Genomic DNA, 144179 nt, shown 5'->3' with positions numbered 1-144179 from the left:
CTTATTGACATTGGTTAAACTTCCAAGCAATTCCCTTTCATGTCTACTGAACCTGCTGTGCTAAAGTGGGTCTGAACACAGAGGTAATTTATCCATTTCCTCTTACTTACCACCATAATTTGTCTCACAGAATTGATGTAGATATTTCGACTGCCCAATTCCCTCCATCAGTACATCAATTGGTGTATACCACAATGGGTTAATATACTGAGTATTGTTTATATGACTATTAAGGTGTTTACTGATGAACCAGCACCATTAATGCAGGTTTTTCTCATTGGTTACGCCATTGAATGCTCATTGTAATGTATCTAAATTTCAAGAATATCCTGGGCACATAGTATCATTCCACTATTAAGGGAGAATGTGCCATTCATGCGGTTTAGTTTTAGAACCATAGAAAAGTTATGGCACAGAAAGAGGCCATTCAGCCTATCGTGTCTGTGCTGTGTCTACTAACTCTAATTAAGTGAAGTTCTTTTCTCTTCTGAATAATAAGTCAATGCTCATTGACTTCAGTGAATACTATAGGACCTTTGTTTTTGACTTGTGTAAGGCAGCACAGAGCCCTTGCTGGACTTCCTGAGGCAGTGCAGAGTTCCCTGCCTGGCCTCTCTGAAGCAGTGCCAAACCTCCTGCCTGGGTGCTTTAAGATAGTGCAGATCCCCCTGCCTTGCCAGCATGGGACAGCACAGAGACCCCTGCATGGCCAGCTTAAGGCAGTAGAGGAACTTGTACTAGTGCACAGAGAATGTACACTGGATCCTGGCCTGTTTGACACAGAGCAGGATGTTCTTGCCTGGCCTGTGTGATGTATTAGAGCTTCCCACTGGTCCTGGGAAAGTGTGTGCCAGTATCTTGCTTGTGTGATTAAAAGAGAGAAGGGGAGCCTCTCCCCATGTGCAATACACCTGTCATTTCAATCCTACTTCAATAGTGGTTTCAGCAGGTGAGGTGTGAGCAACTCAAGTGCTTGCATTTCTTAGCCGTCCCTCCACATATCACTATTTATATCATTCTCCCTTGGCAGGCCAGGCACTGTCACATGATCCCAGAGTTCTCCAATCGGAGCTATGTCAGCTGGCTTTATGGTCTATTTCCTGTGTGTGTGTGTGTATGTGTGTGTGTGGAGAGGGTTAGGACTGCAGTTTGTGTTCAGCACCTCAGCAGAGGAGAGTTCCCACTTATTCCCAGCATCATCACCATATAAATCAGAGTCTCGAGGTCCAGAGGCAATACACAGCAGCGGCAGCTCAGGAGAATACAGACATGGTAAGTCAGGCCTTTCATATTACGCAGGAGAGGGCTGATTGATCAGCAGCTTTGTCCAACTTTAATAGGATTCAGTAAGGTTCACATGGCTACTGAAGCCTTATTAAAAACAGCATGTTTCAGAATGTACCCAGCAGCCTCCTCTATTCCATTAACCAGTGAGTACACATAAGAGTGGTGGAGTGATGAGTATAGGTGAGTGAGTGACTGTCTTTCTCTCTCTCTCTCTCTCTCTCTGTTTCTTTAGTGTGATGGCTGTTTCTGAAAACTCTCTTGTAAGAGAGCATTGATTGTGCTGATTCAGTGTCTCGATGACTGCTGCTGTCAGCAGTCTGTAGGTGCAGAGAGCAAGCAGGACATAGGCAAGGTCTGAGTTTGTCATTAGAAAGCACCAAAGTGTCATTTATTCTGCTCTGCATATATTCCTTGCACATGGCCTTAATACTTGGCTGTATTAAACTTCTTAAACCACAGTGACCAGAAGAATCATTAAAATCCCCGAGCTTCTTAAACATTGGGTAAAATTTGAGAGATTTTTTATTAAAATTTGTCAGTATCCACTTACTGGGGGGGCTTTAAACAGCGAGGGTCATTTGGAGTGTTTTGCTGGTAGGCTGTGTTTTCAGCTGAGGATCTAACACTCCAGTAGAAGATCACAACTTTAAAGCCTCAATCCACCACATTAAGTTTAGAGCCTGGGACTGAAACACTTTCAGTATCAAGTACTCCCAGGCTAGGTATAGCAATGCTACATACCCAACAATGCAACTCGACCCAAACCTCAGAGGGTCAAGTCCTCCTACATGTCAGTATGATGTTCTTCCGTTTTCCATGCTCGCCAACCTGTTGGTTCTCTGAAATTGCCAATGTAGTACCGAGTTAGAGGTGGTTTTGTGCTGTGGATCCATGCCCACAGAGATCACCACTGAGGTTGCTCAAAATAATTTTATTTAGGACTCTTTAACAGCCCACACACAGGAGAGACTTGCTTTCTTGTCCTCCTTCTCCTCTTCTCCTTTGTTGATGGCATTGATTTATGCTGGGGTAAAGCTCTTACGTCAACCAAGTTGTGATCCTCCATGTGTGAATGGCAGCTATTCTACTGTGAGGGCATCACATCAAGACTCCCAAACTTACAATTTAAAAAAAAACCACGACAACATGTTCAATGTAAGATGGTTATTTGTAACTGCCATAGATTGTAGTGTGTTTAGTAATGATGCAGCAGAAATGCTGTATTCTCAGCCCATTGCTTGGTCCACACATACTGAATGAAATTGTATTGTTCTGGAGAAACATTGCTAGCAAGTAGTCTGCATCATGGGGGACAGTTCCTGAGGTTTCCTATGGTCCTGCTGCAGCCCAAGCTTAACCTGCCACTATAATACAGCAACATTTACTGATGGAAACACACAGCTGATTCCTCCTGACAAGAAGCACTTACTGGATCAGACACACTTTTCCATCTCATCATTTAAGTCAACAGAAAAACCAATGAAAGAACGTCATCAATTTCCAAAAATTCACTTTCTTGAGTGATCACTTCAATTTAGTGATACTATCAGACAAGAGCAGCTTTTGAAAGATTGGCCTTCGTCTATTTGGTACAAGATCAAAATATAATGCATCTTACTTGTACTAAAAGATATAAGCATCACCCATATATTTTATGGTTTGAGGCCCATATCTTTCATTAACAAATTTACTAAAGTGGCAGGAAAATAGCAATACAAACATATATGTTTATATATTATATATGTGAATGTTGTATAAGAACATAAGAAATAGGAGCAGGGTAAACCACCTGGCCTTTGAGCTTGCAATTCAATATGATCATGGCTAATCTGCTACTCAACTCCACTATCCTGCACTATCCCCATAATCCCTTAATTCTCTTACGATCCAAAAATCTATTGAACCCTGTTTTGATATGCTCAATGACTGAGTATCCACAGCTCTCTGGGATAGAGGATTGCAAAGATCCACAACACTTTGAGTGAAAAAATTTGTGCAAAATCCCCAGGCTCACTTCATCTAACTAATTAAGGCTACCCCCAATGTAATATCGCTGTGGGGCAGCTGGATCTCACATTGACCAAGTGCCACCGACTTTTAGGTCTGGGGTGGGTAATGTGTCTCCCCATAAAATTCAGTTTTAGTTCAGTTTAGTTCTTGGTGTTTTTACTCATTTGTTACAGTAAAGCTCTTTAAAAGTAAAATCTTGATATATCATTCTTTCACCTATTAACTGGAAGTTTGAATTTCTTTTTTTAAAATTATCAGTTTCTACGGGGATTTGAACATAAGACTGCTTTCACTCTGTTTAATCATATGATTTTCTAATGCCCTGTTAATAGATTCCTAATAGTAGATTCTAGCAATTTCCTGACTGTTAGGCTAACTGGCTTATAGTTCCCCTGTTTACTGTCACCCTCCTTTTTTGAATACTGTGGTTATGTATGCTACCATCCAATCCTTGGAAACTGTTCTAGAACCTAAGGAAACCTGCAAGATCAAAACCAATGCATCCATTATCCCTGTAGCTACCTTGATTAAAACCCTAGGCTGTAAACCATCAGGCCCATGGGATTTGTTAATTTTAAGTTCCATTAATTCATCCAGTGTTATTTATTAATAACAATATTCCCATTTTCATTAGATCCTTGATTCACCGTTTCTTCCAGAATTTGGTTTGTCTTCTACAAATCAAAGCATTTGTTTAATATCTCCACCAGTTCCTTATTCCCCATTATAAGTGAGACTGAGTGTGGCATCAAGGAGCCCTAGCAAAACTGGAATCAATATGAATCGGGGGGGAAACCCTCTGCTGGTTGGAGTCATATCTGGCACAAAGGAAGATAAAAGCAAAATGCTGCGGATGCTGGAAATCTTGAAACAAAAACAAAAATAGCTGGAAAAGCTCAGCAGGTCTGACAGCATCTGTGGAGAGGAAGACAGAGTTACCGGTTCGAGTCCGTATGACTCTTTATCAGAACTAACAAAGGAAGTTGGTTGTGGTTGTTGGAGATCAGGTATCTCAGCTCCAGGACATCACTGCAGGAGTTCCTCAGGGTAGTGTCCTCAGCCCAACCATCTTCAGCTGCTTCATCAATGACCTTCCATCCATCATAAGGTCAGAAGTGGGGATGTTTGGTGATGATTGCACAATGCTCAGCACCATTCGTGACTCCTCAGATACTGAAGCAGTCCATGCCCAAATGCAGTAAGACCTGGACAATATCCAGGCTTGAGCTGACAAGTGGCAAGTAACATTTGTGCCACACAAGTGCCAGGCAATGACCATTGCCAACAAGAGAGAATCCAACCATCACCTCTTGACATTCAATGGCATTACCATCACTGAATCCCCCACTCTGGGTTACCATTGACCAGAAACTGAACTGGACTAGTCATGTAAATACTGTGGCTACAAGAGCAGGTCAGAGGCTAGGAATTGTGTGACGAGTAACTCACCACCTGACTCCCTAAAGCCTGTCCACCATCTACAAAGCACAAGTCAGAAGTGTGATGGAATACCCTGGATGAGTGCAGCTCCCACAGCGCTCAAGAAGCTTGACACCATCCAGGACAAAGCAGCCCGCTTGATTGGCACCACGTTCACTCCTTCCACCACCAACACACAATAGCAGCAGTGTGTACCACCTACAAGATGCACTGCAGGAATTCACCAAGGTTCCTTCGACAGCACCTTCCAAACCCACGACCACTACCATCTAGAAGGACAAGGGCAGCAGAGAGATGGGAACACCACCACCTGGAAGTTCCCCTCTAAGTCACTCACCAGCCTGACTTGGAAATATATCGCCATTCCATCACTATCGCTAGGTTAAAATCCGGGAACGCCCTTCCTAACAGCACTGTGGATGTACCTACACCACATGGGCTGCAGTGGTTCAAGAAGGCAGCTCACCACCACCTTCTCAAGGGCAACTAGGGATGTGCAATAAATTCTGGCCCAGCCAGCAAAGCCCACATCCTGTGATTGAATTTAAAAGAAACATATTATTGTAAAGAACATTTTTTTTATTTCTGTTGGACTGTGGATTTAAATTATAATGGCTGCAATTTGAAGGACATATCTGCTGGAACAGGGATAGGGATATATACAATGTTGCTGTCCTGGAACAGAGTGTGCCATGAAAGACAGGATGGTGCCAAGAAGGAGTCTGGTCTTATGGGGAACTGCCTGGTAACAACGCTTTAATTGGCTACTGACCAGGTGACCAGGGTTTGTAAGGAGGCAGTGCAGCAGAATAGCTCCTAGCCTGAAAGGAAAAAGACCTAAAACCTCTCTTTCTTTCCTGTGGGTGTAAGATTCCAGTCATTCTATAATAATAGCTAGCTAGTTTTTTCTCCTCATATCTCTATAACCTGCTCTCTCTGAAAACCGCTGTCAAGAGGCAAAGGGAAAAGTCAGTGTTGGAGACATTGAAAGGCAAGTGTTCAACCGGTGAACTAAAGATTGAAAATGCTGCAAGACCACACTGTGTCATCAACAAAGAACTGAAAGGAATTTGGAAGACAGTGATCAAACTCAACCCATCAAATCCTGGACTCCGGAATTAATGCTATTGAACTATTTTGCCCCACCCTTAAAATCCATGTTTTTATGTGTCTTACGTGCCTTGTATGTGTGTGTATAGGGATTTAAGAAGGGGTAGTGTTTAGGTTGTAGAGTTAGAAATTAGCAGTTCATATTACTTTCTTTTGCCACTGGTTAAAAACAATTTGTCCATTAAACAGTCATTTACTTATTAAGTTTACGAACCTGGTGCTCATATTCTGTTAACATAAATTAAACAATTAGGTGGGTTGATCAAACTTTTTCACATTTGTCGTGGCTCGGGGAGCAGTGGGGCTTGATATTATAGCACACTATGCCCAGTGAGTTGTGACAATTATTATATTTGTCTATATAATATATGCATATGTTGTATATATACTCATACAGTATGGACTAATAAGCAGGCAACATAAAATTGCTGCCTGTATCAGCTCGACTAGGTGCAGGGTAGTCGTGCATAGTGACCATTGCGCCTGTGGATGGGCCGAATAGAGTTTTTAGCCCCTGTTTCTCTCCCCAAAACTCTTACTCTCTCAGTTATGTGTGTGTATTTATATCTTTATACGTAAAATGCATGTTATAGATGTGTAAATTATATATTTGTGTACATTTCAGCCAGGTTTTGTTGAAACAATAATTGCATCTGAATGATGCATACTGTTGTTGGTTGACTAATCAACCAGTAACTTGTAGAGAGGAAGAGATACCCAGGGTGAGTTGTGAATTGCCACAAGTTGCTGGCTGATTTGTGCTGCTTTGCCATTAGCTTTGCAAAATGTCTTATGCTTAATCTCCCGCTGATTTCCATGAGGTTGCTGTAATTGCATATAAATCGCACATTAATCTCATCACAGAGAGTTAGGCCTAGTGATTATCAGCATATGTATTAATTTAGCGACATGATAATTGTTTCTGATGACCAATCAAACTCTTTCCTAGAAAGGGATTATTGTAGGATTCCCCTGAAGATATGGATGTTCTCCAGATCTCAAAGTTAGTCACTTATAATTTCTTCTTACCAGGAGATCAAGTTTCTTTGCAGATGGACTTGGAATAGGAATCAGGCTGGGAGACCTTTTAAATATAACAACAGTCTCCAGGTTTATAAAGGCATGAGTCTACTGCCTTTTCTGCTGCTGATGTCCTGCAGCTGATGTTGTGTAGACAGACTGAGCGTCTCTCTGGGTCTTGGAATATAAAAGGAATTGGTATCAGATGCTAGTTTTAGTCACATGATAGCAAGTTCCAATGCCTTCCATTGTCCATATAATGGGTTGGAGCTGACATGATTGATATGCAATGGGGAATGATTGATTGATAACCCATCAACAAGCCAGCTACGATTAATTCACTAGATGACATTATTTGATATTCCATCTTCACGGCTCTGACATGTCTGGCAGCCATTGTTTGTTATATCTCTTTCATTGAGCTGAAGGATGGTCCCTTTGCACCTGAGAAACCCATTTGCATTTGAGAACTTCCCAGAGACATTTTCAGATATAAGTTAATCCTTTGTCTGTGCAGAAATTGCAAACGTCTCCTGACCCTTAACATTCTTGTTAGTGTTCATTTTCAAATAAAAGATAGTTCCAGAAAAGTATATATTGAGTTCAGTCCATGTTTACAGTTATGAATAGGACATGCCTTCACTGGGCATGACAATTATATATACATATATTGCTATTTGCCTACCACTTTAATAACAATAACTGCAGAATTCAGCTCTGTAACACTGCTAGTGCCAGCATTATGTAAGTCAGGCATAAGTAAATGTCAGCCCACTTCCAGCATACTCACCAAACCTGCAAGGGCTCTAGTGTGAGTGTCCCATGCATGCATTGGAAGCATGTAGAGTGAGCAGATTGTGATGACAAACAGCGACTAATGCTGATTTAGTGCCCAACCTCACAGGTCCTGTTAACACCCACTCTTAAACAATCCCTGTTGAAAATGCATCAAACTGCACAAGCAGTATTTTTAAAGGCATCAGCATGAGACCTCCAGCTGTTAAATTTCAACGCTGTTGCATAGTTAGTAGAAGTATGATGTTTACTGTAGCTATGGGAGTCTGGAAAAGGTTTTGGATTCAGAAGGGAGTGGTCCTGTACTTTGATAAAGAGGTTAGAGGAGTGTGAAGGCCTGTCGGCAGAAACCTGCTCTTACTAATGGAGGCTACAGTTGCAGTGCATCTTGGACTGCAGCCTGATGGGGATATGGAGCAAAGGCATGCAGAAATGGGAAACTGTGCACAGAGGAAGGAGGCCAAGGACTCTCAGTTGAAGGCTCATCAAGGAGTACATCTCCTCCCTCTACCTCCACCAGGAGCAGCGTCTGTGGCAGTTATGTTTCACTAAGGAGGTGGTTACCGAACTGTGGACATACAGCCAAACGGCAGACTGAGGACAGCACTGCCAGTGGCTGTGAAGATCACATTCTCCCTCAATTTCTACCACAGTGGATTCTTCCAGGTAAGTGATTGTGACATTGCCAAGATCTCACAGTTTGCCATATATCCTTGCATCAGTGAGGAACAGAAGCACTCTCTGCCCATCGAAGGGACATCATCCTCTCTCTAACTAGAGAAAAGGAGGAGTGAGCACATGGTTTTTCCAGGATCATGGAATTCCTAATGACGCAGGGAGCTATTCACTGCATTCACATGGCTCTGCAGATACTGTATATTAATGTGAAGAAATACCATAACTGAATCCCTGAATGTGCAGTTGGCATGCAGCCACACGCAAAAATCATGTTGTTGAATGCCTGCTATCCTGACAACAGCCACATCATTCTCATTCTGCGCCAGTCAGCCATTCGTGCTATACTTGAGCCACCATTTTGAACCAGAGGCTGGCTGCTTGGTGGTGAGGAGTACCCACTCTAACACCTGGCTCATGACTCCCCTTTGCTACCCAATCACGTGTAGCCTTTCACAGAGAGTTTCACTACCTGCCACAGTCTGAATGCACAACCCCTTTAAGAGGGGCAAGCTGCCATTAAGAGGTGCAGGCTGACTGTAAATCATGCTCACCACACATGTTTCTTGGTCCTCCTGCTGAGCATTAGAAGTGCATTTCATGCTGGACCGATGAGAAAGCAACACAAAATTGCTGCCTGTCTCAGCTTGACTAAGTGCAGAGTGATCGGTACATCATGATCATTGTGCCTGCGAATGGGCCTATTGCAATTTTTAGCCCTTGTTCCTTCTCTCCCCAAAACTCTTATTCTCACAATTGTTTCACCAGAGCAGGGTAAATACTGTGACTCTCATTACATTTGTGTCTCACGCAGAGAATTAGTCCACAGCAGTGTGAACTCCCCAGCAACTAAGACTCAGGCAGCATTTCCAAGCTGGAGGATTGAAGCAAAACTCAAGTCCCAGGCAGAAGGGCAGAATGATCCAGGGAAACATATTGCAGTCACTTCCAGCAAGTGACTAATATTTCTGGTGATTAGTGGATGTTTTTCTTAAGAAGTGTGTAGCTTAGTTTATTTTGTGATTTTGTTTTTTATATATTTAGTTTTAGCTGCATATAAACATGAGAACATAACATAAGAAATAGGAACAAGAGTTGGCTCATTGGGCCCTTCAAATCTGTACCACTATTCAATACAATCATGGCTTACCTTACACCTCAACTTTTTTTTATATTCATTTACAAGATGTGGGCGTCGCTGGCTAGCCCAGTATTTATTGCCCATCCCTAATTGCCTTTGAGAAGGTGATGGTGAGCTGCCTTCTTGAACTGCTGCAGTCTATGTGGTATAGGTACACCCACGGTGCTGTTAGGGAGGGAATTCCAGGATTTTGACCCAGCGACAGTGAAGGAGTGGTGATATATTTCCCAGCCAGGATGGTAAGTGACTTGGAGGGGAACTTCCAGGTAGTGGTGTTCCCATGTGTCTGCTGCCTTCGTCATTCTAGATGGTGGTGGCCGTGGGTTTGGAAGGTGCTGCCTAAGGAGGCATGGTGAGTTTTTGCAGTGCATCTTGTAGATAGTACACACTGCTGCCACTGTTCGGTGGTAGTGGAGAGAGTGAATGTTTGTGGATGGGGTGCCAATCAAGCAGGCTGCTTTGTCCTGGATGGTGTCAAGCTTCTTGAGTTGGAGCTGCACTCATCCAGGCAAGTGGAGAGTATTCCATCACACTCCTGACTTTGCCTTGTAGATGGTGGATAGGCTTTGGGGAGTCAGCAGGTGAGTTACTTGCTGCAGGATTCCTAACCTCTGACCTGCTCTTGTAGCCGCAGTATTTATATGGCTAGTCCAGTTCAGTTTCTGGTCAATGGTAACCCCCAGGATATTCATAGTGGGAGATTCAGCGATGGTAATACCATTGAATGAAAAGGGTTGGTGGTGAGATTCTCTCTTGTTGTTGATGGTCATTGCCTGGCACTTGTGTTGCATGAATATTACTTGCCATTTATCAGCCCAAACCTGGATATTTTCCAGGACTTGCTGCATTTGGACATGGACTGCTTCGGTACCTGACAAATTGTGAAAGGTGCTGAACATTGTGCAATCATCAGTGAACATCCCCACTTCTGACCTTATGATGGAAGGAAGGTCATTGATGAAGCAGCTGAAGATGGTTGGGCTGAGGACACTACCCTGAAGATGTCCTGGAACTGAGATGATTGACCTCCAATAACCACGTACCTGCGCAGCTTTCCACATTGCTGGGTAGATGCCGGTGTTGTAGTTGTACTGGAATAGCTTGGCTAGGGGCGTGGCAAGTTCTGGAGCACAAGTCTTCAGTACAATTATGGGAATATTGTCAGGGCCCATAGCCTTTGCAGTATCCAGTGCCTTCAGCCATTTCTTAATATCACATGGAGTGAATCTGGGTCAGGCAGGCTGAAGACTGGCACCTGTGATGTTGGGACCTCTGGAGGAGACCGAGATGGATCATCCACTTGGCCCATCAGGCCGTAGATTGTTGCAAATGCTTCAGCCTTATCTTTTGCACTGATGTGCTGGGCTCCCCCACCATTGAGGATGGGGATATTTGTGGATCCTCCTCCTCTAGTGGGTTGTTTAATTGTCCACCATTCACGACTAGGTGTGGCAGGACTCCAGAGCTCAGATCTGAACCGTTGATTGTGGAATTGCTTAGCTTGGTCTATCACTTGCTGCTTATGCTGTTTGACACACAAGCAGTTCTGTGTTATCGCTTCACCAGGTTGAAAAATCATTTTTAGGTATGGCATGCCCTCCTGCCCTCTTCATTGAACTAGGGTTGGTGGTAATTGAGTAGGGTGATATGCCAGGCAATGAGGTTACAGATTGAGTACAGTGCTGCAGTCAATGGCCCACAGTGTCTCGTGGATGCTTCGTCTTGAGTTGCTAGATCTGTTTGAAATCTACCCCATTTAGCATGGTGGTAGTGCCACACAACATGATGGAGGTTATCCTCAATGTGAAGATGGGTCTTCATCTCCACAAGGACTGTGAGGTGGTCACTTCAACCAATACTGTCATGGACAGATGCATCTGCAGCGGGCAGGTTGGTGAGAATGAGGTCAGGTATGTTTTTCCCAATTGTTGGTTCCCTCACCACCTGCTGCAGACCCAGTCAAGCAGTATGTCCTTTAGGACTCCGCCAGCTCGGTCTGTGGTGGTGCTACTGAGTGACTCTTGCGCTCTTGGTGATGTATACCGATGTCCCCAACCCGGAGTACAATCTGCACCTTTGCCACCCTCAGTGCTTCCTCCAAGTGGTGTTCAATGTGGAGGAGTACCGATTCATCAGCTGGAGTTGGGGGTGGTGGTGTTGTTGGTGGCGAGGGTGGGTACGTGGTAATCAGCAGGAGGTTTCCTTGCCCATGTTTGACCTGATGCCATGAGACTTCATGGGTCCAGAGCCACCACCTCTGCTGGGCCTGTCCTGCTGGTGGGACAGGACATAGCCAGGGATGGTGATGGTGGTGTCTGGGGCATTGTCTGTAAGGTATGATTATGTCAGACTGTTGCTTGACTAATCTGTGAGACAGCTCTCCCAATTTTGGTACAAGCCCCCAGATGTTAGTAAGGAGGACTTTGCAGTGTCGACAGGGCTGGGTTTGACATTGTTGTTTCCGGTGCCTGGGTCAATGCCGGGTGGTCCATCCAGTTTCTTTCTACCTTCCTGCACTAACCCCATAAATCTTGATTCCCCTAGTGTCCAAAAATCTACCGATCTCTGTCTTGGATATACTCAATGACTGAATGCCCACAGTCACCTGGGGTAGAGAATTCCAAAGCTCCACAAATGTTTGAGTGGAGAAGGAAACATTTGAGTGAAGAAGGAAAATGGCAACATAGTGTGAAGAATGTATCTGAACAAGTTGTTTGTAAATTGAGAGGATGTCTTGCGAGTGGTTGTTCATCCATCCCACATGGTCCTCTCTGCAGGTGTTGTGTCCTGAAGATCTACAGCCCCGTATGTTGGAAGTAGAAGATCTTCTTGCTCATGCCACCTGCTAAAAATTGCAGCTGATGATGTCATTGGGACTTGCTCTACCTGTGTTAAAAAGGACCCCATCAGCTTTGAACACGTCCTTCCTGCCTACTCAGTCAAGCAGGTTAAAATTGTGGAGGTCAGCTCCTGATGGGTGAGTGACCCAGTTGGTTTTAAGTGCCGGGCAGCTAGGATTAAATTCGGCCCTCGTGCTGCAGTCCATCAAAGAAAAAGGTGTTAAACAGAGAAACAATCTGAACATGGGCTGTATTGGAAGCAGTTGGTGGCTTATGTCAACTTTAACCATCTGTGTGATTTGGAATTTGTCCATTTTTCTGTTATTCCTGGCAAGGAATTTAAAAGCCTGTCCCCATCCTCATAAAGGCTTTACAGTTGAATAGGCCAATACTGCCTGACCCAGAACTGCAGTTGGACTGAAGTACAGCTTTCATCGCTATATGCATCTGTTGCAACAATTTAATGTAGATTTTTAAAATAATCCTATTCTAGAATCCAAACTAAACTGGATAATCAGTACCACATTCCTGCACCATAAACTACATCCTCACTCATTTTGACTGATTATTCATGCCCTGTGATCTACATTCTCAGCATGTTCCTGAGTTATGTGTGTAACACGACTATATCAATTGTGGGAGCCTGTGATTAACCTAACCTTGCATTCATTTTCAGCCCGATTTACCAGACAGCAATTATCAGAAACACTGGTTCAATTTCTCCAAAATGTTGCTTCCAAGTAATCAAAGGGTAATTAGTTAATAGTTAAATTAAGATCTCAGACGTCCCTTTATTGTTATCTGGTGCATGGAGCTATTTGAACTCGTGTGCAGTGACACACATTCCTCTATCTATCTATAGTCAAATAATACTGTTCCTACAGTGACAGTTATTGAGCTCAGCATTCAATCTATATGAAGCACATCTGGAGGACAGAGAAAATCTGACCTACAATGTTCCAATGTATTCAGTCACACAGTTGCGTCCTGCTGGAATTACAAACTTCTTGTGCTTAGCACTCCTCAGAAAGATAATGCAAATCTAACAAACAAATCTGCCTTTGGGAATCATAGCTAATATTGTATTTTAGGAGCTGACTTATGGGATTTTGGAATGATTGAAGGGAATTTTGTCTGTTACAGAATAAGGATATTCTGCTTGTTATAGAGTCTGACTATGGACAGGAAAAGACTACTTGTTCATCAAGCTTTCTTACACAGTATTGGTGATTTGTAGGGCTCTTGTAAGATATTTATGTTGACCAACCTCTAGGTGGTCTTGGTGATGTAACGTATACTTGAGGCCATACTGGAATGTTTGCAACATTTCATGTCTAGCACTCACTATTACAGTAAAGAACAAGGTACGTCTATTTCACCAGCTATCATCCTGGCAGCTGGTGCAGCTACTCTTGGCTGCAATGGGATGTTTGCTTCAGTAGTAGGATGCCTGTGCCTGCTCTCAGGGTTTAGGAGGGGCTTTGATCTGAGCCAGAGACACATGATAAGACAATATTGCATCACCCTGGGTGCAGTTGGAGGAGCAACCTGGCCAAGTATTCAAACTGGTTAGAAACCAGCAGGGTGCATCCCCCTATCTCTCAGATGTTCATGTTTAAGTCGCCTCTCGAGTCCTCTGAAGACTAATCCGTGGCGTTGTCAGGACAGCTTCCAATTACACTATGGCTGATATGCTACTGCATCCAGAGAGTAATCCTGAGGGATTTTCTTTCTAAATTCCGCCTTTAGGCAGTATAGCAACAGTTTTGGGCAAAAAAGCTAAAAAGAAATTCATTAAAAAATCTCTATCCTTTATTTTAGTTTGTATTGAATAATAACATAAATTGTAAAGATATTGATTCAAATTTATATGTTACTTTAGAAAGTTCTGTGGGATTTTAACCATCCTTCCCTATTAAGCATTACGAAATACAAGAATTATTTATTTACCTATGATATATAATATTTTGATCATTTCTAAACCCTGCTATGATAGTTTCTAGCATTTTCCATTAAATAAGGGGTTGGATTTTGCTGGAAAAATAACGGCGTGTTAATGATACTTGGTGTTATTAATTTGCAAATCAGCCAGCAAGTTCCGGAGGTGAAAATATACTCCGAGTTGTGAATCTCCAGTACTTTCTGGTGAATTTATCCCTTGCTGACAGTTGCTTCACACAGAGCATCTCGCCATTTAACTCCCTGTTAGAACCTATTGGATTTGCATATTCATTGCCCATTGAACACAGCACAGGAATACAGACCTGCATTTTTCATGTGGCGGGCGGGCTCAGTGGGACCCGGTAGGGCCGGTCGCGGAGCCAATCGCCGCCCACAATCGGCTCCACGCCGTCATTTTACGCGGCGAGCCAATTAAGGCCTGCCCAGCGTAACATGCGAGCCATAGCACTCAGCGCTACCTGTGTGGGCAGGGGGAGGAGGGAGAGTCGGGGCCAGCGCTCTTTCGCACATGCGGGCAAAAGAACGCTTCGATCTCCGCCTCAGGGGGGATTGAATTGTTGTTGAAATAATTAAATAAATGGTTTAAGAATTTATTTAAACATGTCCCCTCATGCGACTGTGTCACATGAGATGGGACATGTTTTTATATTTCGGTAAAAAATTTTATTTATTTAACAAAAGCTTCAGGAAACCTTACCCCGTTCGTGGATGAGTTTTCCTAAAAAACGCGAAGGCCGCTTGCCTTTTTTGCCTGCCCGCCAACCTTAAGGCTGGACAGGCAGTGTTAACAATTAGATCAATCATTTTCTTAATGGCCTTAAGAGGCCGTTTACATATTGGCGGGCAAGCTGCCGACTCTGGCGTGCGCCCGCCGAACGAAATATTGTGGGACTGCGCGATGACATCGGGATGCGCGCCCACTGTCATCACATGTCATTTCGCACATCGGTGTGTCCGGCCCGCCCCCGCATACCGACTGAAAAATCGTGCCCATAAGTCTGGTAATTTTTTTAAAAATTCTTTCACGGGATATGGGCGTTGCTGGCTAGGCCAGCATTTTTGTTGCCTATCCCTAACTGCCTTCGAGAAGGTGGTGGCAAGCTGCCTTCTTGAACCACTGCAGTCCATGTGGTGTGAGTAAACCAAAGTGCTTTGAAGGAGGAAGTTCCAGGATTATGACCCAGTGACAGTGATGCAACGGCAATATAGTTCCAATCAGTATGGTGAGTGGCTTGGAGGAGAACTTGCAAGTACCCACTGCGCTTGTCCTTCTAGATGGCAGAGGTTGCGGGTTTGGAAGGTGCTGTCCAAGGAGCCTTGGTGAATTCCTGCAGTGTATCTTGTAGATTGTACACACTGCTGCTACTGTGCACCAATGGTGCAGGGAGTGGATGGTGGAAGTGGTGGGATGGGGAGCCAATCAAGTGGGCTGCTTTGTCCTGGGTGGTGTTGAGCTTTTTGAGTGTTGTTGGAGCTGCACTGATGCAGGCAAGTGGAGAGTATTCCATCACATTCCTGACTTGTGCCTAGTAGATGGTGGACAGGCTTTGGGAAGTCAGGAGGTAAGTAGCCACTGTACTTATCTAGCTAGTCCATTTCATCTTCTGGTCAATGGTAGCCCCGAGGATGTTGATAGTGAGGGTTTCAGTGATGGTAATGGCATTGATTGTCATGGGGAGATGGTTGGATTCTCTCTTGTCGGAGATGGTCATTGCCTGGCAGACTTGCCACTTGTCAGCCCAAGCCTGGATATTGTCCAGGTCTTGCTGCATATGGACATGGGCTGCTTCAGTATCTGAGGAGTCATAAATGGTGCTGAACATCGTGCAATCATCAGCGAACATCCCCACTTCCGACCTTGTGATGCAAGGAAGGTCATTGCTGAAGCAGCTGAAGACAGTTGGGCCGAGGACACTACCCTGAGGAACTCCTGTAGTGATATCCTGGAACTGGGGTGATTGACCTCCAACAACCACAAACATTTTCCCTTTTGCTAGGTATAACTCCAACCAGTGGAGAGCTTTCACTTTTGTTCCCATTGACTCCAGTTTTGCTAGGGCTCTTTGATGCCACACTCAGTCAAATACTGCCTTGATATCAAGGGCATTCACTCTTGCCTCACCTCTGGAGTTCAGCTCTTTTCTCCATGTTTGATCTAAGGCTGTAACAAAGTCAGGATCTGCGTGGCCCTGGTGGAATGCGTACTAAGCATAAGTAAGCAGGTTATTGCTGAGTAAGTGCCATTTGATAGCACTGTTGATGACCCTTTCCATCAATTTGCTGATGATCGAGAGTGGACTGCTGGGGCGGTAATTGGCCGGGTTGGATTTGTCCTGCTTTTTGTGGACTGGACATACCTGTGCAGTTTTCCACATAGCTGAGTAGATGCCAGTGTTGTAGCTGTACTGGAACAGCTTGGCTAGGGGCGTGACAAATTCTGGAGCACAAGTCTTCAGTACTATTGTTGGAATATTGTCAGGGCCCATAGCCTTTGCAGTATCCAGTGCCTTCAGCTGTTTCGTGATATCACGTGGAGTGAATTGAATTGGCTGAGGACTGCCATCTATGATGCAGGGGACCTCCGGAGGAGGCCGAGATGGATCATCCACTCAGCATTTCTGGCTGAAGATTGTTGCAAATGCATTCATGACCCGATGTGACAGGATTGCAGAGCTTAGATCTGATCTGTTGGTTGTGGAATTGCTTAGCTCTGTCTATCACATACTGCTTTTGTTGTTTAGCATGCAAGTAGTCCTGTGTTGTAGCTTCAAGTTCATGCCTCAATTTTTTTTGGTATGCCTGGTGCTGCACCTTGCATGCCCTCCTGCACTCTTCATTGGGCCTGGGTTGATCTCCCCAGGTTGATGGTAATGGTAACGTGAGGGATATGTCGGGCCATGAGGTTACTGATTGTGGTTAGACACAATTCTGCTGTTGCTGATGGCCCACAGTGCCTCATGGATGCCCAGTCTTGAGTTGCTGGATCTGTTTGAAATCTATCTCATTTGGCACAGTGGTAGTGCCACACAACACGATGGAGAGTATCCCCAAGGTGAAGGCGGGACTTCGTCTCCACAAGGACTGTGCAGTGGTCACTCCTCCCAACATTGTCATGGACAGATGCATCTGTGACAGGTAGATTGGTGAGGATGAGGCTAAGTAGGCATTTCCCTCTTGTTGGTTCCCCCACCACCTTCCGCAGACCCAGTATAGCAGCTATGTCCTTTAGAACTCGGCCAGCTCAGTTTGTGGCGATGCTATTGAGCCACTCTTGGTGATAGATATTGAAGTCCCCTACCCAGAGTACATTCTGTGCTGTAGCCACCCTCAGTGCTTCCTGCAAATGGTGTTCAACATGGAGGAGTACTGAATCATCAGCTAAGGGGAGGCTGGGGGTGGTGGGTGGTGTGGTGCGGGCAGCAGATGATTGCCAGCAGGAGGCTTCCTTGCCCATATTTGACTTGATGCCATGAGACTTCATGGTATCCAGAGTTGATGTTGAGAACTCCCAGGGAAACCACCTCCTGACTGTATATCGCTGGTGGGTTGGTTCTGTCAGTGTGATAAGACACAACCAGGGATGGTGATGGTGGTGTGAGGAACATTGTCTGTAAGGTATGATTCGGTGGATATGAGTATGTTAGGCTGTTGCTTGACTAGTCTGTGGCTCTCCCAGTTTTGGCTCAATCCTCTAAATCATAGTAAGGAGGATTTTGCAGGGTTAACAGTGCGGGGTTTGCCATTGTCATTTTTGGTGCCTAGGCCAATGCCGGGTGTTCTGTCCAGTTTTGTTCCTTCTTGTAGACGTTGTAGCAGTTTCATACAACTGAGTGGCTTGCAAGGCCATTTCACAGGGCATTAAGTGCCAAACACATTGCTGTGGGTCTGGAGTCACATGTAGGCCAGACCAGGTAAAGGATGGTAGATTTCCTTTCCTAAAGGACATTAGTGAACCAGATGGGTTTTCATGATATTCGGCAATGGTTTCATGTTCACTATTACCAAGTCCAGACTTATTAACTGAATTTAAATTCCACCAGCTGCCATTTTGGGGTTTGAGCCCATTTCCCCAGGGCATTAGCCTGGGCCACTGGATTACTAGCTCAATGACATTACCACCACCATCTTCCCCTTAACATCGTAAGGATCCTATTAGCAATGTGATCATTGTTTATGCAATGCCAATCATTCTCTCGCCCAGATTGGGAAAGATCTGAAGTGTTCAACCTCATTCCTGCATGCAGTTAATCATTGTTGGAGATTTTTTAAAATGTAAATTTATATTTTTGTACCTTTTTCTTACTTTATCTTTCTCCCTATTTTGTCTCTTCATCCGGTCTTCCTTTCCTCTCATTATTTTGCTTTCTGTATTTGAATTGATTTTAATTCACCCTTCTTTTCCATCGTTTCTCTTTCTCTTATAACCTTTAAATATAACTGGTTAAGGAGATGCACTATTGGAAGCCACTGTCTGTTAAATCTTATCCATTGAGTTGGTGAGGGTGGTCAATTTGCACCTGGAAAACCCATTTTTATTTTTAAGTAACCTCCCAGACATAGAGCTGGATTTTAGCAGACTCTCCCTGGCTTTGCAGACCTTTAAAAATGGCAGGCAGGATCCGATTCCTGGATTCCTATTCCAATTCGGAGCTCCACCAATTATTGTCAACACAGGGTAAAGGTGTGGACTGGTGCAGCGGCTCCATTGCTGGAATTTACATTCTTAGCCCTCTGTAATTTTCATGGCGTCAGATCAGCTTTTCAAGGACTCATGGTTCAAGACCCCTCAGAGGTGTCATGAGCCATAGCCTGGATGGAGGAGCTTTTGAAAGGCAAATTCAAAAGGTCTTACCTATGCCCCATCCATGTGAACTCATGCCCCTCCACCCAACCCCAATGGCCCCTCATACCCTCCATGCCAAACATTAAAGACAGGGTAGAAGAGATAAACTCCCCAATCCCCTTCCCTTACTGTCCGCAGTCAATGTGGTCATTTGGAAAGGTAGATATGTGTGCTTCTAAGGTTGTGATGAATTTAAAGCACTAGCAGCAGACTTTGTGAGTTTAAATAAAGAGGGTTATTTATTCACACAGTTGACCTGAGAGTCTAAACGCCATGTGAATTACTCCCGCACACACAAGAAAGGTACAGTTAAAGAAATTAGTACTTTTACAAATTGTAAACCAAAGGAATAATTCATAGTTCACATGTTGGGATTATAGTAGAAGAACAGTGGCTGTGGGCCCTATATAGAAAGGAGTCTTTTTCCACTGAACTGTAGTTCAGATGGGGTCAAATATCTGAAGTCAGATATCTGGATTGTTGCAGGATTCCCTTGAAGAGATGAATGTTCAGCAGGTCACAAAGCTAGGCACTTATGGTTTTCATATCAGGAGGTCATATTTCTTTACAGGTGGACTTCGAGTTTTGGAATCAGGCTGGGTAAGGCTCATTTAAGATATTTGGCCACCAGGTCCTTAAAGGCAAGGATGACACCGCCTTTTTCTGCGGCTGCCATCTCTTTCGGGGTTTTCTGCAGATTGTTCAGGTCTTGTGGGTCTTCAGATAAAAACTCATCTTTTTCAGCTAGTTTTGGTCACGTGACCATTACTGGTATTGTCCACCAGAAAGGCTTAGCTGAAAGCCATTGCTATACAATGGTGATAATGGCCTTTTAACCAGCCCGCCTCAGTATTTGGCAGCTTTTATGGCTGCCTCTGAACTGTTTCCAGAGGGTGACAGGCCTGACTCCAGCATGCATTCACTGCCCCAGAACAAAAATTCTGCCTCTGAAGGCACTTTCTCCTGAGGCGGGCGACCAATCCAGGACTTTTCCAGACATCCCGCTCTGGGACAAAAGTCCAGCCCATTGTCTCTGAGCTCAGAAACCACAACAGAAGTTACCTGACTTTCCAGAAATCATTTTGAGAGGGCACAGTGTCCACTTTTTGAAGTCAATTTCAAAAAGTCTATTTCTTGTAAGTTAGGGATATGATATCTTTACTGGGCATGACATATTTTTCATGTGATCTCTGCGACACAGACAACCTTCCGGCTGTTGGGCTGTTCTTGTTCTGCAAGCATTTCACTTTGCATTAGGGATATTTTGTTCTAGTTAATTGCCTTTACAACCTTTACAACCAACTTCCTTTTTTCTGAATCTGTTTCCATTACAAGAAGCTTTTGAGAGACTGTGCGAAGTAAAGCTTGGCAGTTAAGGGGTTACATTTTTAAAAAATACCTGTTGCTTCATCTACAACACAGATTAAAAGTATCCAGCTATCAATAACATTCCCATCCCACCTTTACCACTTGGATGTGACCAGTGTTCCTGCTGGCTGTGCCCTGTTTGGTGCTCTGGGATGCACAATGTCATTGCTGATAGTGGGTGGGAATATGTCAATGAGATTGTGTAGTACCATCTGTTTGGAGAGCTGTGACTCATTGCGGTGCTAGGGAACCAGCAGGCACTGTCTCCTCAGAGTGTCCATTGATTTATTGCAGAGACTGACTTGGAATATGGCTTGTTACACAGAGATGCTTGGAGTTGTAGAGGTAGGTGACAGTATTGTGATTTCTCTCCCCCAGCATCAGCACTGGCTGCTTCGATGTTACTCAATAAATATGAGGGCATCGACACCTCCTTTGACCAGGATTAATTAACCCGGGCAATCTTCCTGATAAACCTTTGGAGTGTTTATCCTTATTATTAGAGATTAATTCTCCTCTATGAAGCTCTGACTATTAATAAAATCTAATGCATAAAGTTAAAGGTGTTAATGATGGGTTTTGACTACATTCCCAGCTTTTAAGTTGCAGTTGTGACTTGGTGAATATAATGTGAGTGTTCGAGCTGTGTGTTTCTTACTGTCGTACGCACTATATGATAAACAGACGGTGCAGAACATCCACACTTTACACTGCCTGTCAGGTGTTGCAGTCATTGGCATGCACCTCATACCACTACTTACATATTAATCAGCTGCTGTAACAGAATCTGCTACACTTAAACATCAGAGAGCCCTGGTCAGTACTAAGCTAGCTAATTTGAATAGCTGCTCCACCAGGGTTCCCATTGCTGACTGACGTTATTGCTGGAAAGGTACACGTGTGAACTTTGTGTGAAAACAGAATCAAATCTGCTGTGATGATAGCACCTCTATGAGTAGGCTGTTAATGCCCCTTGTCTAAGACTCATGCAAAATGATCACTCACCTGGGTTATGTGTTGAATGGTAATTGTTGTGTAAGGAACATACCACGCTACATCACAAGTTAATGTCTCTGGGAGAGGTGTAGAGGAAACTAGAAAGTATTTTTAGAGCGTATGCTTCACTTGTGTGTGTGGATGCATTTGAGATGCAGTGTTGGCTGATGCAATACAGGAGCTCCTCTTCTAAGAATAAAGTATTTTGATGCACTAGTGGATCTCTAGAGTTCTGGAGTGTGAATCTAGAATGGGATCTCTTGGGGGTGGGTGTAGACTCTAAACTCGTCCTAAAAGGGATCATTTTACTGATAGTAGATTGATAGTAGATCTGGAATGTGAATTTAGAATGTTTAGTTGGTGCTCTTCTGAGCCAAAGAGTGACATACATTGATGGAGGGGAAAATGGCAGGAGTGTGAAGCACACAGAGAGGATTTGGGGCATGGAGAACCTTGGCAGTGTGGGAGGATAACAGGGATATAGATTCAAACACCCGCTGCTGAGTAAATGGGGGTCAGTTCTCCCGCTGTCAGGAACGGGGAGCGCAGCCTCCCCTGCAATTATGCAGGCCTGCCCAACACTAAGCCCACTCCATGGAGCTCCATTAAATCCCAACTGTAATGTTTCCTGTTAAACTAACTGAGGTACTCCTGTAATGTAAATAGACCCTGAGGTCACTGTTGGGTGTTTCTTGAGATTACCAGTGACCTTGCCCTTCCGTTTGCCATCAGCCATGGCTCAGCAGATAGCACCCTCACTTCTTGAGTCTCAAGGTTCTGTGTTCAAGTCCCACTCTAGGGCTCTGGGCACAAAAATGAAGGCTAACGCTCCAGTGCGGTACTGCAGGAGTGCTGCATTGTCAGAGGTGCCATCATTCAAACGAGACATTAAACTGAGGCCTGATCTGTCCCCTCCGGCAGATATAAAAGATCCCATGGCATTACTTCAAAGAAGATCAGGAGAGTTATCTCCGATGGATTGGTCAATATTTATCCTGCAATGAGCATCAAAAAAAGAACAGACTACCTGATCATTATCACATTGCTGTTTGTGGGAGTTTGTTGTGCTCCAATTAGCTTCCGTATTTCCATATTACAACAGTGAGTACACTTGAAAACTACTTCATTGGCTATAAAGCATTTGGGGACATCCTGTGTTGAAAAGTGTTATATAAATGTAAGTCTTCCTTTTTTCACACCTGTCACCTCAACAACCACTCTCAAATTCAGAAAAATGTAGAAAATAACTGGCTTCCTTTCTCCTTATTTATGTATTTTTAATATTCTATAAAATCTAACGCATCAGAACTGAACAAGTTGTGGCATCTGGTCTTTTATGGGATAGGAGTAAAACTTTTGCATAAACTATCAAATCTCCCATGTTGATCACGGGTAGTCTGAAGCATTGTCAGATATTTCGCTGTTAACTAGGCCTGTCCTTTTAAGGTCATTGCCTCCACAAGGATTATATGAGCAAAGTATAATGGGCAAATCCACACACCAGAAGGACCCATCATGAAATGTATGTTTTCCTTTTACCAAAAAACGGCACTAAGTCAGTGACACCTGAAGTGGGATATTTGGAACATAAGTTGTGTTGTAAGGGTGGCTGAGTTGCTACTATTGATGATAGAGTTGATCTGCAGACACTTCTTGGCTGGAAACATTACGTTTATTTACAATATCCTCAGCAACAACTACACGTGTGCATTCAACTCCAACTCTATCCCTACAATGTCTGCTGAGGTAGCCCACGCTACACTCCTATTGGTTGCTGCAGATCATGTGATCTTCCCTAACAAGTATTATTCTTAGAGGTACATTACACACTAAACAAAGCCATAATTACTACATTCCTCCCCCTTTAATTCGGCTACACATATGATATTTACAAGTACATATTTTTCAAGACAATGTAATATTTACACTTGGTAAGGAATTTACAAGTTCAGTCTTTCAGGTGGTTTCCTGGTACGTGTGGAATGTTGCAGCTCCGTAGCTTCAGATTCTTTGTCAGGAATCTCCTTTTCCAGAGTTGCCTGAACATCAGGTGCTTCGGTGGGAACTTGCAGTTCTGTATCCTCAACTCTTACAGGAACATCAGACATGTCAGTCCTGGGTTGAGCATCCTCAACAGGAAACGCAGATCCAGTCATGGTCACTGGTGGAACCATATCTTGGTGATTTGTCTCTCTCTTCCTTAAATGGTCCACATGTTTACGGATGATCCGGCCCTCCACCTCCACGTGGTAAGATAGAGGTCCAGTCACTACTTATTTCACCCGGTAACCACTTTGGTCCTTCTCCGAAGGTCTTCACGTATATCGGCTCTCCCATGGTAAATTTCCTTTCACGACTATGCCAATCGTGTCTAGTTTTCTGGCTTCCCTGACTCCTTTCCACCTTTCCCTCTAAATTCAGCATTATTAAGCTCAATCTCGTCCTGAGATGGCGTTTCAACAATAACCTTGCAGGTGTGGCACTTGTTGTTGTGTGAAAGAAACAAGAAAGCACGCTAGCTTGGTTGCCAAGGAATCACCAGTTAGATTTCTCATGCCTGCCTTGAACGTTTGAACCGCCCTTTTGGCCAGTCCATTTGAGGAAGGGCGGTCCGGTGCAGTTTTTACATGAGTGATACTGTTGAGGCTGATAAAACATTGAAACTCAGCCCTCATAAATGCCATGCTGTTATCAGAAATGACTCCGTGAATGGCAAAACTTTGATGTAATTTCTCAATTGTAGCGGCCGACGTTAGTGACTTCACCTCATATACGTCCAACCATTTTGAATGGGCATCAATAATGAGCAGAAACATTGACTACCATGGACCTTTCCTGGGAACAATGTCTAACCGCACCCAGGGTCTACCTGGTCACTCCCATGGGTGTAACGGAGCTGTCACTAGCAACTTTTGCAGTTGCTGACATTGCACACCGTGTTTTACTAAACTCTATTCCACCATCCATCCCAGGCCACCATAGATAGCTGCGGCTATGGTTTTCATTTGGTAAGTTCCTGGATGGGCACTAAGTAGTTCAATTAAAAGTGGCTCCCTTCCCTTTGGAGGAACTATCACTCATGCTCCCCACGATAGGATGCCGTCCTGGCTGGTTATTTCATGTCTTCTGTCGAAGTACGGTTTCATTTCATCAGATACCGGGCTCCTGTGACCAACCATGCAGCACTTGCTCTCATACCTGAGATAGGACTGGGCCTCGACTTATCCAGTCTCTGATCTGTCAAGCGCATACCGGCAAGGAATCTAAGAAATCTTAACAGTAAGACAAGTTCCTGTGGAACTGGGACATGTTCATCATTTTCTTGTAAAGGCAACGACTAAGGGCATCGACATTTGCGATTTGATTGCCAGGCCTATGCATGAAAGTGTATTCGTATGCTGCCAGAATTAAAGCCCCATTAATATTTCTTTATCTTCTTTCTACTTGTCTTCTTCTTTCTAGCGCAGACTTTAATCTTTGTCTTTTTTTTTGACTTCACTATTGGCCAGACTTCTCTCAGGTGCAAGCTCAACTTGTCTGAGCTCAGTGGCTGAGTCTCACAAAATTTCATTATCTGTCTGCTTCTTGGAAAATTCTGTGACTTTTGTATCCAAAGCCTCTTTGGCTTCGTTTAGCTGATTCTTCAGCTCTTCCGCCTCTTTTTTGTATTTGTTTGCTGCCTCCTGGAAAATTGAACGTTGTTTTGTCTTCTCTGCCAACTCATTCTTTAGTTTATTCAGAGAAGTGCTGAAATCTTTCTGTTTCTCTTCATACTTTTCCAGAGGTACAAACTTTGACCTGAGGGCATCTTGTAGTGTGTGAAGGTCTTTCAACAAGTTTTCTTTTTCCCTGCGAAGATTGCTCACCTTGTCTCGAACTCTGTCATCAAGTAGGGTCTCTTCGAGTTCTTTCTGCTGTTTGTCCAGGTTTTGGCTTAAGACAGCCTGCATTTCTTCAGGTTGTTGAGTCCTTACACACTCTTTTTCAAAACAGGAACACTTCCAGCTTCCTTTTGGAATCTCAGTGGCCAATCAAAGTTGATTTCCCTTAGCCAATTTCGCCCTAGAGGGCTTGGTCCTCTGCCTATCAATACTAACACTGGTAGCTTTGCCAATTGGCTTCCATAATGGACAGTTACTCTGCTTATGCCTTTTACTTGAATGTCTTTACCCGTATATGTTCTTAGCTTGGCAGCTGTTACTTCTAAATTTAATTGATGTTCACCATTATTCAGATATCTGAAGGTATGTTCCCCAATTACTGTAGTGGAAGCTCCTGTGTGCGCTTCCATTCTAACAGCTTTGCGATTTACTTTCACTATGACAAATATTGGTTCTGTCTTTTGAACTTTCAGATTAAACAACGAGTAAATGTCTGAATTTGTTGTTTCAGGCTTTTCTACATTGTAGATTTCATGTGACTTCTTTATTTACAAGCCTGCTTGCACCTTTCCTTGCAATGCCTCATATGCTCATATGTCCATTTCTGTGACAAGAATAGCATTCGATTTTTTAAAACTATCAATTACTAAAAGATTGTTTGTTTCCACCTCTATTAAAATTATTATTTGATTTCGCTGCTAAGTTATTTTTCTTTATTCTTTGGCTAGCAGGGCTGTTTCCCGCTTCTCGGCAGAGTCTTGCATTTTTGCGCCCTTTTTGGCTGGGGTTTTCCGCCCCATGTGGAGGACGGCACCATTTTGCGCTCCCTGTATTGCTTTTGAATCTCTCACTGGGCTTTTCATGGCCAGTGCCATCTCTAGCGCCTTCTTGAAATCCAAATTCATTTCAGACAATAATCTTTTCTGAATAATGTCCTCATTCACACTACACACTAAACGATCTCTGAGCATGTCGTTCAGAGTTGCACTGAACTCACAATGTTCTGTTAGCTGCTTCATATTTGCCACATAGCATGCAATTGTCTCACCTGGAGCTCTATTTCACAAATTAAACCTGAACTTCTGCATCGTGACTGAGGGCTTGGGTTGAAAATGACCCTTCACGAGGGCCACCGATTCATCAAAATTCTTCGAGTCTGGGGCACTGAGTGCCATCAAACTTTGAATCAAACCATAGATTTTGCTCCCACAAGTACTTAAGAGGATCACTCACCTCTTTTCCCCCATAATCTCGCTCACTTGAAAAAAGAATATGAGGTGTTCTACGTATTGACCCCAATCGTCCTTAGCTGGTTTAAAAGGATCAGCTCTTCCAAATTGTGGCATTTTGAGAGGGGATAACTTCTTCAGTTCTAACGGAGCTTGCTACTAACAATTAATGGGCAAGGTACAGTGCCAATTTCTTTCTAACTTTGATTTCCTCTGTTCAATCCTGTTTTATCCTCATCGCCAGTTTGTTGTAAGGATGGCCAAGTTGCTACTATTGATGATAGAGTTGATCTGCAGATACTTCTTGAATGGAAATATTAAGTTTATTTACAGTGTACTCAGCAGCAACTACATGTGTGCTTACAACTCCAACTTTACCTCTACACTGTCTGCTAAGGTAGCCCGTGCTACTCTCCTATTGGTTACTACAGATCATGTGATCTTCCCTGACAAGTATTATTCTTAAAGGTATAGTACACACTAAACAAAACCATAATTACTACAAGTTGCATTCGAGTTACTACGTTTACCGACATTGCTCTTCCCTATTTGGGATGCAATAGTGCTGGTAGGCCATCTTCTTGAACTGCTGAAATCCTTGTGCTAATGCCATTAGGTAGAGAATTCCAGGATACAGACCTAGATACAATGAAGGTATATGTCCAAGCCAGGATGCTGTGTCATGAATGTGCAGGTGTTCCGGTGCAATTGCTACTCTTGTCCTCAAGTGGTATCTTTAGCGTGGAGATCAACAAGGTTGAGAGCTGCTGTCAAAGTGATTATATTTCATTTGGCTGATAAAGAATAAAAGTGTGACAATAGGAAGAACACTGGGTTTAGGTATCCTGACAGTAGAATGCCAAGGAACCAGACAAATGCTTAATCCCCTCACTTCATTTTAACTCCTCAGCTAAGGGACTATCCAAGGTTTAAGGTTTAGCAGTCAGCTAAGGTCGAGGAATTCACTGGTTTACATCATCTGGTTCAGATTAAATTTATAACAAACCTTACAAACCCTCAATTAGAATACCCAGAAGCTACAGAGTGAATGAAACCTTTATTGACAAACCACTAAGGAAAATGTGGGTATAGCTAAGAAACAGCAAGGGACAGCAAACATTGGTGGGAGTTGTTTACAGGCCACCAAATTGGTGGTAATGTTGGGCGCAGTATAATTCAGGAAATTTGAGCTGCATGTAACATGGGTTATACAATAATAATGGGTGACTTCAATTTACATATAGACTGGGCAAATCTAATTAGCACTAACGCTGTGGAGGATGACTTTCTGGAGCAGTACATTGAGGAACCAACTAAGGATTGTGTTAATTCCACTAATTGTACATTGAGGAAAGAATGAATCTCTCATCCTTCCCCAACTGGGGACCTCTGCTCTTAATTATCAACTTAAGGCATGTACTCTATTGGAACACAATTCAAACATTAACAGATCAGGCTATTTTAGAATTAGTATTATCAATTGAGAAAGGGTTAATTAATGACCTTGCTGTAAAGGAGCCATTAGGAAATAGTGACCATAATATAATAGTGTTTTACATTAAGTTTGAAAGTGAAATAGTTCATTCTGAAACTAGGGTCCTAAATCTGAGCAAAGGAAATTATGAAGGTAAGAGGGGCAAATTGGCTATGGTGAAGTGGGAAAATACTTTAGAAGATTTGAATGTAGACAGGCTATGGCTAGTATATAAAGAAATATTACATGGTCTATACATTCCTCTAAGACACAAAAACCCAACAGGAAAGGTGAATCAACAGCGTCTAACAAAAGAAATTAAAGATTGCATTAGATCAAGGGAAGTGACTCATAAGGTTGCCAGAAAAAGTGGTAAACCAGAGGATTGGGAGCAGTTTCTAATCAAGCAAAGGATGACCAAGAAACTGATAAAGAAAGGGAAAAGAGAACATGAATGCAAGCTAGTGAGAAACATAAAGGCAGTCTGTAAAAGTTTCTTTAGGTACATGAAAAAGAAAAGATTTGCTAGGATAAATGTGGGTCCATTACAGGTGGGGACAAGAGAATTTATACTGGAGAATAGGGAAATGGTTGAGAAACTAAACAATTACCTTGTGTCTGTCTTCACAAAGGAAGAACCAGAAAATCTCCCAGAAATATTAGGGAACCAATGAGGAACTGAGGAACTGAAAGAAATTAGTATTAATAAAGTACTCAAAAAATTAATTGGGTTGAAGGTTGATAAATCCCCTGGACCAGATGAGTTACATCAGAGTGTTGAAGAAGGAGTATAGAGATAGTGGATGCATTGCAGGTTATCTTTCAAAATTCAATAGATTCTGGAAAGTAACAAATGTAACCCCCTATTTAAGTAGGGAGGGAGAGAGAAAGCTGAGAACTACAGACCTGTTAGTTTTATGTCAGTAGCAGAGAAAATTTTAGAATCTACTATAAAGGATGCCATAACTAGACACTTAGAAAATAATGATATGATTGGGTAGAGTCAACATGGACTTACGAAAGAGAAGTCATGTTTGACTAACCTGTCAGAGTTTTTTGAGGATGTTACCTGTGCATAGGTAAACAAGAACCAGTGGATGTGGTGTATTTGGATTTTCAGAAGACTTTTGATAAGGTCCCATACAGGAGGTTAGTAAACAAAATTAGAGCATGTGGGAGTGGGGATAATATACTGGCATGGATTGAGAATTGGTTAACAGGCAGAAAATAGAGAGTGGGAATAAGTGGATCATTCTCAGGATTGCAGGCTGTCACTAGTGGTGTACCGCAAGGATCAGTGCTGGGGCCACAGATGTTCACAATCTATACAAATGATTTGGTTATGGGGACCAAATGTAATATTTTGAAATTTGCGGATGACACAACCAGGTGGGAATGTAAGTTGTGAAGAAGATGCAAGGAGGTTTCAAGAGGACTTGGACAGGCTAAGTGAATGGGCAAGAACGTGGCAGATGGAATATAATGTGAATAAGTGCGAAGTTATCCGCTTAGGTAGAATGAACAGAAAGGCAGAGTATTTCTTAAATGGTAAGAGATTGAGAAGTGTTGATGTCCAAAGGGACCTGGGTGTCTTTGTTCTTGAGTTACTAAAAGCTAGCATGCAGATGCAACAAGCAATTAGAAGGCAAATGATATGTTGGCCTTCATTGCAAGGGGATTTGAGTACAGGAATAAAGATGTCCTACTGCAATTGTATGGAGCCTTGGTGAGACAGCACCTGGAGTATTGTGTACAGTTTTTGTCTCCTTATCTAAGGAAGGATATACTTATCATAGAAGGAGTGCAATGGAGGTTCACGAGACTAATCCCTGGGATGGTGGGATTGTTTTATGAGGAGAGATTGAGGAAACTGGGCCTGTATTCCCTGGAGTTTCGAAGAATGAGGTGATCTCATTGAAACTTTCAAAATTCTTACAGGGCGTGACAGGGTAGATGTAGATAGAATGTTTCCACTGGTGAGTCTAGAATCGGGGCACAGTCTCAGGATAAGGGGTAGGCCATTTAAGACTGAGATGAGGAGAAATTTCTTCACTCAGAGGGTGGTGAATCTTTGGAATTCTCTACCCCAGAGGGCTGTGGAAACTCAATCATGGAACATGTTCGAGACAGAAATTGATAGATTTCTGGATACTAATGACATCAAGGGATGTGGGGATAGTGGGGAAAAATGGCATAAGGGGTAGATGATCAGCCATCATCTGTTTGAACGGTGGAGCAGACTCAGTGGGCTGAATGGCCTACTTCTGATCCTATTTCCTATGTTCCTAACTCCTTTCCCAAACCACATGGCCTCAGCGGTTCAAGAAGGCGGCTTATCACCATCTTCTCGAGGGTAATTATGGGTAGGTAATAAATGCTGGTTTGCCAGCGATGCCCATGTCGCGTTGAAGAATGGAAAAACAAGGTTCTGAATTCCACCATGGCTGAGGTTGGTTATGTTAATGAGCCTTCTCTAATTAGTTGCCTGATTGTCCACCATTATCCTGATCTAGATGTGATAGTGCTACTGAGTTTTGCTCTAATCCTTTAGTTGTGGGATCAGTTAGATCGGTCTATGGCATGCAGTCAGCCTTGTGCCATAACTTCATTATTGGTGCCTCATTCTAAGGTGCATGTGGTGTTGTTCCTGGCCTGCCCTTTTGCTCCCCATTGAACCAGGGTTGTTCTTCTGCCTTTTACGGTGATAATGGACTGAGAAATATCTCCGACCATGAATTTATAGACTGGTGAAATACAATGTATACTGATGGCCTACAGAGCCCCATGGATTCCCAGTTTTGCGCTATTAGATTGGTGCTTAATCAAACCATATGATGGAGGGTCTTCTCACTGTATACAAGAATTTAACTTACAAGAAGTGTGCAGTGGCCACTCCTATCAGTGTTATTGTTGCCGGATATGTCAGTAACAGCCGTTAGGAATAGGGTCAAGTTGTTTCTTCCTTTGTCTTAGTTCCCTCCACATCTGATCCAAGGTCAGTCTGGCAGTTATGTCTTTCAGGAATTGATCAGTTCAGTCAGTGGGTACTGCCAAGCTACACGTGGAGATTGAAGTCCCCCACCCAAAGAATGATCTCTCTTGCCTTCTTCAATACCTTCTTCAAGTGGTGTTCAACACGGAGGAGTACTGCACAGTTGCAAGAATGATCAGGGGTTGGTTTCCATGGCCTTGTTTGACCTATTAAACATCCTTGGGTAATGCAAGTGCTGTGTCGTACAGTTGATAACATAGATTCCTATATCCATAATTGTAGTGAAAAATGCTTATATCAACCATTCACTGTATGCAATCTGACCATTCCTGCATCAATTTTTAGTGTTTTCTGATTTTCTTTTAATCTTTTTTCCCCCCTCTCTGGAATTTTCCACAATGAGGAACTTGTCCCTCTACAAGAGTGGGTTCCTGCATGTTGAACTGAGAGTACTAGGCAGCAGATGGAACAGTTACAGTTACAATGTGAGGGGGAGTGGAATGTAGTAGGGTGGCAGGTCCAGGGTGATAGTCGGGAAGCTGAAGGCTTCATGGGAGGGTTCACGGAAATGGACGAAACAGGTGGTTCAAATACTGGAGGAGCCAGGATGGGCATGGAGATGGTAATGGTTATCAGCTCAGGAGAGAAGGCATGTGGAGGGTGATAGTTATAGGTGCATGGCTAATGGCAGGCAGTTCAAGGGTGACCGAGGGGAGAGGAATGGTTATACTAGATGGTCCAAGGGTGAAGGGGAGGAATTTGGTGGGTAACCGGGAGGGTAGAAGATGCCGGTGCGAGTCTGGAATCTGACGCGCACTATTGTTGTATTCTCAGCTATGTAATGTTGCTGCTCTGAAACTGCAATTCCTTGAAGTGGGAGGAGGGTCTTTTTGGATGGGTGGAGTTTGAGATTAACTGATTAAAGAGACGCCCTAAAAATCATGTAATAACTGGATGAAAACCATGCTCAGTTGTGTCCCCTTCTCATGGTAAAGCCCACAGGTCAGCAGGTTTGTTCCCTAACTCATGGGTCTCATAACATCGAGATCCCAGCAAGGGCTGGAGCTGCCGTTCATTCTGTGCAATTCGTTATCTGCTGCAGTCAGAGGCAGGGATGAAGGGAGGGAGGGAGGTGGATGCCTCCAAGGGGCACAGCTGGTGGAGGGCAGCCAAGTCGTGACTCCAAATCTCCATCCTCCTGGTAAATAGTCATGGCTGACAAGGGCTCATGGGGTTAATCTTTCTATTCTGCCAAGGCAATAGCCTCTCTCTGTAGAGTCTCAGGTAATGGAGGCAAATTGAATAGTGTCTGAGGGAGGGTTCTCACACATGGCTGTCATCACCCCGGTCAAAGAACAATGTCTACATGCACGGTCATGCATGAATGGGAGAAACACTCATCCCTGTTCCTCCAGGATGTCCTTCACCTGGAAGGGGTGGGATGGGGTTGAGGATGTCATGTCTAGACGGGAGCCAGGCACAGGGCTTAGCACTGGCTTGGTGGATCAGAGATAGAGGCAAATCTGAAAAGAATATTCTTACTAGATTGATTACTGCAATTCGTTCACAGTTCTTCTGAGGCCTGGATAATGCAGGCTCCAGGCAACACTGCTTTCCGACTGGGTCTCGTCCAGATGAGGAGGACGTGGGGGCCAGCGCAAGTTGGCACAGGGCCAGGAGAAGCATTAGCCTGAGCTGCAAGGGGCAGCAGGGCCTCAAGAAGGTCAGGATGCTGATGACCAGAGGCCAGTACAACGGCGAGCATTGGCCTGACCATGGGTATGTCCTGGAATGTGGTTACTCACATCTTCCGATTTCTCCACAAGGACTTGGAGGCAATCCCATGCCAGTGGCATTAAAGGTCACCATCGCCTTAAACTTCTTTGTCATTGGCTCCTTCTGAAGCTACACTGGGGACTTGTGTGACATCTCCCAATCAGCAACACACAAATGCACCTGGGATGTGACAGATACCCTGTTTAGGAGAGCGCACCAATTTATCCAATTCCACCTGGACCCCAAAAGCCAAGCTGCAAGAACATTGGGTTTTGCAGCAATCTCCTGTTTCCCACAAGTGCAAGGGGCTGTTGACTGCACTCACGTAGTCTGGAGAGCTCCCTGGGAACAGCCAGTCACATTCATGAAAAGGAACGGTTTCCACTCTTTGAACATGCAGCTAATGTGTGATCACAGAAGACAAATCCTGCATGTGTGTGCTCGGTTCCCAGGGACCTTTCACAATGCCTACATTCTGAACCACTCCCAGGTACCACAAATTTTTGAAGGAACTCAGTGATTGCAGGGCTGGCTCCTTGGGGACAAGGGATACCCCAGAAGACTTGGCTGATGACACCCATTTGCTGTCCGCAGAGTGCTGCTGAGGAGAGGTACAGTGCTGCACATTCATCCACAAGGTCCACAATTGAGCAGACGATAAGTCTCCTAAATATGAGGTTGAATGTTTGAAATGCTCAGACAGGGCTCTCCAATGCTCACCACAGACAGTGTCCCGGATCATTGTTGTCTGCTGCGTCCTGCACAACCTCGCACTACAAAGAGGGATGACTTTGCTGGGGGAGACATGGAGGACCGAGATGTCTCCTCCAACGATGAATTTGGTGAAGGGGATGGTGGTGATGAGGGCTAGTATGTCACTGAGGCACATGCTGAGGCCATTGCAAGGGTACCACGTGGCAGAGAGGTCCATGACAATCTGTTGCTAACAGATTCCAGGCAGAGTAAGCCTGCCAAAACATTACTATTTGGTTTTCTGTCCTCTGCTGGCTGGAAGGCCCCAACTTCTTTTTGGTTACAGACATTACACTTTGCTCTAAAGTACCTTGATTTATGATGGCTGAATTAAATTGCACTACTTAACATCCGTCATACTGGTGGTTTAATGCTTTGCATGCACCAAGCTGCTGATATACAGAGACTCGGCGCTAAATGCATGGATTAGAACCTGCAAAGCACTCCATTCTCCCACAACCTGTGAGTCAAACTGAAATTTTTCCCAGCCCCTCACAAAGCCTGTGTGCATGGTAACTTGGAAGGAATATCAAGTCTTACCTTGGCAGGGATGCCTTCATGTCACCCTCATGCCTGCTCCCAGTGGCGGGCAGACCTTGCAGAGAGCTCTTTCAGAACCAGATATATTGGTCCACAGGGAACAGCAGCATGAGAACATGATTTGGCCCCTTGAGATCACTCCTCCCTGCAGATTGATCAGGGAAGATCGTGTTCTTTCCCCCCCACCCTACCCCTGCAACTGCCATCCGCCCTTAGTAAACTCATATCTCTTGGCATCTTTATAATGTTAAAAAATGTCAAGGTTGCTTTGGAGTTCAGTCAGCTGAGAGTGCCTCACCTGAATTATGGGTTGTTGAGTAGCAAGCTCTCCAGACCCTCCAACTGCAGAGACTACTACAAGTCTCAGTCCTGGATGGCCTTAGCATTAATGCAAGACTGTGATGTCATTCTGGACAACCCAACCAGGGTAAGCTTCTTTCCTGCATTGACCCTGCAGAGCCCTGTTAGAGCTGCTGATGCTTCATATGGATAGCCTAACATTCCTCAGCACAGTCCAGCACACAGGCCCATTCTACTCTCTCTCACCTCATGGACTAATACCCAGGGCCTTCAATGATGTCCGATGCACTTTGGTTGCAAATCCTTTATGTGGGGTCTACTGCAACCCTTGAGCAGGCTAAACAAATCTCCATGTGAGGTCTCACAAAGGCTTCAGTCAACTGCATACAGACTTCTTTAATCCTACACTCAATCCCTCTTGCAGTCGAGGCTAACTTGCCTGTTGTCTCCATACTTGCAGCTTTCACAAAATGACAAATCACCAAGGACGGCCATTAATGGCCATTAAAGATTGGGAATGCCCACCACAGCTTTCTGCAGACATATAGGGAAGCCGCCGGTTTTGTACTGTTAATAGGACAGTGTAACGTTTCACTCTTTCAATGCTGAAACTGCATCTTGCCTCTCACAGAGCATGTTGAACTCCCCTTGAGTCCTCCATGCATCCACCCACATCTCACATCAGGGCAACAGCAGCAGGAGATGCAATAACCTCGCTGAACATTTTGTGCAGACGTCATTTTCAGAGGTCACAATATGGTGAGCTGCAAGTAATGGATTGCAGGATGCGTGCCCCAGGCCGTACACTCACTAATGATGGCCAGTGCTTAATCCATGTGGGATTATTGAGTAATCACTATGTTGATAATGTGAGAGAAGTGAATCTATAGGAGTTCGTTATTGGACTCTGATGGGCCCAAATTCCACACGCTTAAATGCCTAAAACAACCAGAATCCAAGATGGTTCTAAACTGTCCAAGTGAACAGGTATTTATTTACAAGTGCCAAAGGTATATACTATGGCTGTATACCTGTGCCAGCTGTGTGCCTTCAAAACCTCTTTATCTTTCATTTTCTATTACCATATCCAGGTGCAGCCCTGACATCCACCGATGAGGTGGAGGCAGCCTGCTGACTGCTATGCCCTGTTGACTGTGATGATTTTGACAGGTGTCCTCTGTTGGCCCAAGGTTTAGAGGGCTCCGGCCTGCTAAGGTGCACCCTCTTCGGCCTGACCTGGTGAAGGTGATGGGGTTACTGGCAAAGGGGAGGTGGAGCAGCAGAGCACCCTTGGAGTGCCTGGGTGGCCCTCCTCCTCCATGTGGGTTCTCAATGGCACCTCCCTGACTCCTTGAGGAGAAGGGACACCTGGAGTGAGGTTGAGGCGACTCATTACCCTCTCGCTTAGCCACTGCTGAACTGCACCCATGGCTAGAGTGACAGAGTGCAGGTCCGAGTGTGTATCCAGCAGCCAATGTGCATTCTCCTGGTCCTGGGTCTCCAAGGCATCTGCCACCCTTTCCATGGTGGAAGCCAAGCGCTCATATGCCAGAGTCATAACAGCAGATAGAACATGGACGGACTCTTCCAGCCTTCGGTCCAGTCCACGCATAGCCTCTGGCAACTCTGCCTGATGTTCCCTTGCCTGTCTCTGCATCTCCATCAGGTGTTATAATCCCCAGCTGAGGTTATCACTGGACAAGCCTGATCCCAAGGTGGAACCGACTTGATAGATCCTAACTATTATTTGTTTGTTTAGAAATGTGGCAAGTGGCTACTGAACAGAGTCACAGGAGTCAGCTAATGAACTTTTAACAAAAGAATAAAACATTTATTCAAAAAGAAAAGAGAACTATATTACATACTTTTTCATGCCTTTACAGATATATACAGATTTGTAAGAATAACACAAGTTACAAAAGCTATCTTATACTCTAATGTTCACAGTAAGTACACAGTCCATGTAAACCAATGGGCATCATATAGTCAGATACACCACATTCTGAAACCAAGTGACAGATGCCATGGATCTCTCCTGAACTCCACGCACCCCCCCAGATGCTTGTCACACCATGAGCCTACCAGTCTCACTGAACTCCATCTTTCACATGAGGGTCCCCAATCTCCACTCTCCAAGAACTCACTTTGGAATCTTCTCCCAAACCAACGCTTTCTCCCAGATACTTTGAGCAAGGGTTCACCACCAGGGCTTCGAACTCTTCTTCCGATGTTACTCTTTCCTGGGTCACCACATGCATTCATGCAGTCTGCCACACACTCTCTCTCACCGACTCAGCTGTTAATAGTATGCCACTGTTTCACATGCCTATAGCAAAAAGTTACAGACCTTCAGCCTCTCTTTGAACCTTCTGGCCTCTCACTAGTCTTTATATCGCTTTAAATATGTTTCCTGCAGCATATGTCTCTTTAAGCTTGAAGCTTGGAGCCTTTACCTGCTCCTCATTCTTAACTTCACTTAACTGGACCTTTTCCAGGTTCCTGTCCTTCCTTTGACTAGAATGTCTTCTTGGAACTTTCTCCTGTTCCACTCCCCTGGACTTGGGGACTTTTTTTCTTTAGCTTGGAACCTGCTACCTGTGCCTTTTCATGTCCTGCCTGTCCTGGCACCTTCTTCCAACTGAACTCAAACTGCTGTTTTTTTCTCTTCAGTTTTTCTGCGCGCGCATGTGTGTTTGGGACCAGCCTCTCTGGACCTCTGTTGCTAGGCAACAGCACAGTTTTTTTTCCACTCTTGTGCTTAAGAGTCTTGTCTTAGAGTCATAAATCTCATTAGAAAGCAGGCACCTTTTAAAGTGAAACTAAAACTCAACCTTTCTTAACACATAAATATAGAAATACAAATCAAACTTAAACTTTAAAGCTAAAACTGATTCCTAACACCCACAAATACAAATATAACTTACTTAAACTGTATCTATCTCCTAACACAGACCTCTTAGGGCCAAGTCCAGAGGTTCATCATCTGCATAGGGCTGAGGAGTAGCTTGTTCTCCAGCAGTCCTTCGAGTGTCAGAGACCTCGGCTGTCACTTCCTCTGCCAGCAGTAGACCCGTGTCAGTGATGTACTCACCAGATTGTGATCCCGAACCTATTCTAAAACCTGCACCTATCGAAGTGAATGTCTCTCTGCTGGTGGAGGGTGCAGGTGAACACCATGATGGTGCATCCTCTGAGGATTCTGAGGCATCCTCTTCAGAGTTGGGGTTGGAGATGGTTCTGTGGCTGGTCTTCGTTGTGGACCTCCCTTTTCTTGCTGGTACCTGGAATGGGGAAAAGAGAGATTTTTGTGATTGACTAAGCAGGCTCCTTAATTAAAGAAATGTGTTATTCTGTGGACACATCTGACAGCTGCAGATTGGGGGCATCCAAATTGGCTTCCTGGGGGAATCCTATCTCACCTTCAGCATGGGCATGGCCCTGTTCCTCCCCGGCTATCTCAGTGGCCTGTTCCTCAAAAGGGGCGAGGACTCGAATGTCTGGAATGCCGCTTCCGGTCATGATCTCCTCTGACTTATTTTGGGCGTTTTTGTCCTGCAGACAGACAGAAGAATTGATTGTCATCCCATGAGCAGTTTAGGAGCATGCATGCCTATGCCATCTCCTGAGCCCTCCCCAGTAAGTGATTAACAAGCAGGATGTCCTGCAACTGATAGAAGGTTGGGAGCATGAAGTGGCTGGCACACATTCGGTGCAGATGTCCAATCTGCTGCTAAGCCTTGCAACCAAAGCTCCTGTCTGACATCCCTGTGCACTCGTGCACTTACACTGCCTGACGCCCTTTTCAGTGAATAGACGGTGCAACAGATCATTCATCCTCTTCCTGTACTGCTGGGCATTTCTCTGGTGGGCTCCACAGGTGCTAACCTCTTCTGTGACCTCTGGCCAGGTCGCTGTGGTCAGACGGGACGACCCCCTGCTGCCACCTTTGGGAAACAGCACCTCCTGCTCGGCCTTGAGGAGAATCTGCAGGGTGACTTCGCTGAACTGTGGGGCGACACTTTGTCTGGTCTGTGACATCATGGTTTTGGCAGAATCAGGAGCTCCTGGCCTGCAGTAAGTGAATGGTTCTCTGGGTGTCCTTTTAAATATGACCCCATGAGGTAATGGCGCGGACGACCTGCCCTGCCCTGCCACGAGATTTGTCGAGCTCCTCTCAGATGCATACGTAATGAGCTGACCAGTGCAAGATCGCACATGGTCAGCTGTCCTACCTCGCAATGGAAATCACTCCCTTCCACGCCCACCACCAAACTTAGACTCCAGAACAGAAGATTCCGGCCTTGAAATTGTGAAAATGAGTTAACCTTATAAAATTGGGTGCAAATAGTATACTTCCATTGGAGTCTATCTGAAATCTAAATGAGTGCATACTGGTTACACATTCTCTCGCTAACATTTGGATTATAGCAGCCCTCACTATTATTGGGCTATGTGGATGTACAATGATTTCTCCTCCTCCCCACCTATTGTGGATGAGATGACAGTTTACCCATTCTGTCCCTGGTAATATTGATGATATGTTAATGTCAGTCATGCTGCAGGATATTGTCAGGACCAATCTATGGTGGTGAAGAATTAACACATGTCACAAATATTAATGATGAGGGGATGTACCACAGGAGCAAAATCCTTGTTTAAGTATCCACCATTAGCAGATGATTTGTGGATAAACTGAATCTGAAAGGATGTTGCAGGTTACAGTGTTCTGGACAGAGCTTGCATTATAATTTTCACTGAATTAGGCGGAGTTTATATTGAACCACTGACATGTAGTGCTAAGCAATGAGCTGTACGGATAGAGTTAGCAAGTTCAAGGTGACTTAATTTTGACAGCCGCTTTCTGTGATGAATCGAACTGATCTGATTGTGCCAATAGCATCTGTACATTTTAAATAACATCCATATCGTTGATAGGGCTGTGTCTGCCTTTGGAGGATGCCCACGAGCAGCTCCAGGCCAGGAAGACCCGGCTATTGACTGCCCCATTTTGGCACGGGCAACAGCATCAGGGCTGGTTGACTAACAGGCAACAGCAAGGGCACTGGTGGAGAGGCAGTGATGGGAGGACAGCAGGTTTGTGTTTATTGAGCCACTGCCCCTCACCCAGGGCAGTGTCTCAGCAATCCTAGTAATATGCGGACAGATTGTTGGCCTGCTGTAGTACCCTGCAAGCCCCTTTGCAAATTGAATTCTACATCCCTGATTGCAGCAGTCTGAGCCTGTATGACAGACTGCTGTCACACAAGATCAGCTTGCTAAGCTTCCAGTGCAGTATTCAGACATTGAGTGGTTGCTGCTTGTGCTGCAATAGGCAATACTGAGACATTGACCATCTGATACTGCATCGTGGTTGGGTCACAAACGTGTGAACTGAGTTAGTCACCAATTTCATGCTAGAAAGGATTGGCTCTAAGCTCTGCACAAATTCCTGTGCCAAGTTGGTTCCAGGCTCCTTCACTTTGACTGCAGATTTTCTAGCAGGATTCTCGATGCACCAAGGAGTTTGTTGTGCTAACCCATCAGCATTTTTCCGTAGGCTGCCTCATTGAGTCCTCTGCTGCAGAAACCATGTGCGACCTTAATCTCCGGGAAGCTGGTACCTGCACTATCCTTTCCCCTTGCCCTGGCTTGCTGGCTGCAAATCCTGCCTCAAAGTGATCACTAAGACAGAGAGCATCAGTACCTGAGCTGGAAGTTGCAAATGTGAAATAGTGATGGTGTTCTGAATCCATCACTGGTTTCTTCTTGGTGTTCTTCACTGCCTGGCCAGGATGGAAATCTTGGGCATTTTGAAAGAAGAAAGGCACAAGGGTAAGGTTGTCGTGAGGGATCGATGCTTACAACATCTGCAGCTTGTAAATGGGGGAGAATGCGGAATTATGAGGAAGTAGAATGTGACGGGGAGGATTGGGTATGAGGATATTGTCACCATTGATGATTTCTGTCCCGTTGCTGGTCGTGGCCTCAGCAGTGGATGTCCCAACGCTAGCCAACATCAATGTCTTTCATGAGAATTTGGATATGCAGGCTCACCTGATCCCCCTACCCACCCCACCCTCCAAATCCGATTAGCTCCTGCTGCCACTAGTTGAGTGCCACCTTTATCCTGGAAGAGAGAGGTGCATCCTAGCTGTCATGATGGAGTAGCTGGCAGTTTCTACAACCTATGAGATGTGTGTGCGAGGCTTTCAGCAATGCTAAATATATGAAGGCGAGGTAAAGCATATGAATGTTAGATATGAGTCCTGATTAATAGAGATTGTTGGTATGTGAGTGATGGAGATGCGGTGGTTTGAGTAATCACTGAGGCTAGTGGTGCAGTTGGCAGAATTTTATATTTGAACGTATATTCACTAACCATTACCACTCAAGATGCATCAAGTCCTTGGGGCTTGAATCCTGTCATTGACCTCCATGGCTATCTGCTCTCACGACTTTCTGACTATGTGTCTGGACAGCCTCTTTCCCTCTCGTGGATATAGGAAAACTCTACTCATTTCAACCTCCTCCACAAAGACCACCAATGCAGCATTCATTAAGCTTAGAACCTGCTCTCTTTCATACTGTGTCATTCATCACTCTTTCAGATCAGATTCTCTTCAAATACAGCTCCCAGCAGCTGCTTCACCCACAATCTATCTCTAAGAAGTACAGGATAGCTTTAAGTGGCACTGGCCACTCATGATATTCCCCCCTCCTGATGCATCCAGCCAATGAACAGCATAATTAATACAGGCTGGAAGCAGAGATCATTCATAAGTGCAGACAGCACAAAGTTGGCGCGCTAACTGAACTGTAATCAGTGGGTGCAGCTTAATCTCACATCATGAATCCTGTTTCCTGTTTCCAGGGCCTACTCAGTTCAGCTTCCCTCACCTTTTCTCCAGTCCAAGATGCCTTGCTGCTGCTCTGTTGGTACCTCTTTCCACTTGTCTTTCTTTTACTGATCTCCCTTCTCCTCCTGTTTCCTTCCTTGTTTATCCTGTTTAATTATCCTTCTCCTCTTCCTCACACATTTCCTTTTTGTCTATCTCCACTTCTATTTCCTGTCTTTTCCTTTCCCAGTTCTATTAGTATTCAACTTTTACCATCTCACTTTTCTCATCATCTTCTGGTTATCTCTCCACTCTCTCTATTGCATTTCTCGCTCCCTCTCTCTTGGCCATCCTCCTTCCATATGGTCCTATTCTTTTTTCATTCTGCTTGTCACTCTCATCCTTGTTTATTTTCCCATTCACTGCTATATCTATCTTCGCTCCTTCTTCCTCTCTTCACATACAAATCCCACAGGTTGCACAAACTGCCAGTGTTCAACCATGACAGCCTCATCATCTACAATGTACTTCCCTCTCTCTTCCAGGATAAGGTGGCACACAGCTCCTCTCACTGCATATTCTTTAACCCTAATCAGTGTTTTTGTGTCCTTCCTATTCCTTAAATTATGTAACATCCCCTTCCCTGACATATAGTATCTCTGTTTCTCTTTTTTTCTGTCCATGTGTTTCTCCTCTCCTTCCCTATCTTTTTCACTTCACATTACTGTGATGACCGTTGACTTGGAAGCAGTACAGTAAGGTAAATTTGTAATTTCTTTAAAATTTCTGTGGAATCAAGAATTGTTTTTTTAAAGAATGTTTGAAAAGGGCTATTAAGAGTTTGCATCAATTGTAAAGGGATCAATTGTTATTTTCTTGGATAATAAGAAATACTGGTCCATGTGACCTGGTAAACCTTGACCTGGAAGCAGTACCAACAGGAAGGAGCTTAAGACAAAAGCTGTGTGGCCAGACACAAGGAAAGCTAAAAGCAGGAGAGCTGGAGGGTAAAAGTGATCAGTACACAGATGCAGACACAAAGAGAAAGCAGACAGAAACAGAGAGGAACACAGAATTTGTGTGAGGAGAAGCCAGCAAAGCTTTATGAGAAGGTCAGTTTTCTGTTTGGCAGTAAGAAGAAAAATCAAATACTAGAAACTTTTGGAGAAGCGATATGCGAGTGACCTAAAAAGGGCTGAATACCAAAAAGTGGTGCCTAGCTCAGGCATGCAAAAGAGCTGAGAGTTTGTATCAGAGGACCAGACTGTGAACCAGGTGTTGGTTGGTCAGTTGAAAAGGAACTCTGGAAAGTTACGCCATCAAGACTGACGTGCCCCAAGCGAGAGAGAGTTGGTGGACATGTACTGTGTAGGTACTATCCATATCCAGGATCCTCAGATGGAATATGCCTGTCGGTGAATGCATTTTGAGGGCCAAATTGATTGTGCAATCTTACAGTCTTTCCAACTCAATGAGCCACTTTTATGAGGCGGGGGGTGATGCTGGTACTTATGGTTGCATAAGACATATCTTTTTTGTACTGACAATTTAAAGTGAAATTTACCTTTTTCATTTGAAGTATCATTTGCCTATTAATTCATGTTTAATTTACATTGGTTCTGACTGAAGTAAAAGTTATAGAAAGTGAAATCTTATTGGTGATTTCTTCATTTGGGTTGGGGGGGTAATTTGGTTATTTTGGTTTATGGGATTTCCCCAAGGGGTAACATTCATTTATCCATTGAATTGCTCTCCCTGATAGTTAGAGTCCTACTCAGAATGGCCCCTGGAAATGGAAAGAAGAGAGAGTTACAAATAGAGTTGTCAGAAATGAGAATAGTCCATATTTGATTAATTGTAGCCCCTGGGGTTTCAGAATCAATATGGATGAAGGACATCCAATCCACTTTGTGCAGGCAGTTAAATACGACCAAAGCCTCCCCAGCCTCCACAAGTTAAATCCTAGTCCAGGGTTAGGAAAAAGGCAGCTGCTATAACATTTTTTGAGATGGCAAGACCTACAGGTGAGATGGGAGAGATTTTACTAGCACATTACATTACAGTATTACATGCGTATACATGATGTATCTACAGAGCTACATCCACATATGTACATGCTTCCGTAGGCTCATGCTTATGGATATACATGAAGTATCTTTAGGTATTAGTGTATATGTGTGCATTGTGCATCAGGTAACTATGTGTGTATGTAAATAGATATATGTAGCCTATAGATGCATATATGTGATGCACAAGTATCTACAGATGAGTTGTTTCTTTTTTGTCTGTGTTTAAACAGTGTGGGATTTAGCCGTGCTCAAGCCTAATGTGTTATTTAAATACGTTTATCTAGCAATGCAGTGCATGGATGCACATGGTGTAGCTATAAATATCTGTAAGAATGAAAGAAAGAAAACAGGAAAGACAAAATGCTGCTGCTGGTGCTGGAAATCTGAAATATAAAAGAAAGTGCTGGAAATATTTGGCAGGGCAGACATATTGAAATATATAAGATCCTGAGGGGACTTGATAGCAGAGAGACCAGGAGGATGTTTCCATTTGTGGGGAAGACTAAAACTAGGGGATATAGTTTAAGAATAAGAGGTCTCCCTTTTAAGGCAGAGATGAGGAGTTTTTCTTTCAGTCGTTAGTCCGAGGAATTCTCTTTGCCAGAATGCAGTGGAGCTGAGTCATTGAATTTATTCAAGGCAGAGTTAGACAGATTTTCAATAGACAAGGGAGTTGAGGGTTACAGGGTGGCAAACAGTGTGGAGTTGAAAGCACAGCCAGATCAGCCACAATCTTATTGAATGGCAGAGTAGGCTCAAAGGCTGAATGCCCTACTCCTGCTCCTAAGTCCTATGTTCCGAAGAGAGAAACAGTTAACATGCCATGTCTGTGACCTTGTATCAGAACTGGAAATTGTTACAGATGTAACTGGTTTTAAGCAAGTTCAGACACAGGGAAAGGGCGATGGATGGGAAGAACAAAAGGGAAAATCTGTTACAGGATGGAAAGCAGGAGAGATTAAATCAACAGCAGAGTCATTACAGCACCTGTTGTGTGAAAGAATGAAAGCTGTGGTTGCGATCTTAAATTATTGAACATGATGTTGAGACCAGAAGGTTGCAAAGTGCCTAATCAAAAGCTTCTGTCGAGCTTCAAGGGAATAGTGAAGGACAGAGAAGTAAGTGGGGATGGGATAGAGAATTAAAATGGCAAGTGACTGGAAACTCAGGGTTGTGCTTCCTGACTGAACAGGGGTGTTCAGCCAATGATTGCCCAAGCTGCGTTTGATCTCCCCGGTGCAGAGGAGACTGTGTCATGGGCGGGGAATACAATGTACAAAATTATGTTAAAGAGAAAGAAGAATGCTGGGCTACATTTAAAAAAGAGTAGAAAAGCGGAAGTTGTGCTCAAACTGGTCAGATTGCAGCTTGAGTATTGTATCTCGTTCTAATTCTAAAGCAAAGGGAGACATTCAGGTAATGGAAGCAGTGTAGAGAAGAGCCACAAGATTGATCCTGAATGTCAGAGGACTGAGGTATAAAGAAAGACTGGGCAATCTGGAGCCAAGAGATATGGCTGGGTGGGATTATCACCCGCCCACCTGCCCAGTCCCACAGTTGTTTCTGTTTTAGGGGCAGTGTCCTTGTGGGGGCACTGGAGTTCCGGAGCAATACATTGCTGTTCCTTCCGGAGCGTGGGGCAGCTGTTCTGGCCAAAATGGTAGAAGATCAAACACTATTATTGATTGCTGCTCAAAGGCAAGATTTTCAGCTTGGTGCGCGGGTGCGCGCCCGACACGCACGAACGTGAAATAGCACGTGATAACGTCGGGCGAGCGTCCTGACGTCATCGCGCACTCGTACGATATTTCGGTCGGCGGGCACATACGTGAATCGGCAACGCGCCCGCCGACAATTATGAGGGCTATTAAACCCCTTAATCAGTTAATTGAATTGCATTTTTCGCTGCCCATCCAACCTTACAGTTGGTGGGTTGGCAAATAGGCCAAGCGGCCTTTGCACTTCTTGCGAAACCTCATCCATGGGTGGGATGAGGCTTAGAACCGTGACTAAAAGAACAATAAAAAATTTTAAAACTGATATTTCACATGTCCCTGCTCATGTGACAGAGTCACATGTGGGGACATGTTTTCCTTATTTTTAAAACCTTTATTTCTAATGTTAAAAATCTCCAGCTCCCTGAGGCAGCTCTGTGCCTTCAGGGAGCTTTCACTGAGTGCACCCGCGCACATGCGCACACTTCAGCGCTCGTGCTCCTCCCGCTCCCACCCAGGCAGTGCTGAGGTTCTCAGCACGCGTTTCGCGCTGGCTGGTCGTTAATTGGCCAGCCAGCGTGAAATCGTGGTCAGGGCCCAATCGAGGGCAGAGGACCGTTGCGAGGCCACTCCTGGGCCTGCCTGCCGCACCAGCCTGATGAGGGGAAGATCCTCCTCCAAGTGTCAATTTTCCCATTTTTATTAATGATAATTGATCCTTGAGCTGGATTGCTGTTTTGATATGGTACTGTTGGCCCACTTACAATAAGACAAAAAAGGAAAGCTCATGGAATATTGGGCCCAATTCTGGACAAAGCACTGTAGGAGAGATGTGAAGGCTTTGCAGAGGGTTCGGAAGAGATTTACTAGAATGATTCCAGGGATGAAGGATTACAGACACATGGATAGACAGGAGAAGCTGGTGTTGTTCTCCTTAGGGTGGAGAAGGCAAAGAGGAGATTTGATAGAAATGTTTCAAGTCATTAATAGAGTAAATAAAAAGAAGCTGTTTCCAATGACGGAAGTGTCGATAACCAGAGGGCACAGGTTTAATGTTATTGGCAAAAGAACTACAGGAGACATGAGGAAAATTGTTTATAGGCAATGAGTCATTATGATTTGGAATGCACTGCTTGATGGACTGGTTGGTACAGATTCAAAAGCAGCTTTCAAAGGAAATTGGATAAATAATTGAAGGAGAAAACATTGCAGGGATATGGGGAAAGAGTGAGGATGTGGGGCTTAATAGATTGTTCTCTCAAAGAGCTGGCACAGACACAGTGGGGCTAATGGCCTCCTTCTGTGCTGTACTATTCTATAATTCTATGTCAGATACCAAGAGCCCAGCTCTGCAGAAAGCTGAGAGGCATTTAGAAAATTTGGGTGAAATTAAAAAGGAGATTGGGAAAGCAAAAGAGGACATGAAAAATATAAGTAAAATCAAGGAAAACCCATGGATGCTTAAAAAATATAAGGAGAACGAAGATAACTCCGGAAAGAATAGGTCCAATTAGAGACCAAAAAGATAACTTGTGTGTAGAGGTGGAAGATGGGAGTAGAGGTGGAAGATGGGAGTATGTTCTTAATGAATACTTTGTATCTGTCTTCACAAAAGAAGCGGACAATGCAATCCTGTATTTAAGGATGATATATGGATATTATATGGATAGTGATATTAAAAGATCCAGCATCGCTAAAAGTGGATAAATCACCCGGCCCAGATGATATGTATCCCAGACTGCTAAGGGAACCAAGGGAAGAGGTTCTGGCCATCATTTTTCAATCCCCACTGGCTGGCGGCACGATGCTGGAGGACTGCAAATCTTGTACTATTGTTTAAATAGAGAGAAAGGGATAAGATCAAGTAAATGCAGGCCAGTCAGCCTAACCTTAGTGATGGGCAAATTATTGAAAAAAATTGTGAGAAAGAGTATGACTTGTCATTTAAAAAGGCACAAATTAAGCATATTCAGCATGGATTTGTTGAGGAAAGGTCATTTCTGACTAACTCCATTAAATTTTTTGAGGTAACAAGGAGGGTTGATGAGGGTAACATGTTTGACGTAGTCTACATAGATTTTAGCAAGGCTTTTGACAAGGTCCCAAATGGCAGATTGGCCAGAATAGTAAGAACCCATAGGATCCAAGGGCAAGTGTCTAGTTGGATCCAAAATTGGTTCAGTGACAGGAAGCAAAGGGTAATGGTCAATGGGTGTTTTTGTGACTGGAAGGCTGGTTCCAGTGCGGTTCCGTGGGGCTCAATACTAGGTCCTTTTCTCTTTCTTGGAATGTATCAATGATTTGGACTTAAGTGTAGGGGACATGATTAAGAAGTTTGCAGATGATACAAAAATTGTTTGAGTGAATAATAGTGAGGAAGAAAGCTGTAGACAGCAGGAAAATATCCATAGACTGGTCAGGTAGATGGAAAAGTGGCAACTGGTGTTCAATCCAGAGAAGTGTGAGGACATGCATTTGCAGAGGGAAAACAAGGTGAGGGAATACACAATAATGAGAGGATACTGAGAAATGTAGAGGAACAGAGGAACCTTGAAGTGCATGTTCTCAAATTGATGACGGTAGCAGGACAGGTAGATAAGGTGGCTAAGAAGGCATACGGGATACTTTATGAGCCAAGGCATAGGGAGGTTATGCTAAAACTGTATGTTAGCTAGAGTGCTGTGTCCAGATACACTGCATTACTGCTACACTATATGATTATAGAACACTCCTGTCCTTACCAGCTGAGCTTAGCGTAGTATAAATGCAGCGTGAGCATGAATTGTTGCTGATTAATTTTGCTGAAACTGTTAAGCATCTTGCTTCCATTATTTTTAATGAGATCACATTTCATTTTTCTTTTTTGCGTAAACCTTTCCTTTGGCATGCTCCTTTCTCTCCACTTTCCCTATTCTTCACATGCTCTGTCCCCTCTGCTTGCTCTGCCATTTCCTTCCTGTACTGAGATGGCAGAATGTGACACGCCTCAGGGCAAATCTGAAGATGATGAGCACTCTGTGCATTTTCATACAGAGGATCCCAAGTGCAACTCTCACAGTGATCACTGTACCAGAAGGACAAGTTTCACACAGTGCTGTGTGGATCAGAAACAGGTAACAATTATGTAGGCTGAAATATTAGTCTCTTAATGCCTAGAAACTGGTCAGTAACTCCTTCATTCTCTCCATGTACTGCTGAAAATAGTGAATCCCGCTCTATGTTTTGTGATTACTATCAGTAATGCCTATTCCTTGTTTGTTATTTGATAATAAAGCTTTCTCGTAATTCACTATTAGTAAAGTCTCACAATCTTTACTACCTGATAACACCGTGCCCTCGTTGTTTAATATTAGATTGTAACAGTTCTTCAATGTATAGTCTGTGTTAGATAATAAAGTCTCCTCATTGTTTAATATTAGATAGTAATGATTCTTTAATGTATGATCTGTATTAGATAATAATGTTGTCTTATTGCTTAATCTATATTTGATGCTAACATACTTTTGTTTGCTATCAGATAGTAAAGTTTCCTCATTGTTTATCAGATTATAATCACCTTATTGCTTAGCTAATGTATATCTCTTCCATTTTATAGATGGTTATCCTTGGTTCACAATTATAGCTTGGAAAATGTGTTATGATTTAAATCATTTTTATCTTTCAATTCTATCATTGTAAAATTTTAATTATTTACTGCTGTCTCTTTGCTAGAGAGGCTGAGATAGTTCTACTTGGCAACAGCAGAACAGATCTGGATGCTGTTCATTCACTAAGTATTTAGGAGACCAATTTCAGAACTGTAGAAAAAATTCCAACTTGCCCATTCCCCATCTCCCCCACCACCATCACCGCCACGCACCATACTGTCAGCCTCCCGCAGCTATTCTGCCTGTAACTGACAAACTCATCCTCAAGGCTAAAATCTGAATTCTAGGTTGTAACAGGGAGTCCATACACTTGTTACTGGTTTAAAACTGGGAGTCTAAGATTTGTAGTTACTGGAGTTAGCTCAGTCAAAATTTCTTATTTAGATTATACCTTGGGTTATAACACTAGTTTTCAACAGTGATATGGAGGTCATTTTGATAGATAATCGATGTATGATGGAAAATTAATAGCTTTTTTTCCCTAGTTTAGTCCTTTTCTTTCCTGACAACGCCCTTCAATACTTCAGCCAAGTGGGTTTTTTTTTGTATAAAGTAGGCAGTACGTTATGGCAGGCAGTTAAACTGCTGGCATAGACTTAATGGGATGAATGGCCTCCTTCTGTGCTGGAAATGGCTCTGACTCTATGGGTAAGATTTTGACTTGTTCAAAACCCATTTACTTAGGCATTGGTAAAATCAGGCCCTAGGTTGTATCATAACTGTATCCATTCCTGTCCTCACCTGACATACACACATATATGTTTTTTCACATCACAAAATAATTTCAGATGAGCAAGACCACTCGACTCACCTTAGGTTATCCCTGCAGAGAGACCCTAAAATCCTTCCGGCCCCTTTGCATCATCCCATTGATTTTTATGGAATTCCAAAGATTTTGACTCCACTAATCTACCCAAGGGTCTATTGTTTGATTATCATTCATGAGCAGAAGGATTTCCCAATATTCTAGCGGGGTACATTGAAAGCAACCAGAAGCAGAAAACCTGGTCAATTTTCCCTGACTTAGCTGAGGTTAATTGTAAGACCATCAACTGTGAGATCAGTTAATTCAGGACAATTTAGGATTCAAGAAAAGAATGATCATTGTGTGTGGATTAATGCTCCATCAACAATGTGATTACCACCAATCACTCAAGGAACTGTTTAAGTGATAAATATTATTAAACCTCAGAATCACAAAGTCTTTACAGTGCAGAAGGAGGCCATTCAGCCCATCGAATCTGCATTGGCTCACTGAAAGAGCATTCTACCTAATCTCACTCCCCTGCCTTATCCCTGTAACCTTGCACATTCTTTCTTTTCAGATAGCAATCCAATTCCCTTTTGAATACCTTGATTGAACCTGCCTCAACCAGGAAATTCGTTCCAGACTCCAACTTCTACTCCTTTTGCCCATTATTTTGAATCTGTGCCCTCTAGTTCTTGATGTACCCTTGAGTGGGAGCAGTTTCTCACTATTTACCCTGTCCATACCTCTCAGGATCTTGAATAACTCTGTCAAGTCTCCTCTCAGCCTTCTTTTCTCCAAGGAAAACAGACTCAACCTCTCCAATCTATCCTCATAGCTACGGTTGTTTATCCCAGGAATCATTCTTGTGAATCTCCTGTGTACTCTTTCCAAGGCCTTCACATCCTTCCCCATGTATGGCGCCCAGAACTGGACGCAGTACTCCAGATGAGGTCTAACCAGTGTCTTATACAAGTTTAACATGGCCTCCTTACTCTTGTCCCTATTAATAAAACCTAGGATACCATTTGCTTTATTAACTGCTCTCTCAGCATGCCCTGCCACCTTCAATGACTTATGTACATATACACTGACGTCCCTTTGTTCCTGCACCTCTTTTAGAGATTCTCCCTTTATTTTATTCTGTCTCACCATAGTCTTCCTGCCAAAACGAATCACCTCACACTTCTCTGCATTGAACTTCATCTGCCATTTGTCTGCCCAATCCACCAATATTTCTATGTCCTTTTGCAGTTCAAGACTATCCTCATCACAGTTGACATCAAAATGGGCTTTTATCACTAGGTCTCTTATTGCACGTTCATATGTTAATTTTTAGAGTTTGGTGAAGTTGATCTGCATCATGAGATGTACATACATTATATTATGAACCTCATAGTCTTGCATTTATGAGCAGGTTTGCTTATTAAGAGAACGACTCCAGTGTAAGGGAATAATAACCAGCCTGGTGTCACCTTAGTATAGTTTGTTCCTAAACCTGGCATTCTTGGATTTTGTCAACAGTGATGGTCATTGTAGTGTAAATGAATGAATGAATGAAAGTCACCCTGCTACTGAGGGGTAGATGTCATTATTTGGCATTAACCAAGCTTCATAGTAAATAATTATTTTTGGATTAAATTAAATCAAGTTGCTTTTTGTGAAATGGAAACCTTCGCTTCTCATAATGTGTTTATTCATGACTTTGGTTCTGTGTAACATTTGATTTTCTTCCACCCTTTCCAATGGGTTCTCTCTCTCTCCCACTGTCTCCCTCTCTCATTTCTCTCTATCTATCTATCTGGGAACTTCTATAACATCCGGTCATCGTATATAACCCCTGTCATGTTTGCTTCCATTTTCCCTGCTAGCTTGCTCACTTTTTGAAGGAAGACTCGGATGATTCTGAAGTAGAATGGATAATGAAAGAGTCTGCCAGTGAGAGTGATCCTTTACGTCCTGCCCAGGCGAATTCTCCAATAAATATAACATGCCATGAAAAAATAGAATGCGTAACACCGCTGGGAACGCCAGAACAGTTGAGTTCGGCAGGAACATCAAATGTAGCAAAAGAGCAGAACTGGAAGCAGACACTCAAAGGGCAGCAGGGCGATAGTCTTCTCGTGGCTGTCGAGTCGATGCCACTTAACTGTGCGTCCAGGGCAAGGAGCCCTTGGGGAAAGCTGGATCCATATGATTCATCTGAGGTAACGTTAGAAGAATTAGAAGTGCTAGCAGTGGTTAAACAAATTAATCTAAAATAGGAGTAGAGTTAATGATTCATCAGAATTGACGACCTGAAACTTTAGTATCTGTGGAGAGAAAAACAGTTGTCAGACCTTCTGAGTATTTCCAGCATATCCTGTTTTTATTTCCGATTTCCAACCTCTGCAGTATTTTGTTTTTGTTATCTATGTTAGGCGTGGCCAAACTCCAGCCCCGGCAATCGAACCCCTGAAGTCCAGGAACTTGGTTATATTTGACCCTTTATATTTTATGCTTGCTGGTTCATTCTGAATTTTACAGAGGTTTAGGAAAAGGCACTTTTAAGTGCTTTTGTCTCATTGGTGGATAAATCAGAATTCCTAAGTACGTCCATATTAACAATATGAGATGCATGCATATTAATAGACATGGATATTAATGGAAATATGCATGTTAAAAGTAACATGCATATTAATGGATTTGCATTCTAATGGTAACGTGTACATTAATGCCAACATGTATATTATGATAACATGCATATAAATGAAAACATGGTTTTGACTATATTTGTGCTCCTGTGACTCCATTCTGCACATCTATGTGACATTTGAAGACAAAGAAATTTGGACACCCCTGGTCTGTGGTATTTTCCTTGCTACTTGTTACAGCAGTAATTCAGGAGAGAGGGGATTGCTTCCTGTTATAGCAATACTGAATCACATTTATCTGGAGGGCAGTAACTGATGACAAGGAACTTAATGTTTTTCAAAACTTAAAAATTTGACACAAATTAATTCTGCTTAGGCACAACCCAGTTCCTAGTGGATATGATATTTGGCAGTAAATTAGTTTTATAATTCAGAGAGCGCACAGGGCAGATGGTGTGGGAATGCAAAAAATCTACTCTAGTATCATAGAAACACTACTGACGTTGGGACTGAGGCACATAGTTAGAGCAAAGTAATGGCCCAGATCTTCCAGTCTCCGGGTAGTCAGAGGCTGAATGAATCCCAGAAAATGTGCTACGGGACCCCTCAGAAGACCCAATGCAAGGATTCTGTGGGAATTGCCAGGAAGCTTGAACTCCCAATGGGCAATTTTCCTGATCCCTGGTGTTGTGATATTGGTTTAAGGTATCTCAACACTGGGGACTACCCCCCAACCTACTTACCCACCCACTCACCCACCCTACCCACCTACCACCCTACCTCCTTACCCACCCTACCTCCTTTCCCACTTACCTTACACACCTGGCTTCTCCCTGTAGCTGTTTTCAAAGCAGCTTTGGGACATTTAAACTCTTTACTTAGCAGAATACAGCAGCTAGTGCCATATAAAAGGGGCATGGTTTCTGCCCAGAATCTCTGTGCAGCTCCCTATGAGGTTCACTGCTCTGCGTCGGATGTGAAGGATCCTCCATTCAAAGACTTCCCTGAAATATTGGAGCAAGGTAAGTGTGCATTTTCTTTGTCTGATTAGGGTTGGAAATAGGGTTTCCGATCCTGATCGATAGATCTGAGCTGATGAATCTTAATTCTACTTCTAGCCATGCAATACCTGACTTGTGACACTGATGAGATTGAAAGTTCAACATAGAACAGCACAAGCATCCCTAACCTCAATTAAAAAATTGATGAAAAGCAGGACCCAAATGATCCTGTTAGAGGCCATGTGTTATACTAATGATCTGATAATCATTTGATTGTGAGGTATTCTCTGTTTACATGTAGCAATTACCATAGGATATGTGCTTATTTTGTACTTTTAGATATGGAAACTTGGCCGAGATTTTCACTATGACATAGAGGCTCTTCATTGTGGCAAAAATCCCACAAATGGCTACAGCCCTGAGCCCTGCATTTCCCATCTTTGCGGGAGTGGGACTGGAGCTGGGCCAGGGTTTGCACATATGTGATTCACAGAGGCAGCTGGCCATTTAAATCACCAGCTGCCTCCTCTGAAGTGGGATTTTGGTAGGCCAGGAGTGTGAAACCCAATGTGTGCAGATTAGACCAGGTAAGAGAAGGTTTGAATTTGGTGGATTCATTTGGATAACTAGGGTACCCCTTTGGAGAGGTAAGGTACACCTTTAGATAAAGTCCTGGGGCACCTTTGGGAGGGGTAAGTCACCCTTTAGGGCTTTTTAAAATTAAACATGATTACGCATGTTTTATGCACAAACTCATTGCAATTGTCAATCTGTCAAGGAACTGTTCAGCTGTCAAGGATCTGTCAAGACTGTCAAAGCTATCAAGGCTGTCAAGAAAGTGTCATAGCTGTTAAGGAAGTGTTCAAGGATACTACTTGACTTGACGTGGAGTGGGTAAGGGTAGTGGGTCACCCTTCGGTAGTTGGTTGTCATAGGGATATGAGGGGTCATGGAGGATGGGTGGTAGGTATGGGTTGGCATAGGTTGGCATGGATGGGGCATAGGGATTGTGGAGGGTGGGGGGGGGTGGTGAGTGCTGGAGAGATCTTTTTTGTTTTACTATTTCTTTGGTTTATTTAAACACAGAGCTGGTGTACAGAGGCCCAGCCCGTCTCTGCACCCAGCAACCTCCGCATTTGTTCTGAGTTTGCCAGCCCTGACTCCAATTTTGCACCCCCCCACCCTCCACCGATCAAAAATGCAATCTGCAGGCAGACAGTTTTAAAGGTTGGTTTTGCAGAGCCAGGAAATCTCCTGAATCTGTGTTCCTGGCCCAGGAACGCCAATCTGAGCCTTGGTGTTATGTTTTCCTCTAGTTGTTAAGTATCACAAAATAATAAAAATGAGTTTCCTAATATCCAAAGAGCAGTTCAGAAACTCATCATCAATACTTATATGCAAAGTATTGTACATACAAGCGTATGAACATGTGAATTAGGACCAGGAGTAGGACATTCAGCCCCTCAAGGCTGTTCTGCCATCTGATCTGATTGTGACCTCAACTCTATTTTCCTGCCCACCCCCTATATCCTTTGAGCCCCTTGTCAATCAAAAATCTGTTTAACTCAGCCTTAAAAATATTCAATGACCCTGCATCCACTGCTGTCAGAGGAAGAGAATTCCACAGACTAATGACGCTTTGAGAGAAAAAAATTTCCTCATCTCTATTTTAAGTGGGAGACCACTTATTTTTAAACTATATTCCCTAATTCTGGTCTCCCACAAGGAGAAACATCCTCTCAGCATTCACCCTGTCAAGCCCCCTCAGGGTCTTGTATGTTTCAAAAAGATCAACTTCTTATTCTTCTAAATTCTAATGAATACAGGCCCAAAATTTGCTCACAAGATAACCCTTTCATCACAGGAATCAGTCGAGTGAACATTCTCTGAAATGTTTCTAATGCAATTATATCCTTTCTTAAGTAAAGAGACCAAAACTGCACACAGTATTCCAGATGTGTTCTCACAACTGTAGCAAACCTTCCCTACTTTATACTCTATTCCCCTTGCAATGAACAACAACATTGCAGTTGCCTTGCTAATCACTTACTGTACATGCATACTAACCCCCTGTAATTCATGTACCAGGATACCCAGATCCCTCTGTACCACCGAGTTCTGCAATTTCTCGCTATTTAAATAATATGATGCTTTTCTGCCCTTCTGCCAAAGTGCATAAATTCACATTTTCCCACATTATACTCCATCTGCCAAATTTGTGCCCACTCCCTTAACCTGTCCCTTAACATATCCCTTTGTAGACTCCTTATGTCCTCTTCACAACTTATTTTTCTACCTGTCTTGGTGTCATCAGAAAATTTAGCAACCATACATTTAGTCCCTTCACCCAAGTCATTGATGTAGATTATTAATCATTGAGGTCCCAGCACTGATCCCTGTGGCATTCCACTAGTTATAGCTTGACAACCTGAAAAATCACCCATTTATCCCTACACTGTGCTTTCTGTTAGCTAACCAGTCCTTTATCCGTGCTAACATGTTAATACTACACCATGAATTCTTATTTTGTGTAGTAACCTTTGATGTACCACATTATCAAATGCCTTTTGGAAATCCAATTACACCACGTCTACAGGCTCCCCTTTATCCACATTGCTTGTTACTCCCTCAAAGGACTCTAATAAAATAGATGCTGGTCAAATATTTAAAAGATGTGGCTGAAAAAGGCTCATTAAAGTCTTGTTAGATGCTGGTTAATATCAGCGAAGGTATCGCTGGATGAATGCAGAAAAATGAGATGATTTTCATAGGGGGTGAGAGGAAGAGAATGGGGAGACTTCAGAAGCTGTGATTGTTCTCCTTACAGCAGAGAAGGTTGAGGGTATATTTAACAGAGGAGTTCAGATTTATGAAGGGTTTTGTTAGTGCAGATAGGGAGAAACTGTTTTCACTGGCAGGAGGGTCAATAATCAGAGAACATGGATTCACAAACATTGGCAAAAGAACCAGAAGGGAGATGAGTGTTTTTAATATAACAATGGTTGTAATCTGCAATGTATTGTCCGAAAGGCCAGTGGAAGCAGATTCAGAAGTAACTGTCAAAAGAGAATTGGATATATATTTGAAAAGGAAACATTTTCAGGGCTACTGGAAAAGAATAGGGTGGTGGGACTAATTGGATAACTCTTTTAGAGAGCCAGCAGATAAAATGGGGCAAATGGCCTCCTTTTGTGCTGCATGATATTCTAATAGAAACAAAATGGTAGGTAGAGACTTCCACTCAGATCTGATAACAGTTTCTAAAGGGATGATCAAAGTATCTGGGTTCAATTGGAAAATTGCCATTTCTCTGCTGCAGCCACAGGAAAGTGCAAATTGTGGTCTCATTGTGCAGCGATATGTAGGAGACAGAAGGGAGGGAAGACGACAGTAAAAATGAATAAACCATCTGGGAATTGATATTTCCACCTCTGCACGTAACAATAATTCATATAATTAAAAAGGCTACATCTCCAAATTCTGGAGAAATGAAAAGTATGAATTTTATGCATGCTCCCCTGACATTTTGCATGATTTCAGTATTGAGGCAATCCAAAGTCATTGAACTATTTTAAGAGGCTGGAAAGCTTAGGAGGTAAGAGCTAAATTGTGCCAATGAGAAATAACACATTAAAAAAAAACTTGTATTTAAATAGCGCCTTTCACCCCAAAGTCCTTTATAGACAATTAAGTACTTTTTTTGAAGTGTGATTATTGCTGTAATGTAGGAAACACAGCAGCCAAATTGCACACAGCAAGCTCCCACATGGAATAGTTGGACAATGACCAGATGGTCTGTTTTTGTAATGTTGATTGAGGGATAAATGTTGGCTAGGACTCTGGAGATAATTCCCCTGTTTTCCAAAATAGAACCATGGGACTTTTACAGTGCCCACCTGAGAGGAAAGACGGGGCCTCAGTTTAATATTTCATCTAAAAGACAGCGCTTCTGACTGTGCAGACCTCCCCCAGTAGTGCACTGGAGTGTCAGCCTTGATTTTGTGCTCCGGTCCTGAGTGGAAATGGAACTCGTAACCTTGATACTCCGAGGCAAGAGTGCTGCCACTGAGCCATGGCTGATACCCTTGTTGAGCTCACAAAGTTGACCTAGCTTTCCTCATTACTTTAGTAATGCACATCCACAGAGTTTGATACTGAACACACCTCAGATGTTTCACCATTCAGTGTAGGGAGAGTGTGTCTTTCCATATTTCCCACTGGAGATGGGCAAAATTGTTATAGCACAACATTTACACAGGGTAATAGTGGGGCAGCAGGAAGACGCAGTGCCAATACACACATAAGGATGAAGCATGAACAGACATTAACATAAGGATTTGGTGCTAACAGGCATTAACATAAGAACTAGATGCTAACAGGCATTTAACACAAGGACTTGTGGTGCCAACAAGCATTGATGTAAAGACTAAGTGCGAGCATAGGCATCAGTACAAGTATTGTCATCTTTACTACTACAGTGGGTAAAGTGCTATTAGAATATAAATGACAAGAGCTGGATGGTATGTGGCTGCTGATTATTGAGTGCAGTGGAAAATTCACCATCACAAGATTTGTCATTGAACTTTCCCTGGAGACTATTATCAGATAATTAGAAGATGTGATTTTTAATTATTTTGATTTCCTGAGAGTACAAACTGCTTTCTGTCAAGAAAAAAAATTACTGTGCCTCATTATAGAATACATGTTGACAGCTTTTTTCTTGTTTGTTTACTTATTCGTTCACGGGATGTGGGCGTCACTTGCTCAGCCAGCATTTATTGCTAATCCGTAATTGCCCTTGAGAAGGTGATGGTGAGCTGTCTACTTGAACCGTTGCAGTCCATGTGGTGTATGTACACCCATGGTGCTGTTAGGAAGGGGGTTCCAGGGTTTTGATCCAACGACAGTGAAGGAACAGTGATATAGTTCTAAGTCAGGATGGTGTGTTGCTTGGAGGGGAACTTGCAAGTGGTGGTATTCCCATGCACCTGCTGCCCTTGTCCTTCATGGTGATAAAGGTTGCGGGTTTGAAAGATGCTGTTGAAGGAGCCTTGCTGAATTACTGTAAGTAGGTTTGATGCAACCCTGAATTGTAAGAATTGTGCAAACCTTTGCCATTGTTTTAATAATAATTAAAGTGAATTGTGTACTGTGTCATCTGATAATATTGCACTCCCCCAATACTGTACAGGAGTAGAAGGAGAAACATCAATCTATGATACTGAGAGTAGGAGGATACAGTTTCAATATTTGATACTGGAAGTGGAAAGATAAAGCATTTTCACCAGATCTTCTCTATTCATCCTCCCTGCTGCCAGTATAAATCCATCTAAGGACAAAATAGACTTCGCCCCCCCCCCTCACTGCACCAGGCCCCCAGCCCCATCCATCTACCCTCAATGGTGGAGATATGAAACTTGGAGAGTCCAACAATGAGGGAACAAAAATGTAGATAAATTGTATTGAAAGGAAGAGTGAAAACAACCCATAACAGAAATGGAATGCCACAAAAAAGAATATCAAAATGAGAAGAAAATGGAAATGGTGTAGTAACAACTATAACTTGTATTTATTTAACACCTTTAGCATATTAAAACTTCCCAAACAACTTCACAGGAACATTATCAGACTTGACTCCAAGCTACTAAGGCAATATTAGGACAGCTAGGAAGCCAAAAACTTGGACAAATGCCCCATGGAGGTGGTGAGCACAGAAATAATCAATGATTTCAAAGGGAAATTGGGTCGCCACTTGAACGAAATAAACATGTATGACTACTGGGACCGAGTGGGGAAGTGGGACTAACTGGTTTGCTCTGCAGGGAGCCGACATGGACTCGAAGGGCTGAATGGCCTTCTTCTGTGCTGTAAATTACTCTATGATACGCTATACTCTAAGTGGGAGAGGCGGAGCACCTTATGGAGGAAATTATAGGGCCTGGGGGCCAGGTGTCTGCAGGCACAGCTGTTAATGGTAGAGTGATTAAAATAAGGAATGGACAAGAGCACAGCAATCTGAGGTTTTAGGGCTGAAGGAGGTTACTGAGATAGGGAGGGACATGCTGATGGATGGGTTTGTAAACAAGGGTGTGAATTTTAAAATCGAGGTTTTGCTGAATTGGAAGCCAGTGAACACGGAGATGATGGATGAATGGGGACTTGGTGCAAGTAATGGGCAGCAGAATTTTTAATCAATTCGTTTATAGAGAATGTTAAAAAGCAAGAACTGGTTACATAGTGGACACATGACAATACGTATGAACTTGCGAACAAGGAGCAGGAGTAGGCCACTCGGCCCCTCAAGCCCGCTCCGCCATTCAATAAGATCATGGCTGATCTGAAACTTCACATTCCTGCCTATCTCCAATAGCTTTTCACCTCCTTGCTTATCCAGAATCTACCTAGCTCTGCCTTAAAGACATTTAAAGACTCTGCTTCTTTTGAGGAAGAAAGTTCCAAAGTCTCACGACCCTCTGAGAGAAAAAAATTCTCAGCTTATTTTTAAACAGTGACCCCTAATTCTAGATTCTCCCACAAGAGGAAACATCCTTTTCCCCATCCACCCTGTCAAGACCCCTCAGGATCTTACATGTTTCAACCAGGTTGCGTCTTACGCTTCTAAACTCCAGGGGATACTAGCCTGTCCAACCTTCCCTCATTAGACAACCTTCCCATTCCAGATATTTGTCTGGTAAACCTTCCCTGAACTGCTTCCAATACATTTGCATCCTTCCTTAAATACGGAAACAACACTGTACACAGGCCTCACCAATGCCCTGAAGCATAACCTCCCTAATTTTGTATTCAATTCCCCTCACAAATGATTACATTATATTATCTTTCCTAATTACTTGCTGTATCTGCATACTAACCTTTTGTGATTTATGCACTAGGACACCCAAATCCCTCTGCGATCAGAGCTCTGCAATCTCTCACCATTTAGATAATATGCTTCTTTTTTATTCTTCCTGACAAAATGGACAATTCCACATTTTCCCGCATTATAATCTATTTGCCAGATCTTTGCCCACTCACTGAACCTATCTATATCCCTTTGTAGCCTTCTTATGTCCTCTTCACAACTTACTTTCCTACCTAAGAACACTTAGAAAATATCAACGGGATTAGACAAAGTCAACATGGATTTATGAAAGGGAAATAATTTTTGAGAAACCTACTGGAGTTTTTGAGGATGCAACCAGCAGAATAGATAAGGGAGAACCAATGGATGTGGTGTATTTGGATTTTCAGAAAGCTTTTGATAAAGTCCCACATTAGAGGTTAGTGTGTAAAATTAAATCACATGGGATTGGGGGGTGATATATTGGCATGGATTGAGAATTGGTTAGCAGACAGGAAACCGAGAGTAGGAATAAATTGATCTTTTTCAGAATGGCAGGTGTTGACTTGTGGGGTACCACAGGGATCAATGATTTGGATAAGGGAAGCAAATGTAATATTTCCAATTTTGCTGATGACATAAAACTAAATGGAAATGTGAGTGGTGAGGAGGATGTTGAGAGGCTTCAAGACGATTAAGACAAGTTGTGTGGGCAAATACATGGCAGATGCAGTATAACGTGGATAAGTGTGAAGTTATCCACTTTGGTAGGAAAAACAGAATGGCAGAGTATTATTTAAATGGTGATAGATTGGGAAATGTTGACGTACAAAGGGACCTGGGTGTCCTTGTACACCAGTCACTGAAAGCCAGCATGCAGGTGCAACAAGCAGTTAAGAAGGCAAATGGTATGTTGGCCTTCATTGTGAGAGGACTTGAGTACAGGAGCAAGGATGTGTTTGCAGTTATATAGGGCCTTGGTGAGACCACACCTGGAGTATTGTGTGCAGTTTTGGTCTCCTTACCTAAGAAAGGATATGCTTGCCTTAGAGGGAGTACAACAAAGATTCACCAGACTGATTCCTGGGATGGAAGGATTATCGTATGAGGAGAGATTGGGCTGACTAGGCCTGTATTCACTGGAGTTTAAAAGAATGAGAGGGGATCTCATTGAAACATGTAAAATTCTGACAGGGCTGAACAGACTGGATGCAGGGATAATGTTTCCTTTGGCTGGGGGCGTCTAGAACAAGGGGTCACAATCTCAGGATACAGGGTAGGCCATTTAGGACTGAGATGAGGAGAAACGTCTTCACTCAGAGGGCAGTGAAGCTGTGGATTTCTCTACCACAGAGTGCTGTGGAGACCAAGACACTGAGTATATTTAAGAAGGAAATAGATATATTTCTAGACTTTAAAACCATCAAGGGGTATGGGGAGAGAGCAGGAATACGGTGTTGAGATAGAGTATCAGCCAAAATCATATTGAGCGGCGGAGCAGGTTGAGGCCCCAGCACAATCCTGTGACGCAACATTCATTACTTCTGGCCAGCCAGAAAATTACCCATTTATGCCTACTCTGTTTCCTGTTAGCTAGCCAATCTTCTATCCATGCCAATATGTTACCCCCTACACCATGAGCTTTTATTTTCTGCAATAATCTTTGATGTGGCACCTTATCAAATGCTTTCTGGAAATCTAAGTACAGTACATCCACCAGTTGCCCTTTATCCACAGCACATGTTACCTCTTCAATAAGAACTACAATAAATTGGTTAAACATGATTTCTCTTTCACGAAACCATGTTGACTCTGCCTGATTACCTTGAATTCTCCCAAGTGCCCTGCTATAACATCTTTATTAATAGCTTCTAACATTTCTGCTAAGACAGATGTTAGGCTAGCTGACCTGCAGTTTCCTGCTTTCTGTGACCCTCCCTTTTTAAATAAAGGAGTTACTTTGCTATTTTCTAATCTAATGGAACCTTCCCTGAATCTAGAGAATTTTGGAAAATTAAACTATCTCATTAGTCACTTGTTTAAGACCCTAGGATGAAGTACAGGAGAGGAAACATCAGAAATAGCAAGAACTGGTTACATAGTGTACAGGAGAGAAAACAGCAGCGTAAGAGTGGAGAGTAAACATAGTGAAAAAGGAGGAGGCAAGATTCAAAGAAGAACAGAGAAAGGAGGGTGTGCAAAAGGAGCAGGAAGATGTTTTGAATGGATAAAGTCTAGAAAGGGTTGTGCAATGTATGAAAAGGGAAGTGCAGACTGAAGGAGGGAGACAAAAGAGTATTGAAATATAGAACCCAGAAAGCAAACAGGGAGAGTGGATAAAAGGCAGAAAGAACTTGGTTGCAAAGAAAATTAAAGAACAAGATCATACAGAGCATGGTGATGTGAAAATTATAAAATTGAGAGGGTGAGAGGAGACTAGGGTTGAACGAGCAGCACATGGAATGGAAAGTAAATAAAATGAGGTGGTGTAAAAAGGAGAATTGGAACACTGTAAAGAAAGGGAGAAATGGGAAGTGGAGAGCATATTTAGACATTTCAAAGGATATGACTGATGTATTTGATTTTCAGTGAATTTTCTATGAATTGGTGAATAATATGTCTATATTTAATTCCACAGGACCAGGAGAAAGAGTATGTCGGATTTGCAACATTACCCAGCCAGGTTCATCGCAAGTCAGTCAAGAAAGGGTTTGATTTCACACTACTGGTGGCAGGTAAAGCAGTTTGTTACTGAGAGTTTGATCATTACCTTAGCAGTACACCTCAGTCAAATATGGTGCAGTGGTAAAACCAGGCACCCTGCTCTGGCAATGCCACATATCACACTTTGGCAATACCAGGTTCGTCAAATCAAATTCAACCATGCATTCTGCTCTGGTAACACCAGAGGTTCCATCATCATAACTGCAGACATGCCAATATGGTAATGACTATCGCTGTTACATTGCGCATATGTGACAAAAAACAGTGACCGTGTGCAGCATCGTTATCAACAGCTAGCCCAATAGCATCAGCTAGCAGTACACATGCACACCTGGCCCTAAATAAATTGGATCTGGATGAAAGGCCCTAAATGTTTATCAGCTCAAATCTGACCCACTTTTGTTGTTGTTGTTGCTTTCTTTCAGGAGAATCGGGCCTTGGGAAATCAACTCTGGTTAACAGCCTTTTCCTCACAGACCTGTACAAGGACAAGAAGTTCCTCAATACAGAAGGTAAGATTCAGGGCGACTGTTTTGTTGAACTAGTCTGACTGAACTTCAGTATTCACTGGAAATAGGAGACCCAGCATTTGACAAGATCAGCAGCCTTGAAAAATATCATTGCAGTTAAATATGGGAAACAGAAATATTATAGATCTTTGTTATCTCTCAAACTCTTTGGGTGATATTTTTTGGGAACAGTCCCACCACTGGCTGCGCTGAAGTAGCACTAGTTACCTTTTCTCCTGTCCTTTACACTGTCCCTCGGGCCTGGCCAAGCTCTGAGGATGTCAGTGATATGCAGTGTGCTGACAGTGGAAGCTGTTCCTCTAACATTACAATGATGATTCAATAAAAATCAGAGCAGTGTCATGTGACATCTCTGTCCGGTTGGCTCGTCACAGAACAAATGGACTGGAACCACTGAAGCTTGCTACTCAATACCATTTGCTTCTACAATCTGAAACAGGGGCACCATTTCATTTTAAAGTACATGTGGATTAATTTTGTGCTGAGCGAGGTGAGGAGTTATAGGGAAATGAGCATTTTTTGAGCACACAATGTCAGCATCAAGCTTTCTCAGGTAGGTTACAGTACAATAGATGCAGAATAAAGCTGTGTCCATTCTGCCCAATAACATACCTTAGTGCCAAGCTCAGAAGTGGTCCGACTACTGCATCAAGCTCTCCATTTGCACAGTAGCCATCACGTAGCTGCAGACTAAGATTGCCAGTATCATGTTGAATTAGTGTCAGTTTTGTGCACTGGCTCAAACGTTCAGGAATTGGGCGGAGAATTCCCAAGCCCATTTCATGTGGTAAGGGACAGTGGGGGAGTGGTGGGTGCGAGGAAGAGGGGTGGTCGGGGTAGTGTTTGCAGACAACAGAAAGAGGAAAATTTAATCTCCTGAGTCTAGACTGTATTTGGACCCCAGTCTCCATGTGTCAGTGTTTCACTTAAATACATCTGATATGGAATTAAGTGACTATCCTTCAAATCAAACAAAGATCAATTGTATGAGACTTTTTTTCAGAAAATAAGGACATTACATTTCATGGATTAAAGACTGTCCTCATCATTGAATTAATACAGTTTAACTGATGCACTAACCCACCTTCATTTTCTCTCCAGAGAGGATCACCCAGACTGTTGATATCACCAAACATTCAGTGGAAATTGAGGAGAAGGGAGTTCGACTTCGGCTCACAATTGTGGACACACCAGGATTTGGTGATGCCATCAATAACCATGAATGGTACAGAAAACCAGCTGTTCAGGATATAAGCTTTAATAGAATCATTCAAGGCTAGATGGAGCAAATGCTGATTTGAGTGTTCAAAGATTGCAAACTCCAGTGGGTAAAGGCATAGCCTGATGACTATACAAACTAGAAGGTTGCTTCCTGGTCTAAGTTAACCAATCTCACCTGGTACAGATATAGAGGGTACTGTGGTTGCCCTCTGGGAGAAGGAATCGGTCAAGATCCTTGATGCTGATCACTATCTACCGAGTACAAAGTGCACCTATGTGGGTACTGGTTGGGAACCAGATCAGGCTTCACTATAGTGCCTCCCATGTTGGGATAACCTGCTGAGGCTCACTGCCTATACCCCACGTGAAAGTTGGTTGCATAGTTGAGGCACTGGACAATTACTAGCATCTGTGGAACTATATCAAAACAAGAACCAGTGCTTTAAGGAGAGGAGGGTAGAAAGTTGCCATAACCTCCTAGGCCATAAAATAATGATTGCAGTTAGATGATATGGTGGTCCAGAGTGGTGTACGAATAACACTCCCATCCCCCACCTGTCCAGTTCCCAATCTGATTAATTCTTAACCTGGACTATTCTGTCAAATGAACTGTGGATGACCCACCTCTCTCACACTGTGCATTTGTCCTTTAAGATTCAAGAGACCTTTGAGAAAGTTCCTTGCCTATCTCCTAAAGCCAGGAGTAGACATCCTGTCCTTGTATCGTAGATTTGCTCAATGCTTCAGATGAAAAGAAATTTTAAGAAAATACTGAGAATTATATTGGAGCCATTAACAAATCAGACAATCGTGGGGCATTTTGTCAATGTGGCTACAGCTCAATAATGTGAAGATAGGATTTTATTTTTTTCTGCTGGGTAAAGTAGAACAATCGACCTATGGAGGAGCACGGAGAAGCCAAGTCTGTATCGAGTGCAAATTGAATAAGGAAGTTGGGAACAGCAGTGTCCCCTGGTTTTCTCACTGAGAGCAGGAGAAAATGGTGAATCTCACATACAACAAGGAGGGGAATTTCAGGCAACATGAGTGAAAGAGGGACAGAGAAACATAATGGGAGAACAACAGCTGAAAAGCAGATTGGCTTGCGAATTGACTCTATTGTATAATGCATGAAATTAAAACCCATGTTCATCCACTTGAATAATAAATACACTTTCGGAGATAAGAAGACATTGGAAGTGAGTTTCTGATACTGTCACTTCCCAGAGCAGGATTGAGGAGGACTCGGAGACAGACAGCGGCACATAAAAGAGCGGGAGAGAGGAGGACCTGGAGACAGACAGAAGCGTCTAAAAAAACGGGAGAGAGGAGGATATGGAGACAGACAGCAGCATCTAAAGGAGTAGGAGAGAAAAAGACCTGGAGGCAAGCAGCAGCATCTAAAAGAGCGTGAGAGAGGAGGACCCAGAGACACACAGCAACACTTAAAATAGCGGGAGAGAAGATGACCCAGAGACAGACAGCAGCATCTAAAGGGGAGGGAGAGAGGAGGACCCAGAGACAGACAGCAGCATCTAAAAAAGCAGGAGAGAGGAGGACCCAGAGACATACAGCAGCATCTAAAAAAGCGGGAGAGAGGAGGACCCAGAGACAGACAGCAGCACCCAAGAGCTATCCAATCCATGGCTCCAGAGCAAACTGACCACATTCTGAGAAAAATCAGTGTGAAGTCACAGGAAAAAGGTATTTGAGTGGTTGGTGAGTATTTTTCTCATTTATCTTTCAAAATTTGGATAATGTTAGTACTTGTATGGTTTTATTAGTATTAGTAAGACTTACGAACATTAGTAAAGCTTATTGGATTGGCTGGTGAATATTTCCTATTTATCTTAATTAGGGAATTTCAATCGGGATAAGTAGAACATTTATTGAAATAAGAATATAAGCATAAGCAGGAGTGGACACAATTAAAATTTAATTAGTAAAATCATTAATTAATTAAGCACTATAAAGGTGGCAGGGCAGTTGATGTGTGGTGGCTGCAGAATGTGGGAGCTTGTGGAAATAAGTGCAATCCAAAGCAAACACATCTGCAGTAAGTGCCTTCGGCTGGGGGAACTTTGGCTCAGAGTCAAGGAGATGGAGGCTGAGCTGCAGACACTGTGACACATCAGGGAGGGTGAAGTTACCTGGACACTTTGTTCCGGGAGGTAGTCACACCCCTTAGGATAGGTTCATTTGATTTGGTCCATGGTAAAGGACAGGAGGTTGTGAGTGCAAGTGAAGCAAGTTCAGGGATGGAGAAGGTAGAAATGGAGTAGCCTCAGCCCCTTCAATTGTCTAACAGGTTTGAGATTCTTGCAGCCTGTAAGAATGAAAGCAGGGGCTGTAAGATGGATGAGCGAACTGACCATGGAACCATGGTATAGAAAGCCATTCAAGCAGGGGGGAGTTAATAGAAATCTAATGGTAGTAGGGGACAGTATAGTCAGGGCTAGACACAGTTCTCTGCAATCAAGAGCATCAGTCCAGAAGGCTGTTGCCTGCCCTGTGCCAGGGTTCAGGACATCTGCTCTGGACTGGCGAGGAACTTGCAGTGGGAGGTGGGGGATCCAGTTTTTATAGTTCACATAGGTACCGACGTAGTTAGGACTAGTAAAAGAGGTTCTAGTTAGATAGTCTGAACAGCTGGGGCGGTTGGGGCCAGGATAATGTTCCAGCCTCCCGCAACTTTTTTATGTTTCTATGTCACCATGACCCAGAGCCATTAACCTTCGCCATCCTCAATGTTACAGTGCTTTTAGCACCCTATCCCTGATAATAAAACTGATTGTCATTGCCCTTCCCCTATGGAATAGTGACATGCCAGCCTTCTTCAAAAGCAAGGTGCTGTTAACATAACTCTATATAATGGGAGAAAAGTAATTGTTGTTTTCTTCCCCTCCCCCATGTTACTGAAGTGTACCTGTGGGACTTTCCAATGTGTAGCATTTTGTGAATTTTGTTTGCACTTTTTCTCAGCTGGAAACCAGTTGCAGATTACATAGACCAGCAGTTTGAGCAGTACTTCCGTGATGAGAGTGGCCTGAACAGGAAAAACATTATGGACAACCGAATTCACTGCTGCCTTTACTTCATTTCTCCTTTTGGCCATGGGTAAGCAGAGAGGTTTTTAACAGCAGGTCAAATATTGCTCTCTCACTGTTCCAGTTAATCCTGATACTCGCCAATTTGCTCCACAATTCAAACTGATTGGGAAGCTCAGTATGTGGAACTTGCCAAGGTTCCTGTGAATGTTATACCCTGCACAATGAGGTATATCAGTGCTGTGAAATGGATTGCTTTCTTATTTTAGCCACCCAAGGATACATTTTCTGAGAGTCCATAGCCACCAGGAATCTCATTTGACCAAATACCAATCAGTCACAGAAAGCATAGTGGGAGTGTTCTAAATTTGACAATGTGCCTGTTGTGTGTTTCAATGGAAGAAAAGCTACTTGGGCTGCATTTTCATCTGGATATGGAGGTGTGTTTTGGTGTAAGATTGGCCACACTTCGATTTTCTGTTGGAGGAAATCTGATTTTCCTCTGCATACCTGACCCCGCAGCATTTTCCACTGGCCTTTTTGCAGGTCAGGAGTGTCTCATGTGCAAAATGCACATGTGCCTCTGCTAACGTCAGGCTCCCCACTTTAAATGGGGTTGAAAACTGGATTTCCTCCCATGCAACATTTTCGTCTAGTGATGCAGGAAGCCCATTAAAAGCATGCCAGGTTTGAGAGTTCACAAAGAAAATTGAATGCCTGCTGGGGAGTCGGGAAGATTCTGATAAGTAAGTGTAAAATGTTTCCACACCTTCAAATGTCACTTTTAGGCACTTTATTGTAATGTGGATGTGTTTTTAATGCAGCGGTTCATCATAGGATCTGTCCTGCAAAGGTGAGCAGACCTTACCAGTATTGTGTGATTGTTCACAAGGTTACAATATTTCTCTAATGGCAAAAGTACTGTAATGCAGTGAAAAATGTTACAAAATGTCCTGTCAGTCTGTGCTGTTATCTTTTGAACTGTGATCTACATGGCGTGACAGCTCTTGCTTATTTGGAAAAAAAACTGCTTTTAACACTTAAAAATAATCTGACCACCCGTTCCTGTCCATTCATTGACAGGCACTCTGCTTTGAAATTTAAATAAGCACCATCTGCTCTTTGGATTTCAGAGAGTACTCTATTGTGTGGACATCTGTGGTCATTATGAATGCTTGTCTGAGTTTCAAGTGCTAATGGGTTTCAGCACAGTAGGTGTTCCATTCATCTGAGCATGAATGACAATTTTAAGAGGTTGTAATAATAGATTGTGCCTTTGATATGGTTCTGGTTTGTTGACACAAGCTAATAGGATTACAACTATTACCTTTTTCACATGGCAAAATGCATTGTTTTTTCTCAGTATCAATGATAGTGTATTTGATGGAGACTTTTATTAGATGGTGAGAGGTTAATTTTTTTTCCCAAAGAATATAAAATATTTCCATTGATATTACATGGAATCTGAGGACTGTGCATAGAGGATACTGAGTGAGTGGCTATGGATTGATACATGGAGGGGCATGAGGGGGCATCGGGTGGCAGAGGTGTGCTGGGGGTGAGGTAGTGACGAAGCTGAAGTTTAGAAGGCTTTTAAACAATGTTAAGAACTGTGCTGGTATCACCAAGAACCAAGGTAGGCCTTCTCACCAGCCCACCTCTGCACCTATACTCTTCCCACACTAGCTCGCAGCTCACAAACTGCAATGTGAACCCAAATCCTGTGGGAAAAGATAAACTCACTTGGGAGTGCTGTTTGTGAGCTGCAAAATGCAAAAATGCAAAACGCACTCTCAAGAGGAAAATCTAGCCCAAGAATGTCCTGAAAACCTGATGATCTCAATCCTGAACTTTATTTTTTTAATTTTTTTAAGAAAATCATGCTTTGCTTTCTGATAATTCTAAGTTGTGAATGATCAAGGATGAACATCAAGCTGCCTGTTAGTAAAAAAGGATAGATGATCATTTATGACATACTACTTAACATTGTCACAGGGATATGCTCCCAACTCTCTGACTGGCCCTGCAGTCCAGCAGCAAATTTACTCTCTTGTGTAGCCTGCAAGCACTCCCAGGTCAGGTATCACATAACCTCATTATAAAGTGTAGCACTCATGTGCAGGAAGTAAAAGTATTTGCAGTGGACCCGGGCCAGTTCATTGCTAGAGAAAAATCCTGTGAAGTTTCTCTCCCTCCCATGACAAACTAAGCAAAGTTAGAGAATGCCTTTCTGCCCTCACTACCTGCATTTTACATTCTAACCCATTTACCCCCCTCGGTCCTATATGATATCTCTGTTGTCCATGTAGATAGAGAACTCTTGTGTTCCTCCTAGTGTTGGCTTATCTTTAACCTTGTCAGTCCCATTTCCAACAGAGGTCCATTTGTTTCTTCAATGTTTTACTCAGAGCAGCAATAACTGTTTTATCTGAGTCCATTCCGCACATGAACAGGTTTATGTAACAAAAAAATTGTTCTAATCACATCTCTTTCAAGTTCATTCATTTCACATATTGATGTGCCCTTTGGTTCTGTGGTTATGGTTGGAGTCGAGTTCAGCTCCATTATCCATTCCCCAATCAGATAGCCAGTTGGCATTTATTGCCTGTGAATGGATGTGTGAATTACTGAGGGTCTAACATTCTTATGGAACTGTACTCCAGCATGAGTAGAAGCAAAAATTGGAAGAAACAAACTACAGAAAGAACTGGAACACCTATCAGGATAGCAACTGGATTGAGATTAAGAGCCAGTTGAGGCAAAGGAATGCTTTTGAAAATTTGCTGAGACCATGAAACTATTAAGGCCGCATTTCTGAATGTGCATGCCTAGTCTGCTTGCCCTACATCCTGTGAATTGTAGGTGTGCTTGCCATGATTAGTGGATGTAATGTGCCGGTGACTTACCAACTTGTGTGACTGGTGACTGCAGCTCCCTGTCAGCAATGCATTGTTACAAGTTTCAGGTCTATACTAGATCTCTCAGACTCAGCATCACCAGTCTCTCCTATAAGGGGGCCCCGTTGTCCCTGATGATCAAGGGTTTACATTTACTGACCGATATTGAGTTGTATCATAGCTTGACCTGAAGGTCATAAGAACGGAACTGCTCGGTGTCTGAACTGGATCATTCAATCTCACACCTGTTCTCATGAGCGTTTCTCCAATCTTCCAGAAGCCGGACTCATATAATTTATGGTTAGTGTCATGACCATGTAAAAAGACGTTCCCTTAAAGTGTTCCGTGAGCTAATAATTTTTGTGTGTGTGCGTAGCCCCCTTTGGTTCAATTTAAAAATAACCCAGCAGACAAGTTTTAGTCTTAAACAAGATAAAGGTTAATTTATTACAAAAAGGACTGCTGAAAGTTACTTGGGAAAAGTGATAAAGTTATTAACTAAAATACGAATACAAAAATTAAAAGCAGATAAAGATAGAAAGATACTTTAAAGATGAGATTTCAAATCAGTCTCTGTGAGATATTGTTGCGGGCCTATGTTTGAATTCCTTCTTTACGAAGTGAAGGGGTTGAATTTTTTTCTATTATTCGATCACAGGATATGGGCATCACTGGCTGGGCCAACACTTATTGTCCATCTCTAACTGGCCTTGAGAAGGTGATGGTGAGCTGCCTTCTTGAACCGCTGCAGTCCATGTGGTGTAGGTACACCCACAGTGCTGTTAGGAAGGGAGTTCCCGGATTGTGACCCAGTGACAGGGAAGGAACAATGATATGTTTCCAAGTCAGAATGGTGTGTAGCTTGGAAGGGAACTTACAAGGGGCGGTGTTCCCATAAATCTACTGCCCTTGTCCTTCTAGATGGTAGTGGTCGGGGGTTTGGAAGGTGCTGTCTAAGGAGCCTTGGTGAATTCAGGCAGTGCATCTTGTAGGTGGTACACACTGCTGATACTGTGCGTCGGTGGTGGAGGGAGTGAATGTTTGTGGATGGGGTGACAATCAAGCCAACCAATCTAGGCAGATGAAGAGCATTCTGTCATACTCCTGACTTGTGCCTTGTAGATGGTGGACAGGCTTTGGGGAGTCAAGAGGTGAGTTACTTGCTGCAGGATTCCTAGCCTCTGACCTGCTCTTGTAGCTACAGTATTTATATCATTAATCCAGTTCAGATTCTGGCCAACGGTAACCCCAAGATGTTGATAGTGGAGCGATTCAGCCTGACAGTCAATGGTAATGACATTGAATGTCAAGGGAAGTTGGTTAGATTCTTTCTTGTTGGAGATGGTCATCACCAGGCACTTATGACATATGCATCACACTTGCTATTTGTCAGCCCAAGCCTGGATATTGTCCAGGTCTTGTTGCAACTTGAGATTCTGTTTAGCAGCTGCAATGGCTTCTGCAATCGACCATTTGCAGTTTTGCCTTTTTCAGGTGGACTCACCAGGTCAGCAGGTTTTTGGGAGAAAAAGGTTTCTTGTTTTCACTAGATTTGCAGTTACGGCACTTGAAGATTGCCTGGACTCTTGCAGCAGAACAGCAGTTGATTTATTAATATGTTTATCTTTGACTCCTGGTAGGAGAGAGAAAACCCACCTGATGTCTGAGTTCTTCCTGGGGTTTCCTGGTTGTTTCCGCTGAGAGTTGTGTGCTGCTATTGTCTCTCACATTGACACTCAAGATGGCTTCTTATAGCCTCCATTATATAGTTCAAAAACACAAAAATGACTGCTATATTAATTTTCAAGGAGTCATTGTTTCACCAGGCAAAGAAGTTAATTAAAAACAAAAAGCTAAAAGCTACTGCAGATGCTGGAAATCCAAAACAAAAACAGAATTACCTGGAAAAACTCAGCAGGTCTGGCAGCATCGGCGGAGAAGAAATCAGTTAACGTTTCAAGTCCTCATGACCCTGTTCTGCCGAAGGGTCATGAGGACTTGAAACGTTAACTGATTTCTTCTCCACCGATGCTGCCAGACCTGCTGAGTTTAAAGAAGTTAATTATGTTGTGGTCCTTTGAAGTCCACTCCTGTTTCCTGTTCTCTTGGAAGCCATGGGATGTTCACACCTTTTTAGGGGATACAATGGACATCCCTGGAGGAGTCTTTTGTATTTGTTAATTCATAGCCAGCTCCAGAGATAAGAGTCTGAGGGTTTAAACAAACACAGAAAGGCGCCGTGTTGACTATCCATATTTCCATTTTGAGAGAGCCTTTTAAGCTCAATGTAAAGGTTTAAAAAACGGAACTGTACCTTTAAAACCTTAAAGCCTATAATATCATAATTACACATTCGTGACACTAGACTCGTCCAATTGTAAAGAAATCAACTGATTGATTTGACAAAGAATATGTGAATAAATGGAACAAACATTTCATATTCTTCATAACAGAAAATAGTAAAGCTATTCCTCTTAAAGATAGTGGCCGGGATTTTCCGGCCCTGCACAGCAGGTCCCACCACGGCGGATGCAACGAGTCAGCCAAAAGTCCGTGGATTTCAGCAGGACTAGGAGATCCCGCCGGCGGGAGGGGCTGGAAAATTCCGGCCAGTGTCTTCACAGCCTCAGGAAATCCCAAAGCATTTTACAGCCAGTGAAGTACTTTCGAAGTATTTTCAGTATTGCCATGTAGAGAAAAGTTAGCTGTCTACACTTCACTCAGAACTAGCTGATGCTAAACTGAGGAAGGGAATTTTTACGGGTCTGACTTTCAATCCAGATTACTTCAGACTCTGTGGTCCCAATATTTGCGGGGAGGAAGGCTGCAAGGAAGGTGATAGTAGGGTGGAGATAAAACCTGGGGACGCGGAAGTCCTGCAAATTTAACAGCAGCATCTAATTATCACTTTTTTCTTCTGTTTCCTGCTCAGCAGCTGGACAGAGTGACAGGCTGGTCAGCAGCCTGGAGGGAAAGCCAGTGGCAGGAGACCACAGCTGGGGACCTGTGGGGAAATGATCAATTGTTCCCTGCAATCAGTAAAGATCGAGGCATGCTGGGGTTGAGTGAGGGGGCGGGGGGCCGGAGCCCAGGAACTGGAAGGGATGGAGTAAAAAGTCATAGCTTAGGGTGGGGTTGAGGGGGCGGGGAGGGGGGAAAAGGAGCTTTGTCGATTGTGGGCAGGAGGCTCGAGAACAGGGGACAGCAGGTCTTCAGCCAGACTCTTCCATCTCTGTTTATTTCCTAAGCCGTAGGGAAGCCATCCAGCAATTATTGAATCCAATTTAAATATCGGAGACACACACACACACACACACACACACACGCATACACATCCCCGCACCACTCCACCCACCACCCCCCCCACCCCCCTCTCCCCCGGGGGATACACACTCCTAATTGACAATCGTTGTGCCAATCAGCAAGTGCTCTTCAGTAAAGTCATCCATTCAGGAGGTAGTGGGCAGTAGATCTCCAGCTTCGACCTCTCTGCAGCTACATTGCTGCGTCTTGCCCTCTTACTTTGCAGGCCATGTCACTGCCTTCTGGATGCTCTACAGTGCTCACTGCCTCTCTCCTGGTACACGCCTCACTCTGCCTGGTTTTCGACCTCCTCCTGATAACCGAACCCCTTGTAGCTTTGCTCGCCAGCTCCCTGACTGCACCCGTGATTGAGCGGCTCATGAGAGTTGCGGTCAGAAGGATGGCAAGCGAAGCAACAAGGAGTTCATCAATCGGGAGGAGGTCGGGAAGCAGCAGGAGAGAGGCGCCGAGTACTGGTGAGTGGGAGGGACCCTACTGAGGAGCAGGAGAGAGGCAGCCATTATTGGGGAGCGGTAGTAGTAAGGATGGCCCAGGGAAGGAAAGGAACTCGGGCAGCAAGAGGGTATCTTCTCATCTTACGTTATATGTTCATTTCTTGTGTTTATATGTTCATTTTTATGGGTTTGGATCCATTTGTATCTGCCACTTTTTCAGCTCATGCTCTTAGTTGGTGACCATGTAGGTTTCCTTGCCATTATCCATTCCTAACAGGGTCCGCACTGAGAGCTGGTGAGTCTGGTGAGTGAAGGAGTTTTAAGGGTTAATTTATATCTGAAGTCTAGTTTTTTTCTATTTTTTCTTTAATCTTGCAGTTAACTAAAAATTACTCCTTAAATTAAATGAAGTTCCGTTTTATTTCAGCTTAAAACGGTTATACAAGCTCACTGAGAGCAGCTGTAGCTAGTTAATTATGTAAATAGTTTAAACTTTTTTTCAGAAGCTTGGACCTGTTGATTTTCAGGAAGTATAAAAACAGGCCTTCCTCAGTGCCACTTCATCCGCACTGAGTGTAAAAGTGGGAGATGGTGAGTGAGGCAGTTCGGTGAGGGAGGTGTTCCTTTCTTTTTTTTTTAACCTTTTTTCAGCCTCCAGTAGTTGGTTCTCGCTTCAGTACAGGGGAAGAAGCTGAGTGGTGAGTAACTGGTAAGTTATTCTATTTAATCTAATTGTAACAAAAAGTTTTCAAAGTTATGGTATGGCAGGTCATCTTGGCCCAGTGCAATGCATATCCTGCGGTATGTGGGAAGTCACGGATGCACCATGTGTCCTAGATGAACACATCTGCCAGAAGTGTTACCGGCTGCAGAAGATTGAGCTCCGGGTTTCAGAACTTGAGTGGCAGCTGGATTCAGTGAGAACTATGTGGATAGCACATTTAGGGAGGTGGTCACACCACAGGTTAGGAGCGTGTAGGCAGAGAGGGAATGGGTGACTGCCAGGCAGTCTAAGAGAACCAGGCAGGTAATGCAGGAGTTTCTTGAGTCTATCTTGTTTGCTAATTTGTTTTCCATTTTGGATACTGGTGAGGGCAATGGTTCCTTGGGTAGTGCAGCTATAGCAAAGTCCGTGGCACCAAGGGTGACTCTGCTGCACAGGAGGGGAGGAAAAAGAGTGGAAGAGCAATAGTGACAGAGGATTCCATAGTCAGGGGATCAGACAGGCATTTCTGCGGGTGTAAGCGTGACTCCAAGATGGTGTGTTGTCTCCTTGGTGCCAGAGTCAAGGGTATCATGGAGCGGCTGCAGGACATCCTTCTGGAGGAGGGTGAACAGCCAGAGATTGTGGTCCACATTGGTACCAATGACACAGGTAGGAAGGGTGATAAGGTCAGCAGATTTTAGGGAGTTAGGGAGGAAATTAAAAAGCAGGACTTCAAGAGCAGTGATTTCAGGATTACTCCCAGTGCCATGTGCTAGTGAGCACAGGAACAGGAGGATTGATTGATGGAACACATAGCTGGAGAATTGGTGTAGGAGGGAGGGCATCAGATTTTTGAGGCATTGGGGCCAGTTCTGGGGCAGGCGGGACCTTTACAAGATGGGCCAGTTACACTTTAACAGAACCGTGACACACATCCTGGCAGGGAGATTTGCTATTGATGTTGGGGAGGGTTTAAACTAGCTTGTCAGGGGGTGGGAACCTGAGGGGTAGCTCAAATTGGAAGGAAATAAAGCTGGTAACAGAAAGTGGAAAAGTAGCAAGCAAAATTAGAAGGCAGGCTGAACAAAGGCGAGCACCAACTGGGCTTAGAATGCAGAACAATGTCAAACAGACAAAGTTAAGGACGCTCTATCTGAATGCACGCAGCATTCGCAACAAGATAGATTATTTAAAGGCACAGCAGAGATAAATGGGTGTGATCTAATTGCCATTAGGGAAACATGGCTACAGGGTGATCAGGACTGGGAACTGAATATTCAAGGATAATCAACATTTAGGAAGGATAGGCAAAAACCGTGGCTAATAAATGAAGTCAAGAATTGTATAAGATTAAAAGAAAAGGCCTATAAAGTTGCCAGAAATAGTAGTAAACCTGAGGATTGGGAGGATTTTAGTGTACAGCTAAGAAAAGGGAAAATTGATTAATGTAAACTAACAAAACCATAAAACAGACTGTAAAAGCTTCAATATGTATGTAAAAAGGAAAATCTTTGGCTAAGACAAACATGGGTCCTTTACAGGCAGTCAATAGAGCTTATAATGGGGAATAGAGAAATCACAGAATCTTTACAGTGCAGAAGGAGGTCATTCGGCCCATCAAGTCTACACCGGCTCTCCAAAACAAAAACATTCCACCTAGTCCCACTACCCTGCCTTATCCCTGTAACCCTTACACATTCTTTCTTTTCAGATAGCAATCCAATTGCCTTTTGAAAACCTCGATTGAACCTGCCTCCACCATCCTCCGAGGAAGTTTGTTCCAGGCTCCAACCACCTTCTGAGTGAAAAATATTTTCCTCACATCACATTTACTCCTTTTGCCAATTATTTTGAATCTGTGCCCTCTAGTTCTTGATGCTGTCTTGAGTGGGAACAGTTTCTCCCTATTTACCCTGTCCATACTCCTCAGGATCTTGAATACCTCTATCAAGTCTTCTCTCAGCCTTCTTTTCTCCAAGGAAAACAGACCCAACCCCTCCAATCTATCCTCATAGCTACAGTTCTTTAGCTCTGGAATCATTCTTGTGAATCTCCTCTGCACTCTCTTCAATGTCTTCACATCCTTCCTCAAGTATGGTGCCCAGAACTGGATGTAGTACTCCAGATGAGAATGGCAGAAAAGCTAAATGATTACTTTGTGTGTGTCTACACTGAGGAAGATGCAAGAAATCTCCCAGAATTCGGCACCCAAGGGACTAGGGAGAATGAGGAGTTGAAGGAAATTATTATTATTAAGAATGTTGTATTGGAGAAATTTATGGGACTGAAGGTTGATATGTCCCTGTGACCATTCTACGTCCTAGAGTGTTGAAAGAAGTAGCTATGGAGATAGTGGATGCATTGGTGATCATCTTCCAAAATTCTATAGATTCTAGAACGGTTCCTGCAGATTGGAAGGTGGCAAATGTCACCCCACTGTTTAGAAAGGGAGGGGGAGAGGAAAAAGGGAACTACAGACCTGCTAGCCTTAAATCAGTAGCAGGGAAAATGCTGGAATCTATTCTAAAGGACATGATAAATGGGTACTTAGATAATAATGATCTGATTGGGCATAGTCAACATGGATTTATGAATGGGGAATCATGTTTGACGAACCTGTTTGAGATTTTTAAGGATGTGGCAGGCTGTAACTAGTGAGGTCCAAAAGGATTGGTACTTGGGCCCCAGCTGTTCACAATATATGTCAATGATTTGGATATGGGGCCCATGGCTGGGATTTTCCAGCCCATATCGGGACACACCGCTGGGGATGCAGCAGGCTAGCCAAATGTCCACTGACTTTCGGCAGGACCGGAAGATCCTGGGGGTGGATGGGGCTGGAAAACCCCAGCCCAAGTGTAATATTTCCAAACTTGCAGATGACACAAAGCTAGGTGGGAATGTGTGTTGTAAGGAAGATGCTCCTATGTTCCTATGTCCTATTTTCCTATGTTATCAGAGAATGTGCGGTATTTCCTAATCAATTCCAAGAAGGTGTAAGGAACGCTACCACTGAGTTATGACTGACACTATGGGCAAAATCGTCCCAGATTTGCACCAAGTATGGTAGCGGGTGAGAAAAAGAACGTTTTACCTGCTGGCCAGAATGACGGATTTTCACACAGTAGCATCCAGTCCCGCCTTCTTAATCATCCATCCCCAGAAGCACACCATTTCGCTGGCGGCCAGCCTTAGATTCGCCCACCACACTGTCACTCAGCGCTTCCTCAGACCAGGCACCATATTTAAAGTGGTGCTGCATGCACACCTCTGTGTTCTTAGCCCAAGACTGCTGCGCAGATGATGTGGCCCCAAAAGGCAAGAAGACTGAAGCCCCCTGATTCAGTGACGCATCTCTGGAATGCCTTTTGGACACCATAGAGGCCCATGTGATGTCCTTTACCCCCGCTCTGGGCACAGGTAGGGCACCCATAGAGAGGAGGACTAGCACCTCGACACCCTGGGGCCATCCACCCAGGTGATTCTGGGAGTGCCCAGCCCATCCGAATCCCCTCTTCCTGTGACCCCAGCAGCTCCAGCTCCACAGACTGAGGAGGGTACCACAGCCACACAGCAGGACCCCGAAAGCAGGCCAGGGCCCTCCAGGTCTCAGTCCTCCAGAGGATGCCCATCAAGGTCGTCACAGACAGGGCATCACAGTGAGCAGGCTGCCTCCACCTCCGCCTCCGCTGTGGATGTCTAGGGAGCACTGAGACATAGCGGCAGGGTTAGGAATGTTAAGAAGATGTAACTCTTTCGAGTACATTCACAGTTCTTGACTTTTTTTTTCCGGGAGTGGGACATGAACCCACAACCTTCTGATTCAAAGGTGAGGGTGCTATGAACTGAGCCACAGCTGACATTGCACAGCCTGGGCACAGGCGTTAATAACCTGTACTTAATGTTAATTTTATTAATAAACTCCCAAGGATGTCTCCTTGCCTATGGCTCCTTGTTCTGATGAGTAGTGTTTGTGTCACTCAGATGTGAAACCTTGGTCCCTGCACAAGATAAAGGCAGGTGTCTCAGCCCAGGTCCTCTTCCCTGTGCTTTGCGAAACCTTTCTAGCACACTGATGGTGCGCCTTCACAATCACTGATCACAACAGTAATGCGTGTACCTCGATGGTGCTTACCATTGCTGCCAGAATGTCCTGGGCCAGCAACACAGAGTTCTGTCATTCTCTCTGTGTGCTCTCAGCACCATTGAGGTACAGCTGGCCCCTCCATCATCAGCATCTGTGTCCGGTGACAGTGTGGCCCTGAAGGGTTCAGCTCACGAAGGATGCCATAGGACCAGGAGAAGTTAAAGTTTCCCAGCTGCATTTCCATGATATGACCCCACTCACAGAGCGGAAGTGAGCTGCCATCAGCCAGACAAGAGTCAGACATTCACATAAACCATGTGAGGATCTGTGGAGTGTCCCCACTGCATGTCGTCATCTTCCTCCTGGAATGTCGGGACTATGGGCATCCGCTGTGTCTCCATGACAGGAGCCTTATCACAGAGGGTATGTGCGCTGCCTTCACCCAGAAAGGAGTCAAATGTTCATAGATGCAATGTGAGGATCTATGGTGTCTCCTCACTGCATATCATCATCGTCCCCCATGAACCTAGCAGCTATGAGGAGCTTGAGAGATGCCTGCCTTGTTTGGCCAGTGCAATGGCCTCATCACCGTCATCCTCGCCTTCGAGGACCTCCTCATTCTCATCCCCGTCGATGTCCTCCTCATCGGGGGAGACCTCCAGCTCCTCCATCTCCTCTTCAGCCAGCTTCTCCCCCCCGTTTCAGCGCAAGGTTGTGAAGGGTGCAGCAGGTGACGACGATGTATGACACCCTCTGTGGGCTGTATTGCAGGGCTCCACCAGACCAGCCCAGGCACCAGAACGTCATTTTCAACATTCCAATGGTTTGCTCCACCAAAGTGCGAATTACAGCATAAGCCTCATTGTACCTTCGCTCTGCTGCAGTCTGAGGCCACCGCACAGATGTCATCAGCCACGTGCTCTGTAGGTAGCCCTTGTCCCTGAGGACCCAACCCTGCAGCTTCTGTGGACCCTGGAAGACGTCAGGGATCTGAGACCTACAGAGAATGGAGGAGTCTTGAGCACTCCCTGGGAACCATGCACAGACCTGCTGGATGTGTTTGTGGTGGTCACACACCAGCTGCACATTCAGTGAAAGGAAGCTCTTGCGGTTGACATAGTTGACCACTTGTTGCCATGGAGATCTGAGTGAGTGCAGTCTATGGCACCCTGCACCTGTGGAAAACCTGAGATCTGGGCAAATCCCAGCACTCTTGCATCCTGGCCTTTCTGATCCTGAGCGAAATGCTGTGCTCTCAGCTCAGGTGCAGGCATTCTCCTAACCTGCGTTGCAAGGCTGCACTGTTAGCTTAAACCATGGGGGACACTGGTCCAAACCAGGATGACGACATTGCAAGGGGCTGTGAGCGCCTCCACCAGTACCTGCTCCATGGCCAGCTTTAGCAAGGGGATTGTACAACATGCCCGGTCGTCCAATTGTCCTGCAGTCCATTAAAACACTCATTTGTTTGCAGTGTGTGCCCAAGGGGTGAAAGGCTCTGGAGCATTTGGTGGCACTTTGTTGCCTCTGCATTGCTCGAGTGGGCAGATAAGCTAGAGGCCCGATTCCAAGCATATCAATGTGGCTGGTCTGAACTTTCTCAGCTGCGCAGGAATCGTCATTTTTATGCAAGGTTTCCCTAATGCGTAGCCTCTTCCCTCCCCAAGCCTCCTACACCTCCCCTGGCACATACTTGCGCACTGCCATCAACTGCAGTGCAGCCCTTGCCCTGGCACCACATTGTCAGCCACCCGGGAAAATGCCACTTGCCTGTGCCCTTGCCTGAACGCGCGGTGCCTCAACTTTGAGGTCCAGCAGGTGACCCTTGCGAGAACTGCGCAATGTTACTGTGCACTCGCCTCCCAAGTTCCCCTCGAAGTGCAGCTCACCAGGTGCACACTTTATTAATGCTGTCGCTCAGACGATCCAGCGTTGGGAGCACAATTCCGGCAAGCTGGGCTTATAATAACATGCAGATGTATTGCAATGAAGTTACTGGTGTGCAGGAGCGGATGATTACAAACTGGTTTCACGGCAGCATGAAACCGATTTTTGGCCTTCCCACCATATTGTCCACTGACCCACGATGCCAGCGGGCACAGAAAATTCCGTGCTATATCACGGCAACCAAAGATATTTACAATGGCAATGGCTAACCCTATAATGACTTTTTTCATGCTTCTCAATGAGAAAAATTATTTTGATTTTTTTTTTTCCCTCCCTATCCTGAGAATTTTTCACTATAATAGTTTGTTATGTGACCTTTTGGGTGTGGCTGTATTCAAGAAATCAGAAAAATCTTGGAACAGTTCAATACACAACATTAATAAACCTGTGTAACATATTCATATATGTGAGGGTGAGGAGGTAAATATCTTTGTAAAATATTACAAACTTGATGTGAAAATGTGTACTGACAAGCCAATGCATTTTGGCCTTGCACATTTACTCAGGCAGTCTTTTGACGTAAGTAAATCCAGTTGGCTTCAACTGGTACAATTTTGAGTTCAAAGAATCATTGAAGCAGCCAAATGGCAGCTGACTCTACTTAATTCCAACTGGTTCCAGTTTGCCTGTCAATTTGTTCAATTGGTTCCAGTAAGATGCAAATCATTACAGTTGAAGTCATCTGGGCAACTGGTTTCTTATTGTAAGTGCCAGTTATTCCAATTGTACACAGCTGAACCAGTAAACAAGTCAACTGGTTCCAGTGAGATTCGCATGGTCCCAGTTAAATCCAGCTGGGCAAGTGGGGATAACAACTGAATTCCGGTTATAATCTCCAGTCCAGTTACAAGCAGTTGTGACTTGTTAGTTCCATTCAGATCAGCTGATTTTTTTTTAACCTCCTTTTCCACTCGAGCTCCTGGCGCTCTCGACCTTGTTGGTAAACAATCCCAGAACACATTGATCAGGAAGCTACTCTCAGTGCAGAATGGCCTAGCCGACTATCTTTGACTAAGATATGCAGCATTGACACAGCATAAAATGTGATTCTGCCCAAATTACAAGACCCCCCCCTTCATAGAATGGAAATGAATTTTTTTTTTGTGTATCTCCACGTATACTTTCTTTCCTTTGGGGAATAATGAGGAAGTGGTGGAAAGATTTTCAGCCCATTGAACCACGTCATAAATGTTCTTTCCATGGCCAGCAAGCCCCTTCACAATGGCCACTTTATGAATGCACCTTCCATGGCCATTAAGTTCCAGAGTGATACTTGAACCCGGAGCTTCTGGCACAGAGGTAGGAACACTACTACTGTGCCACGTTGTTCCATGCCAAGCGTTTAACTGAGGCCCCTGAAGAGCAATCTTAGCTTCCCAAAATACTGGGCCTTGCCCCAACTTCAAAGCCTCAGACTCAATTTCCAAAGATGCTGAATTTAGCGAGCTCGTTCCACTACTTCCCCTGAGCCAATAACTAGTTCTACTAAAAGATCACAACACTAACCTCTTCTCTCTCTTTAAATTCTGTGATTACAACACAGGGTCCTGATGATTGATTTTATGCTTTTGCAACCACTCATATGGATTAATTTACTACTTGTCCAATTCTGAGCACCACATTTCAGAAAGAATGTGAAAGCATTAGAGAGGGAAAAGATTCACGAGAATGGTTCCAACAATAAGGAACTTCAGCTACGTGAATATATTAGAGAAGCTGTGGCTGTTCTCCTTGGAGAAAAGAAGTTTAAGAGGAAATTTGATAAAGGTGTTCAACATCCAAACGGTCTGGACAGGGTAGACAGGGAGAAGTTGCTCCTGTTGATGGAAGGATCAAGAACTAGGGGGCACTAATTTAAGCAAGATTGGCAAAAAAAAAAAGCAACAGTGACGTATGACAAAACACTTTTTCACACAGCACCTGGTTGAGAGCTGAAATGTACTATCTGAGAGTGTGATGGAGGCAGATTCAGTCAAGGCCTTCAAAAAGAATTGGATAGTTACCTGAAGAGAAAAAGTTTGCATGACTATGGGGAAAAGGCAGGGAAATGGGACTAGGTGAGTTGCTCTTCCAGAGTGTTGGCAATGGGTCGCGTGGTCTCCTTCTGTGCTGTAACCATTCTATGATTCTATTCTGTAAATAAAACATCAAATCAGATATAGCTTTGGCAGGTAATACAAGAAAAAAATCATATGCACAAAAAATTAAAATCTTTCGTAAATCTTGATAGCATTTGCTTTAAAAAAAATAAGCATGGCTCCATGTTAAAGCTCTTGTGGTAATGCACATCCTTACCTTCACTATTTCCTCCTCCTTCATGTACTGGACCCCAACAGGGTGTTGACGACCATGGACTTCCATTGGATTAGTCTATGATTATGCTTAGCAAAATACTGCAGTGGTTTGACATTGCGTACGGTTGACCAAGAAACTTTCCCACTCTTACCACCTGCCATCAGGCGGATTTACAGGGTGATAATCAACCTGTTTGACCACTTTATGAATGCACCTTCCAAGGCCCCCAAGTCCCAGAGTGGAACTTGAACCCTGAGCTTCTGGCCCAGAGGTAGAGATGCTACCCACTGCGCCACAAGCCCTCCCTTCAATTGTTACTGAAACAATTTCCAAGAATTTCAATATTAAAACAAAATAGCTTTCAAATAACCATTCGAAGGCCAACGACAAAAAAACAATCAGACAAAACCAATACACAGTAAGAGCAGACTACTAACCCTCCCCCATCCCTTTTCTAGCTCACACGCACGCACACACGCACCACAATTAGCCTCTGTGCAGGTTTGAGGATAAATAACTGGCTCAGAGTTTAGGGTTATGGATTATCAGGATCATTTTACATGATAAGAAAATTGAGTTCTGCAGTTTACTTCTTAAGACAAGATATGCATTCAAAGGAATATTTTAGATACAAAGTTAAGGCTAACAATCTGGGTTCTAGGACTGAAGATCAATTTTTGAGATACAAGATTTAGCATCCTGCTGAAATACTAAACATAAAAGTGAGCAGGACTGGACAGGGGACAGACCAGCTGTAAACTGGATTGCCCTATATATAAGCAGACAAACGGGGAGGTAGTGGCGGGGGGGATGATGGCATAGTGATATTCTCCCTGGACCCAGAATAATGCTCTGGGAACCCAGGGTCAAATCCTGCAGATGGTGAATTCAATTTGAATCTAATAAAATAACTGCAATTAAAAGTCTAATAATGATCATGAAACGATTGTCGATTGTTGTAAGTTCACTAATATCCTTTAGGGAAGGAAGTCTGCTCTCCTGACCTGGTCTGGCCTACATGTGACCCCAGACCCACAGCAATGTGGTTGACTCTTAAATGCCTTCTGAAATGGCCCAGCAAGCCATTCAGCTGTATCAAACCGCTACAAAGTCTCAAAAAAGGAATGAAACTGGAAGGCCCACCCGGCATCGACCTAGGCACCAGAAACAACAATGGCAAACTCAGCACTGTCGACCCTGCAAAGCCCTCTTTACTAACATCTGGGGGCTAGTGCCAAAATTGGGAGAGCTGTCTCACAGACTAGTCAAGCAACAGCCTGGCATAGTTACCCTCACGGAATCATAACTTATAGATCATGTCCCAGACACCAGCATCACAATCCCTGGGTATGTCCTGACCCACCAATAGGACAGAACCAGCAGAGGTGGTGGCACAGTGGTATACAGTCGGGAGGGAGTTGCCCTGGGAATACTCAACATCGACACTGGACCCCATGAAGTCTCATGGCATCAGGTCAAACATGGGAAAAGAAACCTCTGCTGATTACCACATACCGCCCTCCCTCAGCTGATGAATCAGTGCCCCTCCATGTTGAACATCACTTGGAGGAAGCACTAAGGGTGGCAAGGGCACAGAATGTACTCTGGGTAGGGGACTTCAAAGTTCATCACCAAGAGTGGCTCGGTAGCACCAGTACAAACCAAGCTGGCCGAGTCCTGCTAGACTGGGTCTGCAGCAGGTGGTAAGGGAAACAACAAGAGGGAAAAACATACTTGACCTCATCCTCACCAACCTGCCTGCCACAGATGCACCTGTCCATATCTGTATCGGTGGGAGTGACAACCACACAGTCCTTGTGGAGATGAAGTCCCGCCTTCACATTGAGGATACCCTCCATCATGTTGTGTGGCACTACCGCCATGCTAAGTGGGATAGATTTTGAACAAATCTAGCAACTCAAGACTGGGCATCCATGAGGTGCTGTGGGCCATCAGCAGCAGCAGAGTTGTACTAGAATATAATCTGTAACCTCATGGCTCGGCATATCCCCCACTCTACCATTACCATGGATCAAGTCTGGATCAATGAAGAGTGCGGGAGGACTTGCCAGGAGCAGCACCAGGCATACCTAAAAAAGAGGTGTCAACCTGTTGAAACTATAACACAGGACTACTTGCGTGCCAAACAGTGTAAGCAGCAAGTGATAGACAGAGCTAAGCAATTCCACAACCAACAGATCAGATCTAAACTCTGCAGTCCTGCCACATCCAGTCATGAATGGTGGTGGACAATTAAACAACTTACTGTAGGAGGAGGCTCCACAAATATCCCCATCCTCAATGATGGGGGAGCCCAGCACATCAGTGCAAAAGATAAGGCTGAAGCATTCACAACTATCTTCAGCCAGGAGTGCCGAGTGGGTGAACCATCTCAGCGTCCTCCGGAGGTCCCCAACATCACAGGTACCAGTCTTCAGCCAATTCGATTCACTCCGTGTGATATCAAGAAACGGCTGAAGGCACTGGATACTACAAAGGCTATGGGGCCTGACAATATTCCAACAACAGTACTGAAGACTTGTGCTCCAGAACTTGCCGCGCACCTAGCCAAGCTGCTCCAGTAACAGCTACAACACTGGCATCTACCCGGCTATGTGAAAAATTGCCCAGGTATGTCCTGTACACAAAAAGCAGGACAAATTCAACCCGGCCAATTATCGCCCCATCAGTCTACTCTCGCTCATCAGTAAAGTGATGGAAGGGGTAATCGACAGTGTTATCAAGTGGCACTTGCTTAGCAATAACCTGCTTATTGATGCCCAGTTTGGGTTCCGCCACTTAGCTCCTGACCTCATTACAGTTTTGGTTCAAACATGGACAAAAGAATTGAACTCCCGAGGTGAGGTGAGAGTAACTGCCCTTGACATCAAGGCCACATTTGAGCGAGTGTGGTATCAAGGTGCCCTAGCAAAACTGGAGTCGATGGGAATTGGGGGAAAACGCTCCACTGGTTGGATTCATACATAGCACAAAGGAAGACGGTTGTGGCTGTTGAAGGTCAGTCATCTCAACTCCATGACGTCACTGTAGGAGTTCCTCAGAGTAGTGTCCTCGGCCCAGCCATCTTCAGCTGTTTCATCAATGACCTTCCTTCCATCATAAGGTCAGAAGTGGGGGATGTTCACTGATGATTGCACAATTTTCAGCACCATTCACGACTCCTCAGATACTGAAGCAGTCCATGTCCAAATGCAGCAAGACATAGACAATATCCAGGCTTGGGTTGACAAGTGGCAAGTAATATTTGTGCCACACAAGTGCCGGGGAATGACCATCTCTCCCTTGACATTCAATGGCATTACCATCACTGACTCCCCCACTACCAACATCCTGAGGGTTACCATTGACCAGAAACTGAAGGCAGAGATTTTAAAAAGAGGGAGCTGGACTAGGGGCTGAAAGCAGCGTGAGGATAGCGCAATTGTTCCGGGGAGACTCTGGGCTGAAAGCGGCGTGAGGGCATCATGATTCAAAAAATGACATGATGCAGGGGAGGCAGCTGATTGGTAAGTAGGGTCAGGTGAATACTTTTATTTCTACTTTTTCTGCTAATTAAACTACTGCAGTCCATTAGCTTAAACAAAATAAGGTGAGGAATTTGGACTGTAGTGGGAGTGTTTGGAGTGGAATAAGGCTCCTAGCTTAATTAGTATTCTTTAAAGGGAGCCACTAATGAGCTTAATCTAAAGGGAAGTCTTGGCAGCAGAGCTCATACCCGTAAAATGCTCCTCCTGCGCTATGTGGGAAGTCATGGACACTTCCAGTGTCCCTGGTGACCATGGGTGCAGGAAGTGTGCCCAGCTGTAGCTACTGGCTAACCGCATTTCGTAGCTGAAGCTGTGGGTGGATTGGCTGTAGAGCATCTGCGATGCTAAGATTATTAAGGACAGCACATTCAGTGAGGTGGTCACACTGCAGGTAAAGACTGAACAGGCAGAAAGGGGATGGGTGACCACCTGGCAGAGTAGAGGAAGACAGGTAGCACAGGATTCCCCTGTGGCTGTTCCCCTCTCTAACAGCCAGTGGTCATAGTACATATTGGTACCAACGACATAGGTTAAAAAAGGAATGAGGTCCTACAAGCTGAATATAGGGAGTTAGAGCGTAAATTAAAAAGTACAACCTCAAAAGTAGTAATCTCAGGATTACTACCAGTGCCAAGTGCTAGTAAGAGTAGAAATAACAGGATATATCAGGTGAATATGTGATTGAAGAAATGGTGTAGGGGGGAGGGATTCAGATTCCTGGGACATTGGGACTGGTTCTGGGGAAGGTGGGACCAGTACAAACAGGACGGGTTGCATCGGGACAGGACCGGGACCAATGTCCTTGGGAGGCGGGGGGTGGGGGGGTGGGGGTGTGAGGGGTGGTGGGTGGTGTTTGCTAGTGCGGTCGGGGAGGGTTTAAACTAGAATGGCAGGGGGATGGGAACCTGAGCAGGGAGACAGGGGTGGGGGAAACAAGGATAGAAACAAAGGACAGCAAAGTAAGAAGCAAAAGTGGAAGGCAGAAAAAAGCAAGGGCATAAAACAAATGGAGTCATAGTGCAAAATTAAGCTAACAAGGTTAAAAAGCCAAGTCTAAAAGCATTGTATTTTAATGCACAGAGCATTCAAAATAGGGTAGATTGATTAACAGTGCAAATAGATATAAACGGTTATGATATAGTTGCAATTACGGAGACATGGCTGCAGGGTGACCAAGGATGGGAACTGAACATCCAGGGTATTCAATATTTAGGAAGGACAGACAAATAGGGAAAGGAGGTGGGATATCATTGTTAGTAAAGGAGGAAATCAATGCAGTAGTGAGGAAGGATATCGGCTCAGAAAATCATGGGGAATCTGGGTGGAGATAAGAAACACCAAGCGGCAGAAAACATTGGTGGGGGTTGTCTATAGGCCCCCAAACAGTAATGGCGATGTAAGGGAAGACATTAAGCAGGAAATTAGAGGCGCATGCATTAAGGGTACAACTGTAATCATGGGTGACTTTAATCTACATATAGATTGGACAAACCAAGCTAGCAATAATACTGTGGAGGAGGATTTCCTGGAGTGTGTGCATGATGGTTTTTTAGACCAATATGTTGAGGAACCAACTAGAGAGCAGGCTATTCTAGACTGCATATTGTGCAATGAGAAAGGATTAATTAACAATCTTGTTATGCGGGGTCCCTTGGAGAAGAATGACCATAAAATGACAGAATTGTTCATTAGGGTGGAGAGTGAAGAGGTTGAATCCGAAACCAGGGCCCTGAATCTAAATAAAGGGAACTACGAGGAGATGAGGCGTGAGTTGGCAATGATGGATTGAGGAACCTTACTGAAAGGTTTGAAAGTGGATAGGCAATGGCTAATATTTAAGGAACGCATGCATGAATTGCAACAATTATTCATTCCTGTCTGGCGCAAAAATAAAACAGGAAAGGTGGCTCAACCATGGCTTACAAAAGAAATTAGGGATAGTATTAGATCCAAAGAGGAGACATATAAAATATCCAGAAAAAAGCAGCAAGCCTGAGCATTGGGAATAAGAACATAAAAACTGACCATAAAAGCTTCTATAAATGTGTGAAGAGAAAAAGATTAGCGAAGACAAATGTAGGTCCCTTACAGTCAGAAACGGGGAAAATTATAATGGGGAACAAAGAAATGGTAGAAGAATTGAACACATATTTTGGTTCTATCTTCACAAAAGAGGACACATATAATTTCCCAAAAATGTTAGGGAACCAAGGGTTTAGTGAGAGGGAGGAATTGAAGAAAATCAGCATTAGTCAAAAAAATGGTGCTAAAGAAATTAATGGGGTTAAAGGCTGAAAAATCCCTAGGACCTGATAACCTATATCCCAAAGTACTAAAGGAAGTGGCCCTGGAAATATTGGATGCATTGGTGGTCATCTTCCAAAATTCTATTGATTCTGGAGCAGTTCCTACAGATTGGAGGGTGGCAGATGTAACCCCACTATTTAAAAAAGGAGGGAGAGAAAAACGGAGAATTATAGACCAGTTAGCCTAACATAAGTAGTGGGGAAAATGCTAGTCTATTATAAAAGACGTGGTAACAAAACACTTGGAAAGCATTAACGAGATTAGATAAAGTCAGCATGGGTTTATGAAAGAGAAATCATGATTAATCTACTGGAGTTTTTTGAGGATGTAACTAGTAGAATAAATAAGGGAGAAAGAAGGCTTTTGATAAGGTCCCACAGGATCAGTGCTTAGGCCCCAGCTATTCACAATATAGATAAATGACTTTGATGAGGGAGCCGAATGCAATAGTTCAAAGTTTGCTGACAACACAAAACTGGGCGGGGCTGTGAGGAGGATGCAAGGAGGCTTCAGGGTGATTTATTCAAGTTGTGTGTGTGGGCAAACACATGGCAAGATGCAGTATAACATGGATAAATGTGAAGTTATACACCAGTGTGAAAAACAGAAAGGCAGAGTATTATTTAAATGGTGATATATTGGGAAATGTGGATGTACAAAGGGATCTGGGTGTCCTTGTACACCAGTCAATGAAAGTAAATAGGCAGGTGCAGCAAACAATTAGGAAGGCAAATGGTATGTTGGCCTTCATTGCAAGAGGATTTGAGTTCAGAAGCAAGAATGTCTCACTGCAGTTATACAGGGCCTTGGTGAGACCACACCTGGAGTATTGCATGCAGTTTTGGTCTCCCTGCCTAAGAAAGGATATATTTGCCATAGAGGGAGTGCAGCGAAGGTTCACTAGGCTGATACCGGGGATGGCAGGACTGTCGTATGAAGAGAGATTGGTTTGACTGGTCCTGTACTCACTAGAGTTTAGAAGAATGAGAAGGGACCTAATTGAAATGTATAAAATTCTAACAGGGCTAAACAGACTGGATGCAGGGAGGATGTTTCCCCTGGTTGGGGAGTATAGAACCAGGGGCCACAGTCTCAAGATACGAGACAAGCCATTTAGGACTGAGATGAGGAAAAATTTCTTCACTCAGAGGTGGTCAATTTGTGGAATTCTCTACCACAGAAGGCTGTGGAGGCCGGGTCACATTGTATTCAAGAAAGAAATTGATACATTTTTGGATATTAGGGGCATCAAGAGGTATGGAGAAAAAGCGGGAATATGGCGTTGAGATAGAGGATCATATTGAATGGTCAAGCAGGCTTGAAGGGCCAAATTTCCTACTCCCGCTCCTAGTTTCTATGTTTCTATGAACTGGACTAGCCATATAAATACTGTGACTACAAGAGCAGATCAGAGGGTAGGAATCCTGCAATGAGTAACTCATCTCCTGACTCTCCAAAGCCTGTTTCACCATCTACAAGGCACAAGTCAGGAGTGTGATGGCATAATCTCCACTTGCCTGGATGATTGCAACTCCCTCAACACTCAAGAAGCTTGACACCATCCAGGACAAAGCAGTCCGCTTGATTGACACCACATCCACAAACATTCACTCCCTCCATCACTGACGCACAGTGACAGCAGTGTGTACCATCTGCAAGATGCACTGCAGGAATTCACCAAGGCTCCTTAGACAGCACCTTCCAAACCCACAACCACTACCATCTAGAAGAACAAGGGCAGCAGATAGATGGGAACACCACCACCTGGAAGTTCCCCTCTAAGTCACTCACCATCCTGACTTGGAAATATATCATCGTTCCTTCACAGTTGCTGGGTCAAAATCCTGGAGCTCCCTCCCTAACAGCACTGTGTGTACCCACACCACATGAACTGCGGTGGTTCAAGAAGGCAGCTCACCACCACCTTCTCATGGGCATCTAGAGATGGGCAGTAAATGCTGGTATAGCCAACGAATCCCACATCCCAGGAATAAAAAAAAATGGCCACCCTATTTGACGTATATTACAATGTAGTGAAATAATGTGGACTTAAATCAGTGATATGAATAATATGTCCTTTCCATGTTTGAAGCACTGCTGCAGGTATTACTCATTTAGTAGTAACTAGTTCCAGCGGTGATGCTATAGCACATTACTGGAAAAGTCACTCCACATTTCCCACAAGAATTTTGTTACACCAGTTAGAAGAAAGATCATCGGACCCAGGAGTGTTTGAACTATGACCCTTGAACCATGACAGTGAAGTGCACAATGCCCAGGCAATTCAGTTCTTCGTGCTTATTTTTCTTATTTGCAATTTTGTTTCCTCGGAAACATAGGATTAAGAGTAAGCCATGAAGCTCCTCGAGCCTGTATTCCACCATTCAATTAGGCTGTAGCTGATCTGTATCTCAGCTATGCCTTTGTTCCATATCCCTTGATATTCTTACCTAACGAAAGTGCAGCTTAAAAATCCTTTGTATAAAAAAAGTGCTTCCTGATTTCACTTCTAAATGACCTAGCTCTAAGGTTAAGATTTTGGGTGGAATTGTCCGAGATTTGCACTAAGTGCGGTAGCGGGCGGGTGCAACAACATTGTACCCGTCGGCCACGATGGCGGGTTTTCGCGCTGTATCGTCCCAAACCCGTCGCATTATTTATGCATTCTTGGGAAACACGCTGTTTCTATGGTGGGCGGCCTCTCATTCGCCCGCCACAACATCACCTCGCTGCTTCATCATGCAAGGCACCACATTTAAAGTATAGCTTCGCTCAGTACTTCCAGCCTAGGACTGCAGTAAAGAAGATATGGTCCCAAAAGGCAAGAGGACTGCAGCCCTCGAGCACCTTTTGGATGCCGTGGAGGCCCCCTGTGATGTTCTCTACCTCCACTCTGGCCGCAGGAGGGGCAGCTACGTTATCGTTCCGGCTTGGTAGCCGATGGCAGTGGTGATCAGTGGCAATGCAGCACAGAAGAGGTTCGCCATCCAATGCAGAAAGAGGATGAATGATCTCATCCGTGCAGCCAGGGTATAGCAACCATCTCATCACTCTAAACTCACACACTCAAGCCCATCACACATTCACTGGCATCTCACTCACTGCCAGCTCAAGGGACATCACCAGCCATTCTCACACACTTACCCTCACATCTCCATCTGGCCTCATCTCCTCTGGAGACTGCCTCCTCAGCCCCCACCATCTTAAGGTCACTTGCACAAATCAACATGCGCCCCCACACACACCCTGGGATACCCTCTTTCCCCAGTACAGCTCTCGTTCTGCAGCCTCCTCTCTTGCCTAAGGCCCCTTCTCCCCATTCCCCAAGCAAGTCCTAGCCCAGCAACCATTGAAAAGCCACCCACATATGCCTGAGCTGGTAGGCAGAGACCTGCCCGTGAGCTCCCCTAAAAGTGATGCGGTGCTGTCTGTGAAACCTGACGCTGCTAACTGTGAGTGCTGACCAAAGCAAGGTAGGCAAACAAACCTTGAAGTCCCGAGCGAAGTGCAGCCCACCCAGTGCAAACCTTATATATGCTGTTGTGAAACAAGTCGGTGTGTTTTCCCGCCGACGTGGGTGGATGATCCGGGTGGGGTGGTGGGGTTGGCGCGAGGGGATGAGTCTGGCAGGCTGGCCTGATAATGATATGTTGATGTATTACAATGAGGTTCCCGACGTTCGATGGCAGGGAACGCAGCCCGTCACTGGCGAGCAGAGCAGATGATCGCAAACTGGCTTCACAACGTTGTGAAACCAATTTTTGGCCTTCTCGGCCATTTAGTCCTCTCATGCCACCGAACACGCCCGACACCGGTGGGCAAGGAAAATCCCAGCCTATATTTCCCCCACTAGAGTTAAATAGTTTTTTTTAACTTTAATACATTCCATATAACAGTGCTTTCTGCAAACTTGGATATCCAACTCTCTATTCTTTCATCCAAATTATCAATACATTTGGACAAAAACTAAACCCCACGACAGACCCCAGGGGAATATCACTGATCACATTCCTACTCTCTGTCTCCTCCCTGTCCACCAGTTATGTCACAAGGTTATATCCAATTCTGGGCGCTCTCACTTTTGCTAAGAATCGCTTGTACAGAATCTTATCAAATACCTTCTGGAATAGTTAACATTTTGTTCGCCTGGAAGTCTGTAAGGGTTGTGCTTAGCACATGATGCCTCATTAGTGGCAAATTACTAACTCAGTACACCATGATATATTGGTATCAACAGCTTAAGATGTACACATCTTATTGAATTTAAATTTAATATATGGCACTTAATACTCCATGGGTCAAACCGAAAATCCATGAAAGCAAAAAGTTTGGACAATCTCATCAATATAGTGATAGGTTTCAGTTCTAATGTAGATCTAAATAATTCTTACCAAATATCAATAACCTGACCTGAGCCTTTCTTGTAATTGCTTGGTTTTGAAGGTTACGGCCGTTGGATGTGGAATTTATGAAAGCTGTGCATGCCAAGGTGAACATTGTGCCACTGCTTGCCAAGGCCGACACGCTGACTCCTGCAGAGGTTTCCAAAATGAAATCAAAGGTAAATGGATTGTTTATGTCAGTCACAACAGCGCAGGCAAAAATCGACAGCTCACATTGCTCTTGATTCTGAAGGTCGTTTATTCCACTGTTTGGTGGGAATAAATGGGAAAACGTTAGAATTCTATCTGACCAACAAGTTAGTACTCTGAGGGAAGATGTACTCTGGCCATTCAGCAGCAGTATCATAAATACGATTTTCAAGTGTCATCTTAGCTCAGTTTGTAGTGCTTTCACTTCTGAATCGAAAGATAGGGTTCAGGCTAGGGCTGCCAACTCTGGTTGCACATATTCTTGGAAAGTTGATCACATGACATTTGACATCCCAAGGTGCTTCACAGGAGCATTATAAAGCAAAATTAGACAGTGAGTCACAAGTAATATTAAGGCAGATGACCAAAAGCTTGGTAGGTTTTAAGGAGACTCTTAAAGGAAGTAAGCAAGGTAGGGAATCAGAGGGGTTCTGAATTCCAGAGCTTAGCATCCAGGCATTGAAGGCATGGCCACCAATGTTGGAGCGATCCAAATCAAGGATGCTCAAGAGACCAGAATTAGATGAATGCAGATATCTCGGAGGGTTGTAGGGCTGGAGGGAATTACAGAAATGGGAAGGGGACAAAGCCATGGAGGAATTTGAAAACAAAGATGAGAATTTTAAAATCAAAGTTTGCTTGATCAGAAGCCAATGTAGGTCAGCGAGTACAGGAGTGATAGGTGAAAGGGACTTGGTGTGAGTAAGGGCATAAGCAGCAGAATTTTACATGACCTTAAGTTTACAAAGTGTAGAATGTGAGAGGTCAACCAGGAGAGTATTGGAATAGCCAAGTTTAGAGGTAGTGGCATGCATGCGACTTTCAGCAACAGATGAGCTGAGACAGCAGTGATTTGTTATATAAAGTTTTCCCAGCAATGCCCTATAAGTCTGAAAAGTTCCTACACAAATTTTAGCCTTGTGTTTTCCTTTTCAGATGCTGACTTACTTGTGCATTTTGGTCACTTTCTGTTTTATTGGATCATAGGACAGTAAAGCACAAAAGGAAGCCATTCTGTATCGAACTGTACCAGTTCTTTTGAAGGGCAATCAAATTTGTCCCACCCAACCCCAGTCTTTCCCCATATCCCAGCAGTTTTATCTCCTTCAAGTATTTGTCCAATTTCCTTTTTAAAGGTACTAATAAATCTCTTTCTATCACCCTATCAGGCAGTGCATTCCAAATCCTAACCATTCGTTACCCTCATGTTGCCTCTGGTTCTTTGCTAATCACCTTAAATCTATGCCCTCTGGTTATTGACCCTTCAGCCTTTGGAAATAATTTATCTTTATTAGCTTTATCTAAATCCTTCATAATTTTGAACACCTTTATCAAATCTCCTCTTAGAGCTGTTCTCCATACAGTACACAACTATCAGATTTCCAACATTTGCTGTTTTGCTGCTGGTGGTTTTGATTCTCCTTGGTGTGTCAGAGATTGGTCAGTCATGACGTCAATCTCACAGCTGCCCATCTTGTCACCATCCACAGCCTCAATGCTGTTCGAGTCATCATGGGCTTCATACCCACTGCCAAAAAGCTATAAAGCAGATTCACTTTTGGCAGATTAAACATCTAGAACTAGAGCACAGAATAACCTCAAAAACTTGCCACGTTCCATTTATTCTGAAGCTTATTCATAGTTACAACTGTCATTTAGGTTCCACGGTGGCTTGAAGTTTTTAAATAAGTTGAGAAATGTGGCGGAGTTTACAATAGGGTCATAGAGTAGTCTTGATTTGGCCTTGTGATAAGATTTGAGAGGCATACAGTGTTTAAGCTGATTTTCCCTCTTCAACCAAACATAAGTTCTCTTATCAGGCCCCACAAATACTGATGTAAATCGAGAGTGGAGGGATGGGTTTTATAAATGGAAGCATAGAAGACAAACATCAGGAAGTTATGCTAAACATTTACCAAGTTATTAGTTTGACCCCAACTGGAGTATTGTGTCCAATTCTCAGCACCAGACTTAAGGAACAACAGGAAGGTTTTGGACAGGGTACAGTTCCAGGAATGAGAGATTACAGGGTAGACTGGAGAAGCTGAAGTTGTTCTCCTTAGAACAGAATAGGCTAGAGGAAGATTTATTAGAGATGTTTACACTCATCAAGGGTTTAGATAGAGTAAGCAAAGAGAAGCTGTTTCTAATGGCTGAAGGGTCAATAACCAGAGAGGTCAGATTTAAGGTGCTTTTAAAAAACTGTTTTTAATTATGTCAGGGATCTGGTCATACTCCACATCTGCTGGATCAGTTGGGACACCTCTGATGACAAACCTGCAGTACCTATATGCTGGGTCATAATGAAGGCCTGGGTCATAGGGAGTCTAACGTTCAGAGAGCCCCTACCCTCAACTCAACCCCCCCCAACCCCTCACTATATAATTACACTGGCAATATGCCAAATGGCCATGGATTTTCAAGGTCAATATCCTTTGTAAACGACAATGTTCCCCATGGTTTGTACAGACTGATCTATTTTGTTAGAACTTTGGCACAGATTTATAGGTGGACCAGCTTAGAAAGCTAGGGCAATCAAAAGGAAATCTGGCAAAACTCAGAAACATGACAGCAGCAAAGTCACAAAGAAAATGAAAAGCAAGTGCTTGTGCTCCGGGGGTCTTTTAACCCACCAATGGATGACAATTTGATAAAAATGTGCTGTCCGCCTGCCTGTTTTGCCCATGTGACGAGCACAAAATCTTGGTCAATAGGCATTTTAATGGCTTTAATTGGCCCTTTAATTGTCGGCAGGCACGGCTCCAATGCCTACTGACCTCAATATTGCACACGTGCGCAATGACGTCGGAGGACAAGCCCAACGTCACTTTGCACAGTTTTATGTGTATTCAGGTTGGGCACGCGCCCGATCTTGGAACGTAAAACTCAGGCCTATATTTTTCGCGTCAGCCCTCACCATTATTCCTTCCTCAACAGCCACTATCAAATTTGATCAGCTGGCCTTGCACCTCATTGTGCGTGGAATCAAATCAATTGCCACATGCACCTCTAAACAACTGCAACAGTACTTCAAAATAAATCATTGTAGGTGAAGCATGTTGCTGCAATATGATATAATTGGATATAAATACAGGTCTTGTGAAGTTTTCCTCTGTTCCATATTTTGTGCCATGAGAAATTGCCGCATACACATTTACAATGTTGCTACATGAAAAGGTTAAAAATTACTGTCACGGAGACTTAAAAATAAAGTGTTAACATTGCCATTAAAACAGAGGATAGAGAATAGTAAATGAAACCTTAGCTTTTATACAGTAAAATAACTCAGTGATTTTCAGTCAACAATAACCAGTGGAGCCTCACCCTCAATATGAAATATAAGCAAACTAACAACTGCCAGGATTCTGGTAGCACCCTCTTTATTGAAAATGTCAACCCCATGCTTTCCAATTTACTTCAAGCTTCTTGTGGTTGATCTTTTAGGGTCCTAATACAGTCAGAAAACAAACACTTGTGTGAATTTTTCTACTTATCACGAGTTAACATGCCATTGCTGAGGATTGGACTGCTTTCAATTGCAGGCAATGAATATCAGCATCAAGCACTCCAAGGGCAGTTGTGGCATGATTAGATACCAAATAAAGGTCCCTTTAGACTGACTGACAGATTCAATTCCAAACTGTCAGCACAATGTTCTAGTTCCCGTAATAATCATGCCGTGGTTTCACTGAGCAAGATTACTAATTACTGCTAAATTGTTTTACATTACCATGGAAATATTTCCCTCACCAACCTTACACTGTACGAAGAATGAAGCTCACTGGGTTTGCTTATAAGTGAGCTATCCAGTCATTACATACCTAAACCCTGTCAACAAATGGCGGAGAAAATCCATTCATCCCTAAATCCAAAGCTTGGGGCTGATCAAGGCTTATTGAGATGACTGGATTGGATGAAGATTGCTTACTCCATGCCAGAGTACATTATGTGAGCTGTGTCTGAGCTCTCCATTTTGCACAGAATTATGATTGCAGCTGCATCCCGAGAGCTGTTGGCATTTAGTCTAGAGGGCTGTGGTTCTGCTCACCAGGTAGATGACTCAAAAATTCATACGCTCAAGCTTTAGTTAATATTAAAGGTCCAACAATCCCTTCGCTCTCTCTGAAGCATCTTGAAGCAGTTGACCCACCTTTGCTGTTTACATTTTCTAATATTTTCTCCTCAGATCCGTGAGGAAATCAAATCCTATGGAATCAAAATCTATCAGTTCCCGGAATGCGACTCCGATGAGGATGAAGAATTTAAACGGCAAGATCAGGAATTGAAGGTGGGGAGGAGCTAATGGGAGTCTGTTGAGTTCCTTCAGATATTCAAGAACACAAAAATTAGGAGTAGGAGTAGGCCATTCAGCCCCTCGAGCTGCTCCGGCATTCAAAAGATCATGACTGATCTGATTGTGGTCTCAACTCTACTTTCCTATAAGAACACAAGAATTAGGAGCAGGAGTAGGCCACATATATGGGGCAGCCACATTGCTGTCTTGTATGATAATACAAAATATGTCATAAACAGAGACACTGCAGTTATAAATAAAACTGTAAAGGGTGAGAGTGCATACACTTGTTATATTATAAGTAGCATTTACACCCTGACTATCCAGGGGTCTCACTCCCCTTCGTTCCAGTGTCAGGTTCAATCCTGACTCTGAATGTATACTTCAACTATTGTATTGATGGGAAACAAAACCATTTGGCATTGACACTGCACTTATAGTGTAATGCTACCCATAGTCCTGTAGAATGGGGTTATCAAATCTTCCTGCTTCTGAGCCTCCCCCTTCCACATTATAAAAATTCCATGGTCACTTGTAATAAAAGTTTTTTTTAATACAAATTGGTTAGACAGTTAAACATACGTACCAGCTATTATTTTTGTTTTCCTTAATGTGAAACTTGTTGCTTATGCTGAGTAATAGTTCCAATGCTGGAATCACTGGCAGCATTGTGATGGAGCAGGTCTGGCAGCATCTGTATGGAGAGAAAAACAGATTTAATGGGCTGGGGTTTACAGCCGTAAATCAGGCGGGCTGCCCCCTCCTCCCCGTGTCAAATGTGGTGTGATGACCTTGGGTTGGCAATCCAACGTCATCACGCCAGTCTCCGATATTACAGAAGGCAAGCAGGCAAGGAAATGGGAAGCCTGTCTGACATTTTGAAATAACTAATTAACAAGCTATTGAGTTTGTTAAAGAGCCAATTGTATTCAATTTTTCATTGCCCATTCCATTTATCGGATGTCAAACAAGAAAAGGTTCAGAGGTGCTTCGTGCCAAGTATGAGGAAGTCCAATGTAGTCAATGTCTAACCGCACCCACTATCTACTTGGTCACTCCCATGGGTGTAGTGGAGCTGTCACTGACAACTTTTGAAGTTGCTGACATTGCACACAGTGCTTTACTAAACTCTCTAATTCACCATCCATCCCAGGCCACCATAGATAGCTGTGTGTTGTGGTCTTCATTTGGGAAATTCCTGGATGAGCATTGTGTAGTTCAATTAAAAGTGGCTCCCTTCCCTCTGGAGGAACTATCACTTGTGTTCCCCATAATAAGATGCCATCCTAGCTGGTTATTTCATGTCTTCTGTTGAAGTACGATTGCATTTCATCAGATACGGGTTCCTGTAACCAACCATGAAGCACTTGTTCTTGTACCTGAGATAAGACTGGGCCCTGACTTGTCCAGTCCCTGTTCTGTCGAGCACATACCAGCGAGGAATCTAAGAAATTTAACAGTAAATCAAGTTCCTGTGGAACTGAGACATGCTCATCATTTTCTTGTAAAGGCAAACGACTAAGGGTATTGGTGTTTGCAATTTGCCAGGCTTATGTACGAAAGTGTATGCGTATGTTGCCAGAATTAAGGCCCATCATTGTATTCTTGCTGAGGCTATGGGTGGTATAGCCTTGTCCTCATTAACCAATCCTAACAATGGTTTGTGGTCTGAAGCCATTGTAAAATGACGGCTGTGTACATACTGGTGACATTTCTTGACTCCAAAAATGATGGACAGGCCTATTTCTATCTGCAAGTATCCCTTTTCCGCTGTGGTGAGCATCCTTGATATGTAGATTTCATGGGGTTTCTTCTTTTGTTTGCAAGCCTGCTTGAATCTTTCCTTGCTTTGCCTCATCATATTCCATTTCTATGACAATAGTAGCGTTCGATTTTTTTAAACTGCTAATTGCTAAACGACTGCTTGTTCCCACCTCTATTAAAATTATTCTTCAATTTCGCTGCTAAGTTATTTTTCTTTATTCTTTGGCTAGCCGGGGCGGTTTCCCGCTTCTCGGCAGAGTCACGCTTTTTCACGCCTCTTTCAGCTGAAGTTTCCCGCTCGCCTCTTCTCTTCTCTCATAATTTCTCTCACTTGAAAAAAGAACATGAGGTGTTCTATATATTGACACCAATCGTCTGTGGCAGATTCGAAAGGATCAATTCTCCCAAATTGTGGCATTTTGAGAGAGGATAACTTCTTCAATTCTAACGGAGCTTGCTACTTACAATCACTGGGCGAGATTTCTTTTTAATTTGATTTCTTCTGTTCAATCTTGTTTTATCCTCATTGTTGTAGGGTGACCAAGTTGTACTATTAGTGATAGAGTTGATCTGCAGACACTTCTTGGGTGGAAACATTAAGTTTATTTACAATATACTCAGCGGCAACTACATGTGTGCTTTCAACTCCAACTCTAATTCTACATTGACAGCTGCGGTACTCTCCTATTGGTTACTACAGATCATGTGATCTCTCCTAATAAGTATTATTCTTAAAGGTACATTATGCACTAAATAAAACCATAATTACTACAGACAACAAATGCTGGCCTAACCAGTGATGCTCACGTCCCATGAATGAATGTAAAAAAAAATACAATTGGAACATGTAACAGGTATAGCTTCTGAATGCTTTTTGTGCAATGTTCATTAATCTCCATCTGAGATGCAATTTTAGACAGTGCTGCTCAGTACTCAGCACTGAAGATGCTCAGTTGTTTCAATTGTTTTGTTTTCATCTGGTCTTTAATTTTCGATTGCAGGACAGTATCCCATTCACTGTGATCGGTAGCAACACGGTGGTTGAAGCTAAAGGAAGGAGAATTCGGGGGCGACTGTATCCCTGGGGTATTGTAGAAGGTAACACACATCATTAATCTTTCTTTAAAAACGGTTGTTGAATCTAAATTTTGAGATTTTCTGGTCCGCCTGCTGGAGGACCAGAAATTCCCACCCGAAGTCAACGGACCTTTTGCTAGTTTGTCAAATTTTCCATCCTGCCCGTGACAATTCCCATGGCTGTCAGGACCAGAAAATCCAGGGCTTTGTCTTGCACCTCGGGTTAAAGGAAAAAGACAGGGATATTTACCTGGACCAGCACCATTTCAACAGTTCAAAGTTTCGAAACAATGTTTGTGAAAACTTTGTTAAATATCTGGTTTTGTAAAATAGTGGCTTAATAAAAAAAAAATAAACTGAAGTCTAAAAAAATAGACAATATCGAAATTATAAGAAGCCTAGATAGTGTAGATAGGAAAAACATGATTCCCCTTAGTGGGCAGGTCAAAAACCAGGGGGCAGAGATTTAAAGTAATAGGATTAGAGGGGATTTGAGAGTAAATGTTTTCACCCAGAGGGTGGTGGGTGTCTGGAGTTCGCTGCCTGAAAGGGTGGTAGAGGCAGAAACCCTCACCGTATTTTTTTAAAATAATGAGGTATGTGTTTGAAGTGCTGTAATCCACAAGGCTTTAGACGAAGAGCTGGAAAGTGGAATTAGGCTGAAAATTGTTTTCTGGGCAGCACAGACCATGATGACCAAATGGCCGCCGTCTGTGTCATAAACATCTATATTAGTTCGAAAGTGGGTACTTTTATTTTGGTCAGCATGGTGTCTAACACACCATGCCTGAGTGCCAAACTATTAATTGATACCCACCTGCAGAGTTTCTGATTACCTAATATAAATGCGCACACTCTCCTCCTCCCCCGCTCACCGGGTACACATCCTTTCAGCTCCCAATCCAGAGAGTTTGGAACAAGATTGCAAATCCAAAGTTATGGCTTTCTGCCCTCCACCACTGTCAAGTGTGAATTTAGAATTTTACTTGCTAAAAGTACAACTTAACTGAACTGCTTCTAAATTGGATCTATCTCAGCCTCGAGAACATTACCTTGCAAGCTTACGCCTGATGGGAACAATCCCAGCCCCTCCTGACGAGCTAGTTCTCCCAGTTTCATTGCTGATGCAGGCCAGCTAGAAAATCATCAATCATCCCTGGATCTGCCTGATTCGGGTATCAGATTACTAACTGACCACAGATGATTGGCCTCTGCCAACGAGCATATCAGTTTAGAGTCACCTTAATCCCTGTTTACCTAGCTCCTTATCTCCAAAGATAATCACTAGTTGGCCAATTGATGACCACAAGTTTGATGCCTCATGGGGTGGATCGCAGGTACCAGGAGCACCTCATAAATAACATAACAAGCATTTATCCTCTCATAGACCAGCCCCATCTACATAAAAAACATTATTTTTACTTTTTTTATGTGATTGTTTTTGCTCTTTATTTGTTCAAGCCCATAACTAGAGTCCATTCTTTACATTTTCCATTCTCCCCTCAAGATGTGTGTTTGATTTCCTCATTAAAGAAAATGATCCAATTGTTTTGCACGTTGGTTGCATTTGAGCTCCGGAATCTGTGAAGTGAACTGGAGACCCCAGTCTCTAACACTTGTATTTGTGACCAGCACACCTCTATCTCATTTCAAATGATGTACTGTGCTTTGGTTTTCCTTTTTTATTGTTTTGCATCTGTAACAGTCATTTTCTGATGGTTTCACATTTATCATCTGGGCCTTTCTCCAGGACAAGGAGCTAGGGGTTTACAAATAGCCATCGATTTACTAATCTAACCCCAGCTAAAGTATAACTTTTTAGGCCACTTCTTCACAAAGAGTTACTAAGCAGTGGCCTTAGGGGGGCCAAGTTAAATATAGCTCACTCCATCTTATCAGCTAAACATCATACTCAAAAGACCACACTCCCTGTGAGCAATGCTATGGGCCAAAGCACCGCACTGTTCTGCCAACATGCTATAAAAGGGTAAGCCTCCACTCGTCTAGGCAAAAACCAGACCAAAGACCAGTGCATATTTTTCATCTAAACTATCTCAATGATGAAAAGGCCCATTTTGGTTACTTGGTTTTGATGGATGTCTAATCTTTTTGAAGCACCTTTGGTAATATTCTTGCCTCTGAGTGGCAATGTTGTGGGCTCAAGCTCAACTCCAGAACTTGAGCATATAACCTGGTCTGATACTACACGCAGGAGCACAGCTTTGTTGGAAGTGTTGGCCTTTGGATGAGATGCAAAACTGAAGTCTTCCCTGTCTGTTTGGATGGATATTAAAGGTTCTATAGCACTATTCAAAGAACAGCAGAGAGATCTCCTGATGTCTTGACCAATGTTCTTCCCTCATGAAAACCATGTTGTTTGTTTCATTGCACTTTGTGGGGCCCTGCTGAATGCAAATTAGCGATACATTCACCGACTTAATAAAACCAAGTGCATGTCAAAGTAATTCAAGTATGCACAGTGCTTTGGAGCATCCAGAGTTTCCTGATAATATAATAAACATAACTATTGCATTCTTTCTATCCTCCGACTCTTTGCAGTGGAGAATCCAGTGCACTGTGATTTTGTGAGGTTACGAAACATGTTGATCCGAACACATATGCAGGACCTGAAAGATGTGACACGTGACGTGCATTATGAAAATTACCGAGCACAATGCATCCAGAGCATGACCAGGATGGTGGTGAAAGAACGAAATAGGAAGTAAGTGCATTCACTTTTACCTAGCTGCAATGAGTTAGTACAGTGTAGCCAAAATACACATCACATGTGTGTATGAAAGTATATTGGTTATGATACTGGACTGGTAACTATAGAGATATTGAATTCATAATCACACCATGACAAGATGTGAAACTGAATCCAATAATCTGATCATTTGTGGGCTAATATCAGAAAAGAATACTATGAAAGCTGCTTGATTGTTGTTAAAAACCAGGTTCATTCCTGTCCTTCAGGAAAGAGAATTTGCCACACCTGCCTGGTCTACACATAACTCCAGGCAGATATTTGTGAGTGTCGCTTAATAGACTGGACCAATAAAGGCTGACTTTCCAGTGCTGCCCATATCCTGAGAACCAATCAACTAAATGCCTAGATTTCTTTTTGCTGTTTTTGTGATACCTAACTTCTTGTTTTGACACTATGCTGACATGACTAGACATTGGCCACCATCCTTTTGGAATGCTAATGAAAGGGTGATTGGGTGGTGTATAGATTAGAAACTCACTGTTCATCTCTAGGGCCTGAATTGTAATCCATCTGAATGTACTAGGATATAAACCCTTTGTCTAATGACTATAATACTGGTGTGTGAAATGAGTAAATTGCCAATCTCACTCAGACAGTGACAGGACAGCTGGTGTGGGAAATTGAAAAATATCACACTATGCAGTTGAGAGTCTGGGATAAAGCATGTTGTTTAGGCTGAGCAGAAGGAATTTGCCATTATCTATCTGACATGGGAATGCTAGACACTGATCTGAGCTGACATTCTGTGTGTTATATTTTCTAACCACTGATTTCATGTGTCATACTGTTAAAGTAGGAACTATTGACTACAATATATCGATGTGTAATAATACAAAGTGAAGAACCAATCATCCCCATATTGGTGGGTCAGCTTACTTAATCTAAACTTTAATTGTTCCTCTAGTATACCTGACTTTCCAAACTTTTCTAAAGCTATTGCAATATTCTATTTAAGAGCCTTGTCTTCCGTGACAGCTTTCCTGGTTTAAAAAATTTGTTTCTCTCCCTTTCTCTCTCTCTCTCTCTCTGTATATATAAAATGTATATATATTATATACAATTTCTTTTCCACCGATGAATAGGAATTAAAGGAGTTTCCAGCACATTGGGTTTGAGATATTTTTAATTACTCAGGCAAGTTAACAAATTGCTTATTATTTAGACTGGTGAAATAGCTTCTGTTTAGTCTGAGTGCCCTTTTTTAAACTTATAAGAATGTACTTTGCCAAAAAGGAAACATTAAAAGATTTGTTTTTCAAATCCTTTCAGTGAAAAAATGGCCCAAAAATTCTGAAACATGACAGTGGGAAGAATCCATGATACTTGGCAACAGAGATGATGTTAAACAATGTGATCGAATCAAGGGATAGTCAAAAGTGAAATAACCCTCAAGATGGCATGAATGAAAAAGAAATGATAGAACTTTGTCATCTGAAAATATAAAATAAATTTAGACAATCTCAATAAGAGTTTGAAGGAAATCTTTCTCTGTAGGCTCTCAGCCTGTTGGAGAGGTCCTGAGCTGTTATCTCTCCACAAACCCTCAGACTACAGTCAAAGCTCTAATCTGTTTTCTGACAAATATCTAAGGAACAGAAACTGCACGCTTTCTCTTCAGCAAGAAAGAAAAGAAGTCTGCTGTCGAGAATGAGTGATACAAGGCCTGGCCCAATGGGTGGTTAAATAGAGCGGAGTGGGTGAAGATTACCTGGTCACAAAGGCCATGAGTTATTAAATTAAATTGATGAGAACCAACACTGGTCAATATTGAGTTGGAGACTGAACCTGCTAGAGGAGCTGATTCGTGACTCATGTGGGTGCAGAGGCGGCAATGGTAGAGACAACTTGTTTTTGTTTAACACCTTTATTGCAGAAAAACATCAAAGCCATCTACAACCTCCTGGTACATTCCTTCATCTACAACCTCCTGGTACATTCCTTCATCTACAACCTCCTGGTATATTCCTTCATCTACAACCTCCTGGTACATTCCTTCATCTACAACCTCCTGGTACATTCCTTCATCTACAACCTCCTGGTACATTCCTTCATCTACAACCTCCTGGTTACCTCCCTTCATCTACAATCTCCTGGTTACCTCCCTTCATCTACAATCTCCTGGTACATTCCTTCATCTACAACATCCTGGTTACATCCCTTCATCTACAACCTCCTGGTTACATCCCTTCATCTACAACCTCCTGGTTACCTCCCTTCATCTACAATCTCCTGGTTACCTCCCTTCATCTACAACCTCCTGGTACATTCCTTCATCTACAACCTCCTGTACATTCCTTCATCTACAACCTCCTGGTACATTCCTTCATCTACAACCTCCTGGTTACATCCCTTCATCTACAATCTCCTGGTTACCTCCCTTCATCTACAATCTCCTGGTACATTCCTTCATCTACAACATCCTGGTTACATCCCTTCATCTACAACCTCCTGGTTACCTCCCTTCATCTACAATCTCCTGGTTACCTCCCTTCATCTACAACCTCCTGGTACATTCCTTCATCTACAACCTCCTGTACATTCCTTCATCTACAACCTCCTGGTACATTCCTTCATCTACAACCTCCTGGTTACATCCCTTCATCTACAATCTCCTGGTTACCTCCCTTCATCTACAATCTTCTGGCTACCTCCCTTCATCTACAATCTCCTGGCTACCTCCCTTCATCTACAAGCTCCTGGTTACCTCCCTTCATCTACAAGCTCCTGGTTACCTCCCTTCATCTACAATCTGGTTACCTCCCTTCATCTACAATCTCCTGGTTACCTCCCTTCATCTACAATCTGGTTACCTCCCTTCATCTACAAGTTCCTGGTTACCTCCCTTCTTCTCCTTCATGTGTTCCTCCTGATTTCACTTTGAGATTTAAGAAATAAGGAGAAATAAGCTGTTCTTTGCACCCCTTCACGCTCCCCCCACTGTCTCAGGTGAAACAACTGTTGGTGATCACAGTGACCCGCCCCAGCAAAGTCCAACCTCAGTTTCTCAGTAAGACTGCTCCATTTTGGAGCACTCACCCTTTTTTTTCTTTATTCTTTCACGGGATGCAAGCATTGCTGGCAAAGCCAACAGTTGTTGCCCATCCCTAATTTCCCTTGAAATGAGTGGCTTGCTCGGCTATTTCAGAGAGCAGTTAAGAGTCGACCACATTGCTGTGGGTCTGAAGTCACATGTAGACCAGACCAGGTAAGGATGGCAGATTTCCTTCCCTAAAAAGCATTAGTGAACCAGATGGGTTTTACAACAATCAATGAACATTTCATGGTCACCATCACTGAGGCTAGCTTTATATTCCATATCTATTCATTGAATTTAAATTCCACCTGTCGTGGTGGGATTGAACCCATGTACCCAAAGGGTTAGTTTGGACCTCTGGGTTACTAGTCCAGTGACGTTACCTCTATGCCACCGTCTCCCCACCTCTGCCTCTACCTCAGCCTATCAGGCACTGAAAACTTCATCTGTGCCTTAATCAGCCCTGGACCTAAATATTCTAATAGTCTCTCAACCTCCATCCTCCAGAAACTTCGCTTCATTCGAAACTCTGCAGCCTGTAGGTAATTTCCCTCACCCCAGTGCTGTCCGTTTTTTGCTGTGTCCTGGTCCTCCAGTGCCTCGTTTAAAATTCTTATCCTTGTGCTTAAATCCTGCCATGGCCTCAACTCCGTCCCTATCTCTGAAACTTTTGTTCCTCTAACTTTGATGTTGAATGTCATGTGCATTTCTGCCACAGCACCGCCACCATCCCCCTCACCCTCCAACCCTGTGTTGATGGCCATGTCTAACACCAAGCTCTGGCACTATCTCCTTAAATACCACTGTCTCTCCACCTGATCACTTCCTCTTAAAACTATTATTCGGCTAAACTTTTGATCACCTCTCCTTTGACCAAGTGCCCCCTTTTTTCCGTTTTACCTCTGTAAAGTATCTCGGGATGTTTCTCCTTGTTAAAGGCTTTCTACAAATGCAAGTTGATGTTGTCACTGTTACTGTCTCTGCTCCCACAATGGTCAAAAATCAGTCCAACCTGCCTATTCAATTCAGCTCAATATTGACCAATGCTGGTTCTCATTAAGTGACCAAATTGCTGACCAAGTGTTGATTCAAGTCCAAAAGGAAATGGACCAAATTACGGAACTGACCCCCTGTTCCAGCATTCTTCTCAAAAAATGAAGAACATCTCCAAACTCTCCAAATACCCCCTCCCACCCCAGCAGAGTCTTTCTCCAGTCTCCTCCCTACGATACCTTCAGCAAGTAAAAGTCTACCTCAGCATGTAGTCAGCTTTATTAAGATAATCACTGTAATTCCACTACTAGGAATGGCATGACTGAAACAAGGCTGCTTCACAGGGCCTCATCCCTGACATCAAGTCAAGCTCTAACAGGTACCACAACAGTTGAAACATTGCTCAAGGAAGAATGCCACATGCCTTCAATCAAGGCAAGTTGTTACTTTGCAAAAAGTCAAACAGACTCTGAGTTTTCCCGAGGAAGGTATAGAGAAGCAGTGCACTACCAAGCACAGATTATCTGGTAAAAGCAAAAAACTGCGGATGCTGGAAATCCAAAACAGAAACAAAAATAAAAATACCTGGAAATACTCAGCAGGTCTGACAGCATCTGCGGAGAGGAACACAGTTAACGTTTCGAGTCCGTACGACTCTTCAGCAGAGAGGAAAAATAGAAAAGAGGTGAAATATAAGCTGGTTTAAGGGCGGGGGGGGGGGGGGGGGGGGTGGGACAGGTAGAGCTGGATAGAGGGCCAGTGATAGGTGGAGATTGCCAAAAGATGTCATAGACAAAAGGACAAAGAGGTGTTGACGGTGGTGATATTAGCTAAGAAATGCGCTAATAAGTGACATTAAGGGTAGAAAGCAGGACGAGCAAGGTACAGATAGCCCTGGTGGGGGTGGGATGGGGGGAAGGGATCGAAATAGACTAAAAGGTAGAGATAAAACAATGGATGGAAATACATTTAAAAATAATGGGGAAATAGGTGGGAAAAGAAAAATCTATATAAATTATTGGAAAAAAGGGGGATCGGAAAGGGAGTGGGGATGGAGGAAAGAGTTCATAATCTAAAGTTGTTGAACTCAATATTATCTGGTTATTTTCTGACTTGCTGTTTGTGGGATATTGCTATGCATGAAATGATTGCCCCATTGTCCTAATTAACACAGTCACTAACTTTTGTTGCAAAACACTTTGGGATGCCCTCAGAACATGAAGTAGTGTTATATAAATGGGAGAGACCCCTAACCAACCAACATTCCACTGGATTTTAAAGGAGATATCTCACATGTTGAATATAAAGTTTGCCTATCAGTTTGGGTCCAGAGTAGACTGATTTCTTAATTGATCCAGTAAACTTCTGGGCCAGGTGTTAAATGGAGGCACTGCCTTCCTCAGATTGATGCAAACAATCTGAAAGCAGTATTTTCAGGGGTACAGGGTGTTTCCCGAAGTTCCGGTAAGATTCCTCCTCAAGCAGTGATAAGAGATTAATCTGATCATTCATTGGGATCTTGCTATGCACAGATTAGCTGCCTTGTTTGCCCTGCTGACAACAGTAAATACATTACAAAATGAATTAATTGGCCATAAAGAGCTTTGGAATATCCTGAGGATGTTCTACAAATACAAGTTCTTTCTTTAACAAAGTTTAACAGGCTTTTATTTGGTCAGGATTCAGAGATAAAGAATAACGATACAGTACTAGCCTACCATGCTGCCTGGTTACATTATGATTTTCAGTGTTGTAACCATCAGCTACTACTGTAAAGTGATCCAAAAAGTCAACAGAGGAAGATAGTAATAGTGACTATATAAATAGTAAATCAGAGTTTAGCTGATAAATGATTAATGTTTACAATCAAAATATGTTGACCGACAAATTGTAGGTCAAAACTGACTCAGGACATTATGCAAATAGTGTCAACATGCATATCACGCAGTTTGTACAACCTAGACAACAGACTAAACCACTGAATCTCTGCCTAGTTACATGAGTTAGTGTGTTTACATTGGGCAGGCAAGGATAGGTTATAGGCACAGATCACTCCCCTGATAGAACAAGCAGGGCTATGATATTGAGATCAATATTCCCAACACTGGTGAAATCTGTTCAGATAACAGTACATAGTCGATTGTAATTCCAACAGTTACACAGGACAGTGGAGCACAGACACAACTACCTCTGGTCCTCACATCAACTAACCCAGTAGATTTGTGGGGAAATCACTGCACATTCAGAAACAAGACCAAAAAGAGCAAAACACAGCATTGAAGTGTGTGCAACTGTCTTCTGCTTCATGAGGGCACAATATTAGAATGTTGTCTATCACCTACCCATGAATTGTAAGATAAGACCAAACCTTGCACAGGAAGGAAAGCTTTTTCACACACAGGATCTGGAGATCATTGGGAAATTAGTGCAGAAATACAAACAGAAGACCATGACTACAAGGGAGGCAATTTACTCCAAACTCCAAATCAAACCTGAACAAAGAATTCCAGAGATCATGTATATCCTATGTAAAGTATCACACAATGAAAAATAACAGCTCAGAAAACAATAAGAACATTTAACAAGACATCTGCCTGCCATCAAACAAGAAATGCATAGTTGCAATTAGTTTGGGAAATACCAATGCAACAGGATTGAAAAGTGAAATCAGAGGATTTTGATTGAAACGTGTTAATAGAAAATAGACTGGTCCAGACTTGACTCAATAGTGAAGATCCCACAACCCCTCCTCTCGATAGTACACTGGCTTAGAAAGTTTGCTAGTTTCATTCTGTCCTTAAAATATAGCTGGGTGAAGAGAAAGAAAAACGATGAGCATAAGGAAGAGTGATCACAGACTTGCACTGTGGGTTTGAATGTTTCAGTTATTCAGGACAACAGAACACTTTATGAACATGAATAGAAAAAAAGGGTGAAGATCTTTGCACAATACTAAAATAGCAAAAAGTCAAATGGTCATTTGAAACACATTATCATGGATGCTCTCGAACTACTGAGAGATTGAAAGGGGAGCGTGAACAAAAGAATACAGCACCATCTAGTGCCGTCAGTTATTATCACACAACAGCTTCCGGGTCAGGCTGGAATTATCTGTCACAGTATAGTACTTGCCAGCACGCTGCATCTAGAGGACCATTCGCCCCTGGCCCACTCACCCAATGCTCTGTGGTCGGACATGCATCGTGGTAGCCTCCCCAAAAGCTGTCAAAAGGATCTTTTGGTGGAATGGGAGTGAGTGAGGATTGGCTGCAGCTAGATCCAAAATGGAGAAATATTTTAATCAATTTTTATATTTAAAAAAAAATCTTTTATTTGTAGAATTGACCACTGATCAATTGAGTAGGCTTTCCAAATTTTGATATCTAAATATTATGCAATCCCCTGTTGTCATAGCAACACTTGATGTTAGGAGTAAGCCGGTAATCCCAGATGCCACCATTCCTTTGGTGCAAATGGTGTATTCCTGTTATTTGTGTAGTGTTACAGTGCACCTGCCTATGTGACCAGGCATAATATATTGTCCTTTAATGCTTTTGGAAGAAGATTCTGGAAGTGACAGGACAAGTAGGGAGCCAGCAGAGTGATCCATAAAGAGCTTCCATGCGTGCCCACTCCGGTTACACCAGGGGCCTTCAGCTCTTGAATGTATTGTCTGCTATTTAAAAGTCAATTTAGTTCCACAATGGAAAGAAGCAATGAAAGAGCTTGTATTTATATAGTGCCTTTCGTGACCTCAGAAATTTTCAAAATGTTTTACAGCAAATTATATATTTTGAAAGCATAGAGCATGATTTCCCGGTCCCGGCCGCTGGTGGGATTTACCAGTGCCACTGAAGTCAGTGGACTTTTGTCTGGTACTCTGTATCCACCGTGTGGGAACCCGCCATAGCAGGGCTAGAAAATCCCGCCATAGTCACTGTTGTAATATATGGAAATGCGATAATTGATTTCTACACAACAAGACTCCACAAACAGCAATGAGATCATTTGTTTTGAGAGTTTTGATTGATGGGTAAATATTGGTCAGGACATCAGGCATAACTCCTCTGCTCTTCGAATATTGTGTGGGATCTTTTATGTCCACCTGACAGGGCAAATGGGGCTTCATTTCAATATTTCATCTGAAAGATGGCACCTTTGATTGTGCAGCACTTCCTCACTATAGGGTTATCTTAGATTATGTGCTCAAATTTTGGAGCTGGACTTGAACTCAAAATCTTCTGACTCAGAGGTAAGAGTGCTACCACTAAACCAGTATACACAAATCTCACTACAAGATGGAGTTTAAAAACTGGGCTGCATTTGAATCTAAGTGCTAGGGTCAGAGACATAGACTTGTCATTCCTACTGTTTTGGGTTCTAAAAGGATTAAGCAGTCAAAATGTATTTGACACAGACTCTACATAAATGAAGAGTTAAAGATGTACCTGGGAAGCATCTGTAATATCAAATCAGTAATCGAACCTAATGACACAAACCATTGGCTTCTCCCCAATCTATTGAACAATGGTGAAAATGACTCTGGACCGATCCTTGGAAAATGAAAGAAATTATTGGCAAACTGTAATTGTTTTGTTGCTTGAAAGAAATTATTCTTCATCTCTACAAGCTCTAGGTTTTTGTGTTTAATACATAGTTCAGAGGGAGACTCTTTTCATGTCTGTAAAACTAAAAGGGTATTAGAGATCTACTGTAAAAGATCTACTAAAAGATAGGGAGATACATCCAATGTTCTGTTTATTACTGGATTCTTTCTTTCATTTGGGTTTGTGCTCTATCGTCCAATTAAACTGTGGAGTGGTTTTGGCAACAACAGAACAATTGGGCAGATTGGTTCATGCAGTTATCCAGAAGTGATGGTCACCTAAACACAGGAAGTTAAAAAGTCATATTTGTACCCAATGCAAGCCATAGTATCTGCTTCAGTTAGATGCACATGGCACTGTACTGTCAAAGCAAGGAGGGTTTAACTGCCCCCAGTGACACTGAGGGTTGCCTACAGTGATGTAGCTGCCTGTAGAGGTAAACCTGTAATGTAATGTAAGCAATGAGGCACATCGTGCTAACACCTTCCTAAGTACAAAGATATTAAAGATATGGTTTGGGCACAGGAAGAGCTTGAGGACTGTGCATATTGAAGATCCTACCATTTTGGGAGCGGTGGGGGATTGTGGGTTGGGGGGAAGAGGTTTTTCAGAATGATACCGGACTGAAAGAGTTATGTTAGGAGGACAGGTTACATAAACTTGATTAAGGAGCCATCTAATTGAAGTCTTGGAATTAATAAAAGTTCAACTGTCTAGATATAGAAAAAACATTTCCTGTGTTGGGGGAACCAGAACAAGGGGCATAACCTTAAAAATTGAACAAGGCCAGTCGGGAAGCATTTTTTTCACACAAAGCATGATGAAAGCCTGGAACTCTCAGAAGGCTGTGGATGCTGGCTCAGTTGATATTTAGGAATGAGACAGATAGATTTTTTGTTCAATAAGGGTATCAAGATATGGAACAAAGGCAACTTAATGGAGTTCAAATACAGATCAGTCATGACCTCATTGAATGATAGAGGGACAGAATGCCCATTCCTGGTCCAATCTCAGTCCAGGAAAAGAGAGATTTGGGGTCAGCCTATGTCCCAGTTATACTGAGGCCAGCCTGTTTGAGTTTTACTGTGCGATATGCAAAAGAATGTCTAGGGACCTAGCAAATGAATCATGTTGAAATCTGTATTAAGAATTTAAATTAAATTGAAAATGTTTTTGGTTCTGTTGCAGGTTGAGGTAGTTTGAGTCCCCTTCAAATCAAGTCATCTCAGACCTGTTTTACTCAAGATCCTATAGCCATCTCAGCCTGGCTATCTTAAAACACTAATAACAACCAACTGAAGCTGTAAAGAGAGTTTTGTGGTCCCTTGGTTGTTTATAGATACTTCCTTGATTAATACCAGGTAGATCTAGATCAAGCATTTACACCCATTCTATCACATGGAAAAGCAGGATCATTGGACAATGGGATTATTGCCCTAGATTTAATCCATTTTATTCAGTGCCAAAATAAACCCTGAGAAAGAATCTCATCATTCTATGCAAGAACATGACCAATTTCTTTTGGTTGAATGAGAAAATTACACATCAATATCTTCACATTACCAAGACATTTTGCAGGTGCTGGACCAGAAAGAGACCTGAAAGATTTTTTGATCTTGTGATGTCTCCTATTGATGACTGAAAACAAAAGACAGATAGAGAGAGTGTACCCTTGTTGAGTAACCTATCTAACTTTAACCAAGATAACCCTTCCGTAGGATCAGAAGCTTGGCCTCAAACCTGCTCCACCATTTGAATAGACCATATCTGATCTGTACCTCAGCTTCATTTATCCAATATCCATATCTGTCAATCTCAGTCTTGATAATTTCAATTGATGGAGAGAAAGTTTAATATTTCCTCAAGTTTTTAGTGGACAAACCCGAGTGTCCTAATTTTAAGATTGTGCTCCCTTGTTCTGGATTCCCCTACCTAGGAAATAGCTTCTCTGTATCTGTGTTTTGAATTCTTTTCACATTTTAAAAACATCAGTTAGTTCACCTCTCAGCCTTAACATTGTTAACTGTTTTGATGGGGTTTCACTTACTCGTAACTTAGGGATAGTCAATATATAGTTTTTCTTGAAACTATTTACACTATTTACAAAGACCTCATAGTATGTACATTGTTCTCTGGACACAGGCTGTTCTGTGTCTAGCTCTCTTGGAGCCTCTTGTCATCTGACCCTGATGTCATGCTTACATCGTCATTAACATTATTGTCTCATTAACATAACCATTAACCCTTTACTCAACATCTTCCCCAAAGTATAATCTCAAAACTACTACATTATTTTGTTAAACTATTTACATTACATTCCCACTGTCTGTTAACCTCATGTACTGTTTACAGTTTCCATCCAACTCCTACCTCCTCCCCCCGAGTCACTGTCACCAAAAGTGCCAATCCCCAGCAGTGTTCGCAGTTCTCTTGGAGGACTTATGGGACGTGAGTGTTCTGTGTTCTGTTCTGTGAAGAGTCTTCTATTTGGAAGGCAAACACATCGGTGGAGTGGGATAGCAACTTCTCATGACAACTGGCTCCAGGGCTGTGACTCTTACCGTGACCTGACAGTAAAGGCAATGAAAACCAATCAAGGAAAAACTGATTCAAGAGAGAAACCTTCAGGACTGGAATGATCATAACTCCTGGAAAAGGAAGACAATGAATTGACATTCTCCCTGTAATAATCTTCTTCTGTGTTATAAACTGGGGAAAGGTGAAAGCGCCAGCTTGAGAAAATGAAGGACTTTCAGCTCCTATGAAGAAGCTCACAGCTGTGTCATTCACTGCTGCTGTGACAACAAGAGAAATATTCAATACCTGAGACATGAATGAATCGGGTAGACATAAAGAAGAACAAAGAACGCCCTGAAGATACTGTAGAATACGAGGAAAGGAAGACTTCCCTACTCCTCTTAGGGTAGGAATTTCACTTTCTGTAGGTGGTGGTATCATTTCCATACTTGCTTCAGCGTGAGGCTGATCTGCTGCAGACAAAGGGATGTTGGGGTCAGTAGGAGAAAATAGGATTGCACCATCATCAGCAATGGAATAAACCTCCAGACCTGGATCTATAGGGAGATCCTGTGTAGTACTCTTCAGCTGTAGACGCTTTGTAGTTTGGGCCTCTGCTGCTTTACTGAATGAAGATTTGAATGCATCCGTGACTTGCTGGTGAGATCCGAGCATGAACTGTAGCTTACATTTGTACGAATTAATAAGCTCTGAACTTTCACTATTTGTTTGATCCAACTTGTAGTTAAGCATCTCATTCTCCCTGGATAGCTTTCTGCTGGCTGCAAGCAATTGTTGATGCATGTCATTGGTAGGCTCAGTGAAATAAGTAGACAAATTCACCTCTTTGTTATGTTCTCCAACAAAAGGATAATTCTCAAAAACAACAGACTTCACAAGCATTGGCAGTGGAGTCAAAGAGTGCAGTAAGATCTGGGACCTCTTCTTCCAACAGATCATCTGTTTCTGCGACAGCTTCATTCACTTGAAATCTGTCCAGAAAGAGCCAACCAAGGTCTAGGAGCTCCTCTAGCGTATGGTCACCATCTTGTTTACTGCAACCTGTTTCCGCCTCTTCTAGCCTGCCTGCAAAGAGAAGTCGGAGATCTACAATCTTGTCCTGCAGTCCAATGGATGATGTTTCGGCATTAAAGACCAGCTCACTGTGTAATGAGTCAACCCCCACTTCTGCTGCAGTTTTGAACTTTCCCAGTCTTTGAAACAAGTTTGGAAATTCATCCCTGAATATTGCTCTGTTGTCCTCTACTGTTACCTCATTGAAGGGGACCAAATCCTAAACACACTGACTTGCTGAGCAGAGAAATTTGCTGGGTCTGTAAGATATAAAGAGTATTGTTAATTTCTTTCCCTTCATGCCTAAGAGTTATAGTGAACTGACCCTTCACTTTCAGATCTATGCCTCCTGGCCCTTGTAGCTTAATTCAGATGGCTGGATTTCTATTTCCTTAAGCCAGTCCTTAAGCCAATCCAATTTGTCCAATAAGATTGTGGACCCAGCCCCGATGTCCAGTTTAAATTCTGATCTGTATCCTTAGATTTCCAGCTGTGCAGACCAGAATTGTTTATCAGGATCTTTAATTTTTCCTAAGAAATCATCAGGTTAAAATGCTATATTTCCAATTTCCTGGACTTCAAAATGGTTGGAAGTTTGCTCTAGTTTTCTGCCTTTAAATTGAACTTTAGATCTGCAGAATTGTTTAAAATATCCAGGCTTACCGCAGAGAAAGCATTCGGCTCCCACTGCTGGGCTGTCTTTGCCATGATGCTGTTTTTTGGCACCTCGTCTGGAACATTTTAATATAGGTGAAGGGTTCTTCCCACCCCTTCGGAAGTTTTGGCAGGCCTTTTCATGGGCATTTTGGTGGACGGGGCTCCCGACTTTGGGCCTACATACTGGATCGACCCCTCCCGAGCCTCGACATCTCCCTGAAGTACTTTCCACTTCTGTTGCCGCAGCTCCACCTGCCTTACAAACTGTTCAGACTTCTCTAACATCAAATCCTCTTTGGTTTGAAGATAGTGCGACAGCGTGTTATCGAGGGCACTGACCATGATGTGGTCACGAATTAACTCATGCTTTACGGCACCATAGCCAAAACTACTTTGGTGGAATCTTGCCCATCCAATGAACAAATTCTCCTTAGGGCTGAAATAATTATCCAAGGACCTCATAACCTCCTCATAGGATGCCGAGCGTTCTCGACTCCCTGTCTCACCAGGACACCATCAGCTATGGCCCCGATTGCATGAAGAAGGATACAGACCTGGTGGTTTTGTGCATTTTCTTGTAAGCCTGAAGCTGTTTGGTGCCTTTCAGCTGTCGCCTCCATAGCTCCCATCGTTGTTCTTGCTGTGGACCCTTGATGTGTTGGAAGGGCTGCGGAAGGGATAGTGACTGCTCAATGGTTGCCGACATCAAAGGCAGATTTTTTGGGTCGGCGGGCAGGTGTGGTTGGCGGGCCCAGGATCGGCCAGGAAATGGGCCGCTGCCCACGATCGGTCCCTGACTGCGATTTCATGCTGGCGGGCCAAATAAGGCCCACCCAGTGGGAAACGCGGCTCCCCACTGGTTGGGAAGGGCCAGGCAGGGGCGGGGGCCTGTCGGCTGCCGGGTCCAATGGTGACCCAGTTTAAAAATGGCACAGGCAGCCTTTGAACGTTGTCACGGAAGAATATTCCTTCTGTCTCTTGTTACCTAACATGATGGAGAAGAGTGAGGCTGGAGACGCCAGGCGGGAGGGCAGGTTGAGTGGGCACTCGGCCCCCCCGCCTTTTGGATGAGTGCCTCGCAGTCCTCCAGAAGGAGGTAGCTGACAGGAGGGGGCACCCTTGTCCCCAGAGATGGGAGAAGGAGGCCACCGCACCTAACAAAGAGGGTATGGAAGGAGGTTGTAGTGCATGTTAGCAGCCGTGAGATGGTGTGGCGCACATGGGTGCAGTGCCAGAAGTGGTTCAATGACCTGCTGTGCTCAGGAAGGGTGAGTACCATGTTGGCATGGGTCAGTGGGCAGAAGTGTTAAGGTGTGGCCATCCCCCCATGGACCTCAGAGGCACTAGAGTCTGAGTGCCAACTGTCAATGACGCCAGAGCTAGCCAAGGGTTGAGCCCTGGCTGCTTGGACTGAGTGCCTTGCGGCGTGAGGGTCATGACTCGGATGTGTCCTGCGAGGTGTTCCTCAGGTGGGGTTGGCCAGGCTGCAGTGGCGTTGCAGGTAGAGAGTGGACTAATCAATGCTCCTCTGTCCTTTCAGGAGAAGACAAGTTATAGCCAATCAGAGAGGCCACGTACAGGCGGAGGCCCACCCAACCTCCTGCTGCTCAGCAGGTTCAAGCAGAAAGCCCTAGAGCTTAAGAGTTGGCACACTCCCCGTGCAACCGGGCATGGAGAGGCGGGGGGTACCAGACGAAGGTAAGAGCGCAGAGCACAGAGGTGAGAGTTTCGAATTGTGCAAACATTCTGGTGCAGTCTCTTCATTGATGTGAGGCTCGAACCTGGAGTCCTCATTGATCATCGAAAGACGATGGCAGCATGATGCAGATCTCCATTGTCTCACCAGGGTGCCTGGCATCCACAGTGACAGTGTGATGACTATAGCTAATGACATGTCCTTCTTCTCCCTTAGATTCGCCAGCACACACTCGCTCTCTGGACCCCGAAGAGCCACCCATGACGCCAGAGGACCACTGGTCTCCACATGCATCTGCGTCACACCCGCTCTCTGAACCAGGCACTAGTGCTTATACCAGCACCTCGGGGGTTGTGGGGGGTGGGGGGAAGTTTAGATCGGCGGCTAGAATGTCGGTGCACATTGGTGAGGGCACTTCACACTCGCTTGAGGTGCAGGTGAAGGCAGAGAGTGCCCAGGGAGGACTGCTGGAGACCAGGACAACGCTCAGTCGGAGGCAGCTGATGAGCCTCTGGATTTGTCCATCAGGCGGCAGATGTTGGATGTCCAGTGGGGTGTGTGGGAGGATCCTACGGAGATCCATGAGGGTCTGCTTGCCACAGTCTCTGTTGTGGAGAAGTCCAGGTAGAGTATGAGCACTGCGTTGACCTTCATGGCCGAGCGCACTACCTCCTCCATTGAGGGAAAGCGACTCTCTAGAGAGGCAGCTCCAGAGACAGAATATGGGATTCCTGGGGTTGTGCTCAGACCTGCAAGCCCTCACACAGTCAATGACCTCAGGTTGTCAGTGTCAGAGTGGGAGGTGAGGCACCCAGTATCCTAGCTAGGTGCCCGTCCATCAAGGGTGAGCAGGGAGGTCCAGATCGACCTCACGTTAGCACATGTGCTGCTTGTTTTCTCTATGGGCTCCTATCAGGGCACTCAGAATGATGGCAGCAGCTCCTCCACCCCTCCGCCAGTGACCATGGCATCTGATGAGTCTGCGATGACTGGGGAGATGCCAGCCGTGGCACTGGCCGCTCTCTCCCAGGCGGGTTCAGCACAGGCTCCACTGGCCAGAGAATGACTGCCAAGGTCATCAAGGCCAAGATGACAACAGAGTCAGCAGCTGTCTCCAATGCCGGTGCCAGTGAGGGCGGTGGGGCGGGGCGGGGGTGGGGGGGGGGGGGTGCTGGGGGGGTGGGGTGGAGGGCACCAAGACACAGCACTCGGAAATGTAAGTTTAAAAACATCATGAGCACAAGAGTCTTAGGTCACAGGTGATTTTCTGTTCACTTATGTTTGGTTTATATGTCTGCTGGTGTGGACATCAACACCAGTAATGGTAATATCATAACTATTTCAATGTGACAATAACATTGAATTTGCTTTGGTTCTAATGGTGTGCTTCACCTATTTTCTTTCTGGTAGAGGGTACACCAGAATGTAATGCTGGACGCGAGTGACTGGATACTATATTACACAGCCACTGAGTGGACTTTGGGTGCAAATGAAGGGGTCACTTCAGACGTCTGGGATGGAGATGGCAGCCCTGCCATGAGGTGGAAGCAGATCTTTGGCAGCCTAACTGAAGGAGCATTGGATCAAGGCATCCCTGGTGTCCCTGCCTCCCTGGAGGTTACCAAGGTCTGCCTCCATGCCCTCAGTGTTCTCCTCACCGTTCTCATTTTCAGACTCACCACTGTACTCATCCTCTGTGGCCTGTGCAGCTCTTCCTCCAGTGGGTCCCCCCTTGCCAGTGCCAGATTATGGAGAGCGCAGCATGCAACCATGACACCTGTTCTGGGGGGTATTGTAGTGCTCCCCCTGAACGGTCCAGGCATCAGAAGCGCATCTTGAGAAGACCTCTCTATCACCGCTCTTGTGGAGGCATGACTTGCATTGTAACGCTGCTCCGCCTCTGTTCTTGGGTAGCAGAGAGGCATCATAAGCCACCTTTTCAATGGATAGCCCTTGTCACCCACCAGCCATCCATCCAGTCAGGCTGGAGCACTGAAAGAGCCTCGGCACCTGGAAGTGTCTCAGGATGTAAGCGTCATGGGAGCTGCCAGGGTACCTTGCACAGACTTGCAGAATCTGCATCCTGTGGTCACACACTATCTGCACATTCATGGAGTGGAAGCCCTTCCTATTGACGAAGGCACCCAGCTGACCCGCTGGTGCCTTGTTGGCCATGCGTGCAGTCAATTGCATCCTGGATGCAGGGGGATGCATCAATCACTGCAAAGCCTCTGGCTAACTCAGCCTGGCTGGCCTCGTCCGTGTGGTAAAGAATAAAGGTCAGTACCCACCTGAACAGAGCATCTGTCACCAGCTTGACGCAACTGTGGACAGCTGATTGGGAGACACCACGCAGATCCCCTCTGATCCCTGGAAAGAGCTGGAGTCATAGAGGTTGAGAGCCACTGTGACCTTCAGAGCCACTGGCAAGGGGTGTCCACGCACACAGTCAGAGCTGATTTCAGGCCCAATCATCTGACAAATGGAGGTCACTGTCTCCCTCAAGAGGTGGACCCTCCTTCAGCATTGCACCTCAGACATATTGAGGTAACTGCATCACTGCCTGTAAACCCTGGCAGCAGGATAGTGGCATCTTCTGCTGCCCCTTCCTGCTGGCCCTGCACCCCTTGTGCCTGCGCCTCTCCTCCCACAGGTCCTTCCCCTGGAAGCTGCATTGGGACACCTGGCCTCCTCTCCCTTCTGCTCCTCATCCAGAGGAGGTGTCACCAGCAGAGACCACAATCCCCATTACCAGGGTAACGGAAGGCTGTCTGATACCTGGAAGGGTCCAAATGGTCTGAATCCTCCAGGGGCCTTGGAGACACCAATATGTCCTGAAATGAAGCCTGGAAATGCTAACAATGAACCCCCAAACAGAGATGAAGCTGCCAATTACCAAAAAGCGATCAGCAGCAAACAATCTCCAAAACTCCTCACTATTCACACTGGCACTGCTGCTGACCCCCTATCCCACCCTTGGATGAGGTTTTGCAAAATGTCGACTGCCCGTCTGCCCATTCTGCCTGTGCAACGAGCGCGAAATCACATGGGCAACGTGAAATCCAGCTTAATTGCCTTTTTAATGGCCTTAACTGGCCTCATAATTGATGGGCACGGCTCTGACTCCCACACGCACCCACTGACCGGGGCGCTCGTCCGACGACATCACGCACTGTTTCGGGTCGGGCGCACGCCTTGCCCGCTCAGCAAAAAATTCTACCCCATGAGTGGCTCACCAAGGTGCATTTCATTTTTGTCCTTCTTTGTTGCGAAATCAAGCTGTCTCAAGGTCTTCACCTTGCATTACCAATCTGTCATCTCAATTTCTTAAACTGCGGTCTCCAGCGCTGCCACCATGTTTTGGTGAGGGTTCACCAACTCTGAGTGCTTTGAAGTTAGTCAGCATATAGTTTTTCTTGAAACTATTTATTTACATTATTTACAAAGACTGCAAGGTAAGTACATTATTCTCTGGACACTGGCTGTGCTGTGTCTTGCTCTCTTGGACCTCTTGCTCACCTGATAAAAGGATGGTCAAAGAAAGGATAGGGCCAATTAGGGGACAAGAATGAAATCTTTTGCAGGTACAGGTCATTGTTAAGATCCTAAATGAGTACTTTGCATCTGTTTTCAGTAAAAAAGATATGGCCAATGGCACAGCAAAACAGGATTTAGTAGGGAAATTGGAGTGGAGATGGTGGTACTAAAAAGGCTGGCAGTGCTCAGAAAGGTTGCTGAGGGGTGTAAGGGTGGAAATATCATAGGCTCTGACCATAAACTTTCAATCCTCCTTTGATATGGGAGTGCTGCCAGAGGACTGGAGGAATTTAAATGTTACACCCCATTCAAAAATAGAGAGAGAGAGAGAAAGAAAGAAAGATAAACCAACTAACTGCCAGTCAGCCTAACATCAGTGGTGGGGGAAAATCTAGAGACAGTATTCTGAAACAAAATAATTGTCACTTGTAAGAATATGGGCTGATAAGCAACAGCTAACATGTGTTAAAAGCAAAATACTGTGGATGCTGGAAATATGAAATAAAAACAAAACTTGCTGGAAAAACTCAGCAGGTCCGACAGCATCTGTGGAGAGGAATACAGTTAATGTTTCGAGTCCGAATGACCCTTCTTCAGAACTAAAGAGAAGTAAAAATTTTCACTTCTCTTTAGTTCTGAAGAAGTGTCATACGGACTCGAAACGTTAACTGTATTCCTCTCCACAGATGCTGTCGGACCTGCTGAGTTTTTCCAGCAAGTTTTGTTTTTGTAACAGCTAACATGTAGGCAAATCATGTCTGACTAAGTTCTTCAATCAAATAATTGAGAGGACTGATGAAGGTAATGCAGTTGATGTTGCACATTTGGAGTCTCAGGTGGCATATGATAAAGTACCATATTGCTCCCTCAGCACTGTGCCTTCAAACACTGCCCCTTCAAACAGGAACAACACGGGTTGGATTACAATATTCCCTTTAAGCCACATGGACGTGCAGTCACACAGCAATCTAGAACATACCATACAGTGCAACAAATAGGCTGCACACAACAAAAAATAAATTAGAGAGAACATTGGTTAGATACAAATTAAAGCTCTCTCTCCACTGTCCCTTCAATCACTCTGATGTCAGGTACGATACGGGTTAGATACAGTGGAAAAATAGCCCTTGACTCTATCCTTCAAAACACTCATGATCAAGTATTACACGAGTTAGCTGAAGTAAACCCACCATCTACATTGTCCCAGTAAGCACTCCCAGGTAAGGTAAAGCATAGATCCATTTCACCCTGCAATTCCAACACCTCATCTCTATCCAGCAAGTGAAATTGTAAGCTTCAATAGTTCTTGTCTAACATGGGATGTTAGAATTTCCCGATGCAAAGATCTCTTACAGTTTGTAACCGCCAGTTATAAATCAGCTTTTCTACTAGACATATGAAAATATATATTATACATATATATACTATATATATATATGTGTGTGTGTGTGTGCGTGTGTATATATATTTTTTTTTATATATATTTTATATATATATATGTATATATATATTTTTGTATATACAAGGTGATTTAGTGAACAGACAGGCAATAGAAATTAATTCTGAATATTTTCTTGCAGTATATTTGCCTCTGTCAGAGTATGCATAATAAAACTTTTATCATCATTCTTGCATTCCTGTGAACATTTCTCTCAGAGCATGGATTGTTTTACATATAATGTTTACAACTACTACTGGAGAGAAGTTCATTGAGGTGAATAAAGTAATAAAAAGCATCATAGGATGATACAACACAGAAGGAGGCCATTGGATCTATCGTGCCTATTCATGCTCCTTTGTAAAGCTCTCCCACTAGTCCCACTCCCTTATTCTTTCCCATTGTCCTGCATATTTCCCTTCAATTCCTTTTTGTTACTATTGAAGCTGCTTCCACCACCCTTTCAGGCAGCGCATTCCAGATTGCAAGAAGTCACTGTGTAAAAAAAAAAATGTTTCCTCATGTTGCCTGTTGCGTATTGCACTGAGCAAGACTAACATATGCAGGCAACCATTACTGAACTAACTTTATTTATAACTTCCAGCAGAGAGGGCAATATAACGCAATATGCTGATCTTGAAATATACCACACTCCCTCCCCACTTAATAACAACCTATGCATTAAAATGTAAAATGATACATGCACATGATTTCCCAGAATACAATGTGACTGAACCAATACCAACAATACTTGAAATTTAATAGGTCCAGTTGCTTATTTATTTTTACTGTAATCATAACCGAAACACACATGACCTCCTTGCCAGAGTAATTTAGATGTAAAAAAATTACTTTTTCTTAACACCGGTATGTATTTAACAAAAATACATCACTTGGCAAGAAATAATGAAAAGAACAATCTTTTTCTTCTTCCTCTCTAAATACTTTCAATTAACTAATCTAGCTTCTTTCTCCTTCTGACTGGGTATCTCCTTCCATTGCCATTTGCTTGACCCTGCTCTCTCAACATCTCTGAATGTGTCAAATGTGAACTTTGACTTTGACTGCCAACTCTACTTAATGGTTGGGACTGTGGCATTGATTGATTTGTCTTAATCAAAGACCCTGACTCACTTTGCCCTACTAGTGGATTCTGTAATACTGGCAAACTTTCAGTTTCTTTGTGACTTTCACTTTCTTTCTGACTTTGACTTTGGACGGTAGGAATTTGGAGGAATTTTGGACATAGGTTTATCATGCTCTTCTTTCATCAGATTTCCTCTTAGAAGCAAATGATCTGCATAACACTGACAGAGGCTCCCTCCAATCTTCACTAGATATGTAAATGTACCTAGTCTGTTCACAACAACTCCAATCACATACTTTTTCTTATCAGCTTGGTGGTTTTTCACCATGACCTTCTGACCAGTACTAAACTCTAAGTTTAATGCTTCATGTATTATGACTCATCCTCACTTCATCTTGTTTTTCTCTTATTTTGCCATTGACGTCAAGCTTGAGCAAACTAATCTTGTCCTAGGAACATGTTTAAACACTAGGCATGAGGTGAGCAACCTGTTGTAGACTGGTGCAGTTATTCTGGCAGAGAACAGGAAATTGTCTAGCCCATGTCAAAGAGAAACATGGAAATTACTGCCTAGCTGGTCACCTAGCAAATACTTTTGCAAAGACCTCTTCACAATGTTTTCACTTCTTTCTGCAGCACCATTCAATGCTGGGTGATTTTTTAAAACTCATTCACGCGATGTGGGCTTCGCTGGCTGGGCCAGCATTTATTGCCCATCCCTAGTTGCCCTTCAGAAGGTGATAGTGAGCTGCCTTCTTGAACCACTGCAGTCCATGTGGTGTAGGTACATCCACAGTGCTGTTAGGGAGGGAGTTCCAGGATTTTGACCCAGTGACAGTGAAGGAATGGCGATAGATTTCCAAGTCAGGATGGTGAGTGACTTGGAGGGGAACTTCCAGGTGATGGTGTTCCCATCTCTCTGCTGCCATTTGTCCCTCTAGTTGGTAGTGGTCATGGGTTTGGGAGGTGCTGTCAAAGGATCCTTGGTGAGTTCCTGAAGTGCATCTTGCAGATAGTGCACACTGCTGCTACTGTGCGTCGGTGGTGGAGGTAGTGACTGTTTGTGGATGTGGTGCCAATTAAGCTGGCTGCTTTGCCTGGTCGGTGTCAGACTTCTTGAGTGTTGTGGGAGTTGCACTCATCCAGGCAAGTGAGGAGTATTCATCAGACTTTTGACTTGTGCCATGTAGATGGTGGACAGCTTTGGGGAGTCAGGAGGTGAGTTACTCGTCAGACGATTCGTAGCCTCTGACCTGCTCTTATAGCCATAGCATTTATATGGCTAGTCCAGTTCAGTTCCTGATCAATGGTAACCCCCAGGATGCTGTTAGTGTGGGATTCAGTGAGGGTGATGCCATTGAACATCAAGAGGCGATGGTTGTTATTAGAGTGTGTTTGACTCCATTCTTACCCAAAACTCTTCTGACATAAACTGTGGACCATTATCTGACACCCACAGCTCTATCAATCCATAAATTGGAAATCGATTTCTCAAAACCTCAATAATTTTGTAACTCGTGGTATTGGGCATAGACTCAACATTTCTCTATCTGCTATAGCTATGGAACAAAACAAGCAACTCTTTCCCTTCCACTTCAAAGAAATCGATATGAAGTCATTCACACCATTTTCTTGTGCTTGACCATGGAATGAAAGGAATCTTGGTTGGATTATTTTTCATTCTGAGATACACTTCACAACTTTTCACCAACTCTTCAACATTTCTACCTACCTTTGGATACCAAAAGTAGCTTCTTGCAACTGTTTTCATTCAGACTTTCCCTGTGTGTTCTTGATGAAGTTCCTTTAACAATCTCTCTCTAAACCTTGGCGGAATAATGACTTTTAAACTCCATAGGAAGACAGCCTTGATCTACACTCAGTTCATTTCTACATGTAAAATACTCGTGCAGTTTTTCATCATCACACACTTTAGGCCACCATTTGTGACATAGTTGAGCACATTACTGAGCACTACATCCCTGCGAGTTTCCTCACTAATTCCTCTGGCAGACACTGGCATATCATTTGCGTATGTAAAGTAATTCACAGGTAACTCAATGGCTGGAAATGAATCAGTCTTCACAGGAAATCTTGAAATAACGTCCACATTTGCATGATCTACTGAGTTACGATATTTAATATTATACTGAGGGACCATCAAAATCAATGCCAATCTCCCTTCTTCGAATGAAATATGATCGTAAGGGCTTGGTGGTCAGTTAACAAAGTGAACTTCCTACTGTATGAGTATTTGTGGAATTTAATAACACTATATATTGCTAATGCTTCTTTCTCAACTTGAGTAATTTTCCTCATGAAGTACATGAAGCATATGCTACAGGCTTCTCTACAACATCTTCCATTATGTGAGATATCAACACGCCGAACCCCTGTGGTGAGATATCGCACACTGAAATCAATTGTTTCTTGGAGTCATGGTGGGTCAAAACAGCATCACTGTCAGTACTTTCTTCAATCTTTGAATGCTTTCTGACATGCCTCAGGCCATTCTCAATCTAATCCATCATTGAGCAGTTGATACAGTGGGAATGTATCAGCTACATCAGGGATGAACTTAGGGATGATTGTATATTATTCTATAAATGTTCTAAGTTCTTTTGTTCATTTGTTTTTATATTTGTTCATGGGACGTGGGCATCGCTGGCTAGGCCAGCTTTATTGCCTATCCCTACTTGCCTTTGAAAAGGGGGTAGTGAGCCACCTTCCTAAACCGCCGCAGTCCATGTGGAATAGGTACACCCACAGTGCTGTTAGGAAGGGAGTTGCAGGATTTTGACCCAGTGACGTTGAAGGAATGAAGATAAATTTTCAAGTCAGGATGATGTGTGACTTGGAGGGGAACTTCCAGGTGGTGGTTTCCCCATGTACCTGCTGCCTTTGTCCTTCTAGGTGGTAGAGGTTGTGTGTTTGGAAGGTGCTGTCGAAGAAGCCTTGGTGAGTTGCTGCAGTACATCTTGTAGATGTGCATCAGTGGCGGAGGGAGTGTATGTTTAAGATGGTGGATGGGGTGTTAATCAAACAGGCTGCTTTGTCCTTGTCCTGATTGGGGTCAAACTTCTTGAATATTGTTGGAGCTGCACTCATCCAAGCAAGTGGAGATTATCCTATCACACTCCTGACTTGTGCCTTGTAGATGGTGGACAGGTTTTGGGGGGTCAGGAGGTGAGTTACTCACCTCAGAATTCCCAGCCTCTGACCTGCTCTTGTAGTGTTTATATGGCTGGTCCAGTTCAGTTTCTGGTCAATGATAACCCCCAGGATGTTGATAGTGGGGGATTCAGCGATGGTAATGCCATTGGATGTCAAGGGGAAATGGTTAGATTCTATCTTGGAGATGGTCATTGCCTGGCACTTGTGTGACACAAATGTTACTTGCCACTTATCAGCCAAAGCCTGAATGTTGTCCCAGTCTTGCAGCATATGTCCCTCCATGTTCTTACTACCAAAATGAATCGCTTCACTTTCAGACAAATCTGTAACATTCGTTTGTAATTATATCAGTTCTCTTTGTTAGAGTTGAATTTCCCCATTGTCCCCAGATGTGTCTTCAGGTCCGTTTTCTCCATTTATAATACCATGCTGACTCACTGTGTATGGTGTGCACACACATGGAGAAAGCTTTCAAATCACTCAAACGTCCTCTAAGTCAACTTTTGAAGTCCAGAAAGTGTTAATGTTCTTCAATCCTTAATGTTTCAAATGAAAAGTAAAATTATATTCCATCCCAGGTTGTCATTATCTTTCTGTTGTGTATTGCACTGAGTGCAGGCAGCCATTATTGAGTTAACTTTATTTACACCTCCCCACCAGACAGGGCAGCAAAGCAGGCAATATAACAAAATGTTCATATCTTGCAATATACTTCATTGCCTCTGGTTATTTTGCCAATCACAATAAATTTTTCCTCTGGTGACCAACCCTTCTTGCATTAGAAACAGTTTCTCCTTGTGTACTCTTTGAAAACTGATCATGATCTTGAACACCTCTATCACATTTCCTTCCAACCTTCACTGCTCTAAGGAGAAAAAAGCCCAGCTTCTCCTGTCTGTCCAGCTAACTGAAGGTCTCATCTTTAGGACCATTCTAGTAAATCTATTCCATGCCCTTTCTTGGGCCTTGACATCCTTCCTAAGTGTGGTGCACAGAATTGAACACAGTACTCCAGCTGAGGCCTAACCAGTATTTCCTAAAGGTTTAATGTAACTTTCTTGTTTTTGTGCTCTATTCCTCTATTAATAAAGGCAAGGATCCCATATGCTAATGCTTTAGAACAGCCTTCTCAACTTGTTCTGCTCATTTCAAATGGCAGTCATCCTAACCTCCACGGTGGGAAAGTTGTTGGAAAAAGTTCTGAGAACTATATTAATTGGCATTTAGAAAGACACAGAATTAATCAAGGATAGTCAGCATGGATTTGTAAGGGAAGGTTGCATCTGACTAACTTCATAAAATTCACTCAAGAGGTAACAAGGAGAGTTGATGAGGGTGACACATTTGATGTAGCCTACATGGACTTTAGCAAGACTTCTGACGTGGTGCATGGCAGACTGGCCAGAAAGCTAAGAGTGGAATCGTCCGCTCCTGTTTGAGGCTGGTGTCATGGAGGGCAGGAGCAGAAAATTTCGGGAGATCACAAAAATCGGTTTCACGTCATCGTGAAATCATTTTGCGATTGGCCACTCCACCCTGTCAATGGCAGGCTGCGTTTAATGCCACCACATGTCAGGAACCTAGTTTCAATACTTTAGCATTTCATTATAAGCCCTGCTCGCCAGAATCATCCCCGCACACTGGATTATCCAGGCATCATGCTGACGTGTTTCGCAACTGAGCATAAGTGATATGCACCTGCAAGCTGTACTTCACTCGGGACTTTGAGGTTTGTTTGCCTACTTCACTTCGGGCAGCACTCGTGGTCATCAGCGATATCAGCGGTAAGGCAGGGGTGGATTTTCAACGGCTGCAGGGCTAGGGCTTGCTTGGGGAAGGGGGGGGAAGTGACCGCAGCCAAGGGAAGAGGCTGCAGGACAAGAGCTGTACTGGGGAAGGGGGGTATCCCAGGATGTGTGTGGGGGTCTCAAGATGGTGAGGGCTGAGGAGGCAGTCTGTGCAAGTGGTCTCAAGATGGTGAGGGCTGAGGAGGCAGTCTCCAGAGGAGAGGAGACTAGATGGAGATGTGAGGGTTTGTGTGAGAGAGTGAATGGTGATGTTCCTTGAGCCGGCAGTGAGTGAGATGCCAGTGAATGTGTGATGGGATTATGAGCATGTGAGCTTAGAATGCTGAGATGGTTGCCTTAGCCTGGCAGCACAGATGAGATCATTCATCCTCTTTCTGCATTGTATGGCCAACCTCTTCTGTGCAGCATTGGCACTGATCACCACTGCCACTGCCTGTCAAGCTGGAGTTGGGGGTGGGGGGGGTGTGTGAAAGACATCATGGGGACCTCCAGCAGGCATTCAGTGATGGGCCACTGAACTCTTCCTGGTTTTCAGGGCTATGCCTTCACTGGAGCAGTCCTAGGCTGCAAGCATCGAGAACTGTGTGCGAGGCTACGGTTTAGGCATGGCACCCAGAGTGAGGAAAATGTGAGGTAACTGCTGCCCGCCAGTGAGATGGCACGAAAACCTGTCATTGCAGTCAGTGGTTAAAACGTCCAAGTTGGGTCCAAAATTGACGCAGTGGCAAGAGGCAAAGGGTGTTGAGGGTGATTTTCTGACTTGGGGGCTATTTCCAGTGCAGTTCTGCAGGGCTCAGTGTTAGGTCCATTAATTTTTGTGCTATTGATCTATGATTTAGACTTAAATGTAGGGACGTTATTAAGAAGTTTGCAGATGATACAAAATGACCATGTGATTGATAGTGGGGAAGAAAGCTGTAGATTGCAGGAAGATATCAATGGACTGGTCAGAAGGGCAGAAAAGTGATAAATGAAATTCAATCCAGAGAAGTGTGAGGTAATGCGCTTGGGGAGGATAAACAAGGAACACGAACACACATTGGGCCTGACCTTTCAGGGAGTGGCAATCGAGTCAGATTGCCACTTCGCTCCTGGCTTCTTACCAGAAAATTCTTTTGAATCTTTCTTGCCCGACCTTCTGACTCAGGCTGGGTGGAACTCTGCAGTGCACCACTCTCCAGAGGCCTTATGTCAAGGGCTTCAGAGCCAGATGCAAGAAGGCCAAGCCCTGTTCTTTATGGCACCAGCTGTCCTAAATCAGGTGAGTTTAAAGGTCCAGACACTTTCAACCCATGGAGAAGGTAGGTTTTTAAGGCAAGTGGGTAGAATTTGGGGGGAGTCAGGTGGTCCGGATGTGGGGGGGTAGGCGGGAATGATGGAGGGGGAGGGATTGTGAGTTCAGTGATCGGGCAGGGTTGGATGGTACAGGTGTCAGGTGGTCTGGGGGTGCGGGGAGCTGGTGTTAGGTCCAGCATGGGGGAGGGCAGCCAGGGGGTGGGGGGGTTTTCAGTCAGTGGGGGGAGTTTGCAGTGGAGTGGGAGGATTTGTAGTTGGGGGCTGCCATGGTTGGGGGACAGTTTGCAGTTGGGGGTTTACAGTCGGGAGGGTGTGTGCAGGTTAGGGGGGGTTGCAGTTGGACTATTTGTGATGGGGAGTAGCCAGTGGTTCCGTGGGGGATATGGAAGGGTCCTGTGGGGGATCTCTTGGGGTGGGTCCCTTGAGGGCATTCTGTAAGGTGGGGGGTGGGGAGGGGGGCGGGGGTGGGGGCGGTCCTGTGAGTGGGGTTGTAGTGGCAGGTAGTTAGGGGAAGCCAGTATAATAGTTACCCAGAAGCTAGAAGTGGTTTTAATTCTTCTAACTTTTTCTGGGTAACTATTACTGTAAGACAGTTTGAACCATCCGAAGTTTACGATTTAATTCACAATTTTCAGATGGTTCCCACTACAGGGCAATTGCCTAACAGAAGCTTAAACTTCGCGGGGGCAATTGCCATGCAATCTTGACCTGGGAACTTCCGGGAGTTGGGGGGATTTCCTTAGTGCATCTTTGGGGTGACTCCCAGATACTACCCTGGAGCTCGGAAATTACAGGCCAAAGTAACAGGATACTGAAGTGTGAAGAAATAGAGAAACCTTGGAATCATGTCCACAGATCCCTGAAATTAGCAAGACTGGTAAATAAGGTGGTTAAAAAGGCATATGCAATACTTTATTAACCAAAGCATATACTATATGAGTAGGGAGGTTATGCTAGGACTGTATAAAACACTAGTTAGGCTAGAGTTTGAGTATGACTCACACTAGAGAGATTACAGAGATTTATAAAGATACTTCCAGGACTGGAGATTTTTAGCTGTGAGGCGTTGGATAGACTGGGGTTATTTTCTTTGGATCACAGGAGGCTGAGGGATTATTTAATTGAGGTATACAAATATGAGGGGCCTTGATAAAGTGGACAGAAAGAAGCTATTTCCCTTAACAGAAATATCAATAACCAGGAGGCATGGATTTTAAGTAATTGACAAAAGAATTAGAGGGTTGAGGAGAATTTTTTTACACAGGGTGTGAGGGTCAGAAACTCACTTCCTGAAAGGGTGATTGAGGCAGAAACCCTCCTCACATTTAAAAAAATGTTTGGATATGCACTTGAAGTGCTGTAGCCCACAGACTGAGGTAGAAAGCGAGATTAGGCTGTACAGCTCTTTTTGGCTAGCACAGACATGATGGGATGAATGGCCTCCTTCTCTGCTCTAGATTTTCTATTTTCTCTGTTTCAAAGATTTGTTATGTACATCCTCAGATCTTTCTTTTCTTGCACCTCCTTTAAAATAGTATTAAATTTGTATTCCCTCTCCTCATTCTTCCTACCACAATATATCACTTCACATTTCTCTGTGTTAAATTTCAGTTGTCAAGTGGCTTCATGAGTTGGATAGATTGTTGGTTGACAAAAGAGTCAAGGGCTATGGGGGGCAGATAGGAAAGTGGCACTGAGACCCCAATCAGATCAACCATGATCTTATGGAATGGCGGAGCAGGCTCGAAGGGCCGAATGGTCTACTCCTGCTCCTAAGTCCTCTGTTCACCAATCTATTTCCCCTGAAGTCTGTTACCTTCTCACCGTTAACGGCATTTCCAAGTTTTATGTCATCTGCTGACTTTGAATTGATGCCCTGTCTACCCAAGCCCAAATGATTAATATATAGATTAAAAAGAGCAGTGGTCCAACCCCTGGGAGACAGCCTTCTTTCAGCCTGATCTTAGATCACAACCTGCGTCATCTCATGGAGCTTGGTAAGAATGCCAAACCAAGCAAAATTTCCCTCCTACTCCCTGCTTTCTGCCCCTTAGACAGTTTCATAAACATGGACTTCAATTCTTCAATTTTGCAGACAATCTATTATTATGTGGTACTTCATCAAATGCCTTTTAGAAGTTCACATCCACAATGTCAACCTCACTACCCTAGTCAACCCTCTCCATTACTTCACTAAAGAACTGAATCAGGTTAGTCAGGCATGGTTTGCCTTTACCAAATCTGTGCTGACTTTTATTTATTAGCCTGTACTTTTTCTAATGCCAATTAATTTTAGCCTGGATTATTTTTTCTAAAAGTTTCCCCAGCACCTGCATTAAGTTGATTGGCCTGCATCCCTCTTCCCTTTTTGAAACATTAGTGTAACATTTGCAATCATCCAGTCCTCTGGCTCCACCCCCATATCCAAAGAGGACTGGAAGATTGCGGCCAAACTCTCCACAATTTCCACCAGTATGTCCATCAATAATCTAGAATGTATAATCCCATCCAGACTCGGTGACTTTTCTAATTTTATGAACAGCCAACCTTTTAAGTAGCACCTCTATTTTTACCCAATACAATATCACTACAGCCTCTTCCCTTACACTACATTGGAAGCATCCAGTTCTCCAGTGAAGTTAGAGCAAAGTACTCATTTAGTGCCTCAGCCTCCACATGATCTTCTTTTTGGCCCCATCCTTCCTTTGACCACACTTTTGTTATTTATGTGTTTAAAAAATACTTTTGGATTCCCCTTTATGTTAGCTGCTGATCTATTCTCATACAGTCTCTTTGCCTCTTTTATTCCCTTTTTTAATATCTCCTTTGTACTTTCTATATTCAACTTGATTCTCTACTGTGTTATAAACGTTACATTCTCCCTATCATTCTTTTTCTGTATCATTTTAATCTCTATCTTTTGTCATCCATAAAGCTCTAGATCTGAATGCCCTTGCTGTCCCTAGTTGTAGAAATATGTCTATTATGTACCCAAACCATCTCCTCTTTGAAGGACTCTTATTTTTCAATTACTGTTTTGCCTAACAATGTTTGATTCCTTATAAATAGGTGAACAGAGAACATTATTTCAAGGTAGGCAAGTAATGGGAAGTGAGGATTTCACCGGGATGGAATCAAATGTTGTACCTGCCTTTGTTCTAGGATCCCCATAGTTCACTGATGATGTAGAAGTGCCCTCCAGGCCTTTCACTAATATGTACTATTGTACATTGCCGATATTCACAGGATGGCTATTCCTATGACATACAACATACACAATGTACATCCGATGGGAAGTTTACTTCAATGTCCCTACAATCTTTTTCAGCAAACTAACGAGGGACAGTGGCACAGATTTCCCAATTCCCATTATATCAGGATTGACCGATAACGAGACGGAGAAAATAATTCGGGAGAAGGATGAGGAGGTAAGAAATGCACTAATTTAATTAACCATTTTATTTGTGTTTGGCTGCTCTGAGACCTGTATGCCTACGAAGAAAATTTTAAAATGTCTTAGTGTGTTGAAAAGTGCAGGGATTAAATCGCTATTAGGGAGGTAAATGCACAATTTAACTTCATACTGACTCTGTTGGCTCAACCTAATTCTTCACTAGGAGTACACATCTCTTACTATGACACTGAGGTATTTAGTGGGCATTTTACTTAAGGGTGGAATTGTGGTCACAATTGGGGCAGGAATTTCATGTGCTCATCAAACTCACTGTGATTGCTTCTTATTTTCCTGGGTCAGGGTCAATTAAGTAAGCAAGACAAATACCAAGGGTGATCACCACTTTTCAATTGGAGACCAACACAATGAAACAAAAGTCATCATCGTCTAAGAGTTTATCTATAGAAGGACTTTACCGCTGCCACCTTCATCCATCCATCCATTGCAGTGCAGGACTCCTACATAATGGTCATAAGCCCTGTGCTATGGAGGAGCTCTCTTATATTGTCATCCCATTTGCTGCCAGCCTGCCTCCAGACTCTTTCAAGGTGTGATTTGGTGGTAAATGCTTTGGCGGGGTCAGATTCAAGGCAGTACACAAGGCCTCCAGATCAGAGGAGTAGGTAATAATCATGCAGGTTAACAGAGATTAATTAGTCATGTTCTGTACAGTTTCATTTATGACTTGGTTCTGAGGCTTAACTTCCAATAGTGTTCAATGTGACTGAGAATCAATCCCATCAATTCGCTTATTCACTTCTTTGCTTACCCACTTTCCTGAGTCCTATTTAAATATGGGAATTACGAATGTATTATGGAGCCACACCTTAAAGAGAAGTGTCAGACTCATAATTTTTAATTGTCTCTAAATGAATCCAATTAGAATAGAACAGTCAGTTTGAAGGAGTTGGAAGAAGGAGAGTTGGTCAGGTCACCAGAAAGTTACTTGTTCTGTCTTCCTCTGACTTAGACCTACCAATTTCCTTCTTTTTCCTTCTAACCTTATTCAATTGGCAATGTAGAGGGAGGAAAAGTGCTATATGAATGCAAGATCTTTCTTTTCATTTAGCAGTGGGATGTTACAACTGGTCATAGGGCTAGCAAGTGAGGGGGTGGAGTGGGATGTAGGGGGAATCAGCCCAGAGTCCGGTTGCTGATTGTTGTTAAATGACCCCTGCTGGAAAATGCATGTGTGCAGACTTCAGGGTGAGGACAGGGTCAAACTTGGCCATAAGGCCCTGCATTATCATTTGGGTAAAGTAGCAGAGTTATCAGCGTCCAGAAGCAGACCCAGTAACAGCCCTCAAGGGAAGGGGAGGTTGGGAGTAAACCTTTTCTTTTGTGTGAAATAGCTGATAGTCTTGTTGCTTGTTTTGTGTTTTAGTTGCGACGGATGCAAGAAATGCTGCAGAAGATTAAGCAACAAATGCACGACCAGAATCCCGAAGGATTGTAGTACTTGGTGCTTGCCGCATTCTTCAGGGATTTGAGATGTTTACAGTCTTTCCCCTGCCTGAGAGCATGGATCCTAGTCACGCAGCTCCGGGGCTTGGAGCTCAGCCCGTCTGAATCAACTTCAGAGTTCAACATCTCACCTTTCACTGGGAATAAATGCATCCATTTTATTAGTCCCACTAATTTAAAGCACTTAAAATAGTAGGAACAAAACCTAGAATTCATAACGGCAATAAATGTTGGGTATTGTCCATAAATTGGAATTATTATGAGATTTAAGAATCCCATTTTGCTTTGCTGAGACTAGACTTTCTCTTTCTTTTCCCAGATTTATGTAGCTATTATCTATCCTGCTGGATTAAGAGCTCTTACTCCTATTACATTGCTAGAGTTTCCCAGTTTCAGTTAGACTGATAAATGGCACCAGCCAAGACACTTGCAGTCAATGCTTATGACACCAGTAGAACCTACGATTTCCAAACATTTGTGACAACACAAGTTTTTTACTCGCTGCTTTCAAATTCCAACTTAGTCCTGAGGTAGCATCACACCAGGAAAGTTAAATCTCATCTTCACATCTTTTTCAGGGTTTGTGGATTTTAGCTTTATTAAAAAATCTGAAGCACCAAGGAAACTACAGATTTAACAAGAATGAAAAGGGCCTAAAAATAGAAATGGGAGAAAAACACTGGAAAATTAGATGCAAACATGCCGACAATAGGAAAAGCACTGGAAATCAGAAAGCAGACTATTAATATTTGGAATCGGAGTAAGGTCATTCAGAATGAAGCCAAGAAAAGCTTAAAGCTTCTATTGAAAAGATTTTCTGTGTTTCTATGAAATGTTGAAAATTATACACTGTAATAATCGCTTAACAGATTTTCAAATCCATAACCTCTGCCATTGAATCGATATTACAAAATAAGCATGAATATTCTGGGTCTGAACCAGATCCTTCAAAGAAATGATAGACTCTACTATTGTCAAACTCAAAAATACTGCAGATAAAAGCAAAATGCTGTGGATGCTGGAAATCTGAACAAAAACAAAAATACCTGGAAAAACTCAGCAGGTCTGACAGCATCTGCGAAGAGTCATACGGACTCGAAACGTTAACTGTGTTCCTCTCTGCAGATGCTGTCAGACCTGCTGAGTTTTTCCAGGTATTTTTGTTTTTGTTCAAAAATACTGCATTTCTTCCTAAGTCAAATAATCTACAAAATATCAGACAAGGGTGGCTGATGGCTCAGTGGGTGAGTGTATCACTTGGTGTGATTCCTAGCTATACAGACCAGGTAGGCCCCAGGTTCAATGCCTGGTCTTCACTACATTTGCTGATCCCAATTAGGGCAGTGGGGAGAGACCCTGCAATGGTCCTTAGTATCATTAGACTAAGGAATGGCGAATAGGGCCAAGGTTTCCCTTCACTGTTTTCTATTATCTCTGGACACTGGGTGAGGGCAAAGGTTGTGCCAGGGTCAGCCATGTTGCTCCCACCCTGAATGAAATGCCCTACTAACCTCTGTGAAGAGTTCCTATTTGGGTTTGGTATTGGAGAGAAGTCAATACCTGTGGAATTGTATTGTATAAGCTAACATCTTCAGGAGAACTGATGATGAAGTAAAACTTCCAAAATTAAATCTACTGCAGAAAATGGTTCTCTGAATGAAATGGTTGTCTGGGGCAGGCAGCTTCCCAACCAAGCACTAACCAAGCTTTAGCTCCATGGGTGCAATTAGGTAGCGCATTTGCAATCTAATGAAACTCATCTTTTCCAGTAACATTTTGAATAAATACTGCTATTAAAAAGGGTCATTGTTCATATTTGTTCTTTGTTGGATATGACTTAAGAGCTGCTCTCAGCAATTTGACTTTAATCATCAACTTATATTTAGATAAATCAGACACAGCAACTTCACCCTCACTTCTGTCAGCTACACTTATACAAATGAAGTTTGTACAGTGGCAGAGTGCTTCTTGAGCAAATCTAATTCATTAGATTTGGTGAAAACCTCTGGCTGGTGTAAGGTTGAAAAACCAAGAGCCAGGTCCATGGTGATTGATTTTTTTTTTGTTGAAAAATCACGTTTCATTGGCAATCTTTCACAACAGTTTAAACAGTATAAGCACCACAACCTTAACACTGTGGAATGTGACTCAGAACTTGAGGTGATCAAGCCTTCATCCCAAGAGAACAGGAGCATTGTCTGCTTTTTTCTTGCCCATGAGTTAGTGCCTCATTTTTTTCCACATTTGTAGTTCAAAAAAAGATACATTTTATACTTTTCAGGTGGCCACTTAACTGTAACCTGACTTTGATATGTTTATTCTCACACTGCAATCTCTAATGTCTGTTATCAGACATGCTCTGTTTGTTCAAGTAGTTGGTAAAATATAATCAATCTAAAGTCATGAGAATATCCAAGCCTCCAATATCTTTAGATTGTTAAATAAAGTGGTGAATAGGCCCAGCATTCTTTACAGTTTTGCTGAAGGTTTTAATGTATTCTGTCCTTTTCTGTTTGCTTTATTTTTTTAAACGCAGGGATTTCATTTACGGGGTCAGATAGTTCAAGGGTTCAAAATTGGAAGCTTTATCTATGAGATGCCGCCCAACCAGCTTACATCATCTCCAAGGAGATGTTCCTTCCACCCACAGAGACAAAGACAACATTCCTTGGAAGATCCCAATGCCATAGATGCTACATTAAAAAAATTGAGCTGGGACAGTGGTTCACAGCCACACAGGACAATTGCTGGTGAGGAAGACCATTCAGCCCAATTTATCTAATCCTATCTGAAAAGCCCACCCCCTACTCGCCCTTCTCCAACATTAATGCAATATCCAGTTATTCCAAGACTGATTCCACCTATACAGGAGCCCAGTCCAATTGTTGGTCACATTTTGTGCAAAGTACTCATCCTGATTTTGTTTTTTACTGGTTTGAACCTGAGCCCTTGTCCTATATTTTAGATTTGTTTAAACTAACATCCTGGATTTATCTTTTCCATGCTACTTACTATCTTCTCTAGTTCTCTGCCCAAAGGCAGGTGCAACCCTCAACACCACAATCTCCACCACAGGTAGAGCAAGGAAGAAGGTCCCAAATCCACCCTAGAACAGGGATCAAACCCCATGTAGTTAACACCAACAATCCAAGCCACACCAGCTGTCCAGCCAACCAGTCCAGGTTGCTGTGACAACATGTACTTTTACAAGCATGTATAACCTGGAGCTATGGATAGTGATGGTAGAGACTCCAATTTCTTTCCATCACCTGGAATCTCTTCCATTCATATCAGCTGCCATTGGTGTATGTTGGAAGGGTTTACAAATTAATACACAGCCTGTTTGACCACATTATCAATGCATCTTCCATGACCCTCAGGTGGGACTTGAACCCAGACCTTCTGGCTCAGAGGTAGGGACACTACCCACTGTGCCAACAGACGTCCCTTCTACCTTATAAACCTCAATAACATCACCTCTTATTCACCTCCTTTCAATTTCTTTATTTTTCCTTGTTCCTAAGACGTTCACACCAGGAACAAGCCTTATGCCTGATCTCTGCACCGCCTCCAACATTTGAATGCCTTATAATTCAGTGACTAGAAGTGGACACAATACCCCAGGTCTAGTTTGACTAGAGTATAATTTTGACACGACTTGCTGTAGCATTTTCTATATAGTTGAACATTATGTTTGCGTAGTTGGTTATTTCTCTGCAGTGCCTGGGGCGTTGGGTTTAAAACTAGGAATTTTTCGACTTCAAGCGTAGTTATTCTAACACTATTTCAGGAGAACCATGTATTGCCCAGTTTCCTCTCTTTATGTGCAGTAATTTATAATGTGCACATTAAATGGCATCTGCAACTATTCTGCCTACTTACATACTTTTCCAACTCAATTTTTATTTCTCAAGCTGCTTCTTTCTGAATTTTTCCTTGTTTGAAATCATTTGCAAGTACATCCAACTTGTTTTTGAGTCTCTGAACTTAATCATTGATGTAAATTAAAAACAACAGTGGTCCCAATACTAATCCCTTGGCTGCCCCACTCAGCACTTCTTCTCCCTATCCTGATATAACTCATCTAACCTCTGGCCGGAATTTTCTGCCCCCGTTGGCATCGGGCGTCATGGCGGGTGTCAGTGGACAATATGGCATGAAGGCCAAAAATCGGTTTTACGCTGTCGTGAAACCAGTTTGCGATCGTCCATTCCGCCCATCAATGGCAGGCCGTGTTTCCCGCCGCCAGACATCGTGAACATCATTTTAATACATTTGCATCGAATTATAAGCCCTGCTCACCAGAATCAACCCCCCCCCATGCTGGATCAAGAGCTGTACTGGACTGAGGAGGCAGTCTCCAGAGGAGCTGAGGCCAGGTGGTGATGTGAGGGTTTGTGTGAGCGAGTGAGTGGTGATGTCCCTTGAGCTAGCAGTGAGTGAGATGCCAGTGAATGTGTGATGGATTTGTGAGTGATGAGATGTTTGCCTTAGCCTAGTAGCACGGAGGAGATCATTCATCCTGCACTGCATGGCCAAACTCTTGTGTGCAGCATTGGCACTAACCACCTCTGCCACCATCTCCCAAGCTGGCATGGTGAGACTGACGGGCCTCCTGCGGCCAGAGCAGGGGTAGAGGATATCGCAGCGGGCCAGCACAGCGTCCAGAAGGTGTCCCAGGGATGCGTCACTGAACCGGGGGGCTGCACTCTTCTGGGCTTTTGGGGCCATGTCTTCACCAGTGCCCTCCTGGGCTGCAAACATTGAGAAGTGTCTGCGCAGCTGCAGTTTAAATATGGCGCCCTGCGTGAAGAAGCGGCGAGGTAACATCATGGCGGGAAAATCGGAGGCTGCCCACCAGCGAGACAATGTGTTTCCTGTGGCTGCAGAATTAATAAGGTGGGAATGGGATGATACAACGTGAAATGCCGCTGTTGCAGCCGGTGGGTAAAACATTTTTCCTGCCTACTACTGCACTTAGCGCAAATCTGGGACAATTCACCCTCTATTTTTACTCCTCAGCCAATTTATTATCCTTTCCCAAGGTTACCCTGAATTCTCGTAGTATGATGCTTAAATAAAGCCTTTTGTATGAAACTTTATCAAATGCCTTCTGCAAGCCTAGGCATCTCAGATTACTGGGTTTTATACAATCTACTTAGAGTGACACTTCCTCAAAAATGTTTGATCAGGCCGGATCTTCTTCCGGATCCATGTTACTCTGCAAGTTGTCATGACCAAGGATCCTATCCCCGAATTACTTATGGACATATTGAACTTTTAAATAAGAATGTGTTTTTTTAAAAAGAACATACAAGCAAAAGCTGGCTGAGGCTGTAACATAACCATTTGCTGGAAAATTCCTATGTGGATTACTTGACCAACTAGCTCAGAGAGAATGGGATGCTGCACCTAAAAGCTATGACAGGGCCTACTTCAGACAGAGGCGCTTCAAAGGAAAAGATACAATGCAAATTGAGATGTAATTTCCTGTGGTTTCAGGGATAATGGAAAATGATTACCATCTCAGCTGAAACCACAGAAACTCTGTTAAGTTATATCCTAGACTGTGAAAATGAACTAAGTTTGAAAACAGATCTGGGCAAAAGACATGTTGTTTTTCCCTTCCAGGAATGCACAAGGAAAGGAATTTTAAAAAGTCAACTGCAACCCTAGTTCTGTGTGCTAGTCTGGTGTTCCGTTCTGATGTGTGTGCTGTGAAGGCCACAGCTAAGGAACACCAACTGGGGCATCCCTGCACTTACTGGTAAAAAGGTCTTTTCTTTCTGATAGCTGGAAGAAAGTCACAAGTCAGTAAAGCCACAGTCAAAAAGGAAACAGGACAAGTCCTTTCAGCAAACCGGCAGAACCAAGAATCTCCAAACCAACTGCTCAACTACCAAAGTCAGCGCTACCAGAATCACCCCAATTTAACAGCCACAACATTTCACCATCTACTTCTCATGGACAAGCCAAAGGACTGATTCATATATCTTTATAACTTTCATTGATGGACTCACTTTCTTATTTCTTAACTGTGTGTATGTGCGTTATGTTTTTATTATTTTTTCTTGCATTTTAATAACTAATAAACTCACTCTTTCTTTAACTCAAGAAAGCCTGGTTAAATTGGCTCCTGCTAAAACATAAATACATTTGGACTGGGCAAAGATATCCACAGGGAAAGAATCCTTTTTAAATTAAACCGTGTTGTGACCAACCGAAGGGGTTGAATAAAGAAGGAGAGCTAGTTCATCTCTCCTCACCCAGGAGCATAACAAATTTGGGGTACCTTGTCTGGGGTCATAACAAATTGGAGGGAACCATGTCCAGGGACTATTCGTAATAAATTTTACTCCTAATGATCAATGCTATTATTTTACATTCAGTTGAGGTTCCATCTGCTTTACCATCTCTCTGAAGGTGGGCACCATGTTAGGTTGTTTCTACTGACACGTCAGCAATATCTAGTGACTCCCTCATAATGACCATCAATGCCTCACAATTGTTCTTCTGTCTCTCATAATACTTTGGGGTAAATGCCATCAATTTCTGCAGATTTATTCATTTTCTTCCCTTTAATCTGCCAAAATATAGATTTTGTGCAAATGGCAATTACATTCATAAAGCATCTTTAACACAGTAAAACATTCCAAGGGGCTTCACAAGGGGGAGTAGATTGAACAATCATCAGGAATTGGGTGATGTTTAGGGTCGGCTGACTGGGTGGGTTTTGAGGACTAGACTGCAGGCATATTCAGTAACTGGCACTCCCAATATCAGACTTTCATTACTGAGAGACCAAGGTAACTCACACTGTAACATATCCGAGCCAAATCTTCAGGTCTCTGGATTGTCAAGGATTGGGTGTATAACCGAAGATGCACATGGGACTCTTTGGAAGTCCTGACGTGTTGACCTCCATGGGAATTGCCTGGGAGTTTCAACTTCTGATGGGCAATTCCCCTCCTCACTGGGATGTTCTGCAAATGTTTCCCACTCTGAGTTAGAGTTGAAGACTTCGGTTCCTTTAAATTCTTTTATGGGATGTGGGCGTCGCTGGCTAGAACAGCATTTATTGCCCATCCCTAATTGCCTTTGGGAAACTGGTGGTGAGCCGCCTTCTTGAACTGCTGCAGTCCCTGAGGTGTAGGTGCACCCACAGGGCTGTTAGGGAGGGAGTTTCAGGATTTTGACCCAGTGATTAGGAAGACTTGAAACCAGAAACATTGATTGACTCATTTGAGCTGCTATATTACTACAATGAATCCTTGGGTCACTTGATGTGGTATGTTTATTTCTTCATTATTTTCAGCGATATATTTCCAAGTTAGGATGGTGAGTGACTTGGAGGGGAACTTCCAGGTGGTGGTGTTCCCATCTATCTGCTGCCATTGTCCTTCTAGATGGTAGAGGCTTTAGGTTTGGAAGGTGCTGCCTAAGGAGTCTTGGTGAGTTTCTGCAGTGCATTGTGTAGATGGTACTCACTGCTTCCACTGTGCATCGGTGGTGGAGGGAGTGAATGTTTGTGGATGGGGTGCCAATCAAGCGGTCTGGTTTGTCCTGGATGGTGTCAAGCTTCTTGAGTGTTGAACTGCACTCATCCAGGCAAGTGGAGAGTATTCCATCACACTCCTGACTTGTGCCTTGAAGGTGGTGGACAGGCTTTGGGGAGTCAGGAGGTGAGTTACTCATTGCACAATTCCTAGCCTCTAACCTGCTCTTGTAGCCACAGTATTTATATGGCTAGTCCAGTTCAGTTTCTGGTCAATGGCAAGCCCCCCAGGATGTTGATAGTGGGGGATTCAGTGATGGTAATGCCATTGAATGTCAAGGGGCGATGATTAGATTCCCTCTTGGTGGAGATGTTCATTGCCTGATATTTGTGTGGCGCAAATATTACTTGCCGCTTGTCAGCCCAAGCCTGGATATTGTCCAGGTCTTGCTGCATTTGGACATGAACTTCCTAACTATCTGAAGTTTCGAGAATCGTGCTGAATGTTGTGTAATCATCAGTGAACATCTCCACTCCTGACCTTATGATGGAGGGAAGGTCATTGATGAAGCAGCTGAAGATGGTTGGGCCTAGGACACTACCCTGAGGAACTCCTGCAGTGATATCCTGGAACTGAGATGATTGACCTCCAATAACCACAGCCATTTTCCTTTGAGCTAGGTATAACTCCAACCAGTGGAGAGTTTTCCTCCTGATTCCCATTGACTGCAGTTTTGCTAGGGCTCCTTGATACCACACTTGGTCAAATGCTGCCTTGATGTCAAGGGCAGTCACCTTCTCCTCACCTCTGAAGTTCAGCTCTTTGTCCATGTTTGAACCAAGGCTAGGTCAGAATCTGAATGACCCCTGGCGGAATCCAAACTGTCAGTGAGTGCGTTATTGCTAAGCAAGTGCTGCTTGATAGCACTGTTGATGACCCCTTCCATCACTTTAGTGATGATAGAGAGTAGACTGATGGGGTGGTAATTGGCCGTGTTGGATTTGTCCTGCTTTTTGCATACAGGACATATCTGAGCAATTTTCCACATTGCTGGGTAGATGCCAGTGTAGTAGCTGTGCTGGAATAGTTTGGCTAGGGATGTGGCAAGTTCTGGAGCATAAGTCTTCAGTACTATTGCCGGAATATTGTCAAGGCCCACAGCCTTCACAGTATTCAGCACCCTTAGCCATTTCTTGATATCACGTAGAATGAATTGAATTGGCTGAAGACTGGCATCTATGATGCTGGGAACCTCAGGAGGAAGCCGAGATGGATCATCCATTCAGCACTTCTGGCTGAAGATTGTTAAGAATGCTTCAGCCTTACCTTTTGCACTGATGTGCTGGGCTCCTCCATCACTG

At 43.6% G+C, this 144179-nt stretch overlaps 1 protein-coding gene across 1 annotated transcript; it reads left to right on the top strand.

Moving 5' to 3' along the window:
• The first annotated feature begins 48096 nt into the window (after positions 1–48096).
• LOC144684558 (septin-5-like) lies at positions 48097–137123 on the top strand. The gene is made up of 12 exons (XM_078548476.1): positions 48097–48165; positions 51319–51654; positions 62561–62657; positions 63072–63158; positions 64278–64401; positions 67380–67514; positions 93433–93550; positions 97768–97869; positions 100641–100737; positions 103276–103438; positions 133733–133832; positions 135243–137123. Exons 2-12 carry the CDS (start codon positions 51370–51372, stop codon positions 135312–135314), a joined length of 1380 nt encoding a protein of 459 aa, XP_078404602.1. The 5' UTR covers positions 48097–48165; positions 51319–51369; the 3' UTR covers positions 135315–137123.
• Positions 137124–144179: the final 7056 nt, after the last annotated feature.

Source organism: Cetorhinus maximus, chromosome 9 (assembly GCF_964194155.1).
Source record: "Cetorhinus maximus chromosome 9, sCetMax3.hap1.1, whole genome shotgun sequence".
Taxonomy (NCBI): Eukaryota; Metazoa; Chordata; class Chondrichthyes; order Lamniformes; family Cetorhinidae; genus Cetorhinus; species Cetorhinus maximus.
This window is presented reverse-complemented; position numbering and strand designations above follow the sequence as displayed.

What these genes read in the sequence shown, in the direction of transcription:
- LOC144684558 (XM_078548476.1), top strand. Translation starts at nt 51,370, where the DNA reads ATGAAAGAGTCTGCCAGTGAGAGTGATCCTTTACGTCCTGCCCAGGCG. An exon ending in ATCCATATGATTCATCTGAG is followed by an intron (nt 51,655 to 62,560) that starts GTAACGTTAGAA and finishes TTAATTCCACAG; the next exon opens with GACCAGGAGAAAGAGTATGT. An exon ending in TTTCACACTACTGGTGGCAG is followed by an intron (nt 62,658 to 63,071) that starts GTAAAGCAGTTT and finishes GCTTTCTTTCAG; the next exon opens with GAGAATCGGGCCTTGGGAAA.